Source organism: Mustela nivalis (assembly GCF_964662115.1).
Source record: "Mustela nivalis genome assembly, chromosome: 1".
Lineage (NCBI taxonomy): Eukaryota > Metazoa > Chordata > Mammalia > Carnivora > Mustelidae > Mustela > Mustela nivalis.
In genome coordinates, this window is record NC_139020.1 from 125,743,542 (window position 1) to 125,852,258 (window position 108,717).

At 40.9% G+C, this 108,717-nt stretch overlaps 2 protein-coding genes, 1 long non-coding RNA gene and 1 pseudogene across 32 annotated transcripts; 2 read left to right on the forward strand and 2 right to left on the reverse strand.

Annotated features, from left to right (window-relative positions):
* Positions 1-2,128: 2,128 nt before the first annotated feature.
* On the reverse strand, positions 2,129-57,054 carry CEP63 (centrosomal protein 63; the record flags this gene model as incomplete). 27 transcript variants are annotated; one of them, XM_082743737.1, is made up of 16 exons in its annotated part: positions 2,129-2,524; positions 4,499-4,775; positions 5,814-6,019; positions 9,475-9,561; positions 11,834-12,031; positions 12,911-13,025; positions 15,740-15,877; positions 16,694-16,833; positions 18,859-19,092; positions 33,781-33,894; positions 38,074-38,097; positions 38,203-38,325; positions 39,389-39,484; positions 46,514-46,691; positions 47,843-47,911; positions 56,921-57,054. In XM_082743737.1, 15 exons carry the CDS (start codon positions 47,884-47,886, stop codon positions 2,366-2,368), a joined length of 2,133 nt encoding a protein of 710 aa, XP_082599863.1. In that variant the 3' UTR covers positions 2,129-2,365. The 27 variants fall into 27 exon arrangements, 23 of the variants coding, with proteins under 23 accessions (XP_082599863.1, XP_082599862.1, XP_082599859.1 ...); XM_082743736.1 differs by lacking the exon at positions 56,921-57,054 and adding an exon at positions 56,777-56,910; XM_082743733.1 differs by lacking the exon at positions 56,921-57,054 and adding an exon at positions 56,479-56,797.
* ANAPC13 (anaphase promoting complex subunit 13) lies at positions 56,812-64,279 on the forward strand. 3 transcript variants are annotated; one of them, XM_082745642.1, is made up of 3 exons: positions 56,812-56,936; positions 59,532-59,657; positions 64,098-64,279. In XM_082745642.1, the coding sequence occupies exons 2-3, from the start codon at positions 59,559-59,561 to the stop codon at positions 64,221-64,223; spliced, it is 225 nt and encodes a 74-aa protein (XP_082601768.1). In that variant the 5' UTR covers positions 56,812-56,936; positions 59,532-59,558; the 3' UTR covers positions 64,224-64,279. The 3 variants fall into 3 exon arrangements, with proteins under 3 accessions (XP_082601768.1, XP_082601767.1, XP_082601769.1); XM_082745641.1 differs by having other exon boundaries at positions 56,927-57,015; XM_082745643.1 differs by lacking the exon at positions 56,812-56,936 and adding an exon at positions 57,001-57,108.
* LOC309872180 lies at positions 57,251-59,657 on the reverse strand. The gene is made up of 2 exons (XR_014315710.1): positions 59,530-59,657; positions 57,251-57,302 (listed from the first exon to the last, which is right to left on the reverse strand). It is a non-coding gene; the product is annotated as an uncharacterized lncRNA (long non-coding RNA).
* A 13,080-nt stretch (positions 64,280-77,359) lies between the features above and the next one.
* Positions 77,360-78,069, forward strand: LOC309860696 (large ribosomal subunit protein eL8 pseudogene; annotated as a pseudogene). Its single transcript has one exon. The product of its transcript is annotated as a large ribosomal subunit protein eL8 pseudogene (transcript).
* Positions 78,070-108,717: the final 30,648 nt, after the last annotated feature.

A 108,717-nucleotide genomic window follows, 5' to 3' on the forward strand; every position in this document is an offset into this window, starting at 1 on the left:
CCTTAAGTATCTCCAGCGACTCGAGTCTGTCCTTGTTCCTCCTAGTCAGCATGAGCCATGGAAATTTGGGGCCGTACCCTACATATTTTAGGTGGAAGCTTGGGACAGTCTGAAACTCAGAAATCCCTGCATACCGATCCAATCCAATCCCTCCATCTCAGGGCTGTGAGTTTAAGGTCCGTGCTGGGTTCCACGGTGGTCATGGAGCCTACTAAAAACAAAACAAAATGAACAGAAAACCTAAATCAAGTAACAGAATGATTTCAGAGTGGGGAGTACCATAGATGTACCAGATGGGTACAATCCTTTTAGAGTCTGCAAAGCCCTTTCAGAAATGTATTTTCAATAAATCCTCTCCACCCTGTGAGGTATCATCCCCATTTTGCAGGTAAGTGCAATGAAGCCAAGAACAGTATCGACTGTTATCTACTGAGAAGTCACTCAGTACCTGCTATGTGTGAGGCAGCACCCTGGATGTGGGCAGGACCTTGCCCCTGCTTTTAAGGAGTCTTTAGGAGAGACAGAAATAAGCATGGTGTGGTCAGTGCTTTGAGAGGAGCACACACAGGGCATGCCAAGAAATGAGAAGCTCTCTTAAAGGTCAGGTGCTATCTCTGGTCAGGAGCTGGGGGAAGGCCTTGCCGACAAGATAGCAGGGCCATGTGAAAGTATGGGAAGAGGAGGCTGACCCCGGGGGCAGCACATACATAGGCACGAAGGGACAGCGTGGTGCATCTGGGGAAGAACATTTATCCATCAGAGCACTTGCACAGGGCCAGGCTTGTGCTGGGTCATGAGGTCCCCACCACAACCAGACAGGCAACGCCCTTGCCCTCAAGGAGCTTACGGGTAAAAACAGATGATAAAATCATAGATCAAAGGGCCCCTGTATGCTCAGTAAAGCATCTAACTCTTGATTTCAGTTTAGGTCTCAATCTCAGGGCTGTGAGTTGAAGGTCCGTGCTGGGTTCCACGGTGGTCATGGAGCCTACTTAAAACAAAACAAAATGAACAAAAAACCTAAATCAAGTAACAGAATGATTTCAGAGTTGGGGAGTGCCACAGAGGGAATAACTCAAGGCGGTGAGCTAGAGAAACTGGGAGAAGCTGGTCAGAGGTCTCCTCAAGGTGAGACCTTAGAGTGCACCCCTGATGGCAAGAAACCCCAACCATGGGTGAGGTGAGAGAGGGATTCCAGGCACATGGCAAGGACAAGGCCCCTAACAGGCTGAAGCTGGCTGCACTGGAAACATAGAGGAGGGAGCATGGCTGGAGCACTGTGGACGAAAGACGATGCACTGCACGAGGCAGGCAGGCCCCATAACCAAAGGCTCTGTAGGCTCTGGGAGGTAATTCAGAGTCCTTCTGAGTGCAACAAGAAGCCTCTGAAGAATCTCAAGGGAGGCAGCAGTGACACCGTTCCGCTTACTGGGGTCAGGAGAGGAAGGGATGCCAGGTAGGAGGCTCCTGCCGGCATCTAAGCGAGAGACTGGGTTAGTCTGGACAGGGTGGAGGTCCTGGAGAGAAATGGCTGCATCTGAGAGAGGTTCTGGAAGCAGAACTGAAAGGACCTCCTGATAGCTTGCACACAGATGCACTGCCTGTGTCCCTCAGATTTTGGTGTCCTTCAGCACCCCTGGCCCTGCCTTCTGCTCTTCTCTCCCTACACACTCTCCCTGGGGACCTCATCAGGTGGACTTCATCAACTCTCCCTGGTTTCAAACACCTTCTGCACACTGAGACCGTCGTCTCCCCTTTAAAGATCTCAGAAAGGCAGAGGCTGAGCATTTCCATCTGACGTTCCACAGGCACCCCACACCTAAAACCAGCCCGTCCCCTCCCCCCGCCTCTCTCTTATACTTATGTTCGGAGCAAAAGGGAACTTCCTGGAAAAATTCTTTTGCCTCTGTACACGCTAGCAGCCTGGCTGGCTAGTAAGCAGCAAGGTCAGGCCATTGCCCTGGATTTGGATCAGTCTGCCTCTGAAATCCAGGCTTCTACTACATACTTCTTATTTTATCTTCAACTTGTATCATAAAATCTTTATTTTAATTAGTCTATAGCTAGTCACATTTAAGTCATCAAGAGAAAATATCACTTTAAAAGAAATATTAATGTGAGAAAAAAAAAGGCTAGCAAAGTGGTTTATTCTTACAAGTTATTGCTGGAAAAAGTTCTTCCAACAAACCAGTGCAGTGAAAATGCCTCAGAAAAGTGTCAGTTTTTCAGGTTTCTTCACAACAGTGTTAGGATGTCTCGTCTTCAGATTTTCTGTATGTTCGTGCTGTGAAGAGCTGCTACTTCCGGGTGGCAGTAACTCTTCAGGGTCTATTTTTATTTCCAAGTTTGTGATTTTTTTTAGAGGCTACTTTAGGGTCGTGAATTGTTTCACTGTCTTTTCACTCTCTCTTTTAAGTTCTTCAATATGGGCATCTAGGCGCTCTAGAATATGATGTGACCTCAGCTCCTCCTCTTCCAAAAATCTGGTAGCTATTGAGCCAAGAGGCGATACAGGCAAGGGACACTGCAGGAGAAACCAATTTTGACATACATAAGTTGAACAGTATGCTTCTCACATATATTTTCATGCTATTTTCTAACCAGAAATGTTAAGAGGTGACTTTCAGAAAACTACTTTTTCTTCTGAAGAGATATTTGTTTTTATCCGAATGATAAAACTAGTAAAGAGGAAGGAAGGGAGGGAGAGAGAGAAGGAGGGAGGGAGGGAGGGAGATGTCCTGGAAAAATTACTATAGACCTCTTCCTTCCTGACCCAAATTGTATAAATGTAAAGTGTTAAATAAATAAACTAGTCGTGGATCTGAAGAATATCTGCTTAGGCTTTGTAAAAAGTACACATATAGCCTTTAATAGCCTTTAATACCCCAGAAGAGAGCATACTTACTGTCTGTTACTGCAAATTCACTTTTAAAATCTGAATACGTTACTTCGATTTTAAAGTACAACAAACTACTGATAACATATTAGATACCAAGTGAAATCAGTACTTTCCCACCTCCAAAACCTCAGTCCATAATCCCTCATCTGAAACTCCTGGGCCATGGTGTTTCAGAATCCAGAGCTCATAAAGGGAATATAGGACATGCACCGCACACAGTCCTTCCTCGCACACCGTCATTATTTCTAGAGTCACCTCAAACAATGAGTTACTGAAAAAAGCATCACTGCTCCTTGGGGAAACACACACACACACACAATCATCCTAAAACAATTCATCCTGGTAGAGTCAATTTTCTTTATTTTACAAAAAGAAAACGAGGTTCAGAAGTGTGAAGTGACTTGCCTGAGGCCATTCCACTAGTGGGTGCCAGAGCTGGGATTCCAACCCTGTTCACCAGGCCCCAGAGCCCACGCCCCTGATGCTACACTGTGCTGTCCCCACTTCCTCCCCAGTCTGGTCACCTCTGTGTGACAGCTGGACAGAAGGGCAGAGTGCCACCTCGGCCAATCTCAGCTGGGAATGCACAGGTCTGGGGATTCAGATTTCTCACAGCTCTGCGCACAACCACAAATGACCGTAGGAGTCCCTCAAGTATTGACAGGGGGTTACAAATAGTTTAGTAGGTAGGCAATTCACAAACACAGAATCCATGATTAACAAGGATCTACTATATTACCTTATCGGAGTCTGAGGTAACGTCCCATAATCAAACATATTGATATTTCTGAAGTAAAATGCTAAGTAGAAATGCTAGTAGAAATGTTAAGTAGAAAAATAAATTCTACACATATTGCCACATCTGTTCAGGTCAGGTCAGGTTTTAGTGCCAATTAAGTTTTGTGCCAAATGGAGGACGTTTTTGGATTTCAGAATACATGTAAGTGAAGCGGAGACTTACTTTAAAAAGGAAAACAGAACCTCTCCATGGACTTGTTGGTACACTGAAAAGTCACAAATACTGAACCTCCTCAGGTGTGGGACCACTAACTGGGGAGGGCAATGACTGGCCGGAGGCAAGAGTTTCCAGTCTGCACGGCAGCTGCAGGAACATGAGGTCAGCGCAGCGTCGCCTTGTGTGGTACTGAATCCGTGCTCTGGACGCATCAGACCACTTCCTTCCTCCGCCTCCACCCACCCTTCTCCCTTTCCCACAGCTCCTCCCTTCCTTCTTCACTGTCCAGACCTCACGACTATCCTGGCATCCAGAGACACTCCTTGAACCAATCACTCCAATTACAAAATTGATCTTCTCTTTTTGAAAAAGGCAGGAAAAGAATTTACAATTAGGGTTAAAAACAAAGGCATGGCTATCAACTTTCAGAACTAAGATGTACTTCAAAAAGTAATCACAGCTGAATGTGTCTTCGCAAGCAAAATCCTAAGACAGAAATACATGAGAAAAATACAGAGTACCTGAGATAGAAAACTAGTAAGAAAGGAACCAACACACCCCCTCACCCTCCTTTATCCTTCAAATAAAAACTAAAACCAAACTAAACAGACTTAATAAATAATAAGATGAGAAAGTTTCCATACCGAAGACATAAACTCCTCTTGGTCATTTATACTCTCAGAGACAGTGTCAGAATAATTGGCTTCGTTTGTATCTAGCACTGAAGGCAGAGAGTTAGTTTTGTAGAGAAAGTGAGAAGGCAGAGAGACAGAACTGCACGGGGTGATCTGAGAACTCAGGGGGCTGAGGACCCCAGACATGGGCTCTATACTATCCAACGCTTGTCGTCTCGGAAAATGAAGACCTGTTTTGTAGTGCTCAGTCTTCATTCCATCATGTCTGTACGGGCCATGGGTTGGCCTGGATAGCAGATTAGAAAACAGAACAAATATAAATTGTAGTGACTTCTCCCTTTTAATACAGAAAGTATTAAAAGTATTAACTGTTACAGGAAGTTAAAATAAAGGAACTTAAAAATAAAGGAACAAGCTAACCAGTTTAAGGCTGTAACTTATAAAATGAGCAGCCCACTCAGACTCCCTGTTCTTCCCATCCATTCAGGCCCACATCCAATCCCCATTGCCAGGCCCCGGCCCTCACACATGGACAATACAGTGAGAAAGACAAGCTGCCGGAGTCATCTAGTGTGTTTGGTGCTAAAGCAGAGGGAAGTACTGTGCACAGGGGACCTGGTGTCAAGCTGGCAGTGGAGGTGAGGCATCTGCACAGGCTTTGGTAGGTTGGTAGGAAAACACTTGAGCCATATAGTAAGAGCTGAAGCCAGGTGGGTTTTCCTGGAATGCTCACTTCTTATGGTAACAGCTTATAATTAATTGACCAAAAATACAAAGGAAGCTTTCTTAATATAAAAAAGCCAATTCTGGGGGCACCTGGGTGGCTCAGTGGGTTAAGCCGCTGCCTTCGGCTCAGGTCATGATCTCAGGGTCCTGGGATCGAGTCCCGCATCGGGTTCTCTGCTCAGCAGGGAGCCTGCTTCCTTCTCTCTCTCTCTGCCTGCCTCTCAGTGTACTTGTAATTTCTCTCTGTCAAATAAATAAATAAAATCTTTAAAAAAAAAAGAAAAAAAGCCAATTCTGACTTCTTATGGTACCATTGGGGGTTCAAGCGGTGGGAGGCAGCATGGAAAGGCTCGGGGCAGGGAGGACACTGTTTATATATATGTCCAGAGTGTGTGAGACTCAAATCTGAATAAAAGTGCTTTATAACCCTCCTCCGCCACTTTGTGACCTCATAGTAGCTTTGCTTGTATACACTGTACTTAAGAGTCAAACATAGAGCTGTTTGAGGAAGATTTAATTTCTGTGAGTCTAAAATTACTCTCAAAGAAATGAGAATTATAATGGTACACATCTTAAGTAAACTGTGAAGAAATTTTACTTGAACTCTGTGTTCTTGAACTCAGGTGCTCTGCCGTGTATCGGTTTAAAGATCCTGTCATGGTTTTTTTTGCACATCTGAGTAGAAATTTCCAGCTTAGACTTAGTATCCATCAAATCTTTCTGTAGTTGTTGATTTTCAGACACTAATTTATTTAATGCCTCAATATAATTCTCCTGGAGGTCTGCTAGTGAAATCTCTTTTGCCTAATGAAAAAGAATACTAGAGTTACTTAATTTGTATAAGAATACTTGTGATCTGTGATACAGCTGGTAGGAAATTACTTTTTATTTTATTTTTTTTAGTTGTATCTAGTTCATCTATGGCTTTGCTTTGGTTAAAGTGACTATTTGTGGCTGGGCCCCTCCCTTATGAGAAAACAAGTGTTGTTTCTTACAGTGAGTGGGAGTGGAAAATGAGGAGCATGATGGGCTTCCCTGATGTGCCAAGGAAGATCTAAGGAGCTAGAGGAAGGCTGGAACTCAGAGGGCGGAGAGCTACAAGAGAGAATCAGAAATAGAAAAAAGAAAGAAAATAGCAGCATGGGTTCTTCCAGAGCATCTATGGAAGAAAACTGAGAGACCTATTTCAAAGAAAGACATCTGAACAGAAGGTTCAGAAAAGGAATTCCAACTGGCAGGGACAACTTTTAAATAAGTGCTCTCTGGTCTTAAGGACTTTTACTTAACATCAGCACCTGTTTGTGGTACGAGAAATCAATTTGAAGTACACAGCGAGACAGCATTCAGGTGTAAGGTAGGTGATCCTATTCTGATCTGGTCTGGGTTCTGTGATCCTGAATTTTACTTTTCTAGGTGTTTCCTGGTATTACTACCTGAAAACACAGTAGTCTAGACCATTTGTTTTTTCTCTAATGACAAAATATTTTGTTAGCATTCTGAAAAATTACGATAATTTTCTCTGGAATTTAATATGATATTTAGCTTGATCTTTTCTATAAAGAATTTTCTGATAATAAGTTGGTCGAAGTAGTTTAACAGAATTGCAACATAAACTTTAAAATGTAGCCTTTGACTATCTGTATACCAATAGTGAGAGTAAGTCACAGAATTTTTTAGTAAGTTGTCAATGCCAGTTAAAATCTCAAAAAAAAAAAAAAAAAGGCAGGACATAAGAGTAAATGAAAAACTACTGTCAATTTTTTAAAGGTGGCAAATAATTTTATCAGAGCTACTGTTTTCATTATTAAAATAATTAGATTATTTCATTAAAATAGTTATTTAATCCAAACATCCATTTGTAAAAGTAATTCTACCTTCCTAGGTGGTAAAATGAAAAAAGAAACTTTCTAAAAATTATTCTTCATACATACAACATGTTCACACTGTGTATAATTTCAAAACCAGAGGAAGTTTAAACTGCTTGATGGGATTTTGACCAGTTAGAGTCTGATGTTTGATGTCACTGAATATACATTTTTTATAAAAAAACAGGGCTTTGCTTTTGGCAGTCATCTTGTAAAGTTTTCTCAAATTAATTGTTTTATTAACAATTTTAAAAAATTAATGTGAGAGGTAATATAAAAATTGTGTGCCAAGCACATGCTGGGCTGTGTGAACAAAGGACAGGACTATCACTGTTAGATGGGAATTTCAGGAGAAATTAAGCTCAACAGAATCTCTGGTCATAGTCTGGTTTCAGCACCCCGAAGGGTTCCCAACTCTTAAATATGAACAGGTAATCACTGTATAAGATAAGATTCTCTCAATCAGGTATTGCCAGCCAAATCCTGAGCCTTTTGAAGTTTCTGTGGTATAAATCAGGTTGATCCTTGGCTTTCTCCATACTAGCTTCATATAGGCTTTACAGGGGTAAATAAAATCTCCTCCCTTCCTTCCTTCCTTCCTCTCTCCCTCCAACAACCCCTTACAAAGGGTTTAGCTGCTCTTTCCTCTCCTCTTTTTCCCTTCCCTTGTTGGTTTGCACTTAAAAAAAAAATCCTTTCATTACAGTGTTAGAGGGATTTGGGAAGGAGCAAGATCAGATGCGTATTTTCATCTGCCACCTTAAATGACATAATATTTCATAGTATAGACAGCCACAAATCAATCATCCTTCTACAGATTAACATTTAGTTTACTTCAAAATTTTGTACATTGCAAATAACACCAAAATGGCTATTTCAGCACATTTGCTCCTGTAGGATGGATTCTTTGGGAATGCAAACTGATATGACCTTTCTGGAAAACTACTCTGCAATAATTATCAAAATCAGAAATGCACATGACCCAGAAGTTTATAGGCTATATATATTTACAAGTTTAATGGATATTGCTAAATTGTCCCCTAGAATGGCTATACCAATTCACTTTCCCATTAACAGAGCACAAGAGCCTGTTGCCTTGTATCCTCGCCAATACTGGCTATATTCATTTTTAAAAATCATTGTCAAGCCAGTTGGCAAAAAAAGTATTTACCTATTTAGTTTTGATTATTAGGGATGCTGAACAGCTTTTCTTGTTTACTGGATTTTTGCATTACTTTTATGAATTATCTCTGTTCTTTGTCCATTTTTCTACTGAATTCTAATGTTTTTATTATCTTTCCAGGAAATCCTTACATTAATATATTAACTTTTGTCTATTTATAGACTGTTTCCCCCAGTCTACTAGTCTTTTTTTATGGAGTCTTTTGCCATCCACAAATTTTACATTTTAATACTGCAAAATTATTTATGTTGTAAAGACGGTTTATAATGCTAAGATAATCTTATTGTCCCAAAAGATTATAAAAACAGTCCCCGATATTTTCTTTTACTTGAAATAAAGTGTTCATTTAACGTTTTGCACTTTCTTCCACTACAGCCTCCATAATCCATGATTGTGAAATTAAAACTACTTAGTAGTGAATAGGGGTGTTGTGTAGCCATTCGGCTCTGGGGCACAGAGTCTCTGAAATGCAGAGAGAAAAAATTTCTACAATCTCTGAGCATTTGACCTACATTAAGAAGAAATGGGTCAGAATAGATGGGTCATTTTGCAAATTATAAGGATTTTATAACAAAATAGCTGAAAGGACATCCATACCGCTTATGAACTCACTGTAACTAAGCACAGTCTCCCCGTTTCACAGGAGCTGGTACACACTACTCGTGCTCCCCTACTACTTCACTCTCAATCTCTTACAGCCAAGAATTCTATCTGACTCATCACTGCATCCGTCTCATTACCTATGAAAATACTTTGAACACAAAAGATTTCAGAATATTTGACTAAATGAATTATATCTTATAGAAATATAATAAAAGGCAAATTATATAAAAGATGATATACTTTATAAGAAAAAGATATTATGAACATCATTGTAACAATAACAATAATAGCACCTAACATTAATTGTGCACTTACTAAATGCCAGACACAATGCTAAGCACTTTATGTACATGCTCCCTACTAAGATCACAGACTGTACATGTATTTTGTCATATATATAATATATAAAGATCTGCCAGTTGCTGAAGTGGGGAGTGGTATTTTGCCCACTGCCATCAACTGTCTTGACTTCTTTTTATTTGAGCAAGTTTCTGCAGAAGGATCATTCCACAGTTTGATCCTTACTCTCTCTTTAAAATATCAGTATTTACAAAGTGATTTTTTTAAAAGACTTGGATAACAGATAAACTTAAGTTTCTATTATGTACCTCGTGTAAACCCAATTCCAATTTCATCACCATTTCAGAGAGATGACGATTTTCTAACTTGAGTGACTCCATCTGTCCTAAAATCTCCTGAGGACGGAAAAGCAGAAAAACAAACAAATACATCAAATGCATCTACAAAATGTTTCCATATATCATTTTCCTTAGGCAAAGATGCATTATTCATTCATAGAAATATATTAATATGTTAATAAACATATAACATATCTATATATATAAATATCTTTCTAAAAAGATTTTTTAATGGCACCTGAGTGGCTCAGTTGGTTAAGGTCCTGGGATAGAGCCCTGAATCAAGCTCCCTGCCCAGCAGGGAGTCTGCTTCTCCCTCTCTCCCTCCCTGCCACTCATGCATGCATGGTCTCTCTCTCAAAGAAGTAAAATCATCAAAAAAATTAAAAAATAAAAAGATTTTTTAAAAAGATGTGTCAAGATGTATTAACACACATGTATTTAAAATATAAGATGAATGAGTTCGGGGCACTCGGGTGGCTCAGCCGGTTAAGCAGCTGACTCTTGATTTGGCTAAGGTCACAAACTCAGGGTCCTGAGATCAAGCCCCACATCTGGGCTCTGTGTCCAGCAGGCTGTCTGCTTGAGATTATCTCCCTCTCCCTTTCCTTTGCCCCTCTCCCTGCTCGTGCTCGCTCTTTCAAACCAATCAATCAACCAATCAATCTTTAAAAAAAAAAAAAAAAAAGATGACCACGTTCCCTGGTCAATCCCTCCCACTCTCCAGTATTAGCCTCCTCTCATGCAGCTTCCACCTCCGACATCATAGGGACTGCACTCCTTTCACAAGAGACTACAGACAACCTTGGAGATGTTGCAGGTTCAATCCCAGAGCGCCACAATATAGCAAGTATCACAATAAAATGAGTCAAATAAATACTTTGGTTTCCCCGTGCATATAAAAGTTATGTTTACACTATACTGTAGTCTATTAAGTGTCCAATAGCATTATGTCTAAAAAAAAAAATGTATGCACTTTAATTTTAAAATACTTTTTGGCTAAAAAATGCTAACCCCCCCGCCAAGCTTTCAGCAGGTTATAATTACTGATCATGGACTGCCATACAAATATAGTAATAATGAAAATGTTTGAAATCTGCGAGAATTACCAAAATGTGATAGAGAGACATGAAGTGAGCAAATGCTGTTGGAAAAATGGTGCTGACTGACTTGCTCATCACAGGGTTGCCACAAACCTTCAGTCTGTGAAAAATGTAACATCCGCAATGTGTAATAAAGCAAAGTGCAGTAAGAGCAGGTGTGCCTGTGACTTACTCTCCCTCCTCACTCTCCTCAGCTGGTCTGCTCCACCATTGCCACTTGAAACAGGCTCTGGCCTTCTTTGGTTTCCTGCTTCCTTGATGAAAACTATCCAGTTTTCTTCCTCATTGCTACTTTTTTTTTTTTTTTTAGCTCTATTCTAATGCCTTTTTACCCTAAATGAGTAGTTCCCCAAGTGTGGTTCAATCTCTGTCTTCATCTCTGCTTTCTCACCACATTTTCTAAGTCTCTCAGGGTGTTTCAAATGCCTCACCCTGATTCTAACCTTGAACTCCAGGTCTTCTGTGGAATTGACTATTAGATATTTCCTACAAACATCCAGCCTTAATCTCAAAACAGTGTCTGTTCCACCAGGTTCCCTATTTTGTGTTACTTTCAAACTCAGTATCTTCCTGAACCTGCTCCCTATCTTTTCTCTCCTACACTAAAAGGCATCACTTTCTACTCAATCGCCCACAATGCAATCCTGAGTGACATCTTCCCCTAATTCTGTCTAACTCGCCCTCCCGGTTCAATCAAATGCAAAGCCCAGTCAATTTTACCAGCTACGTATCTCAGAATTCCTGCATTCCCCTCGACTTCCCCTGCCCACTGCTCGAGCCACCATCTTACTGCTGTAAGAGCATCTGAGTGGTCTCTCTGCCTCCTTGCACACTCTCCATATCACAACCAAGAGAACCTTGATGCCTCCTTACAGCCATTCCCTAATGGCTTCAAGAGAACACTAAGCCCTTCCCATGCCAGCAGGGATTATCAGAAGCCAGTCCCTGCTTCTCAGTTTCCTTCCTTGGGGCACTCACCCATGTGTACTCCAATCTGTTCCCGTGAACACATCACATTCTTGCTATGCACAACAGACACAGCCTCTTACTCTGTACCCACTCTCCCCTCCCCACCAATCCTCACAGAATGCTTGTGAACCAGCACACCTCAGCCCACTGCAGGAGTCTAATAAAAATTTGCTGAATGAAATACTGTGGAAATTATATTTACACTGAATTCAATCTTCAAAAATACTTGAAATGAAGAGTTTTTATTCAAGCTTCACCTTGTGTTCTACGGCTTTTGCTTCTGCCTTTTGTATCTCTGCTTTGAGTCGCTTTTCCATGTCAGAGGATGAGCTTTTGGTGGAAGCAATAGTGATGTCTCGCTGGTGTAACTCTCGAGTTAGCTGTGAGATTTCCATCTTCATTCCTTCTAATGCCGAACTGTAACTTTGTTCAGCCTGTAAAATCTGTTCTTTCAACTACAAAGAAACAGAAAGGAAAGCATAAAGAATAAAAAGAAAGCACACAGACAAATATGTCAATAGTTAAAATAGTAGGGCAATTTTTACCTTACCCCAAGACATGAATTCTTTTCCTTAATTCAGTCCACAGAAAATTAGTAATTTACCAAGCTGTATGTCTACACTGAAGGTCAGATGGCTACACCCACAATAACTTATTAATCTCAAAACGGGGAGAGATGGTTTATTCAAATGCTGAGAACCTGTGTCTAAGTCCATGCGCGCATTATTTAGAAGACAGCTCCTGTGCACTTCATTATTTTTTTCCCAGCGGCAAAGCTAAAAATTTTGTTTATATGGCTTCCTTGTCCACAAAAGACAACAGAAAGGCAAGAGGAAGAAAAGCTAGAAGTAATCTCAAATAAGTGATAAAAATTACGAGTCAACAAACACACTAGCTGGGGCCCATGAATGCAGACAGACAGCTCTGCACACCTCAGCAGCCAACGAGGATACTGAGTACACCACGGCGCAGAATACATACCCTGAACAACCATCTTCAGTCTGTGAAAATATTAAGTGCTCGTTCATATGAAACCGTTTTGAAAGCAAAAGAGTGTAAATCTTTTAGAAAGTTTTTCATCAAAACATGTTTAAAATAAAGCTTAGAGTTCAGAGAGGAGAGGCTTCAACTACCTCAAGAATGCTTCTATGTCATCCCTGAGGATGACAAAAACTTTCCCTAAGCACGCTGCAGGTGTGTGTCTACTCCCGAATACCAAGTGGCTCCTTGAACCACATTTTTCTCTCATTAAACATAACTCCTGTGACCTTCCAACCCACAGCTCAGTCCACTAATACATACAACTTGGCGACTGCAGACAGGCAGATTTTTACCTTCTTAATCTCTGCCCTGTACTCATTGTTATGTACTTCCATCTTCTTCAATTCTTCATATTTTTCCATCAGTTCTTGGCTCAGTTGTTTACATGTTGCACTCACAGACTCTAAGCTGTGTAGGAGACAAAAACATGATCACATATTTCAAAAACCCTGAAGCCCACAGATTCAATTATCTAACTTACCTTTTGTTGTCCAAGAATTATCTTAAATAGCACCTCCCACCCCCAATTTAAAACTCATTTCCAATTTCCTCATCAACAGAGGCAACTAAATCCAATTCAAACTTTTGGGGATATTTTTGATTTCTGTGTTTATCTACACCCTTTGCCTATGCTTAAAATTTAACTGGCTATAAAATTCTGAAGATTACAGCAACTTTACCACTTTTCTCTCCTAAACTGGATAGGAGTTACCATCGTAATTCTAATCTCTACCATACTTGATTACAATTCCAGCCTACACAAAGCTTCCACTTGTCACCCTTACTTAGGAATCAATCCCTCACCAGATATGAGAACCAGGGGCACCATAACTCTCAGATCTCACCACTCACTTTTGCTAATAAAATCCTTTTGCTCCTTTCTCAGGGAATATTTTGTTTAAACTAAACAATACAAATAAACTATTTAATTTGGGTTCCTTTTTCTTTTGATAAAAAAATTTTTTAAAGTCATTTTTATTACTGAACACTGATTATTACTGAACACTGGTGTTTATTTCCATTTATCTCAATTTTACCTATTTCTCAATATCCTAGAATGCTCGCTTATTTGGTACTAAATACATTAGTACAGTGTGTCAAACACTGAGGTAGAGAGAGAAAAAAATCACAAGATACTCTTGTCCTAGCTACTGATGGGAAAACTGAGGCTTAAAGAGGCTAAGGGTGTAAGGTCACACTGCAAGTCAGAAATAAGAAGTAGGTCCTTAGAGTCTGATGGGAGCACAGTAAAATATACTCACATGTAAGATACTAAAAAGTCAATCAATGGACAATCTATGTTAGAAAATATAAATTTCAGTTCCAATATCAAAAAAAACAATAAAGTTTGGGGCAGTTAGGTGGCTCCATCAGTTAATCAAGACTCTTGACTTCGGCTCCAGTCATGATCTCAAGGTTGTGAGATCAAGCCCCATGTCAGGCTCTGCACTGAGCGTGCACCCTGCTTAAGATTCTCTCTCTCCCTCTCCCTCTGCTCCTCCCCACAGCCACTCACAGACTCTTGCTCTTGATGGCAAAATAAAATAAAGATAAAGAAAATAAATTTTAAAAATAAACAAAATAAAGCAAGGGCTTTATTTTATTTAATCTAAAGTGTACACACCTGGGGCGCCTGGGTGGTTCCATTGGTTAAACATCTACCTTGGCTCAGGTCATGATTTCAGGGTCCTGAGACTGAGCCTGGCATCAGGCTCCCTGCTCAGTGGGGAATCTGCTTCTCCCTCTCCCTCTGCCTCTCTCCCCAGCTGGTGCCACCTCTAATTCACTCTTTCTCTCTCTCTCAAATAAATAAATAAAATCTTAAAAAAAAATAAAATAAAGAATACACATCCACCTCAATAATGATAACCAAGAATATCTTAAGTATTTCAAGGTGCAAAACAAATAAAGCAAAAAACAGTGTCTGCATGGTATTTAATATGTAAAGAACATATCTGGTGGTTTCCAAAAACAGAAATAATAAGTAAAAAATGTAAAACTTAAAGATAAACTTGAAAGGGTAAAAGAGCAAAATGTTTGTTGTTTGTTTGCCTAAAGGCTAACAGTTCATATATTTTTAAATCTTTTACATACAGAAAAAATTAGTTTACAAATAACGACATTTCATGTTTAAAACAAATTATCAAACTCTTCCAAGTCACAGAGTTTAGAAGTATGACAAACAGAAGTTCACAAGTACGATGATGGAACAGGTGAGCTGGGTATGCTCTAGCATAGCTCAGGATTCGACCAACACCAAGGAAATGATCAGCAGCACTTCGGGAAAGAAGGAAGAAGCACCATGTGCCTAGTGTGCCCTCGCTGAGAGCGGCTCCAGTGAGATAGCTGGTACAGGGCAGAGCCTAACTGGAAACATTCTACACAGGCAAAATGCAAAATTAAAATTGGTATAGTCAGTATAGAAAGCTCTTTTGAAGAATCTGATTTTGAAGGAGAGCAGAGAAATGTGGGAAGAACTTGCCAGGGATATAGGATTCAAGGAGGGTTTTAATCTTTTCCCAATATGGGAAATATTAAAGCCTACTTTATACCAGCGAGAATGATTCAGCAGAAAGGAAGAACTTGATGATGTAAAAAGAAAATTAAAAACTGTGCAAACAGGACGATAGTGAAATCTTAGGGGAACAGACATGTCATCTATCAGCTCATGTGTTCTAACAGACTACAGGCACAGATGCAGGCAGACTGGTAGATTTGGTGGTAGAAAAATTAGGAAACTCTCCTTTCACTGCTTCTGTTTTTGCAATGAAATAAAAAGTTAGGCTATCTGTGGATGCTAAAGAAAAAAACACTTATTTTTTCACTAAGACTACTTATTTAAAGATTTTATTTATTTCTTTAAGACAGAGAGAGCGAGCACAAGCAGGGAGAGGAGCAGAGGGACAGGAAACTGCCACCAAGCATAGAGCCTGGCATGGGACTCCATCTCACAACCCTGCTATCATGACCTGCACCAAAATCAGGAGTCAGTTGCTTAAGTGACTGAACCATGCAGGTGCCCCTTCACTAAGACTATGACATTAGTTTACTTTATCAATATGATGATCAAGAATCATTTTTAGCTACTTGAACATTCTTGAAATGTGTACGTAATTATCTACCTGCCTTCCAAACGAGTCACCTCTGCCTGCAGAAGTTCTTCACTACTGTGGGTGAAATCCAGATGGGACAGCATGTTGCCTAAGTCCCCCTGCTCTTGCAAGGTGTACCTCCTTTCGGCCTGTGACTCCTCCAGTGACCTAAAGACAGAGGAGGGCTGTTAAAGATCTCTGATCTTCACAGATAAAACAATGCACAATCAGTTCATGTTTCCCACTTGTTTTTGGTAATGAAACTCTTTGGAACTCTTCAGCTTGTCTCCTGCTTCAGGAAAAGAACACTTGGGAGAATAAAGAGGCATCAGATGATGCTTCCCAAAAAAGTCAGGAGCAGTTAACTCCTTTTTCAACTGAGATTTGACCTGTTTTTCAAGGAAAAAGGCAAAATGACAAAACTTTTTGTTTCCACTTGATACCTTGAGCCAAAAAAGCTGAAAAAGTTACAGGAAAGTTCTGGCAAGTACAGAAATGTATACCAGACTTAAATCAAGCGAAAGGAGCATAGTTCCTTCTATTACTCTCCACTACAAGCCTCACGGAAATAATTCCTACATAGAAATACAATGAGGTGAAGGATTTTTTTTAATGAGCTATCTCGATAGTTGCCTTATTGATGATGTTGATGACAAGCAGCCACTTGTCATGACCTAGTCTACCAAGAAAGGGAGGCATTCCAGGAGACATGGACCACAATTCCTTCCACATTTGGAGTTTTACCAAGAGTATAGATTGACCAAGTGGTTTCTACTTTCTAACATTACAGTCTTTTCATTAGGGACCCAAACTGGAGGCAGAAAAAAATTATAATGGTATAAAAATCTAACTCAGAAATTAAAGGTGAATAAGAAAACGCATAATGCGATCAAACACAAAATTATGAATATATAATAATATTAAAACTGGTTCTCAATTTCAAAACTCCAAGTGGATGTAATTAATATTAAAGATTAATTATACCTTACGGTCTCTAGTGTGTGTTGAGTGTCAGTTGGCTTTAACTTTGCCTGTAGCTTCTCCTTTTGCATTCTTTCCTCATGCATGGAATTTTCTTGAGACTGAAGTGTTGCTTTCAATTCTCTCTTTTCTTCCTGGAGAATCTGAAAAATAGAAAAAAGTCAGATGTTATTACAATTTTTCTATTTCATGAGAAAAGAAAGCCAGAGAGTCAGACTATAACAGGTACAATATTAATAAGGCTATCAATGTCTGATCCATTAGCTAGGGAATATGGAAGAATCCACAGATTCTCGAACCAAGTTCAAGGTTAATTTTCTTTAAGTTCTTATTTAAATTCCAATTAGTCAACAAATGATGTTGGGAAAATTGGACAGCCAAATGTAGAAGCATGAACTGGACTACTTTCTTACACCATATACAAAAATAAACAAGAAATGAATGAAAGTCCTAAATGTGAGACAGGAATCCACCAAAATCCTAGAGAACACAGGCAGCAACCTCTTTGACCTTGGTTGCAGCAACTTCTCACTAGACATATTGCCAAAAGCAAGGGGAAAAAGGGCAAAAATGAACTACTGGGACTTCATCAAGATAAAAAGCTCTTGCCCAGCAAAGGAAACAAGTCAGCAAAACTAAAAGGCAACCCACAGAATGGGAGAAGATATTTGCAAATGCCTTACCAAATAAGGGGCTACTGACCAAAATCCATAAAGAACGCATCTAACTTAACACCCAAAAAATAAAAAATCCAGCCAAGAAATGGGCAGAAGACATGAAGAGACATTTTCTCCAAAGAAGACATACAAATGGCCAACAGACACATGAAAAAATGTTCAACATCACTCAGCATCAGAGAAATACAAATCAAAACCACAACCAGATACTACCACACACTGGTAAGAATAACTAAAATGAACAACTCAGGAAAGAACAGATGTTGGCGAGGATGCAGAGAAAGGGGAACCCTCCTACACTGCTGGTGGGAATGCAAGCTGGTGCAGCCACTCTGGAAAACAGTATGGATGTTCCTCAAAAAGTTGAAAATAGAGCCATCCTATGACCCAGTAATTAGAGTACTAGGTATTTATCAAAAGGATACAAACATAGTGATTTAAAGGGGCACATGAACCCCGATGTTTAAAGCAGCCATTTCCACAATAGCCAAAATATGAAAGCTCAGATGTCCATCAACAGATGAACAGATAAAGAAGATGTGGTGCGTGAGCACACACACACACACACACACCCTGGAATATTACTCAGCCATCAAAAAAAAAATGAAATCTTGCAATTTGCAATGATGTGGATGGAGTTAGAGGGTATTATGCTAAGCAAAATAAATCAGTCAGAGAAAGACAAATACCATATGATTTCAGCCATATGTGCAATTTAAGAAACAAAACAGATGAACATAGGGGAAAGGAAGGAAAAATAAATAAGATGAAAATTGAGAGGGAGGCAAACCATAGAGACTGTGAACTCTAGGAAGCAAACTCAGGGTTAGCTGGAGGGGAGAAGTGTTGGAGGGGAAGGGATAGTTGGGTGATGGGCATTAAGAAAAGCACGTGATGTAATGACCACTGGGTGTTATATGTAACTGATGAATCACTAAATTCTACCTCTGAAACTAATAAAAAGATAAATATAAAAAATGCTAGTTAGTTAACATATAATATAATATTGGTTTCAGGAGGAGAATTCAGTGATTCATCACTTACATGTAACACCCAGGGCTCATCACAAGTGCCCGTCACCCAATTATCCCCTTCCCCCAACCCACCTCCATTCCAGCAACCCTTAGTTGTTCTCTATCTATAAGAGTTTCTTATGGTTTGCCTCCCTCTTTTTTCCCCTTTGCCTATGCTCATCTGTTTTGTTTCTTAAATTCCACATATGAGTGAAATCATGGTATTTGTCTTTCTCAAACTTATTTCACTTAGCCTAATACACTCTAGTTCCATCTGTGTCATTGCAAATGGCAGGATTTCATTCTTTTTGATGGCTGAGTAATATTTCTCTCTCTCTCTCTGTGTGTGTGTGTGTGTGTGTGTGTGTGTACACACTCCACATCTTCTTTATTCATTCAGTTAATGGACTTTTGGGTTATTTTCTCTTAAAAACATGCATACACACATTTCACTAACTATAGTAATTTAAAAACAAACCTCTAATAGTTTTTCAGATTCCCTCAATTTTTCTTCTTTTTGCCGCTGCTCTTGCATAACAGTCATATTGGTTCCAACCAAGTCATTGACCCTCATGGTGAGGCGCTCTATTTCCAACTCATTGGCACAGATAGTATCATTGGCCCGCTCCAGCTTACTGCTCAGGTGTTGAATTTCCGACTGGCTGGACAGCTCCACAGACTCTAATTTCTGTTTCCGATTGACAAGCTGAGCCTAGAAACACAGATTATCAATAGACAGAAGTGAAATAATAAAAGAAGAATTGATGAATAAGGAAGACTAAAATAAAGTGAGTTTTACTGCCAAAAAACGTAAAGCATTAGCTTATTTATAATAACCTACTCATGACCCAAAAAACCCATTCATGATAAAAACTGGGACTAGAAGGGAACTTTCTTAACTTGCTAAAGATGATCTAAGAAAAAAAAAAAACTGTACAGCTAACATCATACTTAATAATGAGAAACTCAAAGCTTTCCCACTAAGATCAGGTACAAGTCAAGGATACACTTCTCACTACTCCTTTTTAATATCAACTGGATGACCTTGCTAACGCAATAAGGCAAGAAAAGGAAATAAAAGGTATACAGATTGGAAAGGAAGACACAAAAGCTGCCTTTGCTCAAGGATAACATGATAGTCCATGTAGAAAATCTGAATCAACAACAACAAATAACTCTCCTAGAAGAATCCTCAAAAATTAAAAATAGAACCCTACCATCTAGCAATCCCACTATTGGGTATTTACCCAACAAATAAAAAACACTAATTCAAAGAGACATATGCACCCCTATGTTTATAGCAGCATTATTTACAATAGCCATGCTATGGAAGCAGTCCAAGTGTCCATCAACTGATGAATGGATAAAGAAGAGGTAGTATATATACACAATGGAATATTACCTATGAAAAGGAATGAAATCATGTCATTTACAATGACAAGGATGGAGCTAAAGAGTGTAATGCTAAGAGAAGTAAGTCAGAGAAAGATTAATACCATATGATTTCACTCATGAGTAGAATTTAAGAAACACAATAAAGAAGCAAAGGGAAAAAGAGAAAGAAACAGACTCTTAATGACAGAGAACAAACTGATAGTTACCAGAGGGAGAGGTGGGTAGGGAGATGGGTTAAATAGGTGATGGGGATTAAGGAGTATACATATTGTGATGAGCACTGGCTGATATATGGAATTGCTGAATCACTATGTTGTACACCTGAAACTAGTATTACACTGTATATTAACTAACTGGAATTAAAATAAAAACTTAAAAAGAAAAAAAAAACCCTCCTGGAATTAATAAGAAATTATAGCAAAGTTGCAGGATATAAGGTTAATATACAAAACTCAATCACTTTTCTATATACCAATAATGAACATGTGGAATTTAAATTAAAAACATGGTATCATCTATATTAACATCTAAGTATGAATATAACTAAATAAGTACAAGATCTATTTAAAGGAAACTATAAAACTGATGAATTAGATCAAAGAACTAAGAAAATGAGGAGAAATTCCATGTTCATGGATAGGAGAACTCAACACTGTCAAGATGTCAGTTCCTCCCCCTGTGATCTATGGATTCAACACAATCCCCATCAAAATCCCAGCAAATTATTTTATGGATATTGGCCAACTGATTGTAAAGTTTACACGGAAAGGCAAAAGACTCAGATTAGCCAACACAATATTGAAGAAGAAGAAAGAGTTGGAGGAGGAGTGCCTGGGTGACTTAGTGGGTTAAGCCTCTGCCTTCGGCTCCGGTCATGATCCCAGAGTCCTGGAATTGAGCCCCACATCAGGCTCTCTGTTCAGCAGGGAGCTTGCTTCCCCCACCCCTCTCTGCCTGCCTCTCTGCCTACTTGGGATCGATCTCTCTCTCTCTGTCAAATAAATAAATAAAATCTTAAAAAAAAAAAAAAAAGAAGTTGGAAGACTCATGCTACCTGACTTCATGATTTACTATAAAGCAATGACTATTAAGACATCAAAATACCAGTAAAAGAAAAGAGAAACGGTTTAATAGAACAGAATAGTGAGCCCAGCAATGGACCCCTATAAACAGAGTGAACTAATCTTTGACAAAGGAGCAAAGGCAATACAATAGAACAAAGACAGTCTCTTCAACAAATGGTCCTGTAACAACTGGACAACCTTAAGCAAAAAAATAAATCTAGACAGAGACCTTCTAACCTTCATAAAAATTAACTCAAAATGGATCATAGACCTAAATGTAAAATGCAAAACTATAAACTTCTAGGAGATAGCATAGAAGAAAACCTAGATAACTTTGGGTATAGGAATGCTTTTTTAGATACGACACAAAAGACATAAGCCCTGAAATAAATAACTGAACTTGATTAAAATTAAAAACTTCTACTCCCTGAAAGACAGTATCGAGAACAGCAAGACAAGCCAGGGGCTGGGAGAAAATATTTGCAAAAGACATACCTGATAAAGGACCATTATACAAAATATATCAAGATTAAAACCCAAGAATAAGGAAACAAACGACTCCATTAAAAAATGGGCCAAAGACCTGAAAAGACATCTCACCAAAAAAGATATACAGATGGCAAATAGACATATGAAAAGATGATCTACATCATATGTCACCAGGGAAATGCAAATTAATACAATAATTACACATCTATCGGAATGACCAAAATCTGGAACAGTGATGATACCAAATGCTGGTGAGGATGTAGAGCAGCAAGAACTCTCATACATGGCTGGTATGAATACAAAATGTTGTAGGCATTTTGGAAGACAATGTGGTGTTCTCTTACAAAATTTAATATATTCTTACCATATGATCCAGCAATTGTGTTCTTTGCCATTTACCCTAAGGAGTTGAACATGTATGTTCACAGCAGTTTTATTCATAATTGCCCAAACTTGGAAGCAACCAAGATGTCCTTCGGTAAGTGAGTGGATAAATAAATTGTGGTACATCCAAACAATGGAATATCATTCAGTGCTAAAAACATGAGCTATCAAGACATGAAAAGACACGGAGGAACTTTAAATGCACATTAATAAGGGAAAGAAGCCCATCTGTAAAGACTATATAGTGTATGATTCCAACTATATGACATTCTAGAAGAGGCAAAACTAGAGAGACAATAAAAATATCAGTGATTATGGGGATGCAGGGCAGGAGAAAGATGAACAGGGAAAGCACAGAGGAATTTTATGGCCGTGAAAATACTCGGTATGCTATTACAATGATGGGTATTGTCATTACACATTTGTACAAACTCATACAGAGCAAAAAATACCAAGAGGAAGCCCTAAAGTAAACTATCATGTGTCAGTGTAGGGTCATCCCTAGTAACAAAGGTAGCATTCTGGTGAGTCATGTTGAGAATGGAGGAGGCCATGCATGTATGGGAGTACACAGGAAATCTCTGTACCTCCCTCTCCATGTTGTCACAAACAGAAAACTGCTCTCAAATAATGAAATCTTAAGAAATCATATAATAACTACCTTGAGAAGCGGTAAGAAAGAACTGAGAAGGGAAAGGGATTCCTCAGGAGAAGAGATGCTGCCCACCTACTATAGGAACAGCTGCATTATTCTCCCACTAGTGCAGAAGTCTAACTGCATCTGAGTCATCACATAAGAAAACTGGATTCCTCTCCTCTTTATATCACAGGAAATACAGGAACTATAATGTATTATTTTATTTCTTATGGAAGCTCATAAATTGGGTTTTTTTTTCTTAAACACTAAACTTCTTAACTTTCCAGGTCAAATTTTCCTTTCCCAGAACATGTTACATGTAGTTAATTATTCTGTATTTTCAGATACATTACAAACATGCATATTCAGACGATTCAAAATGACTACAAAATGTTTAAATCTGGGGTGGAGGGAACTGAGGAATTTTGTTCCTTGAGAAAAAAGGTGCATGGAGGAGAGGAAAGATTGGTTCTATCATCAATATTTAGACAATTCCTGAGCTAAAATACTTAACTAAATACGGTGTATCTCAAATTAGTTTCTTTAAAAAAAATTAAAATTAAAAAAATTAGTTTCTTTCAATGATTTATCTACTGAGGTACATTGATTAAAACTGGTTAGTGACTATCTCACAGACCTATAGTATAAAAGTTCCAGCAGACTTCGATAATTCCTAGGTTGTGTATCCCAGCTATCCTAGTTTTTAGTTTCCAACTTTCTAGCGTTCACAAGTTTTAATCCTGCATCCAGATAGGTACTTCATCTAAATACTGAAGACAGACATGAACTGTCTGTGTAAGTAAAACTGTCTTATCGTAAATATTTTTAAAAGGTAAAGGTATCCAGTTTTATTTTTAGCAATTTAAATGGAAATGTCTCTAGGAAATCAATCTGCCATGGATTAAAGATTTTACTGTATACTGTACAGGACCCAAATCTTATACTATGATCACATAAAGTAGATGCTCAATAGTGCCCATAAGGCAGAGGAATACTGGAAGGAGAAAGGTGAAGAAACAGACAAATAGTGTTTGTAGAAATTACAGATCAAGATTCCGGTGTAAAGAACCAAAAACTTCTTACCAGATTCCTATAACAGTCTGAAAAAAAGAAATCAAATAGGTTTAGGTCCACAAGAATAACTGCCGAGCATGCAACTGTGTCCAAACTTTTAAAATGCAATATATACATTTTCTGCCTCAAGGGAAACTCTTATAAAGAACCCTGTACAGAAAAAATAACTGAAGAGACTGGGTGAGGGTGCGGAGGAGAGACTGGAGTCCAACTTGCTGAACCTTCCCGACCCCATCTTAAACTGCACAGCCGCCCTGGGCCTTGGCAGAACAAAGCTAGAAAGCCTCTGCCCAAATGGACACTTGAGATGAAAGACAATACGTAATTACAAAACACTAGCATTATGTGTTTAACACCGCAGTAGCAGGCGCCTGGGTGGCTCAGTCGGTTAGGCATCTGCCTTCAGCTCAAGTCATGGTCCTAGGATTCTGGGTTTGAGCCCCACTGGGAAATCTGCTTTCCTCTCTTCCTCTGCACCTAACTCTGCTCTTGCTATCTCTCTCTTTCTCTCTCAAATAAACAAAATCTTTACCTCTTTCTTTTTTACTTTTTAAATGTGACTTCTAGAAAGTTTTAAGTTACATATTATTCTCATTTTATTTCCATTGAACAGAACCACACTAGAATATCTCCAAAATACCTCTTCTAAGACTAACAGAAACAACCATATAAACTACTTACAAAGTAACAATTATTTCTCTTAAATATCTGGCATTAGAGGAATCTTAAGGCTAATATATTCTTGAGCTTTTTTGGCAATAACCACTGCCAATAATATTTTGAACGCAAAACCAGAACAACTTCTTATTTTTTCTTGGGTTTCAAAAAATGTATTTTTTAAAAGTTAACACATGCATAAGAGGAAACTGAAAAACACAAGAAGCAAAGAACAAAGTCATCCATAATCACAAGCAGTTTACAATTTGACTTCTGGGTCCCATGTGTGTATCTTTGCAAGTAAGTATTTTAATGTAATTAAGATCATACAGCTATGTATCATGCTTTTTTACACACTGTGAATATTTATCATTTAAAAATCCTCAAACTATGAGAATTTGGATAACCAAGAATATACTACACCAACTCCATCTGAAAGAAAAAAAATGTAATCCTCCCTTTCTTGGACAAAAAAATTTCATAAAAGACAAAAATGGCAACAGGCCTCTAGATAAAGATATTGCCAAAGTTACAATTATAATACTGCATTCCTTTAATGTTCAATTAAAACTGAGACATAAAGTAACAGAGTACACAACGTATAATGCTTCTAAAAGAATTCATTATCCAATTTATACTATTCAAATATTAGCAGGGAGGTATGCTTCCATTGAAACGCTTCAAGTATTCCTATAGTACAGCCAAAGAGATGCACACACAGTTAACAGTTATCATTAAAATGTAAATATGAACCCATCCCCATACATCTCTCCCTCTATACTTTCTTCCGCCCCTCTGCAGAACTTGCTCTTATTAATCTAACATGTTGCATTCTAACTACTCTGTTGGAATGGGTGGAATTATCTCAACAATACAACTCACAAAAGAGGTATTAAAAGTAAAGAAATAATTAAAGAGGCAATTTATGTCAAGGAGATGGGAATAAAATCCAAGGTGGGCAATGGAAGTATGAGAGTAGGGGAAGGGGGGGGTGGCTGCAACTGAGGTCAAATCCTTCTCTGGCTTTATTGTAATCCTGATGCTTCAATGGAATGGCTTTCCCAGATAGTGAGATTCCTGAGAACAATGTGATATGAAAAAACAAGGGCTTTTTATTTTCCAAAGGATCCCAGAATGAAGCTATGACTGTGGCAGGATCCATCTTTATCAATCTCCCCATCAGTGTCGACTCCAAACATGTCAGTGCAGGCTACAGCCTTGCAGCATTTCCAACAGGGAGCAGCTTGAAGAGCCCATTAAGAGACTGGCTCCCAGTAACACCCTCTTATCACTGTTGTGTCTATGTCACTATAAACTTTCAACAGTAGGTCTGACCCAATTCAATTAACTCTGATATTTCTACCAAGACAACAGATTAACATTTGAGTTAGGATCATCTTTTCTTCATAGGTTGTAACATGAAAAGGATGCTTTAAAAATTATATATATATATATATATATAGATATACAGTCATCTAAATATTTCAAAAGGAAAACATGTATATTTAATGGAACCTCTATTTTTCTCACATAACATTTATCAGCTAAATATTTTATACTCTCTGCTGGCTTAATACTTTAATTTTTTAAATGTTTTAATGTTCTCAAAGATTTCCCTTAATATCTCCTTTCAACATTTCTATATGGACAAGAGGGAAAGTAGCACGTGATTTCTTGCCTTCTAAACAGAAATAACCTTATGTTTTAGTGACTAAATGGATCCTTTTCTATGCATATATAACCATCATTCTATCATTGCAACTAATAATGTCACGTTGTCTAAGAACTGTTCTTTTTAATATAATACATTTTAATATTTGATAGAACATCACCCTCGCTCTTTTAGAAAATGCTGCTTAGTACCATTCATTTATTCTTCCATAAAAATTTTAGAATCACTCTGTCAAGTTCTCAAAATCTAACAGTCAATAAAATATGTGGATAACCATTTAGAAAAAAAAATTTAGCTTATCAAATACCATATAATAATAATGATCAGATCAAATATATAAAAAAGAAATTATAAAGCAGGAGAAATCTTGGCTTAGATAAAGCTTTACACTATGACATCAAGATAGAAACCCTACAGAAAAAATTAGAAGAGAATTAAGCAATTCTAAATAATTGTTTATAAAACAACCATATTTCCATTGAAACTATCAGGCAAAAATTAAGGTAAACTAGGAAACACCCAGAACTGCAACAAAACAACAAAGTGTTAATAATATAGTCAATGTAGGAAGAGCAATTTCAAAATAGTAAAATATAAATCTCCTAAAAGAAAAATGAGCAAAGGACACAAACAATTTACAAGAAATGGAGATGTCTGCAAGTAGATGAAAAAATGCACAACCTTATTCATAATTAAAAAAATGCACATTAAAAGAAATAATCATGTATCATATTCTTCACCTGTCAGACCGGCAAGGAAAAGCTTAAAAGTAGGTGAAATTTAAAAAAATATTAGTGCCCAATATTGGTAAAGTGAGAGAAAATGGACAATCCCAAATACTGCTGGTGAAGTCTGGATCAATGTAATTTTGGAATGTACTTTGCCAATATATATTAAAATCTTTAAGAATGTACAAGTACACTGATACAGCAATTTCACTTCTAGGGCCATTTCCTAAGAGTATAAATGGACATATACTCCCAGATGTTTAGACAAAGACATTCACCCAAGCACTATTTACAAGAGTAAAAAAGTAAAAAACTAAATATTCTACCACAATAAGGGATTCAATATGTTAATTATGGTATATTTAATGGTAGACTGGACTTCTATGCAATCATTATGACTACACATTTGTTGATCTGTCATATTTAAAAAGGAAAAATTTAAGCATGATAATTGAATAAAATGCTGTATTATAAAGTGTTTAGTGTAGCTAAATAATAATTTAAAAAAACCTAATCCTAAGTGGGATAAAACGAGAAACTGACAGTAATATATTAAAGAGTAGGGGACTTTAACACGCTATTTACATCAATGATAGATCATCCAGACAGAAAATCAATAAGGAAACACTGGCCTTAAATGACACATTAGACCAGATGGATTTAACAGATAGAAACAAAACATGTCATCCAAAAACTGCAAAACACACACTCTTCTCAAGTATAAATGGAATTCTCCAGGACAGATCACATGTTAGACCACAAAACCAACCACAATAAATTCAGTAACACTGAAATCATATCAAGCATTTTTTCTGACCACAACAATATGAAAGAGAAATTGATTATAAGTATCAAACTGGAAAAAACGCAAACATATGGAGACTACTCAACATGCTATAAACAACTAAGTGGTCAACAAAAATTCGAAAAGAAAAAATACCTTTAGATAAATGAAAATGGAAACACTATGCAGCAAAAGTAGTTCTAAGAGGGAAGTTCATAAAGATAGAGGCCTACATCAAGAAACAAGAAAAATCTCAAATGAACAGTCTAACTTTACACATAAAGGAAACAGGAAAATAAAAACAAAGCCTGAAGTTAGTAGAAGGAAGAAATAATAAAGGTTAGAGGAAATAAATGAAATAGAGGCTTAAAGAATAAAAAAGATCAATGAAACTAAAAACTGGTCCTTGGAAAAGATAAGCAAAACTGATAAATCTCTAGCCAGATAGATAAGATCAAAAGAGAGAAGAAACAAATAAATTAAAAAAGAGAAGTTAAAACTGACACCACAGAAATACAAAGGACCATAAAAGGCTACCACAAACAATTACATGCCAACAAACTGGAAAACCTTCAGAATAGAAAAATTCTTAGAAACACACAACCTTCCAAGATTAAATCACACAGAAATAGAAAATATGAATCAACCAATTACAAGTAATGAACTGAAACAGTAATTTTCAAACTCCCAAAATACAAAAGTCCAGAACCAGACAGCTTTACAGGTGAATTCTACAAAACATTTAAAGAAGAGTTAGTACCAGAGCACCTGGGTAATTGTCAGTTAAGCTTCTGCCTTCAGCTCAGGTCATGATCCCAGGGTCCTGGGATTGAGCCCCAAGTCAGGCTCCCTGTTCAGCAGAGAGCCTGCTTCTCCCTTTCCCTCTGCCTGCTGCTCTGCCTACCTGTGCTCTCCATCTTTCTGTCAAATAAATAAATAAAATCTTTTTTTTTTAAAAAGTTAGTACCTATCCTTCTCAAATTATTTTAAAATACTAAGAGTAAGGAAAGCTTCCAAACTAATGAGGCCAGCATTATCCAAGTATCAAAACCAAAGACACCACAAAAAGAGAAAATTATAAGCTAATATCCCCGAACACAGGTGTAAAAAATCCTCAACAGAATATGAGCAAACTGAATTCAACAATACATTAAAAGGGTCATTATCAAGTAGGATTTATTCCAGTAGTATAAGGATGGTTCAACATCTGCAAATCAATGTGATACACCACAAAATGAAAGATAAAAATCATATGATCACCTCCACACTAGCAGAAAAAGCATCTGACAATTCATCATCCATTATGATTAAAAACTCTTAACAAAGTGGATATAGAGGCCATAAATGACAAATCCACAGCTAACTTCATACTCAAAAAGCTGAAAGCTTTTCCTCAAGATCAGAAATAAAAGGATGCCCATGCTCACCACTTTTATACAACATAGTACTGGAAGTCCTGGCCACAGCAATTAGGCTAGGAAAAGAAATAAAATGGCATCAATATTAGCAAAGAAAAAATAAAACTATCAAAATTTGCAGATGGCATAACACTATATATAGAAAGCCTTGAAGACTACAGAAAAAGCTGTTAGAATAAATGAATTCTGTAAAGCTGTATAATACAAAATTAACATACTAACATATTAGTGTATTTTTCTACACTAATAATGAGCTATCAGAAAATTGCAATTACAAAATAATTGCCATTATATTTCAATCAAAAAGAATAAAACACCTAGGAATAAATTTAATCAAGGAGGTGAAATATCTGTACACTGAAAACCGTAAGACACTGACAACAGAAACTGAAGACAACACAAATAAATAGAAAGATATTCCATGCTCATGAACTGGAAGAATAGTTAAAATGCCTATGCTACCCAAAGCAATCTACAAATTCAGTGCAATCCCCATCAAAATATCAATGGTATTTTCCACAGAACTGTAACAAAGAATCCTAATGTTTGTGCGGAACTACAAAAGATCCTAAGTAGCCAAAGCAATACTAAGAAAGAACAAAGCTGGAGGTATCATGCCCCCTAATTTCAAACTATCCCACAAAGCTACAGTAATTAACACAGTATGGTACTGGTATGAAAACAGACATATATATTAATAGACTAGAATAGAGACCAGAAGTAAGTCCACACTTAGATCCTCAATTAGCCCATAACAAAGGAGGAAAGAACAAACAAAGGGGAGAGTCTCTTCAATAAATGATGGGAAAACTAGACAGCTACATGCAAAAGAATGATATGAGGTCACTATCTTATACTACATACAAAATTCAAAATGGATTAAAGAATTGAACATAAGAACTGTAACCCTGGGGCGCCTAGGTGGCTCAGTGGGTGGGGTCCTGGGATTGAGCCCCACGGACTCTCTGCTTGGTGGGGAGCCTGCTTCCCCCTGCCTCTCTGCCTGCTTGTGATCTCTGTCAAATGAATTTAAAAAAAAGGGGGGGGGGCGCCTGGGTGGCTCAGTGGGTTGAGCCGCTGCCTTCGGCTCAGGTCATGATCTCAGGGTCCTGACATCGAGTCCCGCATCGGGCTCTCTGCTCAGCAGGGAGCCTGTTTCCTCCTCTCTCTCTCTCCCTGCCTCTCTGCCTACTTGTGATCTCTCTCTGTCAAATATATAAATAAAATCTTTAAAAAAAAAAAAAGGAACTGAAACCCTAAGACTCCTAGAAGAAAACACAGGCAGTAAGCTCTCTGACAACAGTCACAGCAATATTTTTTTGGACCAGTATCCTGTGGCAAGGGCAACAAAAGCTAAAATAAACAAACGGAATTACATCAAACTAAAAAGGTTTTGCATGATAAAAGAAACTGTAAACAAAACAAAAAGGCAATCTACACAGAATGGGAAAAGATACTTTCAAGTCATACATCTGATAAGGGGTTAAAATTCAAGATATATAAAGAACTTACACAACTTAATATCAAAAAACCAAACCTTATGTAAAATTGGGAAGAAGACATAAAGAGACATTTTTCCAGAGACATCCTGATGACCAACAGACACATGAAAAGATGCTCAGCATCACTCATCATCAGGGAAATGAAAATCAGAACCACAGTGACATATCACCTCACACCTGTCAAAATGGCCAGTTATCAAAAAGACAAAATAGCCAGTATTGGTGAGGATGTGGAGAAAAGGCAGATCTTATACAGTGTTGGTGGGATTGTGAATTGGTGCAGCCACTATAGAAAACAGGCTGGCACCTCCTCAAAAAAAATCAAAATTAGAAATACCATATGATGCAGTAACCCCACTTCTGGGTATTTATCTGAAGAACACAAAAATACCAACTCAAAGAGATAACCACATCGCTATGTTCACTACCTCACTGCTTAAACTAGCCAAGTTATGGAAACAACCCAAGTGTCCATTAATAGACAAATGGCTAAAGAAGATATGGGGAATGGATGTTAGTGTGTATTTGTATTCTATTAGAATGGAATATCACTGGCATTAAGAAAGAATGAAATCTTGCCACTTGTGACAACACCGATGGACCAGAAGGCATTACACTCAGTGAAACAGGTCAGACAGAGAAAGACAAACACTGTATGATTTCATCTATCATGGAATCTAAAAACCAAACATACATATTACCTCCCTAACACACAACTGTGTTTTTTTGATAAATGTACATGACTGGAATGCGCACTGCACAGAAACATTAAAAAAAGTTGGACAAGATTTACACCAAAATGTTCATCATGAGAGATCTCTAAATTATGGAATTATGGGTGATTTTATTTAATTCTTGTCTCACTGACATTTTCTCATTTTTTCCAAAATGAACATGTATTTAATAACTTTAATAGCTGATGAAAAGAACTTGAGCAAACATAGGACTCAAAGATTGAGAAGTTATTGGGAACTCCACTTCCAGATGTTAAAAAATATGTAAGAAGAAAGTTTATATCAAATTTTTAAAAACTGGGGGAAGTGTGGATACTGATCTCCACTTATCCATCCTCCCAGATTTTCTCGCTTGACTGTTCAACGGTGACTCACATATCACTAAAATGTAACATGTCAACCTTGACTGGATTCCAATTTGAATATCAAACTGTACAAAGATATAATTTCAGACAACTGGGGAAGTCTGAACAGACTGAATATTAAATTATGTTAATAAAGTACTCTGTTAATGTAATACAGGTATATTATAATTTTTAAGGTCTTTATCTGTTGGGAAACATGACAATTTCTGTGATTTGCTTTGTAATATTCCATCCAAAGGTAAAAAGTGGGGAAGCATGAAATAAGACTGGCAAAATGAGCTGTTGTCAATCGGTACAGTCTTACTTACTTTTATAAGTAAAACAAGTCCTGGAGATCTGTTACACAACAACATGCACAGAGTTAACATTACTATACTAAATGGTTAAGATAGGGGTGCCTGGGTGGCTCAGTGGGTTAAGCCTCTGCCTTCAGCTCAGGTCATAATCTCAAGGTCCCAGGATCGAGCCCCACATAGGGCTCTCTGCTCAGCAGAGAACCTGTTTGCCCCTCTCTCTCTGACTCCCTCTCTGCCTACTTGTGATCTCTGTCAAATAAATAAATTAAATCATTAAAAAAAAATTTTTTTAATAAAATGGTTAAGATGGTAAATTTTTTTAAAAAGATTTTATTTATTTATTTGACAGACAGAGATCACAAGTAGGCAGAGAAGCAGGCAGAGAGAGGAGGAAACAGGCTCCCTGCTTCCCCCCAATGTGGGGCTCGATCCCAAGACTCTGGGATCATGACCTGAGCTGAAGGCAGAGGCTATAACCCACTGAGCCACCCAGGCACCCCAAGATGGTAAATTTTAATGTTTTCTACCACAATTAAAAAAAAAAAAAACTAGCAAAATGATAGTAACTATTAATGCTGGGTAACAACTATCCAGAAATTTAAAAGTTCTGGGTTTTTTTTTAATCATTTTTAAATGATGGTCATACAGCATTGCCACATACTGAATCACAGAAAGATTTAATTTTGTTCAGTTTGCTGAGGAGGGAAGAGAAATATATTACAGTAATATTTTTCCAGTTAAGCAGGGAAAGTAGTTGTAAACAAACTACCAGGAGAATGATTCAAATACCCTTAGCAGGGAAAACAAATGTTGGCTTTTTAAAGGCTTCTTATTCTGGCCTCCCTGAATTATGGTAAATAAAAATCTCACTTTTACTAACAATGAAGTTTAATTATGCAGAGGAATCACAATAGTAATTTGAAAAAAGGATTTGCAATCAATAATAAGCATACTCCACAGATGAGTAATTGAGAACTAAAAAGCAGGACTTGATTTTCTTTTTTTTCCAAACTGAAAGCTACAATTAGAATATAACAGTGCCTTATAGCTATTTATGTTTGCATAGTGCTTTAGCATTCAGGTCAAAAAAAACTGTGGTCTAGACAGCCAGGATTTTATTGGCCCACTCTGACTGCTTAGCTTGCAGCAGCCTAGTGAATAATTTTCTTCCTTGAGGTTGCTGTGGGCCCCTCCTCCCATCCTGAGTGGAGTCACAGAGCCATTCACGGGAATTAATTGGCCAGCTGATATTTCAGGGGAATGATTACAAGCCAAAACATTACTGAGAGTTAAAGCAGCAAATAATGCAGATTGTTTTTAAAAAAAAATTTTTTTTAAGCTTCTCTTCAGTTCTTTTAACTTATCCAGTAATTCCCTCATTCTATAAAACTGAGATAACCTTAACAGATTATCATATTAAACAGACAACACAGAACCACATATTCTAGGTAACTGCAATCTAAAAGAGGCATTAAGACTGTGTCTAGCACACAACAGATGGTCACAAATACTTATTCCCCTCTATATTCACTTCCTTTTGTATTCTTGGTTTTTAATTGAAAAAAAACAGTGTATGTTCTAAGAAGAAATATCCCTAAATTAGATAGCTATTCTTTGGTTCTGCTTAAGTCACTAGTTCTTTATTTAAAAAAAGATTCTTACTAGAGTTCTAGAACATGTTTCCGTTGTCACAAAGATACTGCTTTTGGTTAGGACGCAGATCAATGCGGTGTCAGTCTCCTGGTACCTGTAGGCCCAAGCAACCGGGCTGAAGCTCCTCAACTGAGGCATTTCGGCCAAGGCCCCCCAGTTAGCAGAGATGGAGCACAACGTGGAAATGGAGCTAAGGCAAAAGCCAGAAACACCCAGACTAGTAAGCCAGAGACCCAAAGAAGTAGAAAGAGAGAGAAAGAACCGAGGTAGAAAGAGAGAGATGGGGAGGGACAGAAAGGGAGAAAAAGGGAAGACCAAGATCAGGAGAAAATGACATGAGTGCGAGCGTGGAGTGAGCAGGAAAATGCAAGACGGAGAGGGCAAGAGGGAGCATGAGGGAGGAGCGAGAAAACAAAAGAGTGTGTGGCATGAAGACATGCGTGGACACAAGTGTGGACACGAGTGAGCAAACACGGACCACATTAAGCTAGTGCCAATGCCATCAAGACTTCTCGGCCTCTCATTATTTTAAAATGGCTTAAACCTACCTGAATTATCTCTGATTGTTCAGCCAAAGCCTTCCTCTGTGCCTCCAGAGAAGACACCTGTTGCTGATAAATTAAGCGTTGCTTCTCCCAGTCCAGTGATTTCTGACGAAATTCCTGAAGAGGCGATTAAGGTACTTAACTTGTAAGTGCTTCCCCTTGCTGTCCTTGCTTCCCTGATTCACTTTTACTTTAATTTTCCCCTTCCTCCCTGGGCACACATGTACCTTTCTCCCCAGCAGGAGCCCCATTACTCACTTAACTGATAGAACTGTGGAGCAATACTGAATTCTGACATTCTGTGCCTCTAGATTATCTGTCTTTCTAAATTTAACACCCTAATGGTGAAGAGTATGAAACACAGATGCTAAATCCTAGGTTGTGATGATTTTCATAGATTTGCTGCCACCTAAAGGTTGTTATCATTTTTAGTGATTTTACAGAAAACTCATCTTAGGAGAACTAAAATCTCAAAATATGATTATGGGGAGATCCCACTACCCAAATTCTTGATATCCAAACCCAGAAACTGAACAGATCAAATAAATTTTCACACGGGTAGCCCAATTCTTGCTTCTAGTATCTGAAATTCAGGAACAAAATAGACTCAGATAATGTAATACCCTTTGATTCCAAATTTTTACTAACTCAACAGAAGAACTGCAAAAACTTCAATAACAAGGGGGATATCTGTACTGAATTTTAAGAGATATACAGATATTTGTAACCCAAAGCCAAACAGTCAAAATTAATCATGGATCACTTCTTGTTGATAAGAAAATGAGCCCAATATTTATGAAAATGGGACAAATCAAAGGGATTTCTATATCACTGTCCTCCAGGATTCTCAACTCCAGCACTCGGAAGTGAGTTTGGGATAATCACTGTTAACCAGCTTTCTGAGAGTCACTCACTCATCCATTCTCCTGTATATGCCAGGAACTATTCTAAGTGGTAGGGCTACAATAGTTAACAAAACAAACAAAAAGTCAAGCCCAACTCAACTGACAATAGACAACAAATTCAGTGTATAAGACATTAGATGATCATACCTGTTTTGCAGAAAATGGAGCAGAGAGTGCTCAGAGTTGGAGGTTGCAATTTTAAAAAGGGATGGCATTTAAGTAAACTTCCAGGGAGATGGGGATGAGATTACACTATTCTGGGAAGGGAAAGGCAAGTACAAAGTGAAGTGGAAGCATCCTGGTATGTTTAAGGGTAAGCAAGGAGGCTGGTGTGGTTCAAATGGAGTAAGGGAAAAGCAGGTAAAGAAAGGTCAGTTAACAAGGAGCGAGACTATATAGGTCATTAGGATAAATTTGGCTTTTAAGAGATAGTACTGGAAGGTTTTTGTAAAGGAGAGGACATGCTTTGACTTACAACAGAATCATGGTGGCTGCTGTGTGGAGAAAAGAGAAGTCAAGGGTCACTCTAAGGCTTTCGGCTTGAGAAATTGAGGAATGGAGTTGCCCTTAAACAGGAATGGTGTTGGGGGATGGGGAAGAGGAAACCAGGATTTTTATTTTGGATGTGTCAAGTCTGACATGGCTTTAGACATCAAGATGGAGCTGTGGAACAGCTGAACCAGGCAGTTGGAAATTACTCTGTAGCAAAAAGGACAAGTTAAGACTGGATACATAAATGTGCGGATTATCAACATACATACAGTGCTAAAAATATGAGAGTGAATGATATCACTACAGGAGTGAGCACAGATACAGAAAAGAAAAAGTCCAATGATATAACCCCTAGGGCATTCCAATGTTAAAAGGGTGGGTAGCAAAAGAGATTGAGAAGTAGCTAACGAGGTAGGAGAAAGCCCAGGAAAGCGTGATTGTTCTCTAAGTCAAATCAAGAAAGTGTTTTAGGTGGAACTCATTGGTGACCTCCGTATAAATAGCTTCCAGAGAGTGACAGGGCAAAACCCTTACTGAGTGGATGCAAAAAAATGGGCAAAAACGAACTGGAGACAGGTATACGTGCATAAAGTAGTTTAGTTATAAAACGAAAGGGAAAAATGGGGCAGCATCCAGAGGAAGAGAGAGGTAAAGAGAGGATATTTAACAGGGGAGAAAGCTGGATGGTGGCGGAAAACATTCAGTAGAAAGGAAGGGAGGAGGCACAAAAGAAAAGAATGTCTGGAGCCATGTCTCAGGTAGGGGCCGAGGAAGAGTGTGGACAGTTCCACTAGCAGGAAGGCAGAGCATATGGACACAGATGCAAACAGGGGGGCAGATGTTGGAAGTTTGTGAAAATTCTCTTCTTATTGCTTCCATTTTCTCAAGTAAATGGAAAGCAAGATCATCACCCAATGGTGAGAATGTGGGAACAAGTACTAAAAGTTTGAGAAAAGAGAAAGTATAAAATAGTCATTATGGAAAGCAGCAGAGTGAGGGGAAATGGAATATGATTCTGGGAAGCATTAGGAACTCCTTTAAGGTAGATGAACATGAATTTAAAATGAGGCCAGTCAGCATGATTATGTTTTTCTCCAGCCATGTTCTGTCAAACATAGCAAGTAGAGAGCAGGCACAAAGCTGGACTTAAGTAGATTAATGGTTTTGCCAAGCAAATATCATGAAGGAAGAAATGGACACAAGAGCTGAAGGGGAATGTAAGGAATGCAGCCACGGAATTTAAGCTGTGTGAGGACTGACACGTGAGGACATGGGGTAGCTACCGAGCAGTGAAAGGCAGCAGACTTCAATCACTTGGGGGTCAAGTGATTATTGACAGCCAAGAGGTTATTGAGAATAGAGGGCATGAACTACAATGAGAAGGACGGCATTTAAAGAATGAGATGATTAAAAATGTGATTCCAGGAAGTTTGTACGTTTGATAATGACTGACACCCATGGAATGGCAGTGGGAATGGATGGATGAGACAAGAAGGAGATCAAGATGTGGATGGAGGAAAGAACACCAAGAAATTCAAAGAGCCAAGTATTATAAGCATCATCCCTATACATACTGAAATCCTCAAGAATTATGACAAGTGTAACACTGAAGAGAGTGACAATGCCCTGGGCACTGAAACCTCTGGGCCAGGAAGTAACTCAGGGATCAGAAGATGCCTACTTTGGTTGTATGTATACTGGTTGGGGGTACTGGCCTGTGACATGAAAATCAAAGATGTGGTTTTGAGGTAGAAATAAAGGAGAATGGTAATGAGCGGCAAGAGGAAGATAAGGGGGTTGGGAGAAAAAAAACCCCGGTGTCACTGAAGATGGCTGGAGAGGAAGCAGTGTCTGCACAGCCCTCTGAGTCTAAGCTCTTCAAATGTATAAAAATATTAAGATGTAGGGGAACCTGGGTGGCTCAGTGGGTTAAGCCTCTGCCTTCAGCTCAGGTCATGATCCCAAAATCCAGGGATCGAGCCCCACATCAGGCTCTCTGCTCAGCAGGGAGCCTGCTTCCCCCTCTCTCTCTGCCTGCCTCTCTGCCTACTCGTGATCTCTGTCAAATAAATAAATAAAATCTTTTAAAAAAGATTAAAAAAAATTAAGATGTAAAAGAATATTAAACAAAGAAATTACAATTCTAAGTAGCATTTTTGTGGGTGAAAGGTCACTCTGACAAATTGTAAGCAATCACAGAGAGATGCTGAGCAATGGTTCTCAAATTACAATCAGCCAGGGGAGGTGGATAAAATGCAGATTCCTAGGTCTCACGTAATAACACTGGAGCAGAATCTCTGACAGCCTAAAGAGGACCTCGGGGATTCTTAAGGACACTGGAGAACCAATGGCACGGATAGAGGAGGGGAGTGACAGATGAAAGGGTAAAGTGTGACAGTCCTGCGCTGTTGCTTCATCTACCTCTGGCAGTGTTAACTCACCACCTCCCTTACGTTGTTAATAAAAAAGTCAGCAAAGAGGGGGTAAAGGGCGTACTACATCTAAATGGGAACGGAGGATAAACAATCTGATAGGCACAGTACTCTGTACAAAAAGCCATGTACTTTCAACATTTACTCAGCCCCAACTCTGTTGGGCGATAAATAAGACAAGGACACTGCCCACGGAAGACCGCTAGGAAATGGTGGTCAGTACTTCTCAATATTGGTATTCTGGGTACGATAACTCTTCCTGTATGCAATGGTCCTCAGCATTCCCTGGTTTAGTGCCCCTAGTTCCTGTCCCCTCAACACCAGTTTCACTCTCAGTCATCTGAACAACCAAAGCAATGTCTCCATACATTTCCAAATGCTCTCAAAGGGTGGTACTGCCCTAGTGAGAACTACTGATAGCAAGTAACCCCATCAGCCCCAGGTGACCAGATGATGACAGGATGTACCTCTGAAATAGCTCCACGGCAGTCCTGGAGATGGTAGAAAATCGGTTTCAGAACTAGGACTATTAGAAACAGCACCTTCCTAGAGGAAGGCTGACAACCACTACGAAGAAATTATTACTATGAACATACCTCTATTTTTCCAGTTAACCTCTCAATTTCGGAACGATCTTCCCTGTGATTTTTGGCATTTCCTCTGAAGTCCCTTATATGCTTTTTCTGTAGTTTTTCATAGCTTCTCTTCAGTCTGCCTAACTGTAGACACAGTTATTTCTAGACTTAAAATTTAAGAATTTGTAAACAGTGGTGGTGGAACAAATTGGTATCATGAAAGCAAGAGCAGTGCTAAACATTACTATTGAAAATAGACTGAGCGTGTTAGATTTGCAAATTAAATACAAAACAATTCAAATCTGCATATAAAAAATAAACACTAGAAGAGAAAGATACTGCATCAAAGAAAAAAACTGAGGGAAAAATACTCTTTAAACAAAACTTTGGCTTTTATTACAATTTGCACTTAAGGATCCCATAAACCACACCCAGGATAAAGGCAGCAAATAAAAATTCCTCCCCTGTGGTTCTTGAGCCATTCTCCTGTGGAGCACTGATATTCAATAAGCAGGACAGGAGTATTGTGGAATTAAATAAAAATAAAAGCAGTGTTTTTTTCCCAATCTGAGGAATAATATTAAATTGCTAGAATTTTCTTACTTTCCTTATTTATCCCAAAATGCTTCTGAATATATTGGATTCTCCATTACTTAAAATCTAGTAACTGATTTAACTCAAAAATTAAAATATCGGGGCTCCTGGGTGGCTCAGTGGGTTAAAGCCTCTGCCTCCAGCGCAGGTCATGGTCCCAGGGTCCTGGGATCAAGCCCCGCATCAGGCTCTCTGCTCGGGAGGGAGCTTGTTTTCACTGCCCGCCCCCGCACCCCCCGCCTGCATCTCTGCCTACTTGTGATCTCTGTCAAGTAAATTTTAAAAATCTTAAAAAAAAACTAAAATATCATTATTTCAATATTGATATCAATAATGGTAACAGTATTTCATAGTATTATATAAAAACAGCTTTATTTCTTTCAGGTACTCAACTGAGAAACACATTTTAGAATCCCTGTTTAGACAGTACCAAACATATAATTTGACAAGACTCTTTTGCCTGGATTCACAGAACAGAGAAATAGATTTCTACCCCTGTGTCTCCCATGGATTATATACTTCCTACTTTATCAAGTAGAAACGGGCACATTGACAAAATTCTAGTGGTTAAAGAGAAAGAATTATACAATACATAATAGAATTAAAATCTCACTTCTTCATGTAGTTTCTTTAACTCCTGCTTATAGTCCATGGCCATCTCTTGTTTGACTTTTTCATGTTCTTCTAACTGTTGACGCAAGATTCCAACCTAGAAGCAAAAAGGTAGTAGCATTTTTTATTACTGGCATTGAAACAATACCCCTGAAACATAAAAAATGGAAATAACCTTTGTACTTATCCATAAAAACAAGTTCTCAGTGGTATATGGTAATACCCCACTCCTTAGGAAGTCAAACATCTAATTATGTAATAATCTTTCTAAAATCTCTAGATTTAAATGGAAACTTGCTATTTGATTTATTCTCCCTAACAATTTTTATTTTTAAAAAAACTCATTAAAAATTAGATACACAAAGTTATAACAACATTGGAAACTAAGAATACTGAACAAAGATCAGTGAGTCTTCAAGAAAAAAAATATATAAATTAAAGAACAGAATAATAATGTCAGGTGGAAAGATACCAGGAGCCTAGAAACTTTATCATTTACCTCACTTCAGAGAAATCAGTTCCACCAACCAGAGTAAGGACACTATCCTAAACCATTCTTCAATAGTTTAATACCAGCCACAGCTGGTTCATGACCAGCCCTCACCTCCATCAATACCCATCAGTCTCTCTCTAAGTCTCTCCATAACTGGTTAGAATTTCATCTATTAGTAAGTGAGGAGGGAGAGGGAAAATGGGGAATACTAGGTAATAATCACAATATAGAATGGCAATTTCAAAAACAAAACAAACAAGAAACAGATCTTAAAACTTCTCATCATTCCCCTATATGTGTAATCTAAAAAACAAAACAAGTGAACAAAACAAAACAGAAATAGATTCATAAATACAGAGAGCTGGTAGTTGCCAGAAGCGAGGAAGGCAGGGGGATGGGCAAAACAGATGAAGGGAATTAAGAGCTACTAACTTTCAATTATAAAATAAATAACTCTCAAGGATAAAAAGTACTACATAGAGAATATAGTCAATAATACTATAATAACTTTAATATTATATTTTATATAATATATTATATAATACTATAATAACTTATTTTTTGGTGACAGATGATAACTATAGTTTTGGTGAGCATTTCATCAAGTATATAAATATCAAATCACTATGTTGTACACCTGAAACTAATATAATATTGTATGTATTAATTTAAAATAAAATAAAATAAAAATATCAATCACCAAATGCCTTAGCACTCATATTCTAATAAGCAATATCAATAAAGGAGAAAATAGAGGCATCTAAATCTTTGGAGCAATAAAAGTTCTCACCACACCCACAAAAATTTTGTAAGTACATAGGGTGACAGAGGGTAACTAGACTTACTGTGGTGATCACTTCACAATATATACAAATGCTGAATCATTACATTGTACACCTGAAACTAATATGTTTTATCTCAGTTTAAAAAACCAGAAACAAAATTCTTACAAGAACAATTTTGCTGTATCTTTATAAACACCAAATGGTTGACTTTATTTTTACCCAGTTGGACAATTTTCATCTTTAATTAGGCCACTGTATGCAATTACATTTAAAGGACCTACAAGGTTTCCCCCATTATCTGAAAATAGAGTGTTCCTGTGAAACCTTCTGCAAGTCAAAATGGCTACAGCAAAGAACAGTGATCATTTCATGAAAGTAGAAATTCTCTTCAGGTTTCTGTCAGCTAGCGAAAACAGGTAATGATACAAGTCTTTCCTAAGAGCAAAGTGGTATCAGGCGCACTTTCAGAGCACAGGGAACCTCCCATCTGGATTTAAATCTCTCATCTTATTAGGTGCAATGTGTACCTACTGAGCTCTATGATCGTTTTCTGGCCTTTCTGGCCTCTTTGGAAATTTTAAATTATCATTTCATTTTTCTCCCTTTATTAGATTATAAAATATGTACTCTACTAATGTATCAATATATACTCTAAACAGTTCTCTTGAGATTAAAACATGGGTTTGCAACTTAATATATCTAACATTAGTCGTTTTTACCATTCCCAAACAACCCAAGGACTAAAGAAATACTTCTATTCTATTTATACCCCAACCAGACTTAAATGCCATTATAATTCTACATATATGTTAAACTGAAAATGCTACTATTGTTATATCCAGTCAATATTCACTCCGATTTACCCAAATATTTACTGTTGCCTTTCATTTCTTCCTTTATCTCTTGAGCTTCGATCTGAGATCACTTTCCTTCTGCCTGAAGAATATTTAGTATTTCCTTGGTGTGGGTCTGTCAATGACAGATTCTCAATTTTTATTAATCTGAAAATGTCATTGTTTTATCTTTACTCTGGGTATAGATTTTTGGTTTGGCAAGGGAGAAAAGTCATTTCTTTGTAAGGATCATTCTATTGTCTTCTGGCTTTCACTGTTTTAGTAGACAAGTCAGCTGTTCGGAGCTGTTTGTAGATAATCTTTTTTTCTTCTTAAATAATGTTTTTTTTTCCTTGATTGTTTTTCAGATTTCCTCTTTGTTTTTTAGTTTTCAACCTAGGTAAATATTTCTTTTTATTTATCTTGCTTGAGATTCTCAGACTTCTTAAATACATGACCTTCTTCACTTTTGGCAAAATCTTAGTTAATTTATCTTCAAATATTGCTTCTGTCCAGAAGAGAAATAAACAAAGATGACAGAGTCCATTTTTTTTTTCTCCTTCAGGGATTCCAAAAATACTCATATTATACCTTCTCACTGAATTTTCTTTCTCTTATCTTTCCTCTATATTTTCCATCATTTGTCCATGCTTTATACTATACATTTTCTTCTGACCTATCTTCAAGTTCATTAATTATCTTTTAATCTTTAAAGGCCTTAATTTCAGTTACTTTATTTTTCAATATTATAATTTCCATTCATTTCACTTTTTTTTTAAATTTTCCACTCTTTAAGTGCTCAATCTTATCTTTTATCTCCTAGACCACAGTGAACATAGCTATTGCAAAGTCAGAGCATGGTAATGCCAGTATCTAGATTTGCCATGGGCCTGTTTCTATCTTCTGTTGCTTCTGCCTTTTTGCATTTTTGTCGCTTGTCTTTCTGTGTCAGGGGTTACTTTCTGAGTGGGTACCAAGTGTTGTATTTGCAAAATTATTTGAGGAAACAATTTAAGCCCCAGAATGGTGTTTCCCCCCCTTTGGAGAAAATTTAAGCTTACTTTTTCCAGGTTCCCAGAAGCCTTAGCACTTAGGACATGCTTAGAGACAGTGGCACTCTAAGATCCCCTTAAACTAATTTGAGAAATTTAAATGCCTGTAGCTAACCTAGATAATAGTTTATCCTTATTTGAGAATGGCAAGCTCCAAAAAAGAGAAAGAAGAAGAAGAAATCATAGATAGGTTACCTGATATATTTGAAGACTTACACTTGTGTCAAAGAGTTTGGGAAGAATCAGTGGTAGGTACATTTTTAAAAGCAAATGAAAATTCCCAGGAAGACAAAAAATTGTTTAAGAAATAAGTTTATCATTACACTCTCTGACTCAGATGTGAATAATATTTGCCATTTTAATGATGTAAATACTAAATGCTAATTTAACCAAAAATTAAGATCTATAATCCTGGCAGGATAAGGGGATGTGAATTTTATATAAAAGAGCAAAACTCATCTCTTATAGCAGCAAGTCATTAGATAAATAGCTAAAACTGAAAATTCAGAAAAATCAGTATTGAATGCCACTTAGAAACATGGGGAAAATACCAAAAGAAAGAATTAAAGGCATCGAAATGACTGCTTCAGAGAAGCCAGAATCCCACTTTCTGAGGGGCGGGCAGGTGATTACTGGTTTTTCTTACCAGCCTTCCAGAACCATTTATCTTTTTATTTACTACAAGTGGCAAGCATAAATATTAAATGAGAAGATAAGATTGCTTAATTTTATTTCTGTACCAAGATCCAGTCAATAATGGGCACTCACCAATACTGAAATTTCTTTAAAAAAAAAAAAAAAAAAGGAGAAAAAGAGGATGAATGCTGAGAGTGAGGAATGGCATTGGGCAGAAAAATAGGAGCTAAGGTTTGAAACTGCCAGTATGGATGATAGAAGAAAGAGCTGAAATAACAGATTGTTTGAGATACAACTGAGTTTTCAGAAAGCTTTCTTAAATAGTAACTCACTCTTCACAACCACCCTGGGACAAAAACATTATATCCCAATTTTACACATGATGAAACAGGCTCAGATATGTTAAGACTATTTGTCCAAGGCCAATCAGCAGAAAAGAGACAGAGTTAGGACTCCAAGTTCCTCACTCATTTCATCAGGTCAGCCTGCTCTGCATGGCATTAGGAGTTATCTATCACCAGCAGAAACAGCCAAGCCCAACAATGTAATCAGAAAACAGCTAAAGCATTCACTTACAAAATGAACTGTTTATGCTAGTGCTCCCACAAGCATGATCTGCACATAGGCTGGAGCTGATCACTACAGCAATCCAGCGCAAGATAAGGAGCTTGAGGCAGAATGTGAAGCAATGACATCACCAAACACACTGTTTAGTGCATTTTTTTACGCAGCAAAACTTTCCATGAAGTGGAGGATGCAATATACTGATTCACAATCTCGTGAAAGCTTTCCATCTCAGTGTCGTTTGAGTAGCACTGGTTCATACCGTAGCACTGGTTCATACCATAGCACAGCTTCTAGGCCTAGAACTTTCAAACAAATAAGAATGACAAAAACTTAAAGCTCTATTTTCTAACTCCTATATCAAAGTAGATTATGAACGTGTTAAAAACCACACAATTTCACAGAAGAACTCTATGGGATAGAGTCCCATTACTAGCATTTGGTAAAAGCATTTTACTTCTAGAAACTTAATCAACTTTCAGCAACCCAATCAATGAAGCAGTAAATTGACCAGACAGCTACAATTCTAAATTTCTTTTATGTCCCCAGGCCAAAACTGTAATCTTCACATCCTTACCATGGAACCTATCCATTCAATCCCTTTAATTTCTTTTTAAGGTATTAAGTAATGGTAGTAATGCCCCTGAGATTAAAACCAAGCTACAGGAATAAGTTTAAACAGTCTCAGAGTGACTAAATATTCTCATAATCACACACATGGGAATTTCTTTAATGGGTTTCTAACAAAATAAACAACTTAGATAGATATATATAGATATATATATAGATAGATAGATAGATATAGTGTTTTTCTTAGCTAGGAAACCGAATCACTTTGACTTACTAAACAAAACTACTTTTGTTTCACCCCAGGAAAAATAAAGAGCTAAAGTAGCTTACCAGACAAGGAGCACTGACCCTACCTAAATTACAATGTTTAAGAAATCAAGTATGATTATCATTCCATGTATTTTTTTTGCCATCTTCTACATCTTTACATGAGGTATAATTTTAAAATACATTCTTTAAGGTCTACTCAAGTTTTAAAATAAATTCCAGTTTAGCAAATGGCATTCACAGAAAACTGAATTTGATGTGGCCAATTGTATTCTGTACTGCTTTGATCCAAAGTGCAAATGGCCAGAGATTGAGAGATTCCCCTGACAAGCATAAAACACTTTTTATGATGACTAATCCTCTCCTTGTTACATGAAACGTTTTTAAAATGACACTCTTGCCATCAAAAGAATCATAATGTCAGTGTGTAGACTCACAGAAGTGTCCCCGAGTAAGCTGAGTCAACAGTACTCATATGTGGTGATTCTACTTGTAGGAGTCCAGCAAAGTGGGGCGTGGGACCAGGGCCTCCCTACAACTTTTCCAACCCTCACATGGACATTGATGCCAGACATTTAGAAGCAATTCTTGGGCTTATTAGTGTTTTCTGCTTTCCTTCCAATATTCTATGTTCTTCTTTTTACTGTATCAGCTAAACTGTGAGAAATCGATCAGCATATTAGTAAATTTTTCCCCCAAATCACCAATAACTAGTGGTGGTGGGATTGCAAGTAAGTTTTATTTTTCTCTTTTCTTTCTTTTCTCCCAATTTTCAACAAGGGCAAATAAAAAATTTTTTAAGGGTTTTCTGAATTTCGTTTTAAATCGAACCCAAAGAGGCAAGTTACTAAATTTTGGGCTTAACTTTTTTACCCTAGCCATAAAATGAAGCCAAAAGCAATGTTCACTAAACTCAAGTCAATGTTAATAAAGGCATGTAATAGGATAATGGCTATACACCCTCTACATTTTCTTAAAGGAGTTAGGTATTATATGTGAGCAAGGTAATATGAAATAAATATTGATATACAAATATAACTTGAAATAAATATTAATATTCTTATGTGTTTTCACAACAAATTCACAAGAAACCATGAGAATTAAAATATAATATAGAAACTAACTCGACATACAAATGCTTTTTTCAGCAAATATTTAAGAAACATACTTAGGAATGCAAACTGGTATAGCCACTCTGGAAAACAGTATGAAGGTGCCTCAAAAAGTTCAAAATAGAGCTACCCTATGACCCAGTAATTGCACTACTAGGTATTTATCCAAAGGATACAAAAAGTGATTCAAAGGGGCACATGTACCCCATTTAGAGCAACAATGTCCACAACAGCCAAACTATGGAAAGAACCCAGATGTCCATTGACAGATGAATGGATAAAGAAGAGGCGGGGTGTGTGTGTGTGTGTGTAGACACACATATACAATGGAATATTATGCAGCCATCGAAAAGAACAAAATCCTGCCATTTGCAACAATGTGGATGGAGCTAGAGAGTATTATGCTGAGCAAAATAAGTCAGTCAGAGAAAGACAAATACCGTATGATTTCACTCCTATGTGGAATTTAAGAAACAAAACATAAACATAGGGGTAAGGAAGGGAAAAAAATAAGATGAAAATTGAGAGGGAGGCAAACCATAAGCAACTCTTAACTCTAGGAAACAAACTGAGGGCTGATGGAGGGAGTGGGGTGAGGGATAACGTAACTGGGTGATGGGCTTGAAGGCAGGCACGTGAAGTAACGAGCACTGGGTGTTACATGCAACTTATGAATCACTAAATTCTATTCCTGAAACTAGTAATACAGTACACGTTAACTAAGTTGAACTTAAAGAATTTTTTTAAAAAGAAACATATTTAATATAAAAGCCAAGGTCAAATACCAAAAAGAGGAGTGAATCAACAGCTTTACCTCTTTGTGTTTCATATCCAACTGACCCCTAAGGGCCTTAAGCTCTCGTTCACGGATGTCCAGGCAAGTTTCAAGAGCATGTGTCTGCCCTTCCCATTCAGATTTTTTATGAGCCACCATTATGTCAATCTGTTTCATGAGCTCTTGTAGTTCTGCTTCACAGGATGTCAAAAATCCCCTGTAAATAAGAACACATGCCCATGATTTTTTTCCTCTTTCCTGTATAAAAATATAGCAGATGTAAACCCTGCTGAGGTAGAATGATGTCAATAAAGAACTTATTAGAGACAAAGAAAAGGATTTCTGAGCTTTTCCCTTCCATGTTCATATTAAGGTGATTTCTTATTCCCCTATGTACCTTGCTTTCTTCTAATACCCAACTCTGAAGCCTAAGTCATTCCATCAAACACAAGACTGATGTCTAAGTCAGGCTTGTGAGCAATGCTTCCACAACCAACAACTAGCCCTTTTGTAATGTTTTAGAAACACTGTCAGGAAGAATCCAGGCAAGCTTGTCACATTTTTAGCTAACCAAAATAAAAAGCCGTTGAAGTGAGGAAGCTATTGGGAAAATGACAATACAATTTTAAGAACTGTTTCAAGAAACGCATCCTTGAGGCAGATGTATTTCAACTATTTCTTCCCACCTTATTACTAGAAACTTACTGCAACCTACCTTATGGTAAACTGACCTTTGTCCTTCACAGTTACAGGAGATGCCAGATATCTCAGAGGCAGAAAAAGAAGTGGACAAAGAAGTACTGGATTCAAACAGGTTTCCAGAAATAGCCACAGAAAGCTGTAGCTTAGAAGGCTTAAATACTTCTTTATAAAAGCATTTGTTCTTAATGTACAAAACTTCTGAACTTCAACTTTTCGCTTTTGAAGAGAAAATTGAAAGTGGGTTGAAAGCAAGCAGCTAGCTCCACATTGCTGAGATAAGGCAAACACCCCAGAGAGAGATGCTGTCCACAGACAGGACGTGGATCGGCTGAGCTTCCACTCAGCATTTTTGCTTCTATACCCAAGGCACAAAATGATCAGAGGCATAACTTGGAAATGCTTTTTAAACTTAGCGAGAGGGGCGCCTGGGTGGCTCAGTTGCTTAGGTGACTGCCTTTGGCTCAGGTCATCATCCTGGAATCCTGGGATCCAGCCCAGCATCGGGGCTCCCTGCTCAGTGGGAAGTCTGCTTCTCCCTCTGATCCTCCCCTGTCTCATGCTGTCTCTCTCATTCTCTCTCTTTCAAATAAATAAATAAAATATTTAATAAATAAATAAACTAACTAAATAATTTAGTGAGAAGTTTAAGGTCAATAACAAACTTACCCTTCATGTCCCCGATTCTGTATTCCTTCCAACAAAGCCTCCATCGCCAAATCCCCTTTGGTTTGGCAACTGGGAAAGAAAAAAAAAAGTTATTTAGGAGAAAATACCTTTTTTAAGTTCTAACAGTCCTACTTAAAAACCTAAGAATGTGAAAGCACACAATAACAAATAACTGAGAAAACATAGCACTTCTTAGGATGACTATAGAAGCAGTCAAGGAACACCACTTCAAGAAATATTCAAACCAAATACACTTCAGGCTGAAAGAAAGTAACTTACAATGATCTGAATTGTGCTGATACTCTCCCCACATGATAGTAATTGTACCTCATTCTTGTACCCAGGGGGGCTAGAAGCAGAGGGACAGTGATACAAAGCCTCTCACAAAATGAGTGGAATTAGGGATTACACACGTCAGAGGAAAAGTAGATTTTTTTATTTTAAGAGACATTATAAAAATATTAAATGCCCTGAGCTTGAACTCCTTGATCAATCATGGGAGATCTTACCCACATCCTTCAGATGACAGGCCGGTGAAGCTTCCTAGAACATTCTCCCTCCCTTCAAAGGCAACTCTATAGGCCGTCCCTCCTCTCTACTTCCCCACTGCTAGTCCTTAACAGGTGCCTTCACAGGAGTTACATCGATCCAGAATGAGGTTTTTGCACACACGTTTTCCTTACTATTCAGCCCTCAAGGGCAGAAATTTAATTGTATTCCAGCTCGAGAGCCTAGTGTTTCAGTATGGCACGCACATGTTCGATGTTTTGGCTGAACTTATCACAATTCCCCTCCCTCTTCCCAACCCCCTTGTACAAGCTGGTCATAGAGAAGGGCGTAGTACCGAAAGAAAGAAAGGAGAGAGAACAGGCTGCCATAGAAAGGGAAAGTCACACCATGAAGAAAGGAAGGTGAGGAAGAGAGGTGAAAGATCACCCTTCAATTCGGAAATGACAATAGAAGTACCCTTTGCTTAAAAAAAAAGAGAAGAAGTACCCTTTGCTGGTTTCTCAATTCTACAAAACATCAACCAATGTCAAACTACTTCTCACTCCTGAGACACTGCTTTTTTCCTTAAGCCTTCAAAGGTTCAGCCCTGAATTAGTCTTTAGGTAATTCTCAAAAGCTGTGGTGGAAGGTTCCACCCATTCGTCCTAATGCCTCATCCAAAAATTACAATGCTCTGGAAGGGGATTTCTTCATTTAACAGAGAATTCAGTGTCATACTAACCTCCAGATACACAAGGATGAAAGACATGCTCCTTTTCAAGGAATTAATAGTCAAGTATGTGAAAGAAAAAATTAACCAAGAATGTTCCCTCAGTATGATAAATGTAGTGACAAAGGTGAGGACAGTGTGTCCTGGAGACAGAGAAGAGAATGGAAGATTGGAAAATACAACTACTTCATGCTATTTGCATCCATTTCTAAAGTTACTAATGGAAGTACTTAACTATTTGTGCACAAATATGGCAGAGAGGCTTTTTCTCCAGCTGGCTGATCCTTCACCTTACACCGATGTTAAATAAAATAAACACTTAAAGATAGAGGTTTTCATGTTCTAATCCACCTTCTTTCAAACCCTGATATGGTCAATTACAGCACAATCCCGATTCCATGTCTTATTCTACTCTGGGGAGCTGTGAGGCAGTGCCCAGTCTACACAGTACATGTGGATAAAAAACCCAGGAGAGAGTCCTATTGTGCAACTAAGTAGTTTTGTGTCCTTGGACTGCAGTTTTTGCATCTGTAAAATGAGCAGTATGAACTATAGTCCCCAAGGTATCATGACATTCTAGTAGCCAATGTCCACTGTAAGTAGCATGCTCTTGTCTACTGTATATGGATATTTATTAAATCCATTAAAAAGTGCTATTCCTAAGGACAGCGCTACTACAGACATTAAAAACTATCATCAGTAAAATTATACTTCTTTAGGTCATTTCATTCTTAAACATTAATATATTTAGCAATATAAATTAGTAACACACAGTAATATATAGTAATAATTTTCTAGATGATATTATTTATAATTAGCAATGTTTACGACAGAAGGTAATAGTCACTGAGTGCACAACTGTTCTGCCTCCTACACACTGTTTAATTCATTCTTCACAACACTCATAAAAGACAGACATAATTACTTTGAGGAAACTGAGGCTGAGAGGGTTAAATAGGTTGACTACAGTAAACTATACATTAGAGTCATAGGATCAAACTTAAGCAGTAACTTCTAAGTCCCAACCAATGTGCAATCTTCATAAATTTTACAGGATTCCAGATCTTAAAATACCTTAATCTTTCCTTTTGGCTTAATAGTGTCTTCTTGGCAATAAATGAAACCAAACGAAAAAGTCTGGGTACAGGAAAAAATGCAAACTCACCACCATGGACACCAGATGGCAGTAACACAATAGTGAAAATAACCCACACCTTTGGAAATTGCCATTTCAGAAGTAAAACTAATGGTCCAAGACTAAAACAGAGATCTCTGTTTTTAAAAATTGGGGGTGGAGGACCAGCAACATTCTCTCTAGAAAATGATCTAATGTGTAATGTGTTTCTTTACCAATTCCTTCACCATCTATTTGAACACCTGCCAAACACCATCAGTTCTCATTGTTTAGGATCAGGTAAATAGCAAGGGCTCAGATTTTCTGTGGACTCTTCTCATCTGAGTTTCTCACCGCTTCCTTCCTAACCACACCGAGCCTCACTCACCTCTATATACTATGTCACTCTGCTTTCTTCTTTTGCCTGTGCCATGTAATAGCGATGTAAAGTTAGATACTCTTTGTTCATAAAAATAAATGCAAATTACTCACCATTTGTAATCTACTACTCCTTGCCACTAACGTAAAATGCTAACGTGGTTACATAAAAACTGTATAGCTCTACAACTGTCACTTCTGCAGTTAAACCAAGACCTCAACAAATATAACTTATTAATTATAACTCTTTTAAGTTATTTATTGTAACTCTCCTTTGGAATGAAGGCTATTTTAAATCAGTGAAATCTAGAATAGAAGAATTAAAGGGAACACAGGGTAGGAAGCAGGAAAAACACACTTTAAATCTTAGGGGAAAAGAATCCAGATAGGATATCTAATAAAAGGCAAAGCTTTGAAATTCATTAGCATACTGGAATTTAAGAGCTAGAAAGGATCTGAAGGACTCCTCTTTAAACTCTTCATTTACAGATCAGGAAAAATATTCCAAGTATAAACTCATGATCAAATTACTCACAAAATGGGACACAGGAAGAAAATAAAATCTCTGGATAGAATTATGAATTAGTGTGTACTAACAGAAGGGATATGCTACTTAACAAGTCTCATTTAAAGGAGGCTAACAATGCTCTGTCCCTTTCCTGTCTTGGCATTACCATGATTACAAAGATCTATGGCTCTGTCAGAATTACTATGGTTGATAAACTGGCTGCTCCAATAAATAATAATTTACCATTGCCCAGAAAGGTTCCTACTTAAACTTAAGGTGGAAAAAAAAAAATCACACATACAGTAACAAAGAAATTTTCCAAAATAAAAGTGGAATTTTTAAAACACTGATCAAACTATGGCTCAAAATCCAGAAAGAATAAGGAGGAAGCTAAGAAATCAGAGTAGGTAAAAATACACTTTTACGTAGGAAAATTGCATAAGTGAAGTCTAAAGACCACAATATTTGAAAGTTTCATCAGAGAGTATTATTTATCCAAATATATAAAAAGCATCTAAAAATTGAGGAGAAGGGATGCCTGGGTCGCACAGTCAGTTAAGCATCCAGCTCTGGTTTCGGCTTAAGTCATGATCTCATGGGTATTGAGGTCAAGGCCCTGTCTGGCTCTGTGCTCAATGTGGAATTTGCTTGAGTTTTTCTCTCCCTTTCCCTCTGCTCCTCCCCCAAGCTCGCTCACTCTCTCTCTCTCTAAAATAAATAAATCTTGAAAAATAATAATAAAATAAAAATAAAAATTGAGGGGGGAAAAGGAATCTATAAAAAATGCACACAAGTTATGAACAAGTAGTTCACAAAAAAAAGAAATGCAAATGACCTTAAACATATAAGATCAGCATTACTTACAATAGTCAAGATATGGAAGCAGCCCAAGTGTCCAAAAATTGACGAATGGATAAAGAAGAGGTGAGACAAATATACAGATAAATATACATAGACATAATGGATTGATATACATATCTCCATGGATATATACATATGACAGAATATAACTCAGCCATAAAAAATGAAATCTTTCTATTTGCAATGACATGGATGAAGATAGAGAGTATAATGAGTATAATGCTAAGTAAAATAAGTCAGAAAAAGATAAATACCATATGATTTTACTCATATATTTAAAAAACAAAACAAATGAGCAAAGGGAAGAAAGAGACAGAGAGAGAGCCACAAACCAAGAAACATACTCTTAACTATAGAGAATAAACTGATAGTTCCCAGAGGGGAGGTAGGTGGAGAGATGGGTGAAATAGGTTTGGGGATTAGGGAGTGTACTTGTCCTGATAAGCACTGGGTGAGGTATGGAATTGTTGAATCACTATTTTGTACACCTGAAATTAATAAAACACTGTATGTTAATTAATGGAAATTAAAATAAACACTTAAAATTAATTAACTAAAACACATGAAAAGATGCTCTATCTTGTTCACAAGAAGAGAAATACAAATTTAAAATACAACAAGTTACCTTTTCTTCTGTATTTAGATTAGCCAAAACTCAAAATATGGACAATATACTCTTATGACAAATTATATTTATGGGAAAAAGGGCCCTCACATACATTATAGACAGGAATGGAAAATGATACAATTTCTATTGAGATTTTGGCAATACTTCGCACCTAAAAAATATGCCTTTACCCTTTGATCCAACAACGCCACTTCTAGGAAGCTTTCCCAAAGCCACAATGGCAAAAATACAAAATCACATATGTACAAGGCCACACGGTACAGCACTATATGCAACAGTTGCACACAACACAAATGCCTATCAACAGGGACTAACTGAATATTCATCTACCAGTGGAATATTATGAAGCTGTAAAAACAGATAACATACTTCTTAGGAGGATCTACAAGGCATATATTACTAGGGGGGAAAAGCAAGCAGATAATGCATTTGTTTTTATGGAGGGATAAACCCAAGCTACTAAATATGATACCTATAAGAAAGGGAACTAGGGAGTGCCTAAGTGGCTCAGTCAGTTAAGTATCTGCCTTCTGCTCAGGTCATGATCCCAGGGTCCTGGGATCAAGTCCTACACTGGGCTCCTTGATCAGTTGGGAGTTGACTTCTCCCTCTGCTCCGCTCTTCTGCTTGTCCTTTCTCTCTCTCTCAAAATAAATATTTTCTTTTAAAAAAGTAAAAGAAAGAAAGAAAGGAAGGAAGAAAGAAAAAGAAAGAGAACTAGGGTAGAGAAAAGAGGAATGAACACTAAACTTTTCCGGATATCTGTGTTTTATAGTACTAGTTTTATATTAATGGTTTACATATAATAAATCAAATCCAAATGGGGGGAAAAAAGCAGTTTGGAAAAATTGGGAAACAAAATTAAACAAATCAACTATCAATTAGATATCAAGGTGGAAAACTAACCATATAATAAAATGTTTCACATACCTTTAAAATGCAAAAATTCTATTGTACTTGTAATCGCAAGTGGAATATAACTAAAGATAAAAAATAACTGCAAAGAAATCCTAAAAACTATTCAGGAATCATATTGTTAATAATAAAATTGGTATAATCTGAAATCAATATATGTAATATAGGATAGGAAAAAAAAGTAATTATATTAATGATATTAGGTTCCAAGATTTTCAGCAAACTAAAAGACCCAAACATAAAAACAAATATAAAAAATTAAATTATAATTATATAAATATAATTTAATACAAAAATTAAATTAAAATATGAAAATTAAATTAAAATATATATTTATATACTATAAATTAAATTAAAATATATGAATTCTGTATATTTAAAAATATATGTATTTCCTAACTCTGGCCACTGTAAATCCTAGAACCACTGACCAACCTGGCACCATGAGCACCTCTAGCACCCAGACTAGGGTCTCTAAATACCATCTCCCACCCAAAAGAACCAGGGCTTTTTGGTAGCCATTAATGTATAAATGATGAAAGAACATGTTTTACCAGAAAACATGGAAATGAATTATCAAAGACTACTGATCATATGAAGATGGACAGGAGCCAACATAAAGAAGTGCCACTGACCAAAGGCAGAGCAATTTGAGTATTAAAAAAAAAAAAAGGACTGCAACAAATTGAAACAGTTTAAATACAGTCAAGTCCATGAAGATTTAAAAAAAAAAAAAAAGGCAAAACCCCTCATGGTTACCTTTGGAGATTGGTAGGCCACCACCTCATTACTGTAGTCTGAAAACAGGGAAAGAATTAAGCATTCTTGCTTTTCCTGTACAAGCTATATTTCATATAGCTGATGGCAGAAAAATAGCTGGTGGGGTAGAGTTCTTCTTCATAGAAGATTTTTAGGTAATACTGAAGGAATGATAGGATTAGAAAATCACCATTCTGCAATCCCTAATGCAATAATGGATATAGGCTATCTAAATCCATAAAAAGATTTCACCATTAGGTGAAAAGCTCATGGGGAATTTCAGGATGGATGGATTGGGCTAACAATACCTGAACGCATTACACTCCTCAATCTTAACACAAGAGAGCTCAGACACCTCATGCCTCTCTGACAATTAATGCAACAGATATCTACTACATCACCTAGGAATCACCTTTACCCCCACAAAAAAATAAATAAATTTGAGGTTAAGTCTGATCTTCCAGAGCAGAGCTATTCAACAGAACTTTCTGCAATTATTGAAATATTTTATGTCTGCACCATTTAGAGGGTAGCCATGAGGCACCTTTGACTATTGGGCACTTGAAATATGGCTAACAAAACTAGGAAACTGAATTTTTAATTTTATTTAATTTTAGTTAATTTAAATAGCCAGAGCTGGCTGGTGGTTACCATAGTGGACAGTGCAATTCTAGATCTAACTACTGGTTTAAAGGGAAAGATGTACTTGTTAAAAGGATGCCATGCGGTTGCATTAAGCTAAATCTAGAATACTGCGGGGGCGGGGGGGGGGACACAAGCGAACTGCCCTATTAAAAAAGATTTAAACAATGTATCAACCAAATACAACATGTGGACCTCTATGGGATTTTGATCTAAAGGAGCTAACTGTAAAAGGTCAGTTCAAAGGGACAGATGGGGAAATCTGAACCCAGACTGAATACTAACATGGAATTCTTACAAATTTTCACAGGTGTGATGACAGTAATCCACTTTTATAAAATCAAAAAAGCAAATTTAGCTTTCAGAAGAAAAAAAAGAAACAACCTAAAAATAAATTCAATCCCTGCAACCTCTGTTCATGTTAGCTTCAGATGAATTTCAAATCAAGCTGACTTTTTTTTCAAGTAGGTAACTCTAGAGGCACCTGGGTGGCTTAAACTGTTAAGAAGGCAACTCTGATATATCAGAGTGGATTACAGATGCTGTCCCAGCGGGCTACCACTAGTACATAAATGAGAAAGGGAAGGACAAAGCAAAGGTCTTCTACCTTCTAATGGGAGGAAAATGGCACAGTACAACTAACATGCAATTATTAGAAATAGTTTTTAAAAACCTGAATCTACATACATTTTTAAGGGCAGTGTGAATGTCTAATAGATGTTTATGAATCTCTAACCCATTTTAATTTCATTTTTACTATACTGATCACGGATAGTGACATAGTCAAAGGGCAAGAAGCTGCACAAATCTAAAGGCGGCACTGCATTTCAAGTAAGAAAATACATGTATTTTGTTATACCATTAAGCTACAGCTATGATTAAGTATATGTAAATATGTGAAAGTAATATGTAGTATGATCCTTATTATGACTTCCTCTTCACATCTATAAAATGGAACGCAAGCACGAGGGGAACTCTGTAACAGCAGTGTACCTATCCTGCAATACTGTTTTATTAAAGGAATGAAATTGAAGGAATTGCATGTAAGGCTCAATGAAAACTATTTCGTGCACATAAGGGTACCCTAGATGTAAATGAAGACCAGTCATTGACAGCAGACTCATTTTTACTCTGATGTTGTAAGGAATGAAGGAAAACACTGAGCCTAGATTTACTGCCCTCAAATATCTTCGCGATTAAAGTGCCCCTAAGGGACTGTCCCTTTTAAACTCTCAGCCTGTCATTTATCTCCCACCCCTGATTTTTATGGACCAATCCGCAAACTCAGGGCTTCTCAACTTCTTCAATCCTTCAAGACTTCTGCCACTTTTCCGTACCTCTTGTACTAACATCAACTCACTTTTTAAGACTTGCTAAAATTCCCCCCTCAATGAACCGGCATCACGTGCGGTCAATGGCCTAAGTCACAACAATGCTGGGAAGCTAACCAGATAAGGCAGCCTAGACGGGAGGACTGTGCCGGGGGTCCCTCCTCTGCAAAGGAAGAGCGGCCCGCAGCTGGCTCCGCCGCGGTAGACGTGGACTCGGCGGCAGCTGCTTGCACCCCCCGCCGCCCTCCCGCCGGCCCGGCCTCTGGGGAGGGGCTGACCACCTGGCTGGCCGGGACGGCGCGCCGGGCAAGGCCATATCCGCCTTCGCGGGTCCGCAGGGCGTACGCGGGAAGGCCGACGGGCCCGGCGCCGCAGCGGACCCGGGCCGGCGAGGGCGGGCCTGGTGGCCAGCGGGCTGCTGCGGAGGCCGGCCCCGGGCCATACGGCCGCGCAGCCCGCGGCGCCACCGCAGCCAGAGCTGCCTCCGGACCAGGACACGCCCGCCCCTCGCCAGTCCACCGGGCGCCCATGCGGTTACTGGGACCGCGCGAGCGCGCCCCCGAGGCTTCCCGCCGTTACCTCCGGCCGGGGGCGCGCACGCGCGTCACCGCCGACCCGACGTCCAGCCTCCGGCGTCGCCACGTTCGTTCCGCCCACCGCCCCCTCACTTTGAATTTGAAATGTCCTCCCAGGCCTCCCCTCCGTGCAAGCATATGGGCTCACCCACATCCGGGGATCGGTGAGAGAGGCGCGCGGGTCACGTGAGGCTGAGGGGGCGGAGCTGTGTGGAAGCGGGTGCAGCGCTGGGTCCGGCGCGGGTAAGATTTTCCCGCGCCCAGAGTCTTGGTTTTGGAGGGACGGGGACCCGTAGGTTCCTTAGCGTCGCCCTTTCCAACCTTCCGTCAGTTGAAGTCGATGTCTCACTTCATCTTCACAATTACTTTCCTTTCCGCACGCCATGGAAGGTGGAAGGGCTCTGGCGGGGCAGTTCTGGACCTCCCCCGCTTCCACATTTGGTAGATCCAACCGGAAGCCGGGACGGGGGCGGGCCCACACTTGTGCACGGATGGTGGTGGCCTGCGAGGGTCAATTCTAGCTAGGTAGACTGTCGTCTCGTTTAATTCATGTGACTATACGTTTGTAGAATTGCAGAGCACAGGAGTGAGGTCACACGTGCCGCGGGTTTGGGAAAACCTTGTAATGGACAGTGTGACAAGCTCCCAGTTGGGACCATTCGCTGCGCCCAGGGAGCTAAGGGACTCCGGGAAGGACGGGTACCATGCTCCCCCTGGGTCTAGGAGCAGACCTCCTGCAGGAGACGACCTGGGAGCCAAATTTTTTAGACTGGAGTTTAGCTGGAAACAAAGGAATTGTAACGAGCGTTCTAGGCATCGGAACTGTTACATGTGTAAGGAAAGTTTGCTCAGGAAGGTGGTAGTGTTTCATTCTGTCGAGTTGTGGCAGGTGCTTTGGACAGTGGCGGTGTCCTGGACTTTGGCTGTCTTGATGCTTTCCACGCTGCCAGCCCCTGAAGAGTGAATGCACCATAGGCCCTGACTCTGGAAATGAGATGTTGACCAGATGAGCTGACACCAGTGTTGAGTTTGAAAGGAAAATAAGCGTTACTGAGGAGGAAAAGGGCTTTTAAGTGCAAAGGCTGGAAAATATGGTAGGGTTAGTGGTGTTTGGAAAAGGGAGGGTGAGAAAAGATTGAGGCCAAATTTGGGAAAGATGTGCTGCAAAAGCACATCTTTGGGAAAGAGTCTGCAATATTTACACGTAATAATTGTAGACACTGATACCTGAGAAATCTGTTACAAAGACTACCAGACTTGTTAGGTGGATCATAAAGACAAGAAGGAGACATTCAAGGGCCAAATGCTCAGTGAGGCTTGAAAAAACTTGACAGAAAGGTGGAATCTGTGTATGACTTGGAGAATTAGCTAGTTCTGATCAACTGAAAAAATGAGGGTATCGCAGGGGACCGGGCAAGAGGGACACAGGACTGGCAGCAGGAAAAAGGGCTCTTCTTGTGGGACAGGAATTCCAAAAATATAACTGGAACTGTGTGTACATTTTCTAAAGACAATATCCTTATACTTGTTTTGCGTTATCCATGGGGTAGTGCTGGATTAATTCTTGAGTGAAACATCAAGGCTTCAACTGTTTCACTGGTAGCCAAAATTGCTGGGCACCTTCCGCTTCAGTTTTGCCTGACCTCTTTACCATGGGGTTAAAAACTCTTATCCAACCCCAACCTGTAATAATTATTACCCAGGCATTAGGGCTATTATGCAATCATGCTACTGGGGCCAAGCATAGGTCTGTATGAAGGAGTTAGGAGTCCATCCCTAAAGAATGTTCCTTTTATGAATGTTCCTAGCCTCAGAAACTAGGAGTGGCTGGGAGTGCCTTTGGTGCCACTGGCTTCCAGGCCATCAGGATGACTGCTTTGTGGCAGGGAACACAGTAAATTGAACCTATGATGGAGCAGCAGAGCCCACACTAGGAAACAGGGAATCCAGAGGTAGGCTGCAGATGTTTAGGAGAAAAAATAGTCAGTCATGGCCAAGGAGCTAAGTAACATCTTGATCACTTGGTCCAGGCATTGAAGGGAGTACAGCATTAAAAGAGGAAAGAACCCCAAAGGGAAGCAGAAATGAGCAGCAGGGGGTCCTGCTGCTGTTGTTCACCTGCAGGTGCTCCTTTCAGAACTTGGATTGGGCACTATTTTAAGAAAGACAGTTTCCTTTAAAAGTTCAGCTGAGGATTTCTGTCAGCTCTGTAGTTGGTCACTTCACATAGCCCAGTTCAGTATCTCAATACGTTCATTTAGCTCCTGTGCCTAGGAATGCTAATATTAAAGCTGAGGCAGGTGGAGACTTTCTTGTAAAACATAGTGCAGAAAAAGCCTAACGGGGACAGAGAGGAGACTTGGTTATTAATTATGGATTCATTGAAGGCATTCTGAACAGGGAAAGGTGAATATGCAAATTAGGAGAGAAAACCTATGTTCTAGATATGCTGTAGTCTTGTACACAAGGCTTCTGTCACACTGTGACATTGGTCTGTCAACTAGGCTATGTCTGCTGTCTGTCCTGTATGTGCTATAAAGCATCCATGGGTTGGGGGAAGGGAATGGGCAGTAGGGAGAGACTGGGATCTTAGAACTAGATTGTCACCTGACTCAGATGAGAAGATGAGTCTTTCCCATTTCCCAGGGTGATGTTATATCAAAAGATACATGCAGGCTAAAAAGCCCGGGGAAGCCTAATGCTTGATTACATCACCTCCTCAGTCTTCATGCTTAAGAAATAATCTCTTTGACTTACAGATCTGACAAGATCAAAGCTGCAGAAGAATGGACAGTGAGGTACAGAGAGATGGAAGGATCTTGGATTTGATTGACGATGCTTGGCGAGAAGACAAGCTGCCATATGAGGATGTTGCAATACCACTGGTAGGTTATAGTTTGTGCCAAGGATGGTGGGTTAAAGGTATGATCTGGTGAACCCTACTAGAAGTAGGATGTAAATGGACAAACTAGTAGGACAAAGAAATCCACAAAGATGTGGATTCCTTTAACTCTAGGAGACACTGGATAGTTTGACTTTTTATTTGAAGAGAACTGTAGTTCAGAGAGTTGATTTGAGGAGCTCAGTTAGGGGTCATGCCAGGAGTGGACTCAAGACTTCTGAGCCATGTTCTGTCTGCCACACCAAAGTTAGTAAACCAGAAGATGAGAGTTCAGTGTACAAAAGATAGAGAGGAACAAGAAGCAATGGCATATTGCTTACATATTGCTTACATACACTATATTTCTTATTTGTCTACCTGTGATTGATCATTTGCTATTTTTAGAGACATTCTCGAAACACACACCTATCCTAGTTTCCCTGGAATATGTTTGGAAGACAGCTGGGTTTTCTCTTGGATTTAGACCAAACAGGTCTTGGGACACACTCTTCTTTCCCAATCTCTAGAGAACGCTTCTGCAGGGAGTTTCTTTACGTTCCCATAATAAATCATCTAAAAATTGTGCATTAATTTTTATTTTCAATCCTATTTATGTTGTAGAGGCCTAACAAAAAACACAGAGAACAGACTCCAGGGATTGTTTATTTTCAGATCATGCCAAGCGCCCTGAGAAGAGCTATTAATAAAATGCACCTTCCAAGTAGACTGCTGCTGCCTACTGAGAAGTAAAATTCCACTCACCCACATTTTCATTTAAGACTAAGAGATGATACTATGCTCAGTGAATAATACACATATCAGATAATAGGTCACAGCTTAGTTCAAGTTCAGAAAAACAGTGAAAAGGGAGTGCACAATGAGAATTCTAGCTGCCACTTACTCAATACCAGTTTGATGCCACATACTAAGGTTGAAATTTGACATACGTTATTTCTAACTTTAAATACTCTTACAGGGGCACCTGGGTGGCAGGTGGGTTAAAGCGTCTGCCTTCGGCTCCAGTCATGATCCCAGGGTCCTAGGATCAAGCCCCACCTAGGGCTCTCTGCTCAGCGGGGAGCCTGCTTCCTCCTTTCTCTCTCTCTCTGCCTGCCTCTCTGCCTATTTGTGATCTCTATCTGTCAAATAAATAAATAAAATCTTAAAGTCAAAATAAATAAATAAATAAATAGTTACTCTTACAAAGGTAGTGGTGTTATCTCCATTTTACAGCAAGGGAGTAGAATCAGAGAGGGAACTTGTGCAAAGCTGGGTAGCTGGTAAATTAGACTTCACACTTAGGTCTGTATGAAGGCTCCAGATCCTGTCTTGCAAACTTTTGTTTTTTCACTTGGCAGGCACAATTCCTGTCCTTAGGATCTAGAGAGACAACACACAGAAATAAGTAATTGCAGTAATAAATGTTATAAGCCAGGTTGTGAATAGTGACGTAGGATAGGAAGTGACTGATGCCTGTTGAGCATCAGGAAAGGCTTCGGAGAGAATGTAATATTTAAGCTGGCCATAAGGGAAGGCCAGAAATGTAGTGGGGGTAGACAAGGGCACTCTCAACAGAGGGGACAGGTGTGCACAGGCTCAGAGTTTTGAAAGGCTTTGGGAGATGGTGAGACATTCATTGTGGACAGAGACTATATTTATCATCTAAGGTAGGCAGAAAAGATGGGCTTGGACCAGATTTTGAGACGAGTATATGACGCCATGCTTAGACTTCATTCTGAGGATAACCAGGAATGAGTGGTTTTCAAAATAGAAATCTGCCACACTCAAATTTGAGTTTTAGAATGTTAGTTCAGAAGGGAATAGTTAGGGAATGTGTGCCATGGAGAAAGGGGCGAGTGATAGGGCAGAGGGACCAGTGAGGAAGCGATCGCAGTAGTATGAGGAGGAGAACCTGACCAAAGGCACGTAGGTGGAGGGGAACTGCTGAATTTTGCAGACATATGGCAGGATTTGGGGACCACTTCTGTGGAAGGGGTTGAGAGAGAAGGACGTTTCCAGGGTGTAGCCTGGCCTTCTTGTTATTCTGTGTCTTTTCCTGTCTCATGACTCTCAGGGAATGTGGACTGGTTAGCTTTTGTTGCTGCCTAACAGATCTCCCCCAGAGTGACTTCAAACAATAGCTGTTTATCTCGTGATTTGTGTTTCAGCTGAGAGGGTCTTCCAGTCTCCAGCTCTGCTGATCCTGGCTAGACTTGCTGGTGTTCTGCAGTCAGTCAGCAGGCCGGCTGGAGGCTGGGGAATGAGGAGACTTTTCACACATCTGGTAGGTAGCAGGTCAGCTGGGATGATGAGGTCAAAGCCTCATTATCCAGCGGACTAGCCTAGACTGCACCTGGCCATCTCAGGGTTCCAAGAATAGCAAGAGAAGGACTGTGAGGCTTCATGGAGCTTAGCCAAGAATGGGCCCAAGGACACTGTGGCTGCTCTCTGCTAGCCAAGGCAAGTCACTCAGTCAGTCCCAATCTGAAATTGGGGAAATAAGACTCTGCCTTTTCATGGGAGTAGCTGCCAAGAATTGAGGCCAGTTTGCAATAAGCCAAAATTGATAGTTGTGTTTATGATAGTTTATGATACTTTGTGTTGGTTTCAAAGCACGTTCACGTTTTTTCATCTTGGCATTCAGTGTAAGAGACAGTAGTGTCCAAATGAAAAATACTGTTTTAGAAGTTATACCACAGAGGAGCGCCTGGGTGGTTCAGTTGGTTGAGTATCTAACCCTTGGTTTTAGCTTAGGTCATTATCTTTTGGTCCTGGGATCGAGTCCAGAATTGGGCTCTGAGCTTAGTGCACTCAGAGTCTGCTTGGGCGCACACACACACACATATGCTCTCTCTCTCTCTCTCTCTCTAACCTTAACCCTAGCCTTAACTCTCTCTCAAAATAAATAAAATCTTATATATATATATATATATATATATATATACATACACCACAGATGAGATGAAATTAAGTTACTTGTCTGTCAGTTAAATAATTCACTAACCAAGGACTTGTTTGTGCTTTGTGAGCTATAAATAATTATTAGAACCAAACTTACTCTTTAGGTTTGAATGTATGATTGCTCTACAGTAAATGATAGTTCTTTGTAATTCATACAACTATGTTAGAGTCTCAATATTGTGTTTATAAAACAACATGTGTGCTCAGAACAACATGTGTTCAGATACATTTGTACATATTGTAAGTCAATTTATATATATTGAGCGTATTTTTGAAAGAAAAACATTCATATGCTGCAAATTGGAATCAGTGGGAAATTGAAAGTCTCAATATTGAATAACAGTTTTTGCCCCCCAAAAAAGTATGAATTGAAATAATTGAAAAGAAATATATTGGTGTCAGTAAACTCCAGTACAAAGCAGACTCCTGGTAATAAGAAATTTAAATTTAAAATATTAGGAAACTACCAAAAGTTCTTAACCACACACATAAAAACATAGTTAACTATATGAGGTGACGGGTGTGTTAACTAGCCCTATTGTGATAATCACTTCATAGTATGTATGTATCAGATCATCATTTGGTACACCTTAAACTCACACAGTGTTCTATGTAAATTAAAGCTCAAGCTGAAAAAATATGTCACATTCCCTAGTAAGTGTGGTCCATGGCTTAAGATTCTAAGACAGATGCTAGCAGGGGAGGAACCGGTCATTTGCCGAGGTTTGTGTTGCTGTGCTCCAGCACTAGGGTGACACCTCACCTAGTATGTTACATTTTCAGCCCTCACCACTCACCTCCGTAAGAACATTGGCAGGATGGGCATGGGATAGTTTGTTAAAATACATTACTTATACTTAAGGAATATTCCAGCAAATGTGGTATTCAATGAAAGCAGCCTCCCAAAAAAGGACTGAGTATTGGGTTCTTGTTGGTGAGCCCAGCCTCTAGTAATAAGAGCAGCCGTTCCTTGAGCATCAGATGGCTGCCCGCAGGGGTGAGCACTCCATCTCAGTTACCCCATTTAGTTTCACAGATGTCCTCTGAGGTGATGGCTACTCTTTCCTCTGATTACCCAAGAGGAGATAAAAAGTCCGTCTTTTCATCCTAGTTCTTTCTTTAGGATAGATTTCTGTCAGTTACGCTGCCTGTTTCTAAGAACTCAGAGGTTTGATTTCTAAGTGCTCTTGAGGTTTTTTGGGGTTTTTTTTTTTTTTTAGATTATTTATTTATTTATTTGACAGAGAGAGATCACAAGTAGATAGAGAGGCAGGCAGAGAGAGAGAGAGAGAGGGAAGCGGGCTCCCTGCTGAGCAGAGAGCCCGATGTGGGACTTGATCCCAGGACCCCGAGATCATGACCTGAGCTGAAGGCAGCGGCTTAACCCACTGAGCCACCCAGGCACCCAAAGTGCTCTTGAGTTTTAAGGGGTTTCTTAATGCAGAGTGTACCAGCATTCTGAATGTCTGTTGTACCTTTGCAGAATGAGCTTCCTGAACCTGAACAGGACAACGGTGGCACCACGGAATCTGTTAAGGAACAAGAAATGAAGTGGACCGACTTGGCCTTACAGTATCTCCATGAGAATGTTCCCCCTGTAGGAAACTAACACCTGGCTCCTTTCTCATGGACAGATTTTTGAAAAATACATAGATACAAAATGTTTTCTTTCTGTCTCCTCATTCAGATCTTGACATGATAAATCTACACTAAAAAATATACACCCAACTAGTTTTTGTGACGACAAAATGCAGTGTGAAAACACCAGAATGAAAAACCGGTTGAGATTTCTCAGGAATGCAGAATATTTGGCCCTTTGAACCAAAAGTTCTTCATTCACTAGCTTGTGTTTGAACATGACTGGTTCAACATTTGCCTTTCACTCTGAAAGGCTTTACTGTCAGAGTTGTGTCCCATGACATGGGTGACTGAAGAGATGAGAGGGCCGGGCAAAGACAGAGGAGCCAGATGTGAGGGGACTGTTAACTTCCCACATGCCTCCCTCTGAACAGCGGTGTAGAGCCCCTGACTGCAGGATGGTTATCTGGGATTGTTGCGATTCCTCAGATCCCCTGTGGCATTTTCAAAATTTGGATAAATTCATAGATTAAAGGTTATCTGACAGGTACTTCTGCTCTGTACAAGTTAATTAGGTGCCATTGGAAAGGACCTTTGGCTACCTGGACCACTAGTTTTATTCAGTAACAAGATTTTCAGATACGACGGAAACACCATGAAGCCCATGTTCAGTTATACATGTATATAAAAACTTGTATTTTGAGGGGTACCTGGGTGGCTCAGTCGGTTCAGCATCCGACTCTTGATTTCAGCTCAGGTTATGATCTCAGTGTCCTGGGATGGAGCCCCAGGTTGGGCTCCATGCTCAGCAGGGAACCTGCTTGAGATTTCCCTTGCCCTCTGCCCTTCCCCCCACTCGCTCGCTCTTCCTCTCTCTCTCAAAAATAAATCTTTAAAAAAAAAAACTCCTATTTTGAAAACATGGACATTTATCTCCTGAAATCATTTGCCTCTGTTAAGTGACATCTCAACGTTTTCTTGCCTAGGTTGTGAACTGTGGGAAGAGGCCCTGACTTCTATTTCTGTATCCCTCATTCAAAAACTAGAAAGACTGAATCACTGAAGTGTGTCTTCTGCATTTTGTTTTGTTTTGTTTTTTAGGATTTTATTTGAGAGAGCATGTGCACATGAAGGGGATTGGGCAGAGGAAGAGGGAGAAGTGGGCTCCCTGCTGAGCAGGAAGTCTAACACAGGTCTCCATCCCAGGACCCTGGCATCGGGACAGGAGTAGAAGGCAGATGCCCAACTGACTGAACCCAGGCACCCCTCTTCTTTTTTAGGGGTCTTTTTATTTGCCTAGCTTTTAGGAAGAAGTATATCACAAATGGGCTGATTTTAGGTTTTCAATCGGAAATGGAGTTGTAGCAACTCCTGTAATCCAGACACATGCAGGCTGATCTCCCTGTGCATCATGTCTTGGCTACAAGTCAGTCATCTCAGAATAAAGACCCCAAGTCACCAGTCCCTCAATAACAAAAAACAGACAACCCAGTAGAAAAGAGGGGTCTAATGTTCAGGAAAAATATATATTAAGAGAAAAGTTTTTCAAAAACTGAAGTACCTAGAATGCCATGGTTCCTACACATTCTAATTAAATAAGGGTTCTACTATAACTAGTCTATAACTATGTAACAGCTAAGACGCTGACATCAAGGAATCTAGGGCATGTTCATATGAATCCAGCCTTTCCTAGGGATATAGGTAGACCAGTAAAATGTGAAAGCTGTCTTGATTTTCACTGAATCACAGTATGATGCTTGTAAAGATAGAGAACTGTTGATGTATCTGCTTGGCTTACACCCTCATCAAAGAATGGTCCCCCCACGCCAAGTTTGACCTGTGATGTGGTGCCCAAACCACAGCTCACTGTGTCAGGAATGAGGTGACCAAACCTGGGCCACACTGTCCACTGCGGCTTGGGAATGAATCTAGGGCTGGCTTGACGATGATGGCCCCAAGAGATGCCAGGCGGCTTTTCAAGCAAATGTCGCACAGCACCCGAGAGGGAAGTCTGCAGAGCGAGGTTTGAGAGGCTGTGTTCGTGCAGTGTCCAGTTCAATGCATCGCCTTTCATAAAAGCCATCTCCCTTGGTGTTGGGAGTACAGCAGCGAACAGAAGTACATCTGCCTTTGTTTAGTGGGGGAAACAAACATCAAGCCAATAATTGTTCACATCTATGATTTTAAATTGTGACGTGTGGGGAAGAGAAATAATAGGCTGTCATTTAGGTTGGGTACCTGAAAGCAAAGCCTGAGGCAGTCTCGTGTGTAAGGAATTTATTGAGGTGCTCTCAGGAGGAGCCTGTGAAGGAAACAGACTAGAGCAGAGGAGAAGGCTGAGCAAAGAGCGCCAAGCTGATGTCAAGAGCCAGTTCCATGGGTGCTAGGAATGTGAGGTCACCCCATTTCCCCAGCTGCAGGCAAGTGGCTAGGCCTTTATATCCAGTGTGCAATGCCCAGCCATTGGTTCTGCCCCTCCTGCTGTTCCTGGGAAGACATACTGCAGGCATTCCCAGGGTTCAAGGCTACCTGGAGAACAGTGTGACCATACTCTTGGTAGCCAACACAGAGCCAGGAATCAGAGGATGGGTGTGTGGTCAGACCACACTGAGCCCCAGCAGTGCGGCCCTATAGCACAGGGTATAGAGAGTCGGTCTGGGAGACCTGACTTAGACTGGATGATCATAGTGAGATGTTATAACAAGACTTCTAGCACGTAACTTCAAATAGTAATTTTGTTTATGAAATTTTTCCTCCTCCAAGTAAGTGGTTAGGTCCTTTGAGCTTCTTGTTCCCAATAGGGAACAGATGAATTAAAAAACAACCCTAGCCCTTGCTTGGGAAGCAGGGGAGAAAAGAGGAGAGGAGCTTCAAGAGAGGAGCTTCAAAGGTAGTGGAAAACTGTGCCTCAGTTGCTGGTGGTACCCAGTGAGATGAGCTTCAGAGGCTCGTGTTTTGGGGGTGTTTTCCAGCCTAGGCAAGGACTCCCAAGCATTGGAGCTCCCTCCTTCCAGAGCCCCTCAGAGCTGGCCTTGAGGATAGCAGCCGTGACTCAGATGAGCTGAAGAATAGAAGTCCTCACCCACTTTTGAGGTCACTCATGAACAACCCAAACACCTGTGGCACCCTAAAAGGAAGAAACACCCCAGTGGCCACCACAGATTTAATTGCTGCAGCACAACAGAATGAGGCCAAAAAAATTCAATTTGCTTTGGAGAAAATAAGAAAGTGTGCTATTTCTCATACCCACCTTGATGTCTGAGCCAAAACCTGGAGGATGGGAAGGAGTAGCCAGGGGAGGAATCTGGGGGCTGAGGATCGATGGCAGGGAGAGCAAATTGCATAAAGCCCAGGGGTGAGACTGGAATTACAAGCAAGGCAGGCAGGTAAGCTGGGGGATCTAGGGGAGTGGCCCCAACTGGATCTCATTTTATCAAACAGAAGTTACTCTGGGTTTGAGCAGCTAAGAGCAGAGGTGGAACGACAGAAGAGCTTTTGCACTGGCTCAAGAGAGAGATGAAGTTGGCTTGAGCTGACAAGACAGATGAGGAATTAGAGGGACTGGAGGGATCTCTTACAGGGAGAATTGTCCAGATGGGCCCAGTGAGAGGTGTGTATCACAAAGCCAGCACCCAGAGTGTGGTTGTGGGGTTCAAAAGAAAGTGGCGTGCCCAGTGTGAGCACTGCCCTTGTGACCCAGGGGCAAATTCTCTGAGCCAGATGGAGCCCCTGCCCCCTGGGAAGGTAGGCTCTGTGTCTGGAAGCGGCAGATCCTTTGAAGCCCAATTAGACCCACTTCATAATAATAGAGTAACAGTAACAATGACCCACAGTTAACTGAGCGCTTCTGAGCACTTCAGGCACAGGATCTCTAGCCCTCACAACCACTTTTGAAGGTGGATATTATTGTCCTTGTGATCACAAGATGGTAACTCAAAATCGAACAATTTGTTCCAAGCTGAAACCACTCTAGCAACCTAGTCTGGCTAATCTCCAAACCCATGTCCTCTCCTTGGACCATGCAGCCTCCTCCCCTGTGAGATCTTCTGAGACCACTCTTCTCTGAAATGAGTGGGAAATCCTACTGGAACATTGAGTACTTCAAAATGTTTTCCTCGTTTCCATAATTGAGATAAAGATATAAAAAAAAATTGTTAGGAACTCAGGAGTAATAAAACATGTAAAAAATCAACTTATCACCAAATCCATATATAATTCCTATAACTGACAACTTTATCACTATGAGTCATACTGTTGATTCTGGGTCTTCTACGATGTTAATTCACTAACAGTGTATTTTCAGATTTTGGTGCATTGGTAATGGACAGCTTAACGGCGATGCCATTTACCCAGCAGGGGGCGCTCTATTCCTTTGAGAAAGTCTGAATCACATGCAGCCCTTTTGATAAACTAAACTGAGGATGCTGAATAAATGTGGTGTTTGGCTTGGAAGTGATTCTGCAGATCTGCGTTGCCCAAAGTGCTGGGTAGAAGTTCGTGTGAATCCCTGGGATTCTGGCTGGCTGCCTTTCGTGGGCTCACTTAGTGGGCTCCTTGCTTGTGCTTTGTGAGGGGCCCAAGTGAGGGCACATGTAAGGTGAGGGCAGTTCAGAACTTTGATTACAGAGAAAGAGAGCCAGAAACAGCAATTGTGACAGACTCTGGCCCCAACCTATATTCATGATCACGCCTAGGGACTTTCTCATTAAGCTATTTCCCAGCTGTCTGTGTTAAGTTATTTGGAGAATTTAGGCATTATCCTGGAACGATCTATTAGGCTCTACAAAGACTGTTTCTCCTGTCCTGATCTGGCCCTGTTTTACCCACAGTTATATTTGTTCCCCACTTCCTTGCCATGCTGCACCCCGTCTGTGAGCTCGTATGGAAAGTAGCGGTCAAGGGGAAGTGGCTGCCATAGAAAGGTATCTGAATGGTCTCTCTCTTTTTTAAAAGATTTTATTTATTTATTTGATAGAGATTACAAGTAGGCAGAGAGGCAAGCTGGGGAGGGTGGGGCAGACTCCCTACTGAACAGAGAGCCTGATGGGGGCTCAGTCTCAGGACCCTGAGATCATGACCTGAGCCGAAGGCAGAAGCTTTAACCCACTGAGCCACCCAGGCTCACCTGGATGGTCTCTTGAGTAGACTTCACATCTTGTGACCTTCCGGGCCTTTGTCCTTGAGCCAACTGGGACCCATTCCATGGACATGCAGCCTGTGTAGCCACACAGGACTCCGACTCAGAAGAACCTGCTGAGGCTGTCTTGAAATTCTTAGCAATCTTTGAACAAGGGACCCCATAAATTATATAGCTGGTCCTTAGAACTATGGCAACCATCTGTAGGAGTTCCATGTCGGACGGTGAACACATGGATCCAGCAAACGCCTTCAACTGGGAATGAGAATTCAAGCCACCAAGTGTCTAGCTTTGGGATATCCAAAAAGCAGGCACATCCAGGAGAAGGGGCAGGAAAAAAGCTGGGCAGACCAGCAGGCATCCTGAAAGCTCTTCCTGTTCCTCATGAAATCCTACAGACCCATTAGTGAAATTGTTTCCTGAGCTTGACCCAGTCCTCTGTCATCATCACCACCTGAAAGCTAGCCCATCCTACCCACAGAGTGAGAGGGGAGATAGAGAAACACTAGAAGTGCAACAAGACAGGATTTGTAGACAGTTGAGAGAACTGAAACAAGGTTATCATCCAATCCCAGGGCAGGCCTGCGCCTAAATTTCATCCGTCTTTTAGGCAAGTGCTATATGAACTCACTCTCTCTTGCCCTAACACTACAGCAACGTGACTGTCTCAGAATAGATCCTCTGATTGAAATAAGATACGAGAGCACAATTACAGAGCTGAGAACCATGGTCAACACATTAGCTCATGAAGAGTTTCAGCCTGGATTTTTATTTCCATTTACTCAATGTGCTGAACCATATGAAAAGCTGTTTTTATAGGTCAAAAATGGCACAATTTCCTGTTTTTAGCTAATTTTCTTCTTACCTAGAGCCAGCTGCTCATGTCCACGAATACACACACACACTCAACACACACACTGGATGTGATGAAGGGAGGCGGGGGCTGGCAAAGGGTGGAGAATTTGAAAATAACCAAGTGACTCCAAAGGAAGTGAGGGAGGTTGATGTATAAACCCATCCTAGTTACTGCCTGCCTTCCCTGGTGACTCAGATCCCGTTTATCGTGGGGCCACCACCCAAAGGCAGAGGGGGTTTTCCTCCACCCACACCCTGATCATGCCTCCACTCTCCCGGCATCATTGCCCATGCTTCCTCCCATGTGTCGTCTGCATCTCAGTGTCCCTGCACCCACCGCCCTGGGCAGAGACCAGTGCTCACTCTGGCACATGGTCTAACTGCGGGATTTCTTGAGGAAGAGAAAACACTTGTGCCAAGGGCAATAATCTAAGAAGAAAGTGCTCAGGGTGCCTGGTGCACTGTAAGTGCTCACTAAGTACTTACTGGATAGATGGACAAATGGATGGATGGACAGGTAGATGGACGGCTAAACAGATGGAGAGAGAAATAATGCCATGGAAGAGGGGAATCAGAAGAGGAATCATCTGGGCGCCTGGCTGGCTCAGTTGGAACCTGTGACTCTTGATCTCAGGGTCATGAGTTTGAGCCCCACATTGGGAGCAGACAGTACATCGAAAAAAGTAAACAGTAAATAAATAAATAAAAAGAAGAGGAATAATCTACAGCCGAGGGGATTTAGGAAAGCTTTATGGAAAAAGACAACCTTTGAAAGGCTAGATTTATACATCTAGAGATGAGAAGCAGCATTGGCAAAGGGACTTTTGGTGATGATATCCTGTCATTTCCCATTTAATCCTAATGTTTCCCTCCCTCTCTCCCTTCTTTCCAACTAAGAGTAGAACTGGTATATTTGGAAACAGGTGGGAATTTTTTTGGTGGTCACAGTGACTAGGCTGATGGAAAATAGGGCATCAGAGAACACTGCAGCTTTTAGTGGTCTGTTGGCCAGGCTCTTAACTATATTGCAAAAAAGAATTATTCTGTCCAAATTACCCATAGTGACCACATTGAGAAATACCAGTAGGTGAGAGAAGAATAGTGAATAGATTATTACAATGTTACAAAGAAAGTGCTGACAAAGATATTTACACATCTTTTCTGCTTTTGTCCCCCAATTCAATTCATGTGATCTCCTTTCTAGGGAAGAAGCAGGGAAGTCATATTAGAACGGCCCATGGGGGTTGCTGAACAGAGAACTACTCAACAGAGATTAGATCTTGGTCTCAAGGAAAAGGGAACACAGTCAGGGTCTTGGACTAGAGGAATGATCTTGTCATATCTGTGCTTTAGGAGATGCCAAATCCCTATTTTAAAAAGAACCAAAATGTGAAGTGATAAGTTAATTTTGTTTAAAGCTTTACCCTTGTCCTGCACCACAGAAAGCTGTCATTCTATATTTTTAAAAGCATCCAAATGTAAGGGATTCAAAAAAATAAATTCATTCAACAAATTATGCAGGACAATTGGCTTTCTTTCTGGATAAACAAACAAACAAAAATTACATTCGATCCATCTACCTACCTCAAACCACATAGTCAAGATGGTTTAAAGAATTAAACCTAAAAAAATTTTAAAGATCTTAGGAGGAAAACATAGTTGAATACTTTAGGAACCTTAAGGTAGGGGAGGCCTTCCTAAGTAAGCTGCAAAACTGAAGAACCATGAAGTACAAAAATAGATAAGATTTTTTATATAACAAAATAAGTTAAAAGAATAGAAGCCGGGGGCACTTGGGTGGCTCAGTGGGTTAAGAGTCTGCCTTCAGCTCAGATAGCAATCCCAGGGTCCTGGGATCAAGTCTGTGGAGCAGGAGCCTGCTCTTCCCCTTCTCTCTCTGCCTGCTGTTCCCCTGTTGTGCATGCTCTCTCTTCCTCTCTCTGTCAAATAAGTCAATTAAAAAAAAAAAAAAATAGATGCTGTTTGTAACATATATAAGAGACAAAAGATTGTTTTCCAGATAAACTACAAAGCTTCTAAAAATTAATAAGAAAAAAGAGCCACCCCAAATGAAAAATGGGCAATAGTTCTAATCAGGCAATTCATAGAAAGAAGGATATAAAACATGAAAATAGGATTATGGCAGATATTTCAGATTGATTCACTCAACTCCATGCCTACGACATTGTAGCTTGTCTTGTGGCATGTTGGAGCCTAAAAAGCTAATGCCTAACAATTCCCAGCCTTCCTTAGAGCTGAGCTTTGGCATGTATCCTGGCTTCCCCTGGGAGATGTACCCTCAAGAGATCTACTGACTCTGGTAGCAGAAGGTGGGGGGGTGGGGGTAGGGGAATCCTTATTTTTTTTGTTGTTTTTTTCCCTGCATCAACATTAACAGCAATCTCACTGTCTAGATTCAGTCTCTCCAGCTTTGCAGGTGCTGTAGACAAGATGTAGGATGTCTAGAATGCAGTTGAGGTGGTGTGCTAGGCGGATGCTAGGTGTGTCGGAGGTTTCCTGGTTCCCCAATTCCTAAGTCAGCAGTTGGGCACAGGCTCCCAAATCTCCAGTTTCATTGTCATGGAAGGAGTTGCAGTTTCTTTGGCAGGCTGGTTCTGAGCTGGAGTTCTGGGAGTCAGTCCTACTTTTTTCACCTGACCTAACAAAATTTTCAGCACCCAATTCCCTATTTTAAACAAGCCATTCCCCTACTCTCTTTCTACCTATCTTTCTACACAAACTAAGCAGAGTGGCTTCTGTCATCTGTAGCTGAACTCTGACACAATGGTCAGCCTTATTAAAAATTTTTAAAAAGGCAAATTAAACCAACAAGGAAATGATTTCTTTCATCAGAATGTGAACACAAAAGATGGCTCAGTGTTGCTGAGGGTAAGGGAAAATGGGCCCCCTTTTGGAGGGTGTATAAGTCAATGCAACCATTTTGAAGAACATTTTGACAGAATCTACCTAAATATAAAATGTGCATCATATCAAACCCAACATTCTGCCTCCAAGCATCAGTCAAAGAGAAATACTGCTCCGGGTCCTGAAAAAAACATTTTCCACAGATACTAACTGCATCATTGTGAGTAATGGAAAAATAACAATACATAGCTGAATTGTCCATCAAGAGGGAATAGTTAAGAAAATTATGGTACAACCATTCTTTGGAATACTCAGCAGTCGTTAAGGAATGAGGCAGAGCTCCCAGCACTAATATGGAAAGATCTCAGACGTATTTCCAAGTGAAAAATAAATGACAAAACAGCATGTATAGTGTGATCTCCTTTATGCTTAAAAACAAGCGTAACAAAACACATTTCTATTGACATGCTCATGTATCTGGGTAAACAAAGACAAAGGTCAGGAGGGACATAAGCCAAACTACCCTTTGTGGAGTTGGGGGTGGGGGGGCGGTGGGCAGAGGAGTGCCTTGGGCAGGACTGTTGCTTTTACCCTCTCATCTGTATTCTCTGAAGGTTTGAACATTTTACAATAAGAATGTATTATATTAGGGGTGCCTGGGTGGCTCAGTCTGTTAAAGCCTCTGCCTTCTGCTCAGATCATGATCCCGGGATCCTGGGATCGAGCCCCGCATCAGGCTTTCTGCTCGGTGGGGAGCCTGCTTCCCCCTCTCTCTCTGCCTGCCTTTCTGCCTGCTTGTGATCTCTTCTGTCAAATAAATAAAAAAAATTAAAAAAAGAATATATTATATTAGAATGTTGTATATTATGTAATTATATTAATGCATAAATTAAAAGTTATAAAATACTGTAGGGGCAAGATTCTAATTTTTAAATGCCTCAGCAAAAGAGATATAGAGACTGATTGATCTGTCTGTCATCTATCTGTCTATCTATTTGTCTAGAAAGGGGGAAAGCAAATATGACAAAATTAACGCATATTGAATCTAGGTGGAAAGATATATAGGAGTATTCATTGCACTGTGCTTTCAACTTTTCCGTAAAACTCTTTTCATAGTAAAAAGTTGGGAATAAAAACACACCAAATACACATCCTCGGAGACACACGCTTTCCCTGTGCATGCAGATTTTTTCAGAGGTGGGGGCAAAACCTGTGGCTTGCAAAGCTGCTAAAAAAGCAAAACAGCATCAGCAGTCCTTCCCACTGACTTCTTAGGGCAAGTGCGCCCCTCTCTGGAAGCCAGGGTCCTGAGGAATTTTGGAGGCCTCTGTGCACTAACTGGGATTGACAGCACGCTCCTGCCCCATCCCTCTGCAGGCACGGTCAGGGCCAGGGACCCAGCTGGCCCTCTGCCCCTCTTCCTATAGAGAGTTCATGGCCAAGGGCACCTTGACTATCAAATATGCCCCCCCCCACAAGTGCATATCTCTGAAACCCCAAGAACGTGTGGTGGCCATTGGTAAGAAGGAGACCTAGGGGCTCCTTCACAGGGACGCCAGGGGGCTCTGTAAGGATTCCATTCACTTGGGCTGCTATCCCCAAGACCCTTCATTCAGTCCTCATCCTGATGTTTATTTTTGACATAACAGTGTAAGGAGAATGGAGAAAAAAAAGAATTGCAAAAAAAGGAACTGGAATTTTAATGAGAACCATCTGGAGTGTTTGTCAAGGGTATTATGTTTGGTACAAGAAAGTAATTCCTCAGCTTAAATGAGGTAAAGAGAAATGGAGGAAATCATTATGTTGTACTTGCCCCCCCAAACTGACGCTGAGCAGAACCACGTAGAACATGCCCGTTGCACAGGAATGGGGCTGGGACAGGCCGTGGAGAGATGGAGTGCGCCTTTCTCAGCTCCGGAGTTCACAGTGTGGAGGAATGTTTCTACTCTGCCAAGGAGAGTTTGAGAGATGGGTTGTGGTGGGCCCTGGGCCAGGGCCTGGAATCTGGGTAACCATGACAACAGGCCCGCGGGTGACAACAAACACGGGATGGAATTTCAGCATTCGCAGCCAGGCCACGGAGGAATGGGAAAGTTCGGGGAAGTTTTTTTGTTTTTAACCCAAGGATGGGGAAGGCACCGGAGGGAGTCACAGTGTTCCGAATAAATCCTCCCTGCAGGACCCCAGTGGAGTCAAAGAGAGCCAGCCTCTCTCTGGGGCTCTATTTCCACTTTCTTCTTTTCATTTATTACCTCCCCTTCCACTGAAGATTCCGTGGGGTAACAGCCTCTCTGAGGGGTCTCAGTGCCCAGCCAGATCCCTGTCCTCATACCAGCGTGATCACATACCTTGAGGACAGCTACTCTCTGCGGGCATTTCAGTGCATCCTCTCAACACAGCCTCTAAAACAGCCCTGCAGCCAGGGTAGCCAGACCCCTACCTTCCAGATGGGGAAACGAAATTCAGAGAGCCAAGATCACCCAGAAACAGAAGGGTTTTCTGCCCCAGCCCAAGCCCATCATCCTTGCACCATGCCATTGTACCTGTAATCTTCATTCTGGAAACATATGAATAACTGCGGTAGTCAGCGTTTAAGAAGAAGAGAAGGAATGAGTCCTAAGACCTCTCTGTGGGCAGATAAGAGCCACTCATCCATGTAGCTGCAGAGGTGGGCCTTGACTGAGTGGGAAAAGATTTATAAGATGGTAGGAAGAAGTTCTTACAGTTACTGGGCTGAAGAATTAAAGAACCACAACCTCTAGAATTTTCTTCTCTGAGGTCTTTAGAAATAGAGGGGCTGGCATCATGCCTGGACAGATCAGGGCCTGAGAGTAAGGGAACTATAAAACATCCAGTGCAGACTTCTTGCTTTGCAGATGGGGAAACCAAGGCAGATTTGGGGACTGAGCCCCATGTCCAGTACAAGGTTCTCTTCCTGACAGCACATCCCAGGAGCTCCCAGACAAGCCAGCAGTGGTTAGGTGAAACATTGGGGAGATTAGGTGAAACAGTGTCAATCAGGAGGATTGAAACAGGAGGTAATAACAATTGGTACAGGACAGAGGATTGTTACTTCTGGGATCAGACTGGGGTGGGTGGGGAGGAGGAATATACATAATGGATTGGCATTCTGCAAAACTGAGAGCCATACGGTGTACAGCCCACTATAGCGTTGCTGTTAAGACCGTCATTAGGTAAGACGGAGCCTCTGCTCTGAAGGAGAAAGAGACCCAACAGTTAAGAACTTAGCAAAGATAGTTTTAAATCAGCAAAGTTACATAACTTTTTAACAATTTCAAGAAACCATCCTGAAACTTCATGAGCAAAAAATGCCTCTGAATAAGCCAACAGGAAATAAACAGTGCAAGGAATTTCTGGAAATAGGAGAGTGTTTTTTTGTTTGTTTTTAAAGTGAAAAAAAAAAAAAGTTTTAAGGAAAAAGGAAGCCCTGACCCACATAAAGATAGGGTTTCAGTAAAAGGAATTTGAGAGCAAGAGAGAAAGTGTAAGCCCCAGCACTGGATCTGGGCTGCTGAGCACAACTGCAGTCCCCGAAAAATGAGCTCAAGAAACAGAGCCAGTTTCACACTTTTTAAAAAAAGAAGTGTCATTCCCTGGAAAATAACAAATCCGCTCCAGGCTGTCCACAGCCCTGTTGAAGTTTACCTAGTAATTTACAAACGGTTTCAGTACTTAATCCAGGAATATCTGCTGTGAGTCCTGAAGTCGCCGATTCTCCCTAAAGCTCTGCTTTGTAACTTTTTATTGGGAAAAGCCTCTATTTCTCTTATTCGGTCATTAAAAATGGGGGAGAAGCTGTCCTTTTTTCTCAGCAAATGTTTTTGACAACTGGTCTATGCTAGACCCTGAGCGCAGCGCTGCCATCATATCGGATTCTTCCTGCCTCTTGCTTGGACTTCCTGCCATTTCTGAGTTTTTACTATTCAAATGCAAGGTCCATTGTGAATCTGTGAGCCTTCTAGAAAATGTTGAGCGTCGTCCACCTTCGAATGCTATAAGCACTAGGCAAGCTTCAAGAGGCCACTGCTCATTCCTAATGAGAATCTTCTGTTTATGATTCATGGAGTAAACCCTTATAAATGGCTTTATGTACATGCCCAAAGTATGCGGATCCACAGGACGTCTGAGCGTACTCATGCTAAGTATGTATCTGCTCGTGAGAAAGTGTGTGTGGGAGGGAAGGAAGGAGTAGAAATTGTTTTCATTTTAAAAAGCTAGAGGGATAAGCAACAACTATTCATATGCATCTTTAAAGAAATGAGTGTCGTTCTTTCCTCCAGCCATCCACCATGCAGAAAGGCAAGAAGGCAAAGGGGAAGAAGGTGGCGCGGGGTGCCCTGTCGTGAAGAAGCGGGAAGCCAAGAAGGCAATCGATCCCCCCATTTGAGAAAAGTCCAAGAATTTTGGCAGCAGACAGGACATCCAACCAAAAGGGACCTCACCTGCTTTGTCAAATGGCCCCGTCACATGGGGCTGTGGCAGCAAAGGGCTATTCTCTATAAACGTTTCAAAATGTCTCCTTCCATTAACCAGTTCACCCAGGCCTTGGGCCACCAGCCACTCAGCTGCTTACATGGCCCACAAATACAGACCAGAGGCACAGCAAGAGAAGAAGCAGAGATTGTTGCAGCAGGCAGAGAAGAAAGCTGCTGGCAAAAGGGATGTGCCCACTAAGGCCTCCTGTCCTTCAAGCAAGGTTAACACTGTCACCACCTTGGCAGAAAACAAGAAGCCTCAGCTGGCGGTGACTGCACACAACGTGGATCCCACTGAGCTGGTTGTCCTCCCGACTGTTCTGCTTTGTAAGATGGGGGTTCCCTATGGCATCATCACGGGGAAGGCCAGGCTGGAGCATCTGGTCGCTGGGAAGACCTGCACCACTGTCACCTTCACACAGGTTAACTCGGAAAACAAAGGAGTTCTGGTTAAGCAGGAACTGTCAACACTTCCTGGAAGGAAGTTTTCTTCCTTGACTACAGGAGGATGTCTGGACCAATGACAGTGACAGATATGAGATCCGCCATCACGGGGGGAGGCAATATCTGGGTCTAAAGTGGGTGGTTCACTTCGCCAAGCTGAAAAAGGCAGACTAAAGAACTGGCCACAAAACCGGGCTAAGTGTACACTGTTGAGTTTTCTGTACATAAAAGTGATTGAAATTTGTTTTTCAAAAAAGAAGAAGAAGAGAAGGAGGAGAAGGAGAAGAAGGAGGAGGAGGAGAAGAGGAAGAGGAAGAAGAAGAAGAAGAAGGAGAAGAAGAAGAAGAAGAAGAAGAAGGGAGTGTGTATAGGGCATAATGATAGGCGGAGCCAATGCATTTCCAAATTGCCATTCCTTTAGCTCTTTAAAACATTACTCTTTAATGGGAAACGATGGGCTGCTGTTTGTTCTCTCAGTAATTACATCATTTTTTTTTAAATTTCGGTGACTTCGAAAAACTATTTTAAACCTTTTTAAAAATCACTTTTATCCTTTTATTTTTAAAAAAACCCTTTAATAAAAATCTTTATTTAAAAACCTTTTTTATTAAAGTGTTCATTCCTTCAGGGATTTGTACACTGAGAGAAAGGACCCTTTGCTATTGGCATGGGAGTCTCCACACCACTACATAACACACTGCTAGCCTGAGTTGAAAGGCCTTTGAGGAGATCATCTCAGCCCGGATGCCCAAATGTTTGTCATGAGAAAGTGTTCTCCAGGCAAAGGGTCCCTTTCTGACCAACAGCAGACTATGCCCTCTTGATGAGTAGAAGCCCATGTACTAACTTTCTTAAGTGAGGAGCACCCTGGACCCTTCCTGCCCCCTCCCTGGCCTGTCCCATGGCTTGCTTCTTGCCTTCATGGGAAGAAGTTAAACCAGAAACATGGGAGCTATTACTCGAATACTTTACAGTGTGTAAAATTTACAAGGATCACTTCTGTTTTTGCCAAAATGCCTCAGTGAAGCTGGATTTTCCAACAGTAATTCTAATGAAAACTATCAGCCAAAAAGCACTGAAGTCCAATTTGTATTGTGCTGTCAAATAGCGAAGCCCAACAAGCAAACTTATATCCAGGTAATATCCTATATCTAACAAGGAAATCTGCAATTTCATTATATCATTTAGCATGCTTTGGGTGGCAAGAAAAGTGGAACTCAACTAGCAGAACCTTAAGCAACCAGGAAATTGATTGCCCCATCAACCAACCCAAATCCAGGGCTGATTAATTCCACAAGTAAATTATATCATCCAGAACCCAGGTTCTTATTCCATCTTTAAGGCTCTCATGTCTTCAGCTGTCAGCTTGCTCCCTTCATGGTGACAAGATGGTGGCCACAATTCTGGGCAACACGTCCTCACATCAGAAGCAGAAAGTGATTATCTTTTCCCACCGGTTCTGGGATGGGCAGATGGTAGAACCAGAGATGGTAGAATCAGCTTCGGAGAGCTTAGTTGTGAACGTGGAGGAGAGGTGAGTATCACAGACACAGACACACACGCACACTGGGTGAAATAACCATGTGGGCTGCTGCTGAAACCCATCTTGTAACTAAGTCTGTGGTGAGTGCATATCTGAGAACGACCTGAATATTCAGAGGAGAGAAGAACCAAGCCAAGAGACAGGTGGAATTGGATACAAAATGGCATTCTGAAGCTACAAATGCCCTTCGCCTTTTTAGTTATATGAGCCAATAAATTTCCTGTTTGACAGGACAATTCAGGGTGAGTTTTCTGTCATTCACAACACACAGACCCCATTCATACACCTTACTTGTGTAATTTTTCTAATCCTAATCTTCTAATCTTGTTCTACTTTTTAAAAACATTACTAGTTGAGACAGTCTACAATATACGTGGCCAGTATTGTTTAAAGGTGACAAGGTCATCAGGGCACCTGGGTGGCTCAGTGGGTTAAAGCCTCTGGCTTCCGCTCAGGTCATGATCCCAGAGTCCTGGGATCAAGCCCCGAATCGGACTCTCTGCTCAGCAGGGAGCCTGCTTCCCCACCTCTCTCTGCCTACTTGTGATCTCTATCTGTCAAATAAGTAAATAAAATCTTAAAAAAATAAAAAGAAATTAAAGTGACAAGGTCATGATCAGCAAAGACTGAGAAATGATCACAAACTGGAGGAGTCTAAGGAGACATGAAAACTAAATGCAATGTCGTGTCCTGGATTGGATATCTGGAAAAGAAAGAAGAGATCAGTGGAAAAACTAGGGAAATCCAAAGGAAGTCTGTAGCTTAGTGCATGGTATTACACTAATGTCCATTTCTTAGTTTGGACAATGTGCTGTGGTTATGTAAGGGGTTAACATCAGAGCCGGGTAAAAGGTATATGGCAACTCTCTACTCTCTTTGCAACTTCTGCATGGATCTAAAATCACTCCAAAATAAAAACTTTAAATAAATATAGAAGTGGTCACTAACATTCCAAGGCCTAGTAAACACTGAACTAGGTTGACTTTTTCAAGTCACCAATGAGAAGATTAAGTAACAAAGAGATTGGAACTTGCCCTTGGCACCTGGAGATTCATGTCAGGGCTGAGCCTGAGATTCCAGTTGCATCATCTGGACACACAACCACCCTGCAGCCTGGGGACCCTGGATATCACTCAAAGGAATTAGTTTCCATGGAAACAGCTCTTCCCTAAGCACACTAAATTCCCTTGCAGCTCTCCGTATTAGCTCTGGACTATTACATTTCAAAGTCCACTTTTTCACATTAATAAATTACACAATTATAGCAGTCCAGGAATGAGCTATAACACCATACAAAAGGAATTTGTACCAGAAATTTAAACTACCATATGGTCAATGGATTAACGTTAACCATAAATAGAAACCATCACATCCTGTGAGGCCTGCTAATCGCATTTGTATGAATTGAGTATTTTCTGAAAAGCAATACATGAAAAATGTTAACCCACGCCACAACATTTCCAAAGACAGATTTTGAAGGGGCTGTATCTCAAATAACTTAGGTTAGAATGAACATGGCATTCTGGAAGGATCCATATTACATGAGCCAAAAGCGATTCTTTGGAAGGCCGGCCCCGATATCAAAGATGCATTTGTAAAGACTGGATAGAATGGGTCTCATAAAACGTAAAGGAAAAAGTCGAGTAAGCCCCAGCCCTCCAAGAGTGACCTCCTCTACCACAGTGAATTCCTCCATGTAGAGTTTAATGACACATCCTCAGGATAAGATACTGAGTAAAAAGGGAAATACTCTAGTCCACCTGCTTTCATCCAAAACTGTAGCATCTCATCCTCCAGGCTCCCCCTCCCACAATGTTTCTGTCATCCACACCCCAGGACTCAGAGCTGGGTCCAGAGTTGGTCATCAATGTTAGTTCTCTTCTCTCCTTGCTTTCCCCACCCAATAATTATCCCTATTCCATCCTGTGAGCACTGGCGCTTGGGCAGAGCCCAGGCATCTGCTGGAATGCTGATCCCAGAATGTCAGAACCCAAGGGATCCCTGAGAAACATGGACCAGAGTATGCTAATTAGCACCCTTCCCTATAATTGCTGGTGACTATTGGAATTATCTGATAAAAGCTATGACATTATTTCCCCTTTATGGGCACCAACATGACTTAGGAGGCCCATCATGATAGAGGAAAGCCACAATTTCTGATGTTGGCTACAGGGTCCCCCATTAGCTAATGGTTATATGACAGAAGATAAAAAATGATCTCGACAGGCAGGAATAATGGGCCCCAAATTGCAAAATGTAATTTAGAAAGAATGTAGGCAGTGCCCTACAGTTAGTTTCCAAAAAATGCCTTACAGAAGCCCAGGAGGCAGTGTGACGCCAGCAAGAGTGGAGGTCAGGGTCTGGGAGTGCCCTGTCCCAGCCGAGGGTTTGACCAGCTGGCCACGCTAGAACAAATTCCTAGCTTCAGGGAATGTGGCTTTCTCAGCTGGAAAACGAGAAACTCAAACTAAACGATCTTTCGTGGACTTCCCAAATTTGAAGCAAGATGACTCAGTGAATTGTGGTGCGTCCCCATGATAGAGTGTCACGCAGCTGTTAGAGGTCCGTGGATCCCGAGAATATTTGGGAACATGAGAAAGTGCTTGTGACAGGAGGAAAAACAAATAAATGTGGGTTGTGGTTCTTATTTTGTAAAAAGAGACAGAGGTGCCTTGGAGTGGGGAGACTCAAAGGGAGTAGAAAAAATATTAAAAGTACTAGCCATGTGTGATTGAGTTTTTGTTACTCAGAGCTCTTAAAACTGTATATTTCACCACAAAGGTCCTAGATGCTTGATAACAAAATACTCCAACAATATACAAGTGTATACAGGAAAAATTTAAGTTTCTGCTCTTTTTTTTCCCCTCCTGCTGCCACTCCCTAGTGCAACCTATATTAACATTGTGAAATAAATCAGACTTCACTGTGTTTAAGCTAAATTTGCTAGAAGCATCCTTTGTTTCAAGCAGTCTACAAAGAGAAAGCTAGGAACATTGGTGGCTTTTATGTTCTTAGGAAGAGAGCTTCCATGAAATATTAGAATAAAAGTAAGAATGAGGATAAGAATAGAAATAATAAATAAATCCAGATACTAGCACTTTATAAATGGTTTTAATAAAAGTTTAATAACCAGTTATAAAATGACTACATTCCATTTTTATTTCTTCAAGTATTGGAAGCATTTAAGAAAGTCTGATATATGGATTTGTTTTAGAATATGACAAATGTTTAGAAACTTAAGTCATCAAGGGCAAAATAACTGGATAAATTTAATTTGTGAGTCAATTAGTTTTGATGTATAATTGTGTAAGTGTTGTGTGGCTATGCAGAGAAATACAGAACATTTAAAGTTGATGGAATGTTAGTCATTTTAGAAATTTGGAACTTTGATAAATGAACCATTAAATGAAACATAGGAGTACTGATTCTTCTCCATCTTCAAAAGTCCTCAAACATTAAAAATTGTTTATGTACATGCTTGGAACCCAGGCCATACTTTGTTGAGGACACTGTTGGCTGAGCCTATGGCCCAGAGCATAGGAAGGGAGTGGCATAGGAAGTCGGCCTCCTTCTCAACCTGAGAGCACCCTGCCCTTTGCCAGAGCAACACTTGAATGGGAGACTCAGTCCCAGCGGTCCCAGATTCCACCTGAGACCAGTAGGGTGACACCCTGTGCAGTAAGGGGGACAGCAGCAGCAGAGCAGAAGTCTCTAGGATCCTCAGAGGCATCAGCTGTGATATCTGATTTCTGATGGTCTGAGTTCCACTCCCACCATGAGGCAGGATAACAAGTAAACACAAATTAATAACTGGGACCCTTCTCTGTTTATCCTGGAAGGGAAGACCTCGGTAGGAGGGAAAAGATGAGTTGAGATTGGAGGCTTAAGGTCTTTAACTTGAATACTGCAAAAAGAGATGTGACCTTAATTGAACCCCAAGCGGATAAAGTGGGACATACTGGTTACTTTCAAATCCGTGGTTCAGGGGGAGGAGACAAGATGGCAGAGAAGTAGGAGGTGTTGTTTCAACCAGTCCCCTAAAGTGAGCTGATTACCTACGAAAGAACTCTGATCACCCATGAAATCAGCCTGAGATTAGAATTATACACTTCTGGATCTCTCTGGGGGCAGAAGACGCCAGTGGACAAATCCGTGGTTCAATGGGAATACTATTGTTCTGCCCCCAGGCATCTATTCTCTTTTCTTCTCTAGGGAGTTTCTCACTGCACTTCCCTTCTGGGGGAACACATCTCCTCATTCTCAGCACATTTGTTCTGTGCCTCTGACTCACATCCCCTGCCTTACCAGTGGGAATGCAACCAGAACCAGCCAACCAGGGCATCACTTGTGAACTTCTGTGAACCTGGAGTTCCGAGGGCTACTCCATGGAGTGCTAGAATGACCCCAGCACAAAGGAAAGCTAAGCCTGTGGTCTAGACAGGGGTAAAACAGATGCTGGACCAAGACAGTCCTGGAGCTTTTCTTGGATTTTTCAGTTACATGAGCCAACGAATTATCTTTTTGGCTTAAATCAATTTGATGTGAATTTGCAGCCATTTGTTACGAAAGAAGTCCTAATGATATGAGTAGATCTGAGGGCTTAGAACAATCTAGAGACTTCATCAGAAAGAAAGATGAGGAATTGGTTATGTAATTCTGAGACAAGAAGACTCTAAGACTACAAGGTAACTCTTCCAATATCCCTACATAAATGCTACCAGAAGGTAAATTTCCACTCAATAGGTAGAGGGACTTTCAAATAACTAAAGTTGCCCAACAAAGGAACCAACTGCTAGAGATGGAGGTGAACCTTCCGTTAGAGGAACAATCCAGTTAAGGAAGGATGACTGCCCAACAAGAATGTTGGTGTTGAGATTCCTTCACTGGGAGGAAAGTGTGAATCTCAAGGACTCTTGTGACTCTAAAAGTCAACAAAAATTAGGAGAGCAATCACTAGGGAACATGAAAGGAGGTGCTGTAAAACTCTGCAGAGTCCTGGCTTGATCAGTGAGAAGCTCTGGTGCTAATACTCCGAATTGGATTTGGTCTGTAGCCCAATGCTGCAAAGCAACAGAATTAATGCGGAAGTCATAGAAAGCACTGAGAACTGAACACTTCCCTCTCATAAAACTCAAATTGTTTAAATAGGAATTCTGCCATTGGTTGGGAATGCTGAGTTTGCAAAACCATTTCTGTTGATTTTGCTAAGATAAGAGCAAAACATGGAAGAGGTCATCTAGAAGTTTGGTGAGAATGAGGGACTCTGGATATACCTGGGTGTATGTATGATGGTGGAAGTGACTGAAGTCAGCTCAGGGCCCACATCCTATGACCAGTCCATGATCCCTATACCAACACATACCTAGTGTCAGGTGCCCAGAGACTGAAATGGGCACAGACTGCTAAAGTTTACATTAGTAGGGCAGGTTGGTTATTTTCACCACATAGCCTACCCCTCTGACCTCTACCTCTTCCTCCAGTATATTACACTTCAGCCACGTGGACTTTCTTTTGATTCCTCCAACACACCTAGTTCATCCCATCTTAGAACCTTGGCTCTTGTTCTTCCATCTACCCAGAAAGCTCTACCTTTAGGGCTAACTTCAAGGGGGTTGGTCAAGTATTAGCAAAAATGGCAAATCCTTGGAGAGTTCTTTCATGACCACTAATCCAAATGAGCAAACCTATCCCCAGCACATAGCCCTACCCAAAGAGAACCCATCCTCTATATCTCACCATCCCTTTCATTGTCCTCCTGGAACTCAATACTATTGGAAATTGTATTTCTTATTGATTTGCTTGTTTATAGTCTTTCCTCTCCATTAAAGCATAAGCTCTATGAGAATAGGGACCTTCTCGGTTTTGTTCATTGACACATCCTCAGCTCTTAAAACAATTGCGAACACATAGTTCATATGTCATGAAAGTTTGATGAATGAATAAATGGTTGAGTAAACCTACTCTTTGCCAACTTGATCTTGGAGAGATTTCCTTCTATATAATAATGTTTTCTGAAAGACAGAGCAAGTGAGTGACTGAGGTAGAAGGAGACTCTTTTGTTGAAAGGACTTGTCTCTGGTATGGCAACTTGCTCTTTAATTGGCTTAGTGTCCTGAGGTGACCAAGGAGGAAGGGAACACAGGACTTTATTCAGAGCATGGCCTCCTCAGTGAGCACATCTAATATACTCTATAAGAGTTAGCTGACCTTATTTTTTAAAGGAGCCACTGTTCAGCAGCAACCAGCCACTGAGACTTACTGTCTTTTCAACCCACTGTCTCTCTTTTGGTCCTTGGTGAAGATGAGCATAGAGCCCTCCCTGCTCTACTCTGTGAAAGCCAGTAAATCTTGAGTCAAACTCAACTCTTGAGCGTGGCTATTGTTTTTCCCCTTGGTAGAGACAAATAATTACTTGCTAGTGTGTCCAGTGCCTGAGATACTTGATAGAGGATGGCTCTTAAAGTCTGAGTGCACCTTAGCAGAGCCAGGCTTGGATTACCTTCTGAAGGACTTTGCCCCATGGGGAACTTCTTTCAGGAGGAAGAGACCTGTAATTATTTAAATGAAAGAAGATGGGAGGAGTACCCTTTGGAATGTCATCTCACAGGCTTTCCTGAGTTGTGAGCAATTGCAGGGCACCCTAAACGTACTGGCCAACACAGATAGAGGCTTTAGAATACTGGGCAACTCTGGGTACAGGGGGTGGGGAAATAGGCCTCCCAAAAGGAATTTTTTTTTTCTATTCAATAGATGTGTTTATTGGTGGGGTCAGTTTTGCCAGTGTTTTCCAAAAGGAATTTTTTTAAAAGCATCTGGAATATAGAAGTGGCATCTCCAGCACTGGGGCCACTATCTGGGAAAGAGGGATTGCTCAGTGATGGAGTGAGGGAGTGAGTAGATACATCCCAGGGACACTGTATCCATTAGAATGGTGGCCATGGGCGGTCTAATTTTTGGCTAGAATACTAAATGTTGAGCAACCTTTTATTTCTTGCTTTGTTCTTTTAGCTGCTAGAAGCACAACAATATGGTCTACCTCTACTCTTCACTCATGTATTCATCAACCAGTATTATTGAATAGTTATTATGTTTCAGATACTATTTTTGGTTTTAGGAAATCAATACTGAAAATGACAGGGTCCCTTTGCTCCTAAGACTTATATTCTAAAGAGGAAGACAGGCATTTAAGAGATATTTGCACAAGTAATTAAGAACAGATATAAATTTATATGTAAGGAAGTTGGCCAAAAGAAAAGAGGGCCTCAGTAACAGTTTCTTTCCTGTTCCAGCCTACCTGTTGACAGCCCCTGCAAGTGGTGGGGAGGATGGCAAAGGAAGGAGGTGAGTACCAGACCTGGATTCCAAACTTCCTATACTCTGCACAGAAAAGAGGCTAGATCCAAGGAAGCGCAGAAACCAAGAGGTCCATACCTTTCTTCCCTTTCATTTTTGGCTCAAACCACGCTCTTTTAGGCAAGTGGCTCTAGAAGGCCACCGTTGGCTCACTCTAACCCAAACCATTTTTTACCCTCTCTGCCAACAGCTGAAAAGCCACACATAATTTTTATTAACACAGACTTTCTTTTTTTAATATTTTATTTATTTATTTGACAGAGAGAGAGATCACAAGCAGGCAGAGAGGCAGGCAGAGAGAGGGGGGAGGAAGCAGTCTCCCTGCTGAGCAGAGAGCCTGACACGGGGCTCGATCCCAGGACCCTGGGATCATGACCTGAGCCAAAGGCAGAGGCTTAACACCTTAACACACAGAGCCACCCAGGTGCCCCAACACAAACTTTCTTACAGGTTGCATCAGTTCAGGTCCTCCAAGAAGCAGACAACAAGATGGAGTTAGCAGTGCAAGAGATTACATGGGGAGATGATTACGAAGGAGGACAGGGAGGAATGAGTGGGAGTTGGTAGGGAGACCCTTCAGACCATGGTGCACTTCTGAAAGAAAGGTAGAAGGAGAATTAAACAGGAAGATCCTCGGAACTGTTCAGCACCAAGAAAATCTTGGCCAACCCAACTGGGAGCTCTAGAACAAAGATTGGCTATTAAAGGAGTCCTGCACTGGGCAGAAATTGTCAGACCCTATGGCCCCTATTGAACACAGTCATTGGTTGTTGCTGCCTGGGACAGAGTGGGCAGGGCTCAAACACAGACACTGATTCTGAAGGCACTGCTCCTGGAAGCTCCTATCTACTGGCTTCCTCCTGAAGGGATGGTGAGCGGCACACCCCCATAGCTGCCACCCCAGTCCAGTTTGTGGAAGTGCTCTCACTCACAGGGACATTCTCCACTACTGCAATTGACAGCCACAGGAGAGTTTCTGCAAACAGAGCCTTGGCATGTAGGAAAGAGAGTAGGGGTGAGACTGGGGAGATGGGCACACAGGGCACAGGCAGGGTCCTAGGGAAATTGAGGAGACATCAGAGGCCTTGTCAAGGCTCAAATGGTGCCAGCTACAATGGCCGAATGGACAGCTGGGGGCAGGAAATACAGAGCTTGGAAGGCCTGCGCTTGCTGGCCGGGGAGACAAGAAGAGGCTGACTGCCAGGAGAGCCACAGTGGATAAGCTAGTGATGGGGAAGCAGGACAGGACGCACCACATGCTTCTCACATAGAGGCAGCCCAACCTATGGGTCTGGCACCTTTTCCTTGGTTCCCTATATTCTCACCTGGGGACCTAGACACCTGCCTCTATACAAACACTTATCTACATTCAACGGCATTGAGCCTTTTGATCCTCAATCACATCCTATCTGATATTAAAGAAAAAAACCCTAAAACTTGTTTTGATTAAAAAAAAAATCCAAGAGTTAAACTGAATCTATCTTAAACTAATTTAAAGTTGGATTTCTCTAAATAGATGCAAACCATCATATAGTTTACTTTGATAGTTCTCTGAAAAACTAACCCTGAAGTTCACATTCAATGTTAAGAGGCCCTTGGATACACCAAAGTTTAGGCTGTATTGTGAAATGGGCAGTTTGCTGAACAAAATCTCTGTATCAAAAGTCCAAAATCAAATTAAACTAAATAATGCTGACCCAACAAAGGGACCCCATGCTTTCAAGCACCCCACACATTATAAACACAAAACCTAAATATCCACTTTCTTGATGATCACCCTTAAAACCAGAGCCCAATAAAACCAATTCCAAACCTTTTGTTTGGTAGCCTGAAACAAAGGTGATTGCTGATGGCTATAAATGTGAGGCACAGTAGGCATTGGGCTTAGATCAAGACTACGGATTTACCCAATCCTTCCTTTCAGAGAGCACAAATACAATAGATTCTTGCATAACAGAATATAATTCCCTGGTAGTGCTGAGCAGCCACTTTCTTGCTTCTCTTTGTGTTCTAGTATGTTCTTCCAGGTGCTGTCACTAATTAGCATTGCACTCACAGTAGTTGTAGATGTATGGTGGCTAAGGAGCATTTTGCAATACTAAACAATTCACACGGTTATGACATTTGGTTTTTAGCTGTATTTATAATGGTTAAGTAGGTAGGCCTCCTTTTGCACTCTTGGCCTGGGTCCCATAAACGTAAAGGAACAGGCCTGGGCAATGGTACCCTAGTTACCAAGCAGAAGTCAACAAAAGGATCCATGTAAGCTGGGCCACAGCTCTTGAAAACATTCCCATGACTGATCAGTAGCAATGATGATAATCACAGCAGCAGTTCTGTGAATACACCAGAGGCACTGGTCCTATACGTAATCAGCTCTTTGTCCTGTTCTGTGAATTATCTCTGTGTGCCCCAGAGCACATGCTGTGAGGAGTAGCCCTCTAGTTGCAAAGGAAGGGCCACTTCTTGTTCTCCCCCAGCCCTTGCCCTCTCAATGCAGAGAATCTGTTCTGCTCCCTAGAAACATCCAGGTGCCATCTTTCATGGGCTCTGGAACCAGGCCTGAGACAAGCTTCCAGACAGGCTCCTCACTCATCCTCGGCCACAGCAGTGCTGCCCCTTCTGCCCAGTGTCCTTGTGAGGACATCTCTGCTAGTGGCTGGGCTGAGCCCTGCCAAAGCCCTGCTGCAGAGCCCCCCCGCCTGAAGACCTGGCTCTCCCACTGGCCTCTTACTCCATGAGCAGAAGGTCTCCTCCACTCCCGCTCCATGCTTCTCCTTGGAGATCTCCCAGGTTCAGCCTTCCTAAAGAGTCCATAGTGATACTGGCTTCTCCAGGTTCCCAGGTATCCTCCAAGGACAGGGTCCTCTTATGGCATTCTCCATCTGGCTGTCGACCCTCACCTGACCCAATCCCCAGGTTTCTCCATGGCACACAACACCCTCAGCCTAGAGAGAGTGGGCCTTTCTCTTCCCACAACACCAGTGGGAGTGCCAAGTGGTCTCTTTCAAAACAGACATTTAGGCTGCCACTAATATAACTCTTTCAAAATAGCCATTTTTTTCTCAGTTTAAAAGGAAAAAAAAAGAAAAGACCATACTAATGTCTAATTCCACTGCATACTTTGTTACACATCCAACAAGCTACCTGACATCTTTTTAGCACCAAAGTTCTCCATTTCCAACTCTGTCCCTCAAAGTTGGGCACACTCAATAGGGGAGGTCAGAAGCAACATCTACCAGACATCACCTATCTCTGAGGGAAAGCCTTAGAGCCTGGTTCTAGAACCTTCTCAAAGGAATGCAAGGCTGCCTTCACTTGTCCAGACTGTCAGAAATAGAGAACTGTTCAGCTTGGTCCCCTAGTTTTACAGGTGAAGAAATTGGGTGCATACAAGAGAAGTAACTGACCCAAGTCACTTTGAGAGTTGGTGGCAAGGCAAGAACTCTGGCCCATGGCACTTTTCATCACAGATAGTCTGTGGATTCTATTCCCAGGAGACAAGCCCATGCTTCCTCCATAAAGAGGAAGGGACTTCCACAATCTTTTTCATCACCTAGAAGGAGGATTGTGGACAGGAAGTTTAAGCAGAAGACCTTGAATAGTCACCAGCTGAGATTCTGAGCAGAACAAGGATAAGGTGAGAAGATGCTCTGGAAAATAAAAGAAGGCTTTGATAAGCAGGTGAGATACACATCTGATACAGTGATAGGGTGAAAACACTTGATACAGCTCCCCAAGGAGAAAGATCTTCAGGCCCAGGTTGGCTGTGTGGCACATTGGAGCACTGGTTTTCAACCTTGGCAACACACTGGAATTACCTAAGGAGCTTTAAAAAATATAGATGCCTGTCCCACTCCAGAGACTGACTGATTTTTTCAGTACAGCCTAAGCATCAGGATTTGTAAAATCTCTCTTGATATTCTAATAGCTAACCAAGACCGAGATCCAGTACTTAGAAGAAAAGGTCCTGGTTCAATTCATATTGGGTTCCATGCTTTGAAAAGAAGCAAACAACGTTAAATAGAAAATACTCAAATTCTTTTCCCATCCTATTCCTAGCCCATATAGCAGAATTCTTTTCCCATCCTATTCTCAGCCTATATAGAGAAAGACAAATGAATCTGAAGATATAAGAATTTAAATTCTCAGGCGCCTGGGTGGCTCAGTGGGTTAAGCCACTGCCTTCGGCTCAGGTCATGATCTCAGGGTCCTGGGATCAAGTCCCACGTGGGACTCTCTGCTCAGCAGGGAGCCTGCTTCCTCCTCTCTCTCTCTCTGCCTGCCTCTCCGACTACTTGTGATTTCTCTCTGTCAAATAAATAAATAAAATCTTTTAAAAAAAATTTAAATTCTCTAAATTGACACATACTGTTCTAGCCTGAACAGTCAGATTTTCTGCTGAGATCTCTTCCCTGGTGTCCTGTTTTAACTTCTACAACCACTGCCAGATCGCCACACCTCAGATTCTACAAAGTCCTTTCTAGTTCCCAAAGTCCCTCAGATTGGGGCTGTATGAAAAATATTTAGAGTCACTACTGTTGAGAATGTAATCTTTAAAGGAAGGAAACTCTTTCTCTTCTAGTCATGATAGAGTAACCAGCACCAGACTTATCTTCCCACTATAAAAAAAAAAGAGAAAATTGGACAAAATATATGAAACAGCTGTTTCCAAATACTGGACAACAACCAAGTCAGGACTATGATCAAAACATACAGTTGTCCTGGATTTCTGCCAGGAGCCACTTTTCCAGACAGTGGTGTGGAAGAAAAAAAACACAAGCATAGCATGAAAATTTTGCCAAGTGAAGCCAAGATCAGAGTTCAGAGAGGCAGATGCAGCTGGAATCTGTGGGATGAAATATTGGATAGGAAAGAATGATGCAGAGAGCTCCAGAAATCCACATAGAGGTCTCCTTGAATCTATTGCTGTCAACTTCTGTGGATGCTCAGGGTAGAACTCCAAGAGGCTATGCAAAGAACCACTGGGAATCTGTGCAGAACAACCTCTAAAGCCTACACATGGATGTGAGATAGCAGATCCAGTGATCCAGCCAGAGAGGAGGGGTTTCATTGGGCAACTGAGGCACTTAGTAATCTGAAAGGGTTACATCTTAGTAGTAGGGCTAAAATATACAGGAGGGCTGCCTTAACAAGATGTGCCTTAACAAAATTTAAAAACAAACCTTCCAAAAAACTGAGTTGATCCTAAGTTCCTTAAGTGATCCTAAGTTCCAAATCAAAGTACATTATTCTTTGAAGAGAAAAACAAAAATCATCCACTCAAAAAGGTAACTGTGACAATGCCTAGAATCCAATTAAAAAATCACTAGACATACAAAGATGCAGGAAAACACAATCTATAACCAGGTGGGGGGGGGGGTGGAACATACCCAGGAATGACAGGGATTTTGAAATAAGCAAATAAGTGTCTTAAAACAGTATTATAAATATGTTAATAGAAATAGAAATACAGAGAAAAGAAATAGAAGACATAAAAGAAAACAGAAACTCTAGGGATAAAAAACACAATATCTGAAAGGAAAAGTTTAGTGGATAGAATTACCAGCAGCATAAACATGGGAGAAAGGCAAACGAATCTGAAGGTAATAAATTCTCCAAATTGACACATAGAGGAAAAAAAACTGAAAAAAAAATTAATAGAACCTGGAATCATGGAAACCAGGAATGAACCATGGAAACGTGTCAAATAGCTGAGCATATGCATAAGGGTATGGGGAGCAAAAAAAATACTTGGAGAAACAATGTCTGAAATGTTTCCAAATTTGGTAAAATTTTCAAACCACATATCTAATAAACTCAACTAATCCCAAGAAGGTTATACATAAATAAAACTACATGAGGGCACATTGCTGAAAACAAAGGATAAGGAGAATAACTTAAAGGCAAATAGAAAAAAAGAGACACACAACATAAAGGAAAGAAAATTAGAATTACCATAGATTAATCATCAAGAAAAATGCAAGCAAGAACACAGTGCAGTGGCATCTTTCAAATGCTGAAAGAAGGTACTCCTGTGTGGCTCAGCTGGTTAAGCCTCTGACTCTTGATTTTGGCTTAAGTCATGATCTCAGGGTCATGAGACTGAACTCCATGTAGGGCTCCACACTCCGCAGGGAGTCTCTCTCTCTTTCAAATAAAAAAAAAATCTTTAAAAATAAAATAAAATGCTGAGAGGAAATACATATCAATCTAGAATTCTATAAGAAGGGAATATGCTTCAGAACTGGAAATGAAGTAAAGATATTTTCAGACAACAAAAACTGAAAGAATTCATTATAAACAGACATATTCTACAAAATAATATCTCTTACAAATACAAATGGAAAATTTTTATAAATATAAATAGAAGTTTTTCAGGCTGAAGAAAAAAGACCCTGATGAAATCTTGCACTTACATAAGGGAATTTACTATATAAGTGGATAAAAATGTAAGATTTTTTTCCTTTAAAAACGTATTTAAAAGGGCACCTGGGTGGCTCAGTGGGTTAAGCCTCTGCCCTCAGCTCAGGTCTTGATCCCAGGGTCCTGGGATGGAGCCCTGCATAGGGCTCATGGCTCAGCAGGGAGTCTGCTTTCTCCTCTCCCTCTACCTGCCTCTCTGCCTACTTATGATCTTGTCTGTCAAATAAATAAATAAAATCTTCAAAAAAATGTATTTAAAAGATAACGGTTGAAAGAAAAAAATAATAATATATTAGGGGATTTATAACAGAAGTAAAATGTATGATAATAATAGAATGAAGGATTGGTTGTTGTTGTAAAGTTCTATATTATATTTGAAGTGATATTATTTAAGTGCTTACATACATTTTAAACCTATTGTTACTTTATTAAAAGAAATAAAACAAAAGCATATAGCTAAAAACTAAAAGTAGATATAAATCAGAGTACAGCTCAATTAAAACCACAAACAGACCCAACTATATGCTGTTTTAAAGGACCCCACTTTAATCATAAAGACACAGAAAAGTAGGGGCACCTGAGTGGCTCAGTCAGTTAAGAATCTGCCTTCTGCTCAAATCATAATCTCAGGGTTCTGGGATCAAGCCTCACATCAGGTTCTCTGCTCTGTGAGAAGCCTGTTTCTCCCTCTCCCTTTGCCTGCCCCTCCCCCTGCTCATACTTGCTCTCTCTCTCTCCCTCTTTCTCTCTCTCTCTCTCTCTGTCAAATAAATAAATAAAATTTAAAAAAAAAAGATACAGAAAAGTTAAAAGTAAAAATATCTTTTATAGAAAATTATATACTACATGAACACTAATTATAAGAAGGTTAACACAGTTATACTAATATTAGATGAAGTAGACTTTCATTAAAAGAGTATTACTAAAGATCAAGAGGAATATTTCATAGTGATAAAAGAATCAATTCATCAATTGTTATGACAATCCTAGACATTTATATACCTAACAACAAAACTTCAAAATGCATGAAACATAAAACAACAAAAGTAGAAAGAGAAATAGACCTTATCCACAATTATAGTTGGATATATCAACACTCCTCTCATTAATTTATAGTAGACAGAAAACCAGCTAGTATGTAGATTTGAACAATAATCAACCAACATGATCTTATGAACATTTATAGAACATTCCACCAAAAACAGCAGAACACATATTCTTTTCAAATTCATATGAACAGTGATCAAGATAGACCATATTCTGAGCCATAAAACAAGTATCAGTATATAAAAATATTGAATTATATATTCTCTGCCCACTCAAAATTAAATTAGAAGGCAACAACAAAAAGATAGCTAGGGAAAAAAATCCCCAAATATTTGAAAATTCAAGAAAAAACTTCTTAATAATCTATGGATCAAAGAAGAAATCATGACAATATTTTGAAGTAGATGAAAATGAATACAGAAAATATCAAAATTTGTACAATGCACCTAGAGCAGTACTTAATACCTTAACATGTTTATATTAAAGATTTTATTTGTTTATTTGACAGACAGAGATCACAAGTAGGCAGAGAGGCAGGCAGAGAGAGAGGAGGAAGCAGGCTCCCTGCTGAGTAGAGAGCCCGATGCAGGGCTAGATCCCAGGACCCGGCGATCATGACCTGAGCTGAAGGCAGAGGCTTTAACCTCTAATATGTTTATATTAGAAATAAAAAAGGTCTAGAGGCATCTGGGTGGCCCAGTCAGCTAAGTCCGTTAAGTGTCTGAATCTTGATTTCAGCTCAGGTCTTGATCTCAGGGTCATGAGTTCAAGCCCCACATTGGTCTCCATGGCATAGAGCCTACTTAAAAAAAGAAAGAAAGAAAGAAAGAAACACCTAAAATCAATTATCCAAGCTTCTCCTTTAAAAAACTAAAAATGAAGATCAAATTAAACCCAAAATAAAAAGAGTAAAAATCAGTAAAAATGGACAACAATAAGAGCATAAATTAAAAAAAAAAAAAACCTCTAGGTTTTTAAGAGATTAATAAAATTGATGAACTGTTAGCTAGACTGATCAGCTTGAATGATCAAGAAGAAAAGAAAGAAGACACGAATTGCCAGTATCAGGAGTACAAGAGGGCACATCATTACAGACACTATAGATAATCAAAGGATAAAAGGGAATACCATGAACAACTCTATACCAATACATTTGAGAACTAAAATGAAATGGACAAATTATTTGAAAAACGCAGTTTACCAAAACCAAAAAAGAAGAAATAAAACATCTGAATAACCATATGCTTACTAAAGAGATTGGATTTGTAAATAAACTTCTCCCATAAGGAAAAATCCAGTCGTCAATGGCATCACTGATTAATTCTTTTAAACATCTTAGAGATAATACTAGTACTACATATATTCTTTCATAAAAGAGGCAAAAGAACATTTCCCAACTTGCTTTATGAGGACAGTGTAACCTTGTTACCAAAACCCGGCAAAGGTACAAGATTATAAGAAAAGAAAACTACAGACCAATATCTGTCATAAAGAGAGACACAAAACATCTCCAACAAAATGGTAGCAAAGAGTTCAGCAATATTTAAAAGGGATAATGAACTATGAGTAAGTAGTGTTTCTCCCAAGAATGGAAAGTTGGTGTTTGAAAATCAACCAGAGATCTTGGGTGGCTCAGTCAGTTAGGCGCCTGCCTTTGGCTCAGGGCATGATCCTGGGGTCCTGGGCCCATACCCGGGAGCAGGGAGCCCGCTTCTTCCTCTCCCTCTTCCTGCCTCTCCCCCTGCTTGTGCCCTCTCTCTGTCAGGTAAATAAATAAAATATATTTTTTTAATTTTTTAAATAGGGCACCTGGGTGGCTCAGTGGGTTGAACCTCTGCCTTTGACTCAGGTTGTGATCTCAGAGTCCTGGGATTGAGACCCATGTCTGGCTCTCTGCTCTGTGGGGAGCCTGCTTCCTCTCTCTCTCTCTCTCTGCCTGCCTCTCTGCCTATTTGTGATCTGTCTGTCAAATAAATGAATTTTAAAAAAAATTTTTTTAATAAAAAGAAAAAAGAAAATCAACAGGGGCACCTGGGTGGCACCATTAGTTGAACATCTGACTAGGTTTCAGCTCAGGTCATGGTCGTAGGGTCCTGAGACTGAGCCCCTTGTTGGGCTCTATGCTCACCAGGGAGTCTGCTTGAGATTCTTTCTCCCTACCCCTGCTCCCTCTTCCTCCGCTCCTCCCCGCAAAATCAACCAATACAATTAGCCATTCCAACAGCATAAAAGAGAAAAACTATATGATCATCTCAGGAAATGAGAAAATGGACAAAAAAGCACACAACAAACTTGCACACACAAGTTTATAACACCTTTGTTCACTGTAGACAAATAGTGTAGACAACCTGTCCATAAACAAATGAATAGATAAATTTGTGTGGTATAGCCACACAAATTGAATATTACTCAATAATAAAAAAGGGACAAACTACTACTAACCACACACACACACACACACACACACACAATCTCAAGAGCATCATTCTAAAAGAAATCACACTTGAAGGGGTACCTACTTTACAAGTCCATTTTATAGGAAACTCTGAGAAAGACGAATCTGACCTACCTCAACAAAACAGATCAGTGGTTGCCTGGGGTTGGGATGGTCAAAGGGTATATTGGCAGAACAGGCTACAGGATTTTCAGGGCCCAGTGCAAAATGGAAACAGGGAGCCCCTTGTTCAAAAAGTTAAGAATTTTAAGGCAGTGGCCCCAGAGCCATCAAGCAAGTGCGGGGCCCCACTGAGCACGAGCCCCCGTGTGAGCACACTGCTTGCACATCCATGAAACCAACCCCAGTACAGAGGGGCTTTCTGTGGTGATGAAAATCTTCTGTATCTTGAATTTGGTGGTGGTTACACATTTGTGCACATTTGTCAAAAGGCATCGAACTGGGGTTAAAATGGCAGGAATTCCCAAGGCCACTGAGGAGAACAAAACTGCAGACAAACCAGCCAACCATCCCCTGTGATTTTCTGTCTTCATCAAGCTACTAAAAAGAATCCTTTCACGTTCAGATTTCAGCCACAACCTCCCTAGAAACTTCCCCGAACTTCCGCACCTTCTCCTGTTGCTTATTCATGTAATCTCTGCTTGTGGGCATTACACAAGGAGCTGGAGATAAAAAGATTTTTTTTAAAATACAGTTAGAGCTCTCAAAGAATAGTCTAGTACTATGCTGGACAATATAGTGGACTTTAGCTACATATGGCTACATAACATCAGCAAAAATTAAATAAAATAAAGAATTCATTTCCTTATTCACACTGGTCACACGGCAAGTGCTTAATAGCCCCCCTGTGACTCATGGCTATTGTACGGGACCACGGAGAACATTTCCATCATGGCAGAAAGTTCTGCTGGGTTGTGTTGGGCCTGGCCACAGGTGGGCAGAGATAGACATAAATGAGATAGTTCCACATTTCTCCTAGTTTTGAATACTTGCTGACACCACGGTCTTTTGTATTCTATCACCTACAGATCAGAAGTAGCGCCATAACCAGGTAAGGTGGTCTCAGGAGGTTTGGGGGTCCACCTTGGAAAGTCCCCTTTTTGTGAACGTGAGCTCAGCTTGCGTTTCCAGGTTGAAACCCTCGTAGAAAGCTCTGGCTCAGTATTTCTCTAGTCCATGACAGTTACCCCAGGATTTGTTGCTCCCAGTACCCCATGTGGCAGCATCAGTCCTCAACCTGGAGGTTGAGGGGAGGCAAAGCTGGAGGCACAGGCTTGCCCCACTGGCTTCAGCTACACTGGGTCCGAGATTTGGATGAGGGACAAGGCACAATTTCCTGCCCCCTCCACCCTCTGATTTGGAATCTCCCCCCTCCTTTCCTGAGAAGAATCACTTGTCTGTTTTGCACCCCCCAATCTGCTGCATGAGCCCTCTTTCAGCATGCCTGTCAAGGCATGGCCAGCCTCAGCTGAAGCCTCTCCAGGGATGAGAGAAACCACCCCCTCCCCCGCCTCTTCCCCCATAGCCCATTCTAGCATTGGGTGGCATTATTTCTTCAATGGAGTCAGACAAAAGGTGACTATGGGGACTCCATCCATTGCTCCCAGTTCTGATTCCTTCTCCTTTTGGAAGTTCTTTGCATCAGTGAAGAGGACTCCCAGTCCCCCACCTGGTCTTAGCCTCGCCTCCCTAACAGGAGCTGCCCGATGTGGTGTGGCCAGCTCCTGCATTTTTTGTTAGAGGGAGTGCTTGTAAATGAATGTTCATGGTGGCCCCCACAGAATTCCTGATCAGAGCCTCACTGAAAGTCTTCTATTGTCCGTAACATCAACAAAAATCACTAAAAATCCACCTCTGTATCCGTGGCAAAGCCATTATTTTTTTTTTTAAGATTTTATTTATTTATTTGACAGAGAGAGATCACAGTAGACAGAGAGGCAGGCAGAGAGAGAGAGAGAGGGAAGCAGGCTCCCTGCTGAGCAGAGAGCCCGATGCGGGACTCGATCCCAGGACCCTGAGATCATGACCTGAGCCGAAGGCAGCGGCTTAACCACTGAGCCACCCAGGCGCCCAGCAAAGCCATTATTAAAGATGCAAGTCACCTAGGGTTCTCTGCATTTCTTTTTAAATGCACTTGTAGAATTGCATTCCCTTCTGTGCCATCTTTTTCTTCCCCTTTTTTAAAATATATATATACCATGATAAGCTTCAGAGTAGTGGCTTCGGGAGCAGGGTGACTTACAGTGAAGAGACATTTACGTGGAGAAGTTTGCATGTATGAGATAGGAAGGTTTTTTTTTTTTTTTTTTTTAATTTAAGGTATGTTACAGGCTTACTTTAAATAATGCTCCAGTTTTTTTTAAATTGCCCTAGAAATGTTTGCTCCTTTATTACTCGGTGGGCGTGTGTCTGTGTATTGGCTCACTTAGCCTAGCCCATCAGCTGCTCTGAGGCTCTGAGCCAGCAGGGCTCCTGACTTTGCCCCTCCTTGGCAACCATCCCTTCTCTTACCTGATACTGTGTCCAACACTTCCAGGTGCCACAGCTGCAGCCTGTCTAGGGAAGCTCCCAGTGCCTCAGGGAGAATGGGCACCGAAGAACCTCCTTCCTCCTTCCTCTGTCCTCCAACCTCCCGACTCCCGTTTCCTCCCATCTCAGCCCTCCTCTTCATTGGTCTCCTTCAAGAAACCCTGCAAGAGCTACAGGACAGGGACCTGCCTGATGGGGACCAGAAAAGTGAGTCAACTGACAGCAAAATCACACCCCAGGTTTCTGAAATGTGTTTTGAAAAGAGGGGGTGTGGCTTTGCAGGTGGGCCTAATTGAATGGGTCCTTTACAAAGCTTGCCATCAAAAATGTTTTCATTATTGGCTCTATTTTAAAGTATCATTTCATCCAGGAGAATGGTTTTCCTAAGGGTTTCTCTTCCTCTTCATTCAGTTCACATCCTAAGTCCAGTGCAACCAACCTGGACATACACTCCCTGCACTCCCTCCCCAGGCATAGCCCAGCTTCTTCCTCCCCAGGTGTACCCCAGTCTCCTCCTGCCCAGCATACCCTTCCCCCACCAGGCTTACTGCAGTTCCCCCCTTCCCAGGCATACCCCAGCTCCACCCCTGCCCAGGCATACCCTTTAGTTCCCCGCCCCCTCCCCAGACGTACCCCGGTTCCCTCCACCCTAGTTGTATCCATAAAAAGAGCTGGAGCTTTCCTTTGGAGCCTCTCAGGCTCTCTCACTTACAACCATGCAGCCCAGGCAGAGACACCCCCCGGGCAGCCTTCCGAACAGAACGTTCATTCTCAGTTGTCCCTGGAGGTGGGCAGGACCCATCTATAAACCCTGGTGACCCAGTGGGTTTCAGAATCCAAAATTTTTTGGATTTTAGATCATCTAAATTTAGGTAATCTAGTGCACATTATCCACATTGTGTAAAACCCAGTGGAATCTGGAGGTAATACTCAAGAGTCAATTACCTCAATATTTATCCATCAAAAATTTCCACTCCATGGGATAAAGATGACAAAGAGCTTCAGGTCAACTCAAGCCAGGTTGTGCTGCCACGTGAGTTTTTTAAAAAACGTAAAGCTTCCAGGGCTGACTGGTTGGATCAATTGGTAGAACATGCAACTATCAATCTCAGGGTTTTAAGTTCAAGCCCCACACTTGGTGTAGAGATTACTTAAAAAATAAGATCATAAAAAAAATTAGAAAAAAATAATTAGAATTATCAGAGCTCTTTTACTTTTTGGAATTGTAGGTAAGGGATGACAGATCTGCCTGGCCTCTCTTTTCTCTTCTTTTTGTTGCTTGAGATATATTCCAAGCTAATCTGCCACAAAGAGATTCCAACTGTGTTTGTGGGCAAAGTTTGAAAGGCAGTTAATAAATAGCGATGAAATCCTTCTGTTTGGGTCAAATTTAAATAGAACAAAAAATCTGTTTCACCTGAGCAAAACCCTTTCACAATGACTCAGCATCTGCCCATCTGTCATCATGTGGGTTCCCTAATTTGTCTTCAGAGGACCAAACCATCTGCCACCTTGCAGCCTGGCTTCCTTGCACCTGCACACATCCAGATGGCCACCTTTTCTTCAAAAGCAATCGATCTCCTCCTTAAATTCCACTGCCATCCAGAGTCCTTGTGTGTCAATCACGGAGTGAAGGGGTAGCTTTCTCCTTGAAAGAAAGATGATAGGGACTAATACTGAGGGCTGCTCAGAGACTCCTCTTAAATATAATCACTGTGCAGGGGTTCCTGGGTGGTGCAGTGGGTTAAGCCTCTGCCTTTGCCCCGGGTTGCGATCTCAAGGTTCTGGGATCAAGCCCTGCATCGGGCTCTCTGCTCAGCAGGGAGCCTGCTTCCTTTCTCTCTGCCTGCCTCTCTGCCTACTTGTGATCTCTCTCTCTCTCTGTCAAATAAATAAATAAAATTTTAAAAATAATCAGTGTGCAGTCATAGGAAATGTCTTGGTGAATTGCAGAAAAAGTTCCTAGAGGACTTCCCTCAAGATATATCCCATAGTGCCTTCAAGCTGACCACAACGCAGCTTTTCCTCTGCCCCGCACCTACTTTTCACCCAGCCTTCCCTCACTAAACCCACACAATTCCCACACCCCTCCCTCCAGCCTCCCTTAGCAGGTAGGGACATTGTTTTAAAGAGAGCTGGACATAAGTGCTCAGATTTCTGCAGCTTATCTTCCAGAAGTTGACCACCTGGACAGTTCTGCACCCCCAGTCATCCTAACGGCGCCAACACCCATCTTTTGATGGTATCTTCCAGTGGCCTGGGGTCTCTTCCCTCTCTTCCCTCTCTCCTGGTCTAATTCCTGCTCCCACTGAATACCACCTCTCTTCTCTCTTGCCTCTGAGTGTGGCCAGTGGCACTTTAACTCAGATATGGTACGCAGCACCCTTTCTTTGATCATCTCCAAATACCTGTCATGCCTGGTGTTTTGCTGTTGGCAAAACACCTTATACTGAAGAGTCAGAGATGCGTGGGGTCTACACTGCAGGCGCAACCATCAGACAGCTTAAAAGACACTATCTGCCCTCTTTTGAAGAGGCTTTGATCTCTTAGGCCCAGCTTCCTGCCTCTCCACACACCCTCCCTCCATGCTCCATCTCAAAACCCTGCTCATTTGAATCTACAGAGTAATTTCATTCCCTTGGGTGCAGTGAAGCTGAAATCGATCTGGCCTAACCCAGCCGAGGCCAAACCCTGTGAGCCCACCGGTGGGCTCCCCTTGGTTAGGCCCCTACACGTTCTGTCTGTGGACAGACGTGGCATCTGATTCTGCAGGGTCTGAGCCTACTTGTGGTCCCATATCTGTCTGTGTCCCATGAGGATTTCCAGCTGTAATCATAGCTAGCAAAAGCTAAGTGCTCACTCTGGTCCAGGCAGTGTTTCACATTCCTTACGTGTAATTGTGACAATCTGACAACATTACCCTTTTATCATCATCCTTGTTTTCAGATAAGAGACCCAATGGAAAAGTTAAATGACAGTATCATGTGCTCAAATATCTAGGTGTCTCTGGGTTTGAGGTCACTCTATGCATCTGTGTATGTGTGTTACATAATTATGCCGTGTGTGTGTGTGTGTGTGTGTGTGTGTGTGTGTGTGTAGCCCAAGAAACCCGGTTGGTCCCTCCTTCCCTAGTCCTGAGAAGGGTTCATGCCTGGTCTGATAGGCCTTGGTGTGTAGCCCAAGAATGGTGCTGAGAAAAGGGAATCCTGTGCATGTGTGGGACATGATTTAGCCCAGGCAGCTGACCTGCTGTTTCAGCAGGACCAGTGTTACGTGCCCCCTGTGAGCTCTCTCATGGGAACAAGGGGAGAGGGCCTACAAGTGGTGAGGGGCCTGGGTACTTCTCTCTCTGCCCTGATACTGCCAGGCTCAGCTTCAGGCAAACCATGGGAGACGGGGTCCAGCTGCCATGCAGAAAAACAAAAGGCAGGACGTCCTAGCAGTGACAGCTTGGCTCACAAAGGGCTAGTAAGAATATTGATGGCAGAGGAGGCTTCTCCTTATTCAGAATACAAGTGAAAAGCCACCTGTCTAAGAAGGTTTAAACTCTTCCTACCCCAGCCAGATACTGAAGGGCAACTTGGACTGTGCTGAACATCGTACAACTACCATAGTAATCCTCATACAACAGGATGAAGGTAGCTTGTTACAATTTTCTCCTAGTTACAGGTGAGCACATGAGGCTCAGAGAGGCTAAGTGATTTGTCCAAGGCCACACAGCTAGTGGCAGATCCAGAATGTACATCCAAGTCTTTCTGTCCCCAAAGCCTGACTCCTTCCACTATATCAAGGTATCTGTGAACTTCTTCATTCTTCATTGGGATTTTCCCATTCCTAGCATAAGGTGCCATGTCACAATGAACAGGCTGCTATGTTACTGTGATCCCAGGGTTTTCTGGCTTGGAAGGGGGCAGTCAGCAGCCTCCCTCTGGGCCTGGACTATCCATTTAAAAGAGTAAAAGATTCCCCAGCAGCCACTACTACTGTTCACCCTACTGTTAAAAATAGAAGGGGGAACCGAGAGCACCTGCTCCATGGTGCTTTCGAAAGCACAGTCCCCCATGGTGGGTCTGGGTGGGATGATCCCTAGAAACCAGCCTCCTAGAGTAGGGTACATGGTCCTTATATGGTGTGACTGGTGGTGGGGCATCAGACACTCCATGAGCAGACTCTCACAGGTCCCCTGCAAGGCCCATGGGGACCAGTCCTCCACCCATCTCTGCCTAAGGAGGGCCCCAGATCCTTAACACAGCCTCCCATGTTCTTGCTGAGCTGAATCCTGGCTCAGCCCTTCAATCCCTTCCCTGTCCCACTCCAGCCACACTTAATACCCTGTTCCTCAAAGTCATTGAGCTCTCCACTTCCTCCATTCCGTCTGCTTAGATGCTCTTCCCTGGTGAACCTCCCATCCTCCCGGTCTCATCCTAACTGCAGTGTCTCAAGGAAGGCCTCCCTGGCCCTCCAGGTCCAGCCAAGACCCCTGTGAGGTGCATTCAGATTCCCTGGACTAGGCTCAAATTGCAGGGAGTCATTTGTGATTGTTTGGTGTCCTTCTGCCACCCGAGACCACACCATGTATGACAGCACAGACCATCTGTGTCTCATTCACCGCTGTGTCCCCAGTCCCCACTTCTTGGCACATAGTAGTTGTCTAGTAAATATTTGCGAGATGAATATAGACATTCTGGGAGGAAGGCAGGAGGGGAAGAGGGAAGGAAGGGAGGGAGGAGAAAAGGATGGACAGGAAGAAGGATGGCCAGGAGGGACGGAGGGACGGAGGGAGAGAGGGAGGAGCAAGGAAGGGGACTCAGAAAGGGAAGGAGGGGAAAAGAGAAGGGCTGTCAGCCTCTGAAACCCCATGGTTTCCACCCTTCGGAGCTCTGAGACACACTAACTCATTTTGCCACAGAAACGTCAATTGCAAAGCTATCATTCCTTTGAGGTCGCTCGGGGGAGAAAACCTATCAGAACTAGGCAGTAAAAGGAAGCCGCCCCCGGGAATGCAGAGACCTCTATTCTGCGGCTCCCTGATTCACCTTCCAGACACGTCTGTGACGTTGTCTTTCCTCAAGGTGCTCATCACTCACAGGCGTGACTACCCGGGACTCTGCCGTGCTGAGATGACTCAGTCTACACCCCAGCCAGACTTCCCGCCGTCTCCTGCGGGCCGTGCCAGATGGGCTCCCAGGCCCCCCGACATTGCACATGCTCAGGCTGAGGTCACGGTCCCTCCCTGACTGACCTTCACCACCACTGTCTCAGTCTCAGGGAGCTTGGTGCGCTGTCCTTACTTCACCAAGGCTGGTTCATTTGTCACCTCTTTCTGGAAGGAGAAAACCATAGATTCAAGGGGAACCAGAAGGAGAAGGAAGGGAACCAAAGATGAATTCTAACTGTTCCGACAGTCCTGCCCCTCTTCCAGTTCTGGAAGCCAGGAGATGTCCTTGCCAGTGACCCTGACAGGGGGCCCCACGGGGAGAGGCAGACCCACCCCTCCATAGTAGTGTCTGAGCTTCATAGTGAGTCTCACTTACCCCCAGGGAGTTCTGGAAAAACTGGGAGAGGATGTGAGAAAGGCCAGGATGAGGCACCCTGTGTGAGACAGCAGGCAACGGAACGCCCGCTTGCTCACGGCCGCGGCCGGACTGGCAGTGGCTCTACACCCAGATGTGTCTGCCCACTTAACCACCAGCCCACAGAGAAGTCAGCTAGAGCCTCTCAATGGGGGCAGGATGCGACCACAGGCCGTAGGTCAGAGAGGGTGCTCAGACCCTCACAGCCGTGGGATGGGGCTCACAGCCAGGCCTCTCTGATGTGACAGACCTCTAGAAGACCACAGCTGGCTCTTCCCAGAAAGCTGCCTGAGGGAACCCAGCAGTGAAGGGCCCCATGTCCCAGCCAGGGCAGGTGGCCCAGGCCAGAAGTGATGCAGCGCCGGTCACCTGTCCCCCCGCACCTGTCCCCCCACAGGCCTTCCCAGATTGCTCCTAGAGGTGTCAGCAGCTGGCAAGCTTACTCTGCTTACCATTGCTCCCAGAGCATCTCATGGGACTGCTGTATATGGATAACATTTGGGGGAAATGCTGATCTGTGCCAGCCCCCTCCATTTACAAATGCAGAAACTGAGGTCTGGGTCATAGTAGTGGGAAAAGGCTGAGCTGGACCTGACAATAGAGCTTCTGGCTGCAAGATCTCCCTGAGAACTCCCTGTCTCCCAACTCTATGTGACCTCCAGGACCAGCTCCCAGTCTGGCTCAGAGATGGATCCGAGGTGCCCACCCCAAAGAGGGGGCTTGAGATCCGAGTTCTAGAAGGGAAAAAAAAAGGAAACTTTGCCACAGAAGAGAGGCTGGTTTAGACTCTCCTCCTCCAGAAAAGGTAAGCTGTCTGTCCCTCTGAAACCCAAAGCAGAACTCATCAAAGACATTCCCAACCTTGAACTCATGGGACTTACGTTCTACTGGGGGAGACAGTTAATACGTAAATCAGTAGGTACATATACAAACTAATATTCAGAATGGATAGGGCAATAAAAGGTAAGGGTTGGGGAGAGACTGACTGAAGGAAAGCATTTGTTAAATTACACATCACCAAAAAACTGCCTGGGACTTAGATGTTGCTCATCAAATGCTGATTGCCTTCTCTTCTTGTCTACATTTCTCACTTCCACCTTCTCAGGCGATTCCATGCCACAGACTAGAAAAGCAACTCACACCTGGAGCTATTCATAATTAAGTGACAGAGTACAATGAAACAGAGTACATATTTACAAATGGAAAAAAAAAAACATTATTTTCTCTCCTTGTAATTTTTTAAAATATTTTATTTATTTATTTGATAGAGAGAGAGCACAAGCATGGGGAGCGGCAGAGAGGGAGAGGGAGAAACAGCCTCCCCAGAAAAGCAGGGACCCTGATGCAGGGCTCGATCCCAGGACCCTGGGATCATAACCTGAGTTGAAGGCAGACACTCAACCAACTGAGCCACCCAAGTGTCCCTCATTGTTATTTATTTTCTCATTGTTATTTTTTTTTTTTAAGATTTTATTTATTTATTTGACAGAGAGAGAAATCACAAGTAGGGGGAGAGTCAGGCAGAGAGAGAGAGAAGCAGGCTCCCGCTGAGCAAAGAGCCCGATGCGGGGCTCGATCCCAGGACACTGAGATCATGACCTGAGCCGAAGGCAGCGGCTTAATCCACTGAGCCACCCAGGCGCCCCTCTCATTGTTATTTTTTAATAAAATATTCTTTTCCTTGTATTTGCTCTATGTTTTGGAACTGCTTTTTATGCTCGTTGGTGGATAAGAGAAATTAAATTTGTTAAGTTTCATTATTCAAATAAATTTGGGAAAGAGACTTGATCCTTGATAATCAGTGTGATACTTTCAGAAAATCTTTTCTATTCTAAATAGAAAACTCTGTCCAGGAGGAGCTCCCCATCCGGCAAAGCCAAGGCTCCAGCAAGGAAGCAAGTGCCCCGACGCCCAGGGGAGCGCCTCATGGCTGTATCGCTTGCATCTCTTTCCTTGCCTTCTCTCTGCCAGACTTATTACTGCTCTCAATCCCCTACTACTGTTAAGTGACACAGGGTCTGCAAGAGGCAAGATATGAAAACGACACAGCATGGTTGGGCAGACGGCTGAAGGACACGGCAAGGAACCTCCAAAGAGGGCTTATGGGCAACCTGAGAAGAACAGGGAGCATGGAGTCGCCTGAGAAGGTGGAAGTGAGAAATGTAGACAAGAAGAGAAGGCAATCAGCATTTGATGAGCAACATCTAAGTCCCAGGCAGTTTTTTGGTGATGTGTAATTTAACAAATGCTTTCCTTCAGTCAGTCTCTCCCCAACCCTTACCTTTTATTGCCCTATCCATTCTGAATATTAGTTTGTATATGTACCTACTGATTTACGTATTAACTGTCTCCCCCAGTAGAACATAAGTCCCATGACGACAGAATCTGGATTTCTTATTTATTCATTGCCTGTTTTCCTAGCATCTAGAACAGAGCTTGGCATATAGTAATTCATAACTTAATAAGTGCTTGTTCAATGAATCAATGAGTAGAATTATCAGGGTAACAACTATTTCTGACGGGGATTACTACCCCCATTTTTATGGCTCAGCATGCTGAGGTCATGGAAGCTAACAGCTTTGCCCACGGGTGCTATGAGTGCCCCAGACAGGGCCCCATGCTAGCAGCCTGGCCAGCTCAGATGGGGCTGGGAGAAGTTCTGCAGTGTTGGGCAAGCACACGCTGCTGGAATGTAAAGATCTGGGGGAGGCCCGAAGCCCTCAGCCTCAACCTTCTTGTCTGTAAAATGAAGATTCCAATGGACCCCTGGGTGGCTCAGTTGGTTAAGCATCCAACTCTTGGTTTCAGCTCAGGTCATGATCTCAGGGTCATGAGATCGAGCCCCGAGTCAGGCTCTGTGCTCAGCAAGGAGTCTGTCTGAGATCCTCTCTCTCTCTCTCTCTCCCTCTGCCCCTTCCCCTACTCACACTCTAAATAAATAAATAATTTTTTTTTTTTTTAAAAAGGAAGTTTTCAAGTAGATGATGACTCAAATCTCTTCTACTTACGTACTAAAACAGTGTCTCCTTCACAACAGTTGGACCTTACCCAGAGGATATGGGCACCAAATTCTATCTTCCCCGATTGCCCACATGTAGTGGCAGGGGTATTCTGGTCCAAGGTCCAGCTCATCAGGACCTTTGTCACATGGGGCATTGTGGGCTAAATAAGGGGTTGAGATTCATAATAGTTAAGCGATGGAAACAACCTAAGTAACACCTAACTGATGAGTAGATAAAGAAAATGCGACATATATATACAATGGAATATTACTTGGCCTTAAAAGGAAAAAAAAGGAAGGAAATCCTGCCATTTGGGACAACATGTATGGATGTGATGGTTATTTTGTGTCCACGTGACTGGGTTAAGGGATGCCAAGATGGCTGGTAAAATATTATTTCTGGATGTGCCCAAGAGTCCTTCCGGAAGAGATTAGCGTTTGCTTCAGTAGGCTGGGTAAAGAGATCAGCCCTCACCCATGCAGGCAGGCATCATTCAATCCATCGAGCACCCAGTTGGAACAAAAAAGGTGAAAGAATGGCCAATATGCTCTCTTCTCGAGCTGCGACATCCCCCTTCTCCTGCCCTCAGACATGGGAGCTCCTGGTTCTCTGAACTTACACCAGTGTTCCCCTGGTTCCCAGCCCTTTGGACTTGAACCGAATTATGCCACCAGCTTTCCCAGTTTCTGCCTTGCAGATGGCAGACTCTGGGACTTCTCAGCCTCCCTAACAATATGAGTCAGTTCCTATAATAAATGTCCTCTTATCTCTCATATATATATGTAGATATATATATGAGA

Excerpts from the sequence above, each read along its gene's own strand:
- ANAPC13 (XM_082745642.1), top strand. The coding sequence starts at position 59,559 with ATGGACAGTGAGGTACAGAGAGATGGAAGGATCTTGGATTTGATTGAC. Across the intron at positions 59,658-64,097 it reads AGGATGTTGCAATACCACTG|AATGAGCTTCCTGAACCTGA; the intron begins GTAGGTTATAGT and ends GTACCTTTGCAG.